This window comes from Pinus tabuliformis, chromosome 8 (genome assembly GCF_031772625.1).
Source record: "Pinus tabuliformis cultivar Carrire ecotype Pingquan chromosome 8, CPIR1, whole genome shotgun sequence".
Taxonomy (NCBI): domain Eukaryota; kingdom Viridiplantae; phylum Streptophyta; class Pinopsida; order Pinales; family Pinaceae; genus Pinus; species Pinus tabuliformis.
This window is the reverse complement of record NC_142294.1, coordinates 1,444,321,318-1,444,465,496: the sequence shown is the minus strand read 5'-3', so window position 1 is coordinate 1,444,465,496 and position 144,179 is coordinate 1,444,321,318. Positions and strand designations below refer to the sequence as shown.

Below are 144,179 nucleotides of genomic sequence, written 5' to 3'. Positions count from 1 at the left end.
GAAATCTACTCCCCATCATCCACAAGCAAATGGTCAAGTTGAATCTACAAATAATGTGATTGAATGAATTCTCACTGAGACTGTGCATTTACATAGAAGAGATTGGGAGAAAAGGCTTCCTGAAGCCTTATGGGCCTATAGAACTACATGGAGGAACACAACGGGACATACACCCTATGAACTTGTTTATGGGAAACAATCCATGTTCCCTATAGAGTTTCAAATCAAAACATTCAAGATGGCAGTCCAATTGGGACTGGATTTATCAAAGGCACATAAACATAGATTGGAGCAACTCAATGAACTTGATGAAATCAAGCAAGATGTTGTCCAAAGAACTAGTATAGTCCAACAACAGAGGGTTAAATGGCATGATAAATATATTAAGGAGAAGAAGCTTCAAACAGGAGATTGGGCACTATTGTTCAATTCAAAGTTCAAAGATTTTCAAGGGAAGTTTCAAACTCATTGGCTTGGACCATATGAGATTGAAGAAGTATTTAATAACGGAGCAGTAAAGATAAGGATGATAGATGGAAGCAAAATACCTCTTCTTGTGAATGGTCATCAGTTGAAGATATGTCAAAAACCAATTTCAAGAGAGGAGTTCATTAAGGTTTTCCATAATAACTCTGAAATGAAGCTAGTGAAGAATAATTCTTCTTCTCCACTAACTTAGTCTTTATTTTTCCTAAAAAATGATAAATAAATAAACTGTATAAGCTTGAAAACCAATAATTGATTGGCATACTTATACAGAAAATACAGGGTGAAAATCAGAGATTTCTGACATCCTATATTTTCCATTTCCTTTCTGTAATAAGTAGCGACAAAAAGCTACATTCATTTACAGTTTAGAGTCTGCAAATTCATCATCCCATTCAATCTCATTCTGTCTTCATTTTTTTTACAGTTCCACTTCATCTCACTATCATATTTCATTTACATTTTATCTTTTTACAATTTTACCCCATTTCACCCTATTTTTCATTTTATCTTACATCTCATTCCATCTCACTGTCATAACTCATTTCCATTTTATTTTTACATTCATATTCCATAAGCCATATTTCACTTTTCCTTCTTTTCACATTCTGTAGTTGATTCCATTCCGTAACTAATCTGATTCTGCAGCTACAACTTACTTATCAGCTCTGGCACAATTGTACAGCTCACAAATAAATCATGAATGCAGGGAAATTGAAGAATCAAGTTTTGGAGATCAACCATGCTCAAAGTACCTATGGATCAACACCAAAAGAATTATCAAGCAAAAGGTTAAGTTCTAAAGGTAAAATGCAAAATTTATTTCAAACAACAAGTTACAAACATAAGTCATGTATAATATGAATGATCATATGTCTCCTTAACAAGTCATCATTTGATTTGACTGCCACTTCATGATACCACATCTTCGCCACATCTTCCACATTTGATACCAAATGGTCTATAATGATTTCATCATACCACACCTTCACTACATTCTCCATACTCTATACTTAAACAGTCTCTAATAACTCCATCTGCTAATGGTCAAAACTACAATGTGACCAACTTATTCACGCCTCTCCAAACCCTCACCATCTACGTATTCCACACAAACCAATAGTTATTTTTCACCATACCCACAGTCATTCCATTTCATAGACCAGGAGAGTAATTCTGAAGGTTAGAAAATTCTACGAAACAGAGACCATGGGACTCATTGTTAGGGCAGAGTCCGTAGCGGAAAAGTATGTGGAAGGGTACCCACAACTCAATGATATGTTGCAGAAAGCTAGATGGCTCAATTTCATTGAAAAATTTGATGGATATCACAAGGATATCACAAAATCTTTTGCTAGATCATTCGATGGTACAGAAGAGTAGAGATTAGAGACATTAAGTTTGCAGTAACAAAATCTTATATAGCAAAGGCTACATAACTACCAAGACTTGGTGAGAGATGGTTCAAAAACAAATAATTTCACAGTGAATCATGGAAGGTAATCCTCAGGAACCCAAGTATGGATGTCACTGTGTTTAGAAAAGGAAATCCTATTTCAGCACTTAAAAATAAATGGAGAAGCATGCTTTTGATATTACAAAAATTTATTACCTGTGAGGGAAGATTCGGATGCATGTATGTTTATCATATACGTTTATTGATGAACTTTCTAGAAAATGTCAACATCAACCTCACTTTCTTCCTCTAAAAAGTCTAAGGAGGATGGCTTCAAATGTATAGAAGAAAATAGAATTCATAGACACAACTATGTACGATCATGCGTTGGTAAAAATACTGGTTGAGTTTCATTTGAAAAGAATTGGAGATACTTGGGAAAACTTCTTGATAAGAAACTATTTCCAAGAGGCACCAAAATCACTTGAAGAGGGTAGTGTCAGAAGGAGTAAGAGGAAAATGACCAGTATGACCATTCAAAGAAAACCTGAGTCCTCCACATAGAAAAATGATGAAGAGCCAGTCTCTGAGACGGAGATCAGGGAGCAGATCAAGCAAAAAGGGAATATAAAAAAGAAAGTTGGTGGAATTACTGGGAACAAACCCGAATCTTCATTACACCAAGATGATGAACAATTAATCTCTGAAAAATTGACAGATATTAGGAAACAAATCAAGAGAAAGGAAAAGATAGGAAAGGAGAAAAAGGGTACAAAGGAGGAGAACATAAGCCCCCTACAACTTCGAAGGAGCTCTAGACTCTAAGGTATGGTAAAGAAGGTATCATCAAAGGGAACAAAGTTCATAAATCTAGAAGAAGAAACCCCGGTACCATCTCCTTATAATGTTCCATTTACATACAGTCCTCAAAACTCTCCTAAACAGTATTTCAAAGGTAGCCCCAGTAGAGGATCTCCAGGCATAGACCCAGTGCAACAACAAATTTATGATTACATAGAGTCACTGGAGAAGAAAAGTGCTGCAACGGATCCAGAATCCTCATCTAATCCAGAACAACTTGTCAATCCACAAGAACCTCTAACTGACTCTCTCAAATAGGAAATCTAAAAGTTAGAGATATTGAATAGGCATATCAAGAAAGAACATGAAACCCTGAAGGAACAAAGCAAGTTGGATAAAGCCATTCATGATAATACAATATTGCACCTAGGGCTATGGTGCAAGAAGAATAGGAAGTTGAAGAGGAAGAATAGAAACTTGAACAGAACAATCATCAACCTAAAATACAGACTTCTCATTAAGAAACCTGGAATGGCAGTCACTTCAAAGAAGATCAAAAGAAGAAAGTTAGATGTACTAGCAAAGGTGTCTGAGCAGATGCAATAGGAAAGAAGAGTTCACATTTTTGGCAAAATTTCATGGGGATATGCAATGGTTTTGCAATGGGGGTATGTTGGACCTCAGAATTACTCTCTCCTTGACAACTTTTCTCACTTCTTTCTCTTGTTTTCCATAAAAGACAGATCCCCATCACTGATAAATGATAGATTTTGTCTCAAGGAGGACATTAAATGATTGACATGTTATACTTTTATGTTTTTGCTATTTGAATAAGTTTTTTCAAATTAGCTATGGAACGCAACTATTCTGTAGCTAACTGTGTGTTCCATAGCTACTTCCATGGTTTAACAGGTTACAGGTGTCAAACAAAGAAACCGACCACATGGGCATCTCAGAATCGTCTCAACATGGATCCTATCCTAGTCACCAAGCCTAGATCGATAAAAAATCTAGCTCAAGACCACAATCAAAGGTGGAGTCAAACATATGAAACCCAGAAGCAATAGGACTCTTTGTCTACCCTTTCATGGTTAATTAATAAATCCAACAATTCTGTTGAAAGATTAACTTGGATCAGCCACCTGTGTCAATGGTTCTGTGCAACCAGCTTGTTCGAATTCAAGTCACTTGTGGTTGATCAAACATTTACGCAGACTGGTTGTAATACATGTAGACCACTTGTAGCTAATTTTCCTCAAAATACAGTTAGGAATATTTTCTTTTAATACCGGTTGAATAGAACTGGAGGGAGTTCAAAGTTTTTGATGTATTAAGTTTAAACTTATCATTGGACTTTTGTTCCTGTTTTATAATACAAAGTCGTGTGTTGACTGATGATCATTTGAAGGAGTATTTTGAATTGAGTTAGCAGCTCAATCTAGTCAGTTGCAGAGGGCCCCTGTGCTGAAGGAGGTTTTCTTTTCATTTGTTTTCTTCTTTTTGTTCAGTTTTAATTTCATCATTTGCTTTTAGCAGTGTTTGTAACTTAGGTTGATTTCTTGTAGTTTGATTTCTTTTAGTTTTAATCAGTAGCATAATGTTAGAATTCAATTGTGCAATCTTGTTTCTCCAATCCATTTCATAAAGGAAATGACTTTGTTTCTAAATAGAGTAAGATTGAAAGTAATGAGGATGCATTGTTGATTAGTTTACTCACTATTTTTGTTATTTATTTCTTAGTTCAGGTTGTCAATGCACTGTATTAATGAATGTTTTTGGTCACCATTTCAAGCTGATATCCATCCTAAACTAAATGGTTAAACATTCACTTTACATAAGGGTTGAAACCAATCAGTTACCTTCTGCATGTTTTTATTTAGTTTTTCTAGATCATGAAGTACAAAAGTTGCTTGAATTCCATCTCAAGGAGGTTATCTTTCAAAATTGAAGGTTAGAGTAACTAGAAATACTTCAGTTAATTTCATTCTCTGTATTTATTTCAACATGACTTACAACTTTACCTTCTAGTTTTAAGAATTATTCATGAATTAGGATTAGATGAGAAGATAGGACAAATGCTCTATTTTTCTTTCTTTTAACTTAGATTTTGACTAAGTTTTAAGCGCTTGATTCACCTTTAGGAAGTTTAGATTCAGTTTCTCGTAGTTCAAATTGTACATCATTAGGAATCAAAGAACAAAAACCCCCAAAACAATATAAAATACAAAACAACGAAGTAAGAAGGGTTGACTAAGCACATATAGTGCACTACACTTCATTAGCTTACGAACCTCGACTGATAATTTATGCAAAGAAATTTAGGACAGTAAATTGACTAAACAAAGAGCATCATATATTGGGTTGTTTCTTTCTTGAAGCTTTATGATATGTGATGTTTGAGTGTCTAAAGGTTCCACACTTGCTGCTTCAGAAACCTGATTCCGATCAATTTTTTCTTGAATCAAAGATTCAGGAAATGAGAAATATGAAGAAAAATATGAATCGCTATCCTCATACTTTTGATGACAAAAAGAATGACAAGACTGCTGCAAATTTTCATCAACTTCGGAGGATGGAACATGACTATCATCATTAAAATCTTGCTCGGTTTCATTTTCATCCAAGAGAGAAGCTACCATTTCTTCTTGGTGATGAAAATGGTTCTCGTACAAAGCTTCCAAGATTTCTTCATCCATGAACTCTTCATCGCCATAAGAATTTTCCAAATTTTGAATGAAATCCTCAAAATGGTCCCAACGATTCTCAACCAATGACAAAGAAGGATGAAATTCCTTGTATTTCTCAAAAAATACTAAATGACAATATTTAAGGGAATACAAGCTACCAGGTGGCAAACCTTCATACCAAAATTTCACTTTTTTCCTCCAAGGTAGCTATTGAACCTCACACTTGCTTCTTTTTGACATCCTTTTTCACCCCATCTATTTCTTTTTTATCTTCATAATAACACAATGGGCATCAAGTTACAGGAATTATGACATGGCAGGTATACAATTGTCTTTTATCTCATAAAATGGTAATGTTCTTTATTATTTAGTTCAATGTTTACTTCAACTACAGAATTACAATGATTCTGCAGGTAATACACTATTCTGCAGCGAAGTCCGTGGTTTAACAGGTTCCAAGGTGCCAGCTGGGAAGCGAAATATATGGGTAGGTGGAAATTGATGCACTCAACGATTTCCTCCTACTCTCATGAGCTAGATCGATGGAAACAGGTCCTAGTAATGCGATCAAAGGTGAAGTCAACCTTCGTAGTCAGCAACAGGCGAGCGAGAATGAGATTTGTGCCTCATGATTTGCTTCAATGATAGAAAATCATGAGCAAATTATATGATGTTATATTTTCAAGTTAAATTTAGTTTCTATTGATAGGGATTAGGCATATAGCTCTGAACAATTAATTGCCATCAGCTCTATAAATATTCCTCTCGACAGAAATGAAAACAGTGGTAACGATGCGACATCAAGACTGAAATTTTGTTATTGAAACTTTGTTTTTAATGAATCATTTCATTTTCTCAATAAGCATTCATGTGTGCTTAAGTGCTTGATCGATAGCGTAGTGATTTCCTGCTTCTCATGGAGGGCCCCCTCGAGACAGTAAGGATTTCCATTTTTGCAGTTCATAGATTTTTTTTTATTCAATTGAGTATTTGCGTTTTCGATTTTTTTTAGATTTGAGACAAGATCATTTTGCTAATCATTTCTACTATTCAGATTTCGAATGTGCATGGATAGAGCATAGCAGCAGTGACATAGTTTTACATTTAATTCAAATAGATACTAGTATTTCATCTTCCTTACAGAAAATAGATTCATCACAGAATTAATTGTTAAATTTAAACATGTGTGGTCTTTAATTTAAGTAGATGTGAGTGTGTTTAAAGAGTTTGTTTCATTTTATTTTCATGCAAGCGTGTTATGCAGATGTGTGAATTTCTTTAAGTATGCTATTAAGAGTAATTTTCATTTCTGCAAATGAGTTTGTATATAATTTTCATTTATGCAAAGTGTGGGATTGATTTATATTTATGCAGAAGTGTGAGATTTTTATTTCAAATCAAAGTGTGGAATTTTATAAGAAAAAGTAGTTTTGTTTGAAAGCAAGAGAGTGTGATCATCATTGTAGAGTTAATCTTATTTTCTAGGAATAACTAATTTACTCATAGAAGACATGTGCATCTCAATAACTCAATTTAATTTAGAATTTGTGTGAGTAATAAAAGACTTCTAGAACATGCAGTGCACATACACTTCATCATTTTACTAGCCCTGGTTGATAATTCATGTAAGTAATTCAAGGTATATTAAGTTACCAAACATTTTGGCGCCATTGTTGGGGAAGTGTATATAGGAGTATTTTTCTTTTTTTAAAAAGAATACAAAACAAAACAAAAACAAACAAAAAACAAAAACAAAACGAAAACAAAAAAAAAAACAAAAATGATATGCATAGAGAAATAGATTATAGAGGTAGATTTGTAGGTAGAGGTAGAATTTTGATTCCAACATCATCACTCACCCCACCATGACCTTGTAGTTCCACACCATCCACCCAAACTCATATTCCATCCATTGTAGGCAAACATAAACTTCCTGAGGTACTCAGATATGAAATCCAACCTAGAGATTCACCAAATTCATAAACTGAAGCCATAATAGAAGAAGAGGATCCTACATCCCCAACAGAAGGAGTAATTTTTCTATCTTCAACTGGAGAGAAACTTCTAGGACAAGAACTAGAAATCCCTAGTGAAGAAGAGGAGGAAGAAACTTATTTTAACCTACCATTGATAGAAGAACCAGAAGAACTAGAAGAGGAACTAGAAAATCCAATTTTTGAACCATATATTAGTTTTGAAGAATATACAATGGTTGGAAAAGGGGAAGGAGAGGTACATAATATCAATGGTGAACAACCTAGGATTGGATGAGGAAGATGAGGAAATAGGGTAGGTGGAAGAGGTGGAGGAAGAGGGAGAGGAGGTGGTAGAGGATATCCAGAACCTTTTGGATTTCTCATCTTTGATGAAGATACCACAGCCACCATGAGAAATATCTCACCCTCCATCCTTCCAAATTTTCAGGGATTAAGGAGTGAAGATCCTAAAACATTTCTCTTTAAATTTGAATTCTTGTCTAGATCTTATGACTACTTGCTTGACACTCAAAAGTTGAATTTGTTTCTAGAAACTCTTAAGGATGCATCATTAAAATGGTTCATGGGCTTAGGAGATTATATAAGAACATGGTAACAAATGAAGGATACTTTTTTAGAGAAATATAAGGATTATTTTATGCCCCAAATATTAAAGATGAAGTCTTTAATATGATGCAAAAAGAAGATGAAAATCTTGAAGATTTCATTGAAAGATTTGCTTATAATGTTAAAAGGGCTAAAATGCATGGTCGATATGAAGAAACTTTGAAATCTCTCTTATTAAAATACATCAGAGATGAGTGGATTGATATTCTGAATTTAATGGGTAAGAGAGATATTTCTCAGTTATCATTTAGATATATTGGTGAGTTATGCATACACATTTCAAGAGGTAAAGCAAGAACTGGGAAATATCCAAGAGATCCTGTCATGTCTAGGATTAATAAATCTGTAGTTGGGACAATAAGTAGGGTTGAATTAGGCAATTTGCTTGACAACTTTAAAACAAATATTTTGGGGAGTCTTAGTGAACAAATAGATACCCTTAAAGTACAAAACAAGCAAAAGGCTGAAAATGTTGCATTATCTATCTTTTGTCCAAAATGTAGAAAAAAACATGCTTTGAGAGAATGCCCTCTTGACTTAAAAAGTGTAGAAACCTGTGTTATATGTTCAAAAATCATGATACAAAGGAATGTCCTTCAATACCTAGTCTTAAAGTTGTCTATCAAGAGGAAGTAATACCAAATCAAGTAGAGCCCCTATGTTTTATTACTAAGAGACCATGGCAAAATTCACAACCAAATAGGACTCAAGGTTTTAACACTCAAACATTTTCACAACCATCACAAAGCAATTGGACTACACCCATGCCTTGGAAATCTTGGCCTCAACCTTGGGCATAGGGATGGAAAATCCTTATGGAAAATACCCTCAATATCCTCAATATCAACAACCTTACCATGTTTTTCCACCACAATATTTTCCTCAGCCTATTCAACCAACTCAACCTCAGAATCCAAATCCACAACTTTCATTATCATTTCCTCAAAGACCAAATCAATTGCCTACCCAACCACTTCCAAACCCGAATAATAATAAAAATCCACGACCTATTTACAATGTGGAAGGACAAAATTTCCAAACTTACATGATAAATCTGTTAGATGTAAGCAATGTCCAACTTAGATCTGGTAGATTATTGGAAAAAAAGTCACCATCAGTTGTTATTCAGGAATCTTAAAAAGAAAATCTCTCCGAGGAAGAGAAATCTCTTAATCAAGAGGAAAAATATCAAAAACAAACCACTCCTGCACATTCAAACACCACCTTTCCCTGAAAGATTGAAAATTGATAAATGGGTAGAAAAACAAATTATGTTTCCTCATTATGATATGATAGATGAACTGAAGAATGTTTGCATAAAAATTCCTTTGTTACAATATATCAAAGAAATACCAATATTTGCAAACACAATCAAGGAGTTAAGTATTAAAGGACCAGGATGAAAGAGGAAAGAAGTTAAAAGAATTTAGTTAGTTGGAAAAATTGCAGATATCATCATGGGAAAAATAATTCAGAAATATCTTGATCCATGAAGTCCCATTGTGAAAACACACATTAATGGTGTTGAATTTCCAAATAAATTGCTTGATTTAGGAGCAACTATAAACATCATAAGTAAACAAACTATGAATCAATTTAAACTTCCTAATATTCAATATACACCTACATTATTGCAATTAGCAGATAGATCTGTTACCAAACTGATGGTGTATTAGAAGACATATTTGTATCCTTAGATTCTTCGGAATATCTTATTGACTTTATGATTCTAACACCCAAGAATAATTTAGGGGGACATCCATTGATTCTAGGAAGACCATGGTTAGCTACAACTTATGCTTTTGTAAGTTGTAGATCTAGTGATATGTTTATTTCTAATGGAAGTTCAACAAATAATTTTACATTATATCCTCCGGCAAAAACAACAATAGAGGTAGAAAGTGAAGAATGGATAGATGATGATATTGGTATGCAACCAATCTTCGTTACTTCACAAATAGATGAATAAGATAATATTTTGAATTTAATGGAAAATAATGAGTGTTCCTATGAATCTAATCAAAGTTTTCAAGAACCATGTAATATTGAATATTTATCATCTCGTCAATTATCTTTACATTCTATGGAAAAAATTGGCAATTCTTTAATAGAAATCTTTCCAGAAAAACTTTTAATATCAATAATAATCTAGAAGAATTTCAAAAGAAAGAATTAATAAAAATATTACAAGAACATTCCTCTGCTTATGCATGGAAATACACTGACATGAAAGGAATTGATCCCAATACTTGCATACATCATATCTACATTGAAGAAAATTTGAAACCAGTGTGACAACCTTAGAGAAGAATGAATTCGAATTTAAGGGAAATTGTTAAAGAGGAACTATAAAAATTGTTAAATGTGAATTTCATTTATCCAATATCAGATAGCCAGTAGGTTTCACCATTGGTAATTGTTCCTAAAAATAACGGAAAATGGAGAGTATGCATTGACTATAGGAAATTGAATAAAGCCACTTTAAAAGATCATTTTCCACTTCCTTTTATAGATCAAGTTTTAGATACATTGGCAGGAAAGAAATATTTACCATTCTTAGATGGTTTTAGTGGATATAATGTAGGTTTTAACCTCGTACAGAAATTACTTGCATACGAATTCTAAAAAACAGAAAATAAGCAAAGGCGAGAGCATAACACATAAAACAAATAAACCCAAAGATTTTCCCCTGGATCCCAAAACCGGGACTACCAGATTAATTTTTCATTATGTTCCTTTCAATGTTACATATATATATATATATATATATATATATATATATATATATATATATATATATATGCCGAAGCATCCAATACCATGGACCAAAAACCATCGCACCCAAAACAATGTACGAAAACCATTTACAAAACCATAGGTAGGTTTGCCATTTAATATAGGGTCCAAAAAAAATTTCCTCGAGGTGTTGCCCCGGACCCCGTAGAGAGGGGCTAACCGCCCCCCTCAAACCCCCTATGAGCCCCCCGCTGTGTAGTTGGCGCAACAAAGGGGGGCTTAAAGCCCCTCGTCTAACCCCCCGGTTAACTAGGGGAGCTACTCATGGAAAAAATATAACACAACCCAGCATTCTCCTACTTGTTGTTTTCTCTCCACAGGAGAGCTTAGTCATTTATCCAGCCCTGCAATGCCCATTGTTTCTCTACACCAAGAGAACTTCTCAGATTTCATAGATTTTGTCAATGCATCTACAATATTCTTCAAAGTGTCCACCTTTACCAGCAACACCTTTTTGTCTTCTATCATATCCCTCACAAAGTGATACTGAACATCAATGTGCTTTGTCTTTGAATGGTATGCAAGGTTCTTTGCCAAGAAAATTGCACTTTGTTATCACAGTCTATTCTTATTGCTCCCTGTACTAACCCCATACTTGAACACAATCTGTGCAACCAAACTTCTTCATTTCTTTCATGAGTGGCCGCCATGTATTCTACCTTTGTAGTTGATAGTACCACTACAAATTGTTTCTTACTCATCCAACTGACTGCACCTCCAAATAGGTTAAACAAATACCCACTCGTAGATATTCTCTGATCCAGATCTCTAGCCCAGTTGACATCAACAAAGCCATGAATATCCAACACTCTGTCCAATCCTGATCTTCCTTGGTAGCACAAACCATAATCACTAGTGCCACGCAAATACCTGAAAACCCGCTTCACTGTTGTCCAATGCTCCTTCCCTGGTTTTGACATAAACCTTCTCAATACTCCCACTGCATGTGCAATTTCTGGTCTAGTACATACCATAAAATACATCAAGCTACCGACTGCACTTGCATATGGAACACGGGACATGTCCTCTTCCTTTTCTTAGGCCTTGGGACATTGTTCACCAGATAACTTCACACCTACAGGAATAGGAACCTTCACCGGTTTACTATCTTGCATATTAAACCTCTGCAGTATTGTCTCGACATACTTCCTCCGGTTTAACTAGAGCTTCCTCTTTGCCTGATCTCTTTTAATTTCCATGCCCAAAATATAGTTTGTTACCAAGATCTTTCATGTCAAATTTGGAGGAAAATTGGGTCTTCAAATCCTGGATAATTTCTTTTTCATTTCCAACCAGAAATATATCATCCACATACAAGACCAAATAAATAACATGGTCACCAATTAATTTAAAATACACACAGTGATCTGCTTTGATTCTAGTGAAGCCAAGTCCCCATATAAATGTATCAAATTCCTGATACCACATCCTTGGTGATTGTTTTAACCCATATAGAGACTTTTTTAACTTGCATACCGGTTCTTTCTTACCCTTCATTGTAAAGCCTTCAGGTTGCTTCATGTAGATCTCCTCTTCCAGATCCCCGTGAAGAAATATTGTCTTCACATCCATCTGTTCTACCTCAAAATCAAAAATAGCAGCAACAAAGTAATCTAATAGAAGCTACCTTGGCAACAGGAGAAAAAATATCACCAAAATCAATTCCCGGCACCTGGGAATAACCTTTTGCTACCAACTGAGCTTTGTATTTCTCCACCTTTCCTTGTGCATTTTTCTTCTTCTTGAACACCCATTTGCTACCAATGGGTTTCCTTCTAGCCAACAACTCCATCAGATCCCAACCCTAATTTTTGTGTAAAGTTGTCATTTCATCAACCATGGCCTCTTTCCATAGTTCTCCATCCTTTGAATCTACTGGTTCCTTCACAGTTCTGGGATCATCATCAGTAATGGATAAAACAAAATTTGAACAGAAAGCAGATGGACTATAACTTTCTAGCTGCCTTCTTTCTCGAACTAATCTTCTCACAACCGGAGTTTGTGGATGTTCATCTTCTGATTCCTCTTCTGCTATAGAGTCTGATTCTTCCTCCTTTAGCTCAAACTCTATCTTCTCGGGTTCCTTTGGTTGGACTTAATGTTTAATAACATCTTTCACCTCTCTGAACACCAATCTCAGCTGTACACAACCTTCCTTGTTATTGGGTTCCAAAGTTTATAGCCCTTTAAACCATCCTTATACCCAATAAAGATGCACTTTTCAGATTTACTATCCAACTTTGTTCTTTTCTCCTTTGGAACATGTACATATGCATCACATCCAAATACCCTCAGATGTGAAAGAGAGGGTTTCTTACCAGTCCATACCTCTTTTGGAGTCTTATCCTTCAACGCTGATGAAGGTGATTTGTTGACCAGGTAACATGCAGTCTCCACCACCTCTGCCCAGAATTCTTGTCCTAACCCGACACCATTGAGCATGCTTCTTTCCCTTTCTATCAACGTCTTGTTCATTCTTTTTGCAACTCCATTTTGCTCAAGTGTGTATGGAGTAGTCTTCTGCCATGTTATACCACACTTCTTACAGAATTTTTCAAATTCCTTCTTGCAAAACTCTCCACCATTATCTGTCCTCAACACCTTTATCTTCTTCTCTGTCTTGTTTTCCACCAGAAACTTAAATTCTTTAAACCTGTCAAAGACTTTAGATTTATTCTTAAGGAAATATATCCATGTATTCCTTGAGAAGTCATCTATAAATGATACATAGTACACAGATTTACCCAGTGATGGAACCTTCACAGGTCCAAACACATCATTGTGCACAAGCTCTAATATCTGCTTCGCCCTCTCACCGCCAGAGGGGAAACTCACCCGATTCTGCTTCCCATATACACATTTTTCATAGAAATCAAATTCCAGAGAGCTATTAGTCATACTTTCAACCATACCGTTACCATGAAGTATTCGAAGGGCCTTCTCTCCAATATGTCCAAGCCTTTAATTCCATAGCATGGTCTTTTCTCCAGAGACCACTAGATTTTCTGATCCACTTTCAAGAACCAAAAAACTATTGCACCCATCAACAATAGTGCTACCTTACAGCTTATACAGAGTTCCAATCCAAATTCCCTGCATCAATTTCAGTGCTCCCTGAACCATCTTGCAGGTATCCTTCTCGAACATTGTTTTTACACCTGCATCATCCATCTTGCTTACAGAAATCAGATTTTTGGCCAATGTAGGAATATGTAGAACACCTAGAAGTGTTCTAATCCTTCAACCTTGAAAATTCAACTTAAATTTTCGCGACCAGCGATTTTAGCCTTCCTGTCATCCCCCAAGAAGACATCACCATCGTCATATTTCTCATACTCGCAGAACCGCTCTCTATGGGGAGTGAAGTGAATGGATGCATCTGAGTCAATCCAGCATGCCTCATGATCTACATGTGTACTTGAAGAAACCAAGTACACATACCCACCTTCATTTGAGGTGGTTTTCGCTTCTGCAGAAGGAGAATCATCGGATCCCTTTCCTTTATTAAGAGCCTTAGATTTAGAGTCCCTTTTGTAGTGCCCTTCCTTTCCACATTTCCAGCACACCTTTACAGGTTTTCCTAGAGATTTAGATCTCCCTCTAGATTTAGATCTCCCAATCAATGACTTATTTTTGTTTCTGTTCTGGGACCTTCCTCATATAGACTAGGCATCACCATTATGCCTCTCCATATTTTTTTGTCTCATCTCCTTCATCAGCAAATATGAAACTATTTCATCAAACTGCAAGGTAGTTACATTGCTACCTATTGCAATAACCGGACTATCCCATGAATCTAGCAGAGAACACAACAAACTGATGCACTTATCTTCATCTGAAATTTTAATATCAACAAATAATAACTGACTTACCACTGTATTAAATGCGCTTAGATGCTCTATCACTGAGTCTCCATCTTTCATCCTCAGGTTATACAACTTTTTCTGTAGGAACAGTTTATTCACCAAAGACTTAGATTGGTACAAAGTACCTAACTTGTCCCACAAAGCCTTCGTCGTAGCTTCCCCTGATACAATCATCAATATTGAATTTGAGACACACAACCATATTATGCTCTTTTCCTTCCGATCCAACTTCTTCCATTCTTCATCAGACACTCATGTTGGTTTACTACCCAGATTTACCATGATCCACTGATCTTTATCCACCAACAAATCCTCCATCTTGAGTTTCCACAACTCAAAACTCTGACCATTAAATTTCTCGATCTCTATCTTTCCACTGCTCACCATCTTCTTTCACCACCAGAATCGATCCCGCAGATCTCCCACTGAATAGGGTCTACCACAGACCTGAGTGAAACCCCTCAGCAAAAAAGGTGTCCCCTTGAAGCCAAAAAAGCTCTGATACCAAATGTAGGTTTTAACCCCGTACAGAAATTACTTGCATATGTATTCTAAAAACAAAAAATAAACAAAGGTGAAATCATAACACATAAAACAAATAAACATAGAGATTTTCCCCTGGATCCCAAAACCGAGACTACCAGATTGATTTTTCATTATGTTCCTTTCAATGTTACAATACATATATATATACATGCCGAAGCATCCATTACCATGGACCGAAAACCATCGCGCCCAAAACCATATGCGAAAACCATGCACAAAACCATAGGTAGGTCCACCCACCTAATATAGGGTCCAAAAATAATTTCCTCGGGGTGCTGTCCTGAATCCTGTAGAGGGGGGCTAACCACCCCACTCAAACCCCCTGTGACCCCCCACCGTGCGCTGCATTGTCGGCGCAACGAAGAGGGGGCTCTGCCCCCCTCTAACCCCCCGGTTAACTAGGGGAGCTAGTCGTGGAAGGAATATAACACAACCCAACATATAACCAAATCCAAGTAGCTCCAAAATATCAAGATAAAACCACTTTTACCATTCCATGGGGAACCTATGCCTACCGAGTACTTCCTTTTGGGTTATGTAATTCACCTGCAACATTCTAAAGGGCAATTTTAGGCATTTTCTCTGATCTAATTCATGATTGTGTGGAAGTCTATATGGATGATTTTACTACCTATGGAAATTCCTTTGAAACAGCTCTTAAAAATTTGGAAAAAATTATCATTATATGTAAAGAAGCAAATCTCTCATTAAGCCATCAAAATAAATTGATTATGTTCACTGAGGCAATTGTTTTAGGACACCATATTTCAGGGAATGGAATTAGAGTGGATACATCTAAAGTGGAAGTTATTTCTAAATTATCAATTCCAACTTGTCAAAGAGATGTTAGAAGTTTTCTTGGCTTTATTGGTTACTATAGAAGATTCATAGAAAACTTAACAAAAATGCCTCTCCACTTTTCAAATTTCTCACAAAAGATTGTGAATTCATCTAGAATTTTGATTGCCAAAAAGCTTTTGAAACATTGAAAGAAAAGATTTTTGAAGCACCCATTCTAAGAGGACCAAATTGGAAACTACCTTTTCACATTTCAACTGATGTCTTTGATACAGCTTTAGGAGTTGTATTAGGACAAAAATATTTAACTCCTTATGCCATTTACTACATCAATAAAAATTTGACTCCTACAGAGTTAAATTACACTATAACAGAAAAGGACTTTTTAGTTGTTATCCATACCATCAATAAATTCAAACATTACATCACTGGTTATGAAACCTTTGTACATACAGATCATTCTGCAATTAGGTATTTAATGAATAAACCAATCACTAATGGTAGAATTACAAGATGGTTATTATTGTTAAAAGAATTCAATATTACTATTTTGGATCGACCTAGAAAACAAAATACAGTCGTTGATTTTCTATCTAGGATTAAAAATGATAATAACGATGTCCCTGTAGAAGATAATTTTCCTGATGAATATTTTTTTGCAGCATCTATTAAATCTCTTGGTTTGCAAATATTACTAACTATTTGGCTACATGGAAGTTACCACCATATTTGTCTCCTCGAGAGAAAATAAAGGTTATTCAAATGAGTGCATCCTATTCATGGATAAATGAAGAGTTATACAAAACAGGACCTGATTTAATTATTCGAGGATGTGTTAGAGAAGATGAAGTACCAGAGATATTAAAGGCTTTTCACGATGTACCGTGTGGAGGAAATTTCGTTGATAAAAGAACTTCCTACAAAGTCCTTCTCTTAGGATATTATTGGTTTTGCCTTTTTAAGGATACCAAAGAATATGTTAAGAGATGTGATAGTTGTCAAAGAATGGGGAAACATGTTCCTTCAGATGACAACCCTAGGTACTCATTGAACCTTTTGAGAAACGGGCTCTGGATTTTGTTGGTCCAATTAGTCCACCATCAAGACAAAAAAGGTACATTCTTGTTTGCACTGATTGTGTTACAAAATGGGTAGAAGCTAAAGCACTTCCTTTTGCTATTGAAAACGTTGTAGTTTCATTTATTTTTGAAGATATTTTTACCTATTTTGGTGTCCCAAGGGAAAACATGACAAATCAAGCTACTCAATTTACATCCAAGTTGGTACAGAAGATAATGGAGGAATACAAAATCAAACATCGAAAGTCTACTCTATATCATGCAAAAGCAAATGGATAGGTGGAATCCACCAATAACGTAATTGAAGCAATTCTTACCAAGACTTTGCATTTGCATAGAAGAGATTGGGAAAAAAAGCTTTCAAAAACTTTATGGGCATATCATACCACATGGAGAAATACAATTGGCCACACTCCTTATGAACTTGTTTATAAGAAGCAAGTCCTATATCCTATTGAGTTCCAAATAAATACTTTCAAGACAACATTTAAATTGGGTATTGATCTATGAGAAGCACAAAAACAAAGGATGGAGCAACTAAAGAACTAGATGAGATGAGACATGATGCTATTCAAAGAACTAACATAGCTCAACAACAAAGATCCAACTGGCATGAGAAGTTCATAAAATAAAGAAAATTTCAGCCTAGATATTGGGTATTACTTTTTGACTCAACGTTTAAATATTTTCAAGGAAAATTTCAAACTCATTGGCTTGGGCCTGATGAGATTGAAACTATCTTTGATAATACTGCAGTCAATATTAGAACCACTGATGAAGAAAAAGTGACCTTCCTTCTAAATGGTCATCAAATGAGAATTTATCATAAACCATTGAGAAGGGAGGAGTTTATTAAATTTCTGCAAGACAATTTTGATTTGATGGTGATTAGGAAGGATTCTCCTTCCTCTCCAACTTGACTCGCAAAATCCTTTTGTTTTCTAAAAATAATAAAAATAATAAAATTGGGGAAAGATGTATAAACATGAAAACCAACATTGTTGGCATGTTTATACATAAAATATAGGATGAAAACCAAGTACTCTTGGCGCCCTAGATTTTCTTTTTAAACCTTGTTCTAATCCCATTTTCTTTGTAACCCTCTTTTTCTTTTCAAAATAAGATGCTACGGAATTGTTGAGAATCTGCAGCTTTAATAAAATTCTGCAGTTGATATTAAAAGGTATCAACTAGGACAATTGAATATCTTGGCATAAGAAAAATATGATCAAGCTTGTAGTTGAAGGAATCCAAGGAAAACCTACAAAAGATCAATCAAAACGTTAGAATCATGAATCTAAAGGTATGTAATTATTAGATTAAATAATAATGGTAAGAAACATTATATTATGAAATAAAATAGACTTTCCTACCACCACTTAAAGTAATCATTACTATTCCAACTTTGAACTTAACCATAAATACTATGTCTTGTCAACGAAGTTGGACATAAGCCCATTCACTGCTCATCATTGTGTAGATACTCCACTCCATAAACCCTATTCCTTGATAATTCTGCCCTCATTCATACTCTATTTTCCTGAAACCCTTTTCACTCCATTCCATTGACAATTTCGCCCTCATCCATGCTCTATTTTCAGAATCCACTTTTGCTCCATAACCTTGTCAAAGGAAGCAGTTGCGGATTAAGACTTCTCCAACATGGGGGTTATTATAAAAACAAAGCCGAATGGGAATAAATCCATGGAGGGTTATCCACAAGTTAGAAAGATGTTACAGCAGGCACAATGGCTGGAATTTATAGATAAACTTAACGGCTATGACAAAGAAGTTACAGAGTCCTTTGCCCGAGCATTTGATGGAGTTGAGGCAGAAATTGGAGATGTGAAGATAATATTGACAAAATGCTTCATAGCAGAAGTAACCAAGCTACCTAGGGTTGGTGAAAGATGGTTCAAGAACAGAGGAATTGAAGGAAGTTAATGGAAAACATTTCTCAAAAATCTAGGTATGGACACTTCAATTTTTAAGAAAGCATCCCAAGTACAACTCTTAAAAACAAATGGAGAAATTTGTAGTTGGTCATTCAAAAAATTTATTACTTATGAAGGTTGATTTGGCAGTATGTTTTTCTATCATGTACGTTTGATGATGCATTTCCTTAAGGGGAATGAAATTAATTTACCTTATTTATTACTCAATAGTCTGTAGAAAATGACCATTAACACTCAAAGAAAAATACAATCTATTGAGAATACCATGTATCATTACGGTCTGATAAAAATGTTGATTGAAGCCCACATCAAAAATATAGGAGATGATTGGGAAAGTTTTTAGTCAGAAACCACTTTAAAGAGGTAGAACATGAAGAACCCAACAGCAAAATAAATAGAAGTAGAAGAAGGTTATCTATAAACCCTAATGATGACCTACCTCCACAACAAGAGCAGTCCTCAGAAGATGAAACTCCCCTTGCAGATGTATTCGAGAATATCAAAAATAAAAATGTTAGAAGAAAGAAATCCAATGATAAGGAAAAAATAACACCCAAAAGAAAAACAGAGGAAACAAAGAAAGTAAAGACAGAATAAAGGAAAATTCAAAAGCAAATTCCTCCTACTAAGAACTCATCCACTGTAAGCAGGAGTGTAAGACTCAATAAAACAATGACGGACCATCTCGACAGTCCACATAATTTTTCAATCTGGAGGAAGAAGAAGGGCCAAGGGCTCCATCACCAACCATTTTGTCACCAATTTTGAGTCTAACAAGAAGAACACCCGAAATTGACCAGGACCAACATGAAATATATGATTATATATAATATTTGAAAAAGAGAGCTATAGAAAAGGCCACTGCATCCTATTCAAATAAGGAAAGAGAAATTCATTCTGAAAGTCCACAAGAACCTTCAATTATAAATACTCTCAAACAGGAGATTTATGAATTGGAGACACTAAACAGGCACTTAATATAGGAGCATGAAACATCGAAAGTGCATAATGAAATACATAGAACCAAGAATGACAACATTCTCTTACATAATAGATTTGAGACTTCTGTGATCTTCATTTTGTGTGGTTCTCTCTTCCGGATTCATTGCATTTTACTTGTTTTATGTATCGAAGTTTCGAACCATTCTCGTACATCTTGGTCTATGGTACGAAAATAATAAGAAACTAAAATAAAATAACAAAACCCTTAAAAGAAAATTCATAAGTCTAAAGTATAAGATGCTAATGAAGAAACCGTGAATGGAAGTCACCAATAAGAATGCAAAGAGGACAAATATAGATGTTTTGACTCAAGTATCTGAAGAAGTTCAATAACAGGAAGGGTTCATCAATTTTGAAATTTTGCATGAGGACATGTAATGACCTCCGTGTGGGGGAATGTTGAACCTCACAATTGCTTATTTTTGACATCCTTTTTCACCCCATCTATTTCTTTTTTATCTTCATAATAACACATTGGGCATCAAGTTACAAGAATTATGACATGGCAGGTATACAATTTTCTTTTATTTCATAAAATGATAATGTTTTTTATTATTTAGTTTAATGTTTACATTAGCCACCGAATTACAATGATTTTGCAGGTAATACATGATTCTCCAGCCAAGTCCGTGGTTTGATAGGTTCCATGGTGCTAGTTGGGAAGCGAAATATATGGGTAGGTGGAAATTGATGCACTCAATGCTTTCATCCTACTCTCATGAGCCAGATCGATGAAAAAAGGTTCTAGTAATGCAGTCAACGGCGAAGTCAACCTTCGTAGTTGGCAACAAGCGAGTGAGAACGAGATTTGTGCCTCATGATTTGCTTCGATGATAGAAAATCATGAGTGAATTATATGATGTTATCTTTTCAAGTTAAATTTAGTTTATGTTGATAGGGATTAGGTGTATAGCTCTGAACAATTAATTTCCATGAGCTCTATAAATATGCCTCTCAGCAGAAATGAAAATAGTGGTAACGATGCAACAGAAAGACTAAAATTTTGTTATTGATACTCTGTTTTTAAAGAATCATTTTATTTTCTCAGTAAGCATTCATGCATGGTTAAGTGCTTGATTGATAGTGTAGTGATTTCCTGCTTCTCGTGGAGGGCCCCCTCGAGACAGTAAGGATTTCCATTTTTGCAGTTAGTAATTAGCTTCATAGATTTCTGTTTATTCAATTGAGTATTTGTATTTTTTATTTCTTTTAGATTTGAGTCAAGATCATTTTGCTAATCATTTCTACTATTTATATTTCAAATGCACATGGATAGAGCATAGAAACAGTGACATAGTTTTACATTTCAGTCAAATAGATAGAATTTCATCTTTCTTATAGATAGTAGATTCATTCACAGAATTAATTGTTAAATTCAAACATGTGTGATCTTTAATTTAAGTATATGTGAGTGTGTTTAAAGTAAGAGTTTGTTTCATTTTATTTTCATGCAAGTATGTTATGCATATGTGTGATTTTATTTAAGTATGAGATTAAGAGTAATTTTCATTTCTGCAAATGAGTGTGTATATAATTTTGATTTATGCAAAGTGTTGGATTGATTTATATTTATGCAGAAGTGTGAGATTTTTATTTCAAAGAAAAGTGTGGAATTTTATAAGCAAAAGTAGTTTTGTTTGAGATTAAGAGGGTGTGATCATCATTGTAGAATTAATCTGATTTTCTAGGAATAACTAATTTACTCATAGAAGACGTGCATCTCAATAACTCAATTTAATTTAGAATTTGTGTGAGTAATAAAAGACTTCTAGCACATACAATGCACATATACTTCATCAGTTTACTAGCCCTAGTTGATAATTCATGTAAGTAATTTAAGGTCAATTAAGTTACCAAACAGTAGCCATGAACATCTTCGTGAGACAATCTTGATGAAAACCAACCTTTATCTTACACGCATGCATGTGAAATGTAACAACCCTAGTTAAAAATCCATGTAAAAATATATAAGACCATGGTCATGGGACGTGTATTCCAAGTTGAATGGTTGGCATAACATCCTAGTGAGTGTTCATTTCGGTTATTATGGCTAAAGGAAATGGAAAAGGCTTTGGAAAGGCAATGAGGCATTAATTAGCATTTTATTTATGAAAATATGGAAATTAGTAGAACAGGAAGGTGAAAGGTCACAAGTTGCATGTGAGGAGGAAAATAAAGGAAAATAATGGAAATTGAAGAAAATAGAGGCCTCATTGATAAAAAGGCTTCTTAAGATCAGTGGGCAAGCTTATTAGTGTAGCTTTTGTCAGATTAGTTTTGGAGCTCTCATTTTATTCTCTCTCTCATACTCTTGGACACTTAGAGTTTTCTTGGAGCACTCTTAGAGAGTTTGGCATACTTGGATGCTTGGAGCGAGAATGCAAAGGAAGAGCAGGAAAGCACAAGAGGACATCGTGATCAGAAGCTACAATTAGATTGTCTTGTAGGTACTAAGTTGGATGTATGCTTTCCTCACTAGTTTTGGCATGCATGGCATATGCATGTGGTATATTGGTCATGATGTGTCGTTGGCATGGAGGATTTACTGGATTGGCAGTGGATTTACATAACCTTTCCATTTCCTAGATAGCCATGGTGTTGTGGGTTTTACTTTTGTTTTCTGGTTGGTTTTCTTGTGCCTTTGGTTGTGGGTTGAGTTATTAGTTCCTGGAAGACTTGGTTGGACAAATGCTCTAGAAGCCCTGTAACAACTTGGGTTGAGTTTCTAGTCCTAGAAGCCTTAGTTGGACAAATGCTTTGGAAGACATGTAACAAATTGGGTAGAGTTACTAGTCCTGGAAGCCTTGGTTGGAAAAATTCTCTAGAATCCCTTTGTGGATTGAGTTACTAGTCCTAGAAGCCTTGGTTGGAAAAACGCTCTTGAAGCCTGACGACAGTTATGGGTTGCATTACTAGTCCTGGAAGCCTTGGTTTGACAAATGATCTTAAAACTCAACGGCAACTGTGGGTTGAGTTACTCGTCCTCGAAGCTGAGTTGGAACAAACACTCTAGAGCCTTGGATAACTTGGGTAGAGACCAAGCTGGTGATGGTTTGATGTATGACCGTAAGGTGGAATCATTGTTTGCTGGGTTGAGGTGGTTTGGCCTATGGAAGCCCTGGTTCGGTTTTGGTGGAATTTTCCATGTTATCCCACATTCATGCTTGGAATATGACATGGGGGTGAATGGCTGAAGAGAGATTTGGCTCAGCCATGTCTATGGTCGGGTGGTTCATGGAAGTCGCAAACCTAATTGGCCTTTACATCATTAATATGAGGTTTTTTCTCCTTGTTAATTCATGAGTATTATATTGGTTTATATGTGGATTATATTGTTGTTGTTTCCTTGGTATTTTTGTTGTTATTATGCTGGTTATGAACATGTATTATGACAGTGGCTATGTTTGGCTCATATCATGTTTTTACTTGTAAATTAATGAACAATGTATCTATGGCCTAGTAGATGAAATGGAAGCTAATGTGTTGAGGCATCAATGCTTCTTAGCGATTCTCAGATAAGCATGCGACCCTTATGCTCAGTTATGTTGTTAAGACCTATAGCTTTCATGTTTGTGACATGTTTGATGAAATGTATGTCATGGCTACTAGGGGCCCAGTCTAGTGTTTTTTAATGCTTTTGCAAGTGTGTCTTTGTTCCACTGTGAAACTTCATTTCTAAAGGTGGCATTGAGTTCTGGGTAGTAACCTGAGCTATGGGCCTGAAAAAGTGGCACAAATACCATATTCGTAGGCACAACACTGGGGAAAAAAGTCCCGAGACGCACACTTTCCCTTGCTGTGGGAGCATCTAGAGCCTCCTAGATGCACCCTAGTTCATATCAAGGGAACGTCCATGGGTTTGATGCATTAAAACTTTAACTGGTCTCAGGGGTTGGTTACCTGAGTGGTTGGGATTGCTGTTGGGAGTTTTGTTGCTGATGTGGAAGGTTTTTGTGATGTGTTATGTCGGTTCCAGTTCCTTAACTGACACATAGGGAATCGAATCATATCATAATAACTTCTTGTCATATTTTTACCTTAGTTGGTTGGTTACTTGGGTATATGTGGGTCATATCCAAGTGGTATTAGAGTAGGTTGTGCTCTCTGGGTCATATATGATACCACATAGTGGTATCAAAGTTGTTCTCTTTGAGGGATGTCTAGTTTTTTTTCTCTTTGGGATATATTTGATACTACATAGTGGTATCAGAGTGAGTTGCGCTCTCTTTGGGTGATATCTAATACCACAAAGTGGTATAAAAGCATGGTTCACCTCTCGGACTGGATGGGCAGTGCGTTGGTCATGCATTCATGTCAGTTGCATTTGTGTTCCTTATGCTTGTAGTCCATGTTATTGCTGAATTTGCATGGTGTTGATCATGGTTGTAGTGATGTCACCATGTGAAGGTTGATAGTGTTGTTGTGGGATGTGTGGTCATGAGTGTATGGTTGTATATGCATTTGTTATGCATGTCGATGTCTATATGTTGTTATGCATGCATTTTCATGGTGAAGGTTGTTGTGCATAAGGTCATTGTACGCAAGTAGGTCATCATGATGCTATTGGTATGTTATGATGCTAATGTCTTGAATGAGGTAAATCAGGAAAGGCATACTATTAGGGCGAGGTTGTAGGACTAGAATTTGGGGTAAGAGTAGATCATCGTACAAGTTTGTATGTTTGGCATGTATGTATGTGATTCATGGTTGTTGTAAGCATTAGGGTTACTTATATGTTTTCATTCTATTATTATTATGGTTACATATATGATAAATGCTAGTTAATCAGTGGAGTCATATACACATGTGTCAGATAGTCATGAATGATAGTAACCTGTGGTTGTATGCATTGTTGTTGTTGTTTTATGTTAGTTAACTTGATGATTATGTTATATGTCATTGATGAATATGTTATATGTTAACTTGTAGTTAGCTCGATGATTATGTTATATGTTGTTGATGAGCATGTTATATGTTAACTTATTATTGTTATATGTTAGTTAACTTGATGATTAGGGTTATAACATTAATATCTTGATGTTATATGTATCATTCTAAATTGGAGTAGCTTATGCAGATGGTTAGGGTTATGATATCCAGGTATGAGTCTACTTATTTGCGACATTGTGTTGTACTAATCTATATTGATCATACATATGTGATTATTATGCATGAACGGAAAATGTTTATGAGTTTATGATGCGAACATGTTAGCTAGTGACTATTATGGATATCATGACCTTATTTATGTTTGAGTTGATATGTCGTGAAGTTATATCATGCTAATCCGGATTGATTGTGCAGACAAGATAGCCTCCCCTGAGATACATCAAGATATGAGTTCGCTTATGTCGTCTATTTGGTGTTTGAGTGTTCGGTGTCTATTATGTCGTCTAATTGATTTATTTAACATGGCATGTTTGCAAGTTGTTTGAATGTTTGATGAATTGCATAATATGAGTATGTGTTCAAATGATCTTGTTTTAAGATGATTTTACTGACACATATGTGTTGAGACAATTCATATGTACTTGAGTGTAAGTAGGTGATAGTTGTAGCATTATGTCGAATAACTATGAGTTGACTATGGATCATGACATGATTGTTAGTCTTGGTAAAGGTTGATTTCGAATTAGTAGATATGTTGCCTTGATCCTTGGAACAAGTGGTCGACATGTGTGAGCAGTTGCAGAGAAACATGCTTGGTGCAACAAGGTAAGGTAATTGGTGTAATGTTATGTTCACTTATGCACTAACAATTATGTGTTTATGGTAGTATGATTTAGGAGGTTGCATGGCAAAAGAAATTTCCATGAAATATTGAAGAAGGCTCGAGTTGAGATCTAAGAAGCATTAGAAACCCGTGGGGATGGATTCATGGTGTCTGTTTCCAATCTTGTGATTTTGGTCTTTTGTGATTTGTTGAGCTTTATTTATGCTTTTTTTAAAGTCTGGTTCAAGGCCTTTCCACTTTATTGCGGTGTCATGTTATTATTGGCTTTCATGGTCTTCTTCTTGTTTGTTTCTTGTGCTTGACTTTTAAGTTTTGAGTCTTGGGAATTAGTTGGGAAAGAAGAAAGTTGATGGAGCTCTGGGAGAGTTGTGGAACCCAATAGGTGATGTAAGGCCTGGATGAAGCTCAATGCATGTATAATGGCAACTGAAGGCAAGCGTATGACATCTAGTTAGATTGGTTGTGTCCATTGAGGTAAATGGACGGTAATAGGATAATCATGAGAAAGGTAACATAAATAGATTTGAGGTTTTAGATGCATTGGATATGTTGGGAACTATTTTTCTCAATATTGTGCATGTTGTGCATGAATAAAGGAAGTTCTCTTAACCTTGGCCTTATGATATCTAGTAATTATGTTTTGATCATGATTTCTTTATGCTAATGTTTATATGCATATATGTATGTATGTACGTTGTTATATGATAGGGTCATCAGGCATCATGATTGTTTTATGTTGATGTTTATATGTATACATGTATGTATGTATATCATTATCTGACAGGGTCACCAGGGATCATTCTTGTGGAGGAATGATTGTTTATGCAAGTGAATGGCATGAAGAGGTTCCTGGTTTATGAGGAATCAAGTGGGAAGAGTAGTCATGACAAATATATGAGGTTAGTATCATGTGGATATGAATTGATATTGTATGCTTGTATTATGCATATGTTTATGTTATGACAAGTAACGGTAAAGGTTACATGAGCGGAATGAAAACAATGTGCTTTGTGGCATGCTAGGATAAGCATGGATGGCGGAGAGACACTGGAAGCAAGGTTGCTTGGTAGAGGAAGTATGGTTTTGGATGTGCAGTGCTATTGTTATGTATATGTTGTCCATGTTGTATATTCATTGGTTGTACCTATGGTGATGTGTAATGTTGTATATGTAGTATTTTATACATATGATGTTGTAGGCTTATTGTATATACGGTCTTTTTGTGTATATTACATATGCAGTGTTGGATATAGATGGTGATATGTACATGTTGGATATGTGGCGTTGTGTACATATTGTACTGTGCGCATGTTGGATATGCGATGTTGTGTGCATATTGTGTTGTGCGCATGTTGGATATGTAGTGTTGTACATATGATGCTTTGTACATGTTGTATATGCAATACTATGTACATATGGTGTTTTGTGCATGTTGTACATATGGTATTATCTACATATGGTGTTGTGTGCATGACTATACATGTGGTGTTGTGTGCACGTGGTGTTGTGTACATGTTGTACATGTGGTGTTGTGTGCACGTGGTGTTGTGTGCATGTCATGCATGTGGCGTTGTGTACATGTCATGTCGTGTGCATGTCGTGAATGTGGTGTTGTGTACATGTGGTATTGTGTACACATTTTGCAGGTGGTGTAATGTACATGTGGCGATGTGTACACTTTGTGCAAGTGGTACCGTGTACATGTGATGTTGTATACACGTTGTGCAGGTGGTGTTGTGTACAGGTGGCACTGTGTACATGTGGTACTAGTGTACATGTGGTATTGTATGCATGTCGTGAATGTTGTGTTGTAGGAATGCGATACTATGCATGTGCATTGTGCAATCATGGTATCATGACATGTGTATTCATTGTGTTGTACTCTATGTTTGTATATGTATTTTGTTGTACATCAAGTGTAGGTTTATGTATTGGGTTGTGGTGTACACTGGATGTAGAAGTATGTATTGTGTTGTGTTGTACACTGGGTGTAGGTGTATGTGTTGTATGTGCATGTATTGCATGGTGTTGTATGTCGTGTGTGGTTATATGTGTGTGATTTACACTATGTGTATGTGTACATGGTTGAAGAGAAGGAACTAGGTGTTTTTCAGGTGTGGAAACTGATCTAGTGTACGTACGAAATAAGGACAAAGGTAGAAGCAAAGGATTAATTAAAGGACAAGTATCAGTATTTTATTTCAGTTTTATTATGCATGTGATTTATTATTCTGGTCTATCATGATTACATGTGATCTATGATTATGTTTTATGATGGTTACAAGTGATTTATGATTTTGATTTATGATGGTTTTGTTTTGAGCTAACCTAACGTGATATGTTTATACATGATTATTTGGTCAAAGATGCTAGTTTGACTTGTTGTGAGAGGAAGTGAATAGAATTGCAAGTGTACCTTGTTGACGGGGCACCAGTGAGGTATCATTTGAGGTTATTTCAATTTATTTTGAATCTAATGGAAATTATGTGCTTGGTATAGTGTTGTGTTGTACAACAACCCCCCATTTGGTAAAATACTTTAGATAACAAATGGGGACCCTTTAGAAAATAATTTGATTTAAAATCTAAATAAAAATCCAAGAACCCCACTACATAGTGAAATCACATTTCGCATTTCACAAATTCTTGTGTGCAACACTTAACGTTATCATTTGAAACATCACCGATTTGCGATATGTGCAGAATCTTGGAATATTCCTTTCCGGTCAAATCATGTCAGACTTTTCGCATCACAAAAAGGCAATAAAACATGTTAAACCTTCCTTTACGTATTGCAATATGACGATGGACCCGACAAATGAATTAACTGTAATATCAAAACATGTTCGCATCCATCGGATCGCAATCTCGCAAATCGCAAAATCACAAAACTAGAAAATAAACATATTATGTGACATTGCGAATAGCTGATTTGCAAGAGAATCGGGACCCATTGACACATCATTAAATTATATTTCTTGTATTAAGGATGGTATGTTAACAAGTTTTAATGATCTTCTCCGAAAAGATCGTTGCCAATAGACTACATTAATGTGAGTTAATCTGAATCTTATGCAGATATCATTTTAAGTTATGGATATTTATGATCTTGCGTGATCCGGGTGTATCTCCAGATACCAGTGGCATGGTAAAAATCTCAAAATTAAAAGTGGCGAAATGTTGATGAACTTGACACCAGATCTAAGTGCTCGTCGCCCTGATTCCAACAGTGTGAATGACACTCCAATCTGAGTTTGTATGAGGAAGATAGAAGCAATCAAAGTTCAGGGTTGACTTACCCATGTGGCAGGCTTGAGAGTGAAACTTGGCAGAAACCTGGCACCAGAATCTGGCCAGTTTTCCGGGAAAATTTGTAGGATGATTAATTCATCCAATAACCCCTAAGGTTCGAGAAATTTACCAATGTGGGTTAATGTTACACAAAATTTTGTCACTGTCCCTATACTCCTCATTCCTTGATCCTGGAGGACCTCTACAGTGACCCTCATGGGTTTTCCTATCATGAAGAACATGTCCTTACATTACTCTTCATCTGAAAAACATTTCCCTCTTACATCATTTCCCAAGAATATTCCTTCCAACTTAGTTTTAAAGGCCGACGCTATCCCTCAGTTTCTTCCCCGCACCAACCCTCTTTTGGAAAGTTTTTAAAAATGGAATCGAAGCTTCCAGGTCTAGAATCTTGATGAACGAAAGTCTAGTAAATGGTTAGTCAAGATAGAGCCGAGAGAGACTGTTTGGGCTCCTTTCCCCTATTAAAATGGAACAAACCAAATGATCCCAAAAATCTTTTCCTTGTGATGCATTAGAAAATTACATATTAAGCTTGCATTTAACCATGAAATTATAAGTGCATAAAATAAGAGGAAGAGAAGAATAGCAAGTCACATATAGAAGACACAGGATTGACATCAGAGTTCGTCCAGGAGGGACTACGTCTTCGGGCCCTGCTTGAATTAGTGGGGAGATCATGTTTTCATTAGATGGAAAAAGAATGAAAGTACATAAAAAGTCAAATGACGACCTTATACCTCCAAAATTGAAGAAGCCCAAAAATTGCAGATCTCTGGTGGAGAAATGGACAACACCGTTGAGATCGTGGCGTCGAGAAATGCTGAAACCATATAAAATTTGTCAAAAATTGACAAAATGAAAATCTGGCCCCCCTTGAGAAATTACTCAAATCATGGTTCTGGCCCCCTCTCTGTACTGCTCAGGGTTCCACCTGCATAGAAATCCATGCCCGCTCCTAGCCTCCTCTCGGCGCACTATGCAAAAGGGCTGATATACCTCTTGGTGGGCGGATTACCCAATCATGGCCGTTGGGCGCAATGGCTAAATTAAAAATTTCGTTGAGGAGGGGTCAGTTGATCAAACCCCGCCCCTCCCACTTTTAATACATTGTTGGTTTATTGTTTTAAACTGTGGGGTGGCAGGCCCACTATTTTAGTGGCCCACGCCCCTTTTCCCACCGACATTCATTGTATATATGGGAGGTGGAGACGGCAGTGGGGTTGACAACCTGCGCCCCCACCATTAATGTAAGGTTTGTTGAGTGGGCTCTGGGGGTGGTAGCATCATGGCCGCCCACCCCTAATTAAATGTCTTTTTGGTTATGGTGGTTTAGGGAGGGTTGGCGAGGGTCATGGCCCGTTGGCCCATAATTAATTTTTTTATTTTATATGTTGGATATTGGGGGGTGGCGGGGTTGGTGGCCAACCACCACAAAATATATTTTTTTTGTTTTATAATAAATCCATGGTCATTTTTGAAATATCAAAATTTTGACCAAAGGAGTCAATTTAGATAGGCCACAAATTCGCCCGGAATCTGGCCCAAGTTGGCCGGAATGCGGTGGCCAGATATTGTCCAAATTTCTGCCTCCTTAAGCCTACCGAGTCACACAAGTCAACCCTGAACTTTGACTGCTCCTAACTTTCGCATACAGACTTGGTTTGACGAACCATTCACACCACCGTGATCACGACAACGAGATATTCAACATGAACCTAGTTTGAGCACAATCCAAACACTTTGATTTTTGACCCTTCCTGAGTCCTCTTGGACTTCTGCATGTGTCTAGAGCCACTTGGATCAATCCTCCCCACTGAGGAGATTTTGGACCCCAAAAGAATTTACACTTAGTACACTGTTTGTGTCCTTTTCAATCCACACTTTCAATCACCTGCACACAAAATTGGTACATTCTTTGTAATCATGCACACCACACATGACTTAACAGACCTTCCTTACCAAGAGTTTATAGCACACACTCCTTGGCCAAGGATTACATATAAAGTAATAAATACCTCAACTTCTAATAAAGAAAGGCCAAAATATCATCGTTGTGTTTTGAAGTGATAGGAAACACACCATCACTTTTACATTTACTTGCAACATATGATTTACAATGGTGGCCATAACAAACTACTACCTTAGAAAAACCAACTTAATAAAGCAGACCACCGTGAATGGGGTGGATTCATTTGTTGAACATGTTCACCTTTCGGCTCCTCTAGCGATGTTTCCAGAGCATGGAGCATCGGACACGCGGTTTGTTGGTGTCCCTCTTTGTTGCAATGACTACAACAATTCTTTTTCTTCCAAACTTTCGGGGCTACCTTGGGGCGATTTCTCCTAGTGTTCCTCCGATAAGTTTTCATGGAGCCCTCATTATCGCTGGACTGTGAGGAAGTAGTTTCATTTCCTGTCATTGGCTGGTTACTTGTTGTATTGGAGCTTTCTCCCATTCCTTTTCTGGCGTATCCGAGTTCTGCACAACGCGGCAATTCCTGGACTTTGATGGGGCTTACGATGCCTTGGCCTTTGATGCTAAGGCCCTTTCCATGATACCCCATCTTCTTCAATAGTTTGGATCCAATCCCTGTAGTATTTTTCAAAAGCAGCGAATTCATCATCATAACAATCACATGAAATCAAAGAATCGCTTTTTTCCTCCAGATAGCTATGCTGCCGCTTTTCCAAGGCCTTATCCTTGGCTTGCAACTGGCGTAGTAATATTTGTTTTCTTCCCTTGCCTCCTGTAGAAGCTTCCTTAGCTCAGCATTCTCTGCTTGGATGCGGTGGTTGATCTCCTCAAGTTCTTGGAGTCCTACTGCAGAGAGTGCCCTTTTCGTTATGTCTATTGAAATCCTTGATTCATTGCCGAAATCAGACCCCAAATCTATGGGTCCTCCTGTCGCGATCCCAAGGGCCGCAAAATTTGTTTCATCGCCAGAATCAGACCCCAAGTCAATGGGCCTACCTCGTGAAAATCTCACAGCTGTGACCTTCTCATCTTCCTCTGACTCAGAATCTTGGTTTTTCTGCATGGTGGTGGCAGCCTTCTGCTTCCCCTTTCTGTCATTCCTTTCAGGTCTCAGCTCAGGGTGCAGCTTCCAAAAATTTTCTTCATCATGCCCCTCCTTTTCACAATTTGTACAAGAGAGATTTTCTCCCCTCCTCTTGGCTGCTACAGTTCTCTTTGGGTGGTCATCTCGTCGATGTGTTCCCCTGTTTTCCAAATGAATGGCCTTTACACTGGCCAAGTCAACGGTAGTAGGTTCAAAAAATAATAATGAATGTCTAATGTAACTATGTAATGATCCAATATACTTAGTTACTACTTCAGGTGATTCAAGTGCAATGCCCAAATTAAGTGCTTGTTTTCTAAACTCCTCGGTAAAGCTCTGAACATCCTGACTTCTACCTTGCCTTAAGTATTGCCAATCCATTAAGGCTTTTTGCTTATAACCCAAGGGATAAAATTGTTCTTTTAATGCAGAAATGAAACTAGGCCATGAGGAAAGAAGATTACCCACACTCTTACTTCTTCACAATTTTCTCTCCCGCCAGATGAGAGCGGTGCCACTCAGGCAAAGAGAGGCCAACAGAATCTTTGCCTCGTCCTCTTCGATCTATTGAACCCTGTAGTAGATCTCAATCTGCCTAATACAGTTATTACGCTTTTCTGCATTACTTTCACCGTTATACATGGGAAGATCAAATTTGACATCTAATTTAAAGAAAGGTTTCTTAGATGCAACCCTTGAATTTCTATGATGATGGTGATGAGAGTAAGAAGAAATTTCACTAATGGAAGGAGGAGGAGGGGGTTCTTCTCTACCATTTCCATGCACTGAACCTTGTTCTTCTGGTTTTCCCCTTCTGCTTTCTCTAGCCTTGAAAGCAACTGACTGAAATTTTTTGCCATTGTATAGAAGGTTTTGTGGAAATTGAGCTCCTCTTCATAACAAGCCTCTTCATCTACCATGCTCCTCCTTCGATTTGCATGCCCCGCTTCGAGATCAAAATACTTTAGTTTCCCTTCGCCTCTTCGAAGCCTATTTCTTGTTAGCATACAAACATGCAATTCACATCTACAAGGACCAGCTCTCATATCACTTGATCCCAAAAATATTTTCCTTGTGATGCATTAAAGAATTACATATTAAGCTTGCATTTAACCATGAAATTACAAGTGCATAAAAGAAGAGGAAGAGAAGAATAACAAGTCACACATAGAAGACATAGGATTGATATCGGAGTTCATCTAGGAGGGACTACGTCTCCAAACCCTGCTCGAATTAGTGGGGAGGCCCTGTTTTCATTAGATGGAAAAATAATGAAAGTACATCAAAAGTCAAATGATGACCTTATACCTCCAAAATTGAAGAAGTCCAGAAATTGCAGATCTCTGTGGAGAAACGGGCAACACCATTGAGTTCGTGGCGTCGAGAAATTCTGAAACCATATAAAATTTGTCGAAAACTGACAACATGAAAATCTGGCCCCCCTTGAGAAATTGCTCAGATCATGGTTCCGGCCCCTTCTCTGCACTACTTAGGGTTCCACCTGCATAGAAATCCATGCCCGCTCCTGGTCCCCTCCAGGCGCACTCTGCAAAAGGGATGATATACCTCTTGGTGGGTGGATTACCCAATTAGGGCCGTTGGGCGGAATGGCTAAATTAAAAATTTTGTTGAGGAGGGGTCGGGTGATCAAACCCCGCCCCTCCCATTTTTAATACATTGTTGGTTTATTGTTTTAAACTGTGGGGTGGCGGGTCCACTATTTTGGTGGCTCGTTACCCTTTTCCCACCGGCATTCATTGTATATATGGGAGGTGGAGAGGGCGGTGAGGTTGACAGCCTATGCCCCCACCATTAATGTAAGGTTTGTTGAGGGGGCTCTGGGGGTGGCGAGGTCATGGTCGCCCACCCCTAATTAATTTTTTTTTGGTTACGGTGGTTGAGGGAGGGCCGGCAGGGGTCATGGCTCATCGTCCCATAATTAATTTTTTTCTTTTATACGTTGGATATTGGGGGGTGGTGGGGTTGGTGGCCCGCCACCCCAAAAATATATTTTTTTGTTTTATAATAAATCCATGGTCATTTTTGAAAAATTGGAATTTTGACCGAAGGAGTCAATTTAAATAGGCCACAAATTTGCCCATAATCTAGCCCAGGTTGGCCAGAATCCGGTGGCCAGATTTTTTCCAAATTGCTGCCTCCTTAACCCTGCCCAGTCACCCAAGTCAACCCTAAACTTTGACTGCTCCTAACTTTTTCATACGGACTCGATTTGACGAACGTTTGCACCACCGCGATCACGACGACGAGATCTTGAACATGAACCTGGTTCGAGCACAATCCAAACAGTTTGATTTTTGACCCTTCCTGAGTCCTCTTGGACTTCTGCATGTGTCTGGAACCACTTGGATCAATCCTCCCCACTGAGTATCTTTTGGACCCCAAAAGCATTTACACTTAGTACATTGTTTGTGTCCTTTTCAATCCGCACTTTCAATCACCTGCACATGAAACTGGTACATTCTTTGCAATCATGCACACCACAGATGACTTAACAACCCTTCCTTGCCAAGATTTTATACCACACACTCCTTGGCCAAGGATTACATAAAAAGTAATCAATACCTCAACTACTAATAAAGAAAGGCCAAAATATCATCGTTGCATTTTGAAGTGATAGGAAACACACCATCTCTTTCACATTTACTTGCAACATATGATTTACAATGGTGGCCATAACAAGTTACTACCTTAGAAAAACCAACTTAATAAAGCAAACCACCGTGAATGGGGTGGATTCATTTGTTGAACATGTTCACCTTTCGGCTCCTCTAGCAATGTTTGCATGGAGCATCAAACACGCGGTTTGTTGTTGTCCCTCTTTGTTGCAATGACTACAACGATTCTTTTTCTTCCAAACTTTTGAGGCTGCCTTGGGGTGCTTTCTCCTGGTGTTCCTCCAATAAGTGTTCATGGAGCCCTCACTATCGCTGGACTGTGAGGAAGGAGTTTCATCGTCTGTCGTTGGCTAGTTACTTGTTGTATTGGAACTTTCTCCCATTTTTTTTCTAGTGTATCCGAGTCCTACACGACGTGGCGATTCCTAGACTTTGATGGGGTTTACGATACCTTGGCCTTTGATGCCGAGGCCCTTTCCATGATACGCCATCTTCTTCAATAATTTGGATCCAATCCCTGTAGTATGTTTTTCAAAAGCGGCGAATTCATCATCATGAAAATCATATGAAATCGGAGAATTGCTTTCTTCCTCCAGATAGCTATGCTACCACTTTTCCAAGGTCTTATCTTTGGCTTGCAATTACCGTAGTAATCTTTTTTTTTCTTCCCTTACCTCCTGTAGAAGCTTCCTTAGCTCAACATTCTCTGCTTGGATGCAGTGGTTGATCTCCTCAAGTTCTTGGAGTCCTGCTGCGAAGAGTGCCCTTTTCGTTATGTCTGTTGAATTCCTTGAATCATTGTCGGAATCAGACCCCAAATCTATGGGTCCGCCTATCGCGATCCTAAGCGTTGCAAACTTCGTTTCATCGTCGGAATCGGATCCCAAGTCAATTGGCCTACCTCGTGAAAATCCCATAATTGTGACTTTCTCATCTTCCTCTGACTCGGAATCTTCATTTTTCTGCATGGTGGTGGCGGCCTTCTACTTCCTCTTTTTGTCATTCCTTTCAGGTCTCAGCTCAGGGTGTAGCTTCCAGCAATTTTCTTCATCATGCCCCTCTTTCTCACAATGTGTACAAGAAGGATTTGCTCCCCTCCTCTTGGCTGCTGCAGTTCTCTTTGGGTGGTCATCTCATCCATGTGTTCCCATGTTTTCCAGATGAATGCCCTTTACACTGGTTGAGTCAATGATAGTAGGTTCAAACAATAATAATGAATGTATAATGTAACTATGTAATGATCCAATATACTTAGTTCCTACTTCAGGTGAGTCAAGTTTAATGCCCAAATTAAGTGCTTGTTTTCTAAAATCCTCGGTAAAGCTTTGAACATCCTGACTTTTGCCTTGCCTTAAGTATTGCCAATCCTTTAAGGCTTTTTGCTTATAACCCAAGGGATAAAATTGTTCTTTTAATGCAGAAATGAAACTAGGCCATGAGGAAAGAATATTACCCACACTCTTACTGCTTTGCAATTTTCTCTCCCACCAGACGAGAGCAGTGCCACTCAGCCAAATAGAGGCCAACTGAATCTTTGCCTCGTCCTCTTCGATCTGTGAATCCTACAGTAGATCTCAATCTACCTAATCCAGTTATTAAGCTTTTATGCATTACTTTCACTGTTATACATGGGAAGATCAAATTTGACATCTAATTTAAAGAAAGGTTTCACTTGCAGTAGAAATTCATGCCCGCTCCTAGCATCCTCCTGGCACATTGTGCAAAAGGGATGATATACCTCTTGGTGGGCGGATTACCCAATGAGGTCCGTTGGGCGCAATGGCTAAATTAAAAAAAAAATTGAGGAGGTGTCAAGTGATAAAACCCCGTCCCTCCCATTTTTAATACATTATTGGTTTATTCTTTTTTACTGTGGGGTGGTGGGTCCATTATTTTAGTGGCCCATGCCCCTTTTTCCACTGGCATTCATTGTATATATGGGAGGTGGAGAGGGCAGCGGGGTTGATAGCCCGCGCCCCCACCATTAATGTAAGGTTTTTTGAGTGGGCTTCGAGGGTGGCGGGGTCATGGTCGCCCACCCCTAATTAAATCTTTTTTTGGTTACAGTAGTTGAGGGAGGGCCGGTGGGGGTCATGGCCCGTCAATCCATAATTAATTTTTTTGTTTTATATGTTGGCCCCAAAATATATAATTTTTTTGTTTTATAATAAATCCATGGTCATTTTTGAAAAATCAGAATTTTGACCGAAGGAGTCAATTTAAATAGGCCACAAATTCACTCAGAATCTGGCTCAGGTTGGTTGGAATCCGGTGGCCGGATTTTGTCCAAATTGTTGCCTCCTTAAGCCTGCCTAGTCACCCAAGTCAACATTGTATTTTGACTGCTCCTAACTTTCGCATATGGACTCGGTTTGACAAACCATTCAAACCACCATGATCACGATGACGAGATATTCAACATGAACCTGGTTCGAGCACAATCCAAACACTTTGATTTTTTACCCTTCCTAAGTCCTCTTGGACTTCTGCATGTGTCTGGAGCCACTTAGATCACCAAAAGGGATAAGGCCTCTCCCATCATAAGAGGATCCATGTCCCCTCTCTCAAGTTATATAAACTCCTCCTTTTTCAACCTCAACTAGCTAATGAAATGGCTAGAATAATCTGCAAAATCTTGATAGTCTTAGCCTTCTAGTTTGTGCTTATTAAGGTAGAATAAGTTTGTATTTTGTTTGGTTTGGAGCAAAGAGGAAGAAGCCTTGAACTTCCATTGTTTGAGGTGAATCATGAGATGCTAATAGTGGTGCTGGAACCCGGACACGTCGAAGGAAACCTACAACACTAAGGTGAAGGTTGTACTTTCCTTTTTGTCATAATAATACAACTGATATTTTGTTTCCTATATCAATTGCATATGTTATTTGGTAGCTTAAGACTCAGCCTCTTAAATAGGTTGAATCTATTGTATTATATCATGTGTGCTTTGGCTTCTTGTCTATTTGTTTCAGGTGCTTGATTGACATTAAGGAGTTGATCACTGGAGCAAAGACGTAAGGACTTCATCAAACAAGCATTAGCAATACAAGAGGTAGGATATTATCCATTCTCAATCTAAGGGAACTTATGTCAGGTTGTCTTGTTTGTGGCTAGACCCCTCCCCTGGGCTAGAGGGATTGTCTCTGTCTGCGGAGAGAATCTTCCTACTCCACAAATTGGCGACCATACTGGGGAACCATCCCTCTCTTTGGATTATTTTTCCTTTCATGATTTGTTATGACTTTTCTCATACCACTCTTTCTCTTTTGCAATATGTACTTTACGTTGTCTACTGCTTTGATTCTTGAATTTAGAGTGACAGGTCTAGTTTTGGTTTTTGGAAATTTTCTTTTTTTCTTTGAATCCCTTGATCAACACTATTAATTTACTAGCAGTAGCGTCGACCAGCGCGAGTTCCTCTTGAACAGTCACGCCACAACCCCTTATGGAAATTGTTGCTAGTTAGACAATCGCGTCAATCCCTGTAGGTTAAAATCAGGGTTTACTTAAGTCATTGCTAGTGTGTCTTGTCCTCATAGATTTTGTTTCTTGGCTTGTTTTCCTTTATTCTCCATAGCTAGAATGATTTGTTAGCTTGATTTGTTCGCTTGATTGGTTTGATATTGCATTTATTGATTTTTTGAGTTTTTGGGTGGTTTGTGTTCCTAGGGCATCTAGGTCATTGTCCATTCATTTGCTTATCTGCTCATCAAGTCAAGTTGGTGATTTGTTGCTTCATGCATTTCATGTTTTAGTCCATGCATCTATATCGCTCTATTTTCAATTGAATGAGTGTAAAATTTTCTGTTTACGGTGCTAGACCCGCCAACATGTCAAGGGGATCTCCCCGATAAGAAGTCCCAATTTGACCTCAGACCGTTTGGTGTAGGAGTCCCAGCAACGGGTCATATAGAAATTCCTTGACTGCGATTTCGCACAGAGGCAAGTAAGACACCTCTATTATTAGCAAGGGTGTGACCACTGTGGTGAGTCAAGGAAGGTGCATGAGAGGTTCTAACACATGTGGGTTGAGATGAGTGCGCCCCTTATCAACCTGTAGCAGTACTTAGATGGAAAGGGAACACATGAGTGAAGATGCATCACAAGCTGGAAAGAAAGTCAACTAGAAATCCAAAGTGATGGTTAAACCAATCAACACATTTGAGAAAGATTCATACATGCTCATACAGAACAATCCATACATGCGTGCGTAAGAAAGAAAATACATATGCCATTTAGAGTAAATAGGACAGCTGCATACAATACAACATATGCATGAAACGTGTTGGCTCTTATTATATAAATAAGTGTAAGTTCCAATCATACAATACATCCATGTACAACTGCTAGCCCCAATAGTGGAACGTTACAGCCACATCTGCCTACTCCTCCAAAGATATGTACTAGCTCCGTGCAGTGGAGAAGCCAAGGCGCATTACAATATTGTCCAAGCTCTCTCCAAGATAGTCTCATCGGAAGCTTCACTAACCAAAATCCCATACAATGATTTATGAGGTTCTATTTATAACAAATGGTGGGGTGACCCTTGAAATTCCCCTTTGTGATAATTCATCTACCCTCATGACTCTTCATCTACTTTATGACTATTACATCCAACTATCGACACTTGACTTACACTTGACATGACATTACATTACAATGCACATGTACTCATGTGAGACAACATGGCTTGAGCAAGCCATGTAAGACATCAATGACACTCGGTCCATTGTGATGAGACCAACTCTTTGACATGCTTGTGATGGAAAAGGTAGTGAGTTGATGCCAATCTTGGTCGTCCATGATGGTGTGCATGCACCCCATGGTGACATCTTGTTGAAGCGAACTCTTGCCTCCATTGCAACCATGGTTTGGCTCCTTCATCCAACTCGTCTGCTAACATGCGCATGGTATTCTTGGGTACGGCTGAACCAGAAGCACACTAATGCGTAATGTCCATGATGATCTTCAATTGTGTGTTGGTGGTCATGTGAATCAACTTGTTGAAGTACACGTTCAGCACCACTTGGACTTGCTTATTTCCTTCGCCTTGGTGAGTGTGCTGAATGGGGTGGATCGCATGCATGCACACAATGAAATGAATCCATTGCATGCGATCAACAAGACTTCTCACCATGTCTTCTCCATGCCAGCTGTTGGGATAGATCTATAACTTGTACGGGGGCAGTTTCATCTGTGAGTGCATGTTGCGGCCACCGTTGTTCCTGTTCCTACTGCAACTCATTCATCTGTCTGTGCAGCTTCATGTTCTTCCTTGAGTTGTTGGTTCAGCACATGCAACTCCTTCTTTATTTCATTCTCTGTCTTCGCATGATCTTCATGTCCCACCGTCACCTCATAGCATAAGTCTCCAAAGTTGCTTTCATCATCTGTGGATCTGCTTGAGCATGCAACTTTGTTCTGCCTCTGTGTTGTCAACAACCTTCCTCTTGCATTCGTTACATTTGGTATGCTTCCTTTAGCTGTTGTCCATGATGTTCCTTGCTGTGATGTTGCTGTTGTCATATCTTGATGTCCTCGTCTACGAACAACTTGATATCTGCGTGAGTAAGCAAGCTCATAGACATTTGATCGACTACATCTCTAGGTGTGCTCTGAACGGTGTCTTCAACTCTACTCTCTTTGAAACCATTGTACTTGCACTGCTGAGAGTCAAATGAACACCTGCTATACCTAGAGACATGGCAACACTCATGGCAAGCAATCTGTTAGTCGAAAACCAAAATGAACTTGAGAACTGACTTGCAACATACCTGTGTGACTGATCATGAAGGTTGCGCAATTTTGGACGGGAGGTCGAGAGGCTGACTACCAAGACTGCGCAAGGCACAGTCTGGGCTGTTGGGAGACTAACTGCTGGAACTGTTCAATGCACAGTCCAATCTAGCTGCTGACTACTAGAATTGCGCAATGCGCAATCTCAGCTAGCAATGTCTATAGACTCAGTGACTGCATTGCACAATTTTCTGGGCAAACAGTCACTGTCCCTCAAAAATGCGCAAAATAGTCCTAGTGGATAGTCACTGAGCAAAAATGCGCATTTTTGTAGAGGAATATAAAGTCTTCCTTCCCCGGATTATGCAATGCTATCTCAGTGAAGGCAGAGTTCGGGCCAAGGTTGCACATACTCGCCAACAAGAAACTGAACGCAAATGTGAGTGTGAATGCATGGTGATAATAAGTGTAAGCATAATTGAACGATCATGCATGCAAACGGTGAATGACACATTAAAAAATGGAACAACATGCATGTGGGTGAGGCGAGTCAATGAATCGTCAACCGTTCGTGAAAAACAGTTTTATGCATGCGACAGCAGTGAGATGTCAACGAAAACTGAAATAATGCTAGGACAATCTAGTATACATGTAAATGACAGCAAACGTTCAAAGAAATCAGGAAAACAATACTCATACAAGTGAAAACACAAAAAGCGACAGAAATGAAACACAAGACATGGAAAGCGGGCTTACCCCAAAACAGTTGAGTTGAATGTGCCGACAGCTCCTAGATGTGATGCGGGATGATAGAGCTACAAGGTTTATGTGAGGAATGAGCTCTGCAGTGTCTGGTTGATGAGTTTTGATAACATTGAGGTTGTGACACGCATGCCACAAATCTAGGGAAAGCGACACTTGGTGGGAGGTTTTTGAAATGATCCTTGCATCTAACCTCCAATTGCCAAAAATAGATCCCTGAGTCAAGGGATGCCTTTGCATGTTGCCTTGGGAGAAGTAACCCATGCATGCAAGTTTATTTTTCTCGGTCCCAGAGGGAACCAGTCAACTCAGCTGCACATGCAAGAGTCTTTTCGATTGTTGGGAGAAAATATGCATTTCTGGCTTGGAGTTGCGCTGGCTGCCCAGCAGGTTTGTGCAATTTCTAGGTAGAGCAGCTGACTGCTTCCCGGATCTGTGCAAATTCTGGGCTGAGCAGCCTTGCTAGGGAAAATTGCACAATTTTCACTGTGAGTGTTGACTGCCAGAATTGCACAATTATGGAGCCCAACAGGTTTCCAGTCGGGATTGTACAATTTCTAGAGGGAAGGTTGGTTTCCCTCTAGAATTTCGTAATTTCTTGGGGGAGCTACTCAGCCTACAACTGGACCAAGTCCGGGTGATCAGCTTGTGAGGGGAATGTATCGAGCTGTGATCGATAGGTTGCCTTTTTGCAAGAAAAACACTGAAGCTTGTGAACTTGACGAAGCAAGACAAGCTGCTATGAAAAGTTGGTAGGGAGGCTCCAAAACGAAGCTAAGGAAAAATTTTGGAGGGTGGTTGTAGTCGATACAACAGTTTCATTTGCTCTTCTCTTGTTGAACATCTCTTTCTAAGCATAGATTACATTGCTCGGTTTGTTTTTATTGAATCTTTGAATTTTGTGTTTGAAAAGAGATCCTTTTATTGTGCTTTGCATATGATTTATGTTTGGTTGTTTGAAAATTTTCATTCAAATGTGTATGCGAAAGATTCATTTTAGCGTTCCATTGAAGAAAATACATCATTCTAGTTTGTTTAATCGATATGTTGCATTAAGTAGCATCATTGAAAGCTAGAATTACATCATCATGAGCATTTGAAATAAAATGAATTTCTTTTACTATTAAAAGGACTAGTTGAAGTGCATCTGATAGGAAGAGTAGGGAGTGGAAAGAATTTTCATTGTTTTGTTTTGAAAAGAGAAGTAGTTAAGAGTAATATTACTTTCAGTTGCTTGTTTTTTGCATTGATTGTTTTCTCCTCTCTCAATTAGTGTAAGCATTCATCAAATTGAAAGGGTTTTGTCTCATATAGCTACACATAAGAGTTTTTCAGGTAGCATCGTTAGGGCCTAAAAACTGAGACTTAATTTCAAGATAAACCTTTAAAATATATTCAATTAACCTAAGGCGCATTTGAAACTAAACGCTCACATTTAGAGGTCTAGGCTAGAGACATGTTCCAGCGTCTTTATTCTCTTCAGCATTAGACAACTCTAGTACGGACTTGTGCTCCCCGTATTGTCGCGTATATAAAGGGAGACCCCACTGGGTTTGCAATCCTTTATCTACAGGAAGCCAAGTCTGCCAACTTGTAAACGTGATAGACCGAACACAACATTTGGATAGATTGCATGCTCGTACTTTTCGGTTCACCGAGAGGTATTCTACAGTTCACGGTTACCTGGTAATCCCTTTTTCCTAAATTATCCTGAGCAGACATTTTGGTCTTTTTGACTCTTTAAATTTAAAAGATCATCGAGCACTTGTCCTTTCGAGCTCATTCAAACTGAAAGTAACTAGAGTCATCTTTGCCTTGCTCTCGACTCTTGAAACATGAAAAGGCATCAGTTTGTTTCAATGTCTTGAAATTTTTTTTGCCCGCAATCACATCACATTCCTGATAGTTTTATTTTGGACCACATCATGAGTATATCCCTAATATATTTTAAATAAGCCTTGAAATTGATATCTCTCCTCTTTTGTTTGAGATAATGTCATTGTGGTTGACCCACTAGGTTTGCCTCATTCCTCTTCCTCTCCTCCATCTGGAAGGTCATCCGAAGGAACTTTCCCTAAACTTCCGCAGTCGCTTGAGGATCAAGGTGTTGAGCTTGGGATTGTTCTGGGTATTCAACCTTTGTCTTGCCGTCTGCCTCCATCAAATACTGGGTCACCTTATGAATATGGCCTGGAATCCCCTAATAATCCTATCCAGACTCCTGAGATTTCGCAAACTATTAAAAGCCCGCAAAGACTAGTTTCTTATCCATCGAACTCTTTTGTGATATCTCCGCATCATCCTTACAGTTTGTATGATCAACCTGGTGTTCCTTTGGAGTTATCTCCTCGTTCATCTTCGGCTTGTCACCGGTTGTTTTCTATGGAGTCAAAAGATGAAATCCCAGTCTCGTCTCCGAGTCATTTAGAAGTTTCTGCTATTCACACTCCTCACATGGGTGATGAGCAGGGATACGAGTTCCCTCTTGAAGGTTTCCCTTTTACAAGAAGATTCCCATCCCTCTCTTATCCTAAGTTTGATGAGCCCATATTGCCACTTGGTTATACCTCTCTAGCTCAGTTGGTTTCGGTCACTCCTAGTGTGTTGTAATTATATCAGAACCCCATATGGTCTTCCCGTGCTATGCCTACCTCAGGTCCGTTTTTTCAGAACATGACCTCTCAATCGATTGTACAAACTACAGTCAGTTCAGTTTTGGTTCAACCTACCACTTTGTATCAACCTGTCTCATTGTTTCGGCTGAATCTTCTGGTTCAACCGACAATCTCAGGTCAGGTCTTGGTAAGTTCTTCTACCCCTCCAGTGAGTGGACAGACTGTGACACCGCTCGGGAGACAATATCAGAATACTCCTCTTATGTTAGGCCAAACCAATGTGAGTGGATCACAAACTCACATGGTTGGAAGGAATCAACCTTTTTACGACATTATTCCTAACCCTGTTGATTCATCTAGGTCAGGTAACGTCCAATACCAGCAGCCATACATGGCTCAGGTTCCATTCCAATTGGCTTATGTTCCATATGATTCGCAAGCCTTGGTTACCTCGCCTTACATTCCTTAAGCTGGATCTTATGTTCAGCCTGGCAAATCCACTGTGCCTAGTGGAAATGGCCAGATTCAATTCGGAAACTATCCAGGGAACTGTCCATCTACCCTTGCATCAATAAGGGAAACCTTCACAGCGTCAAGGGAAAGCATTGCAGCAGCAAGGACAACTACTACAACCACAAGGGCAACCTTTGCAACCGCATACACAGTTTGTTCAACAGTCCTCCCAACCTTCGTCCTCACAAGGTTAGTCTTTGCAGCAACAAAGCCAACCTTTGCAGCATCCGCAAAGCCAACCTTTGCAGGATCCATAAGGTCATCCTTTGCAACAGCAAATCTGGCCTTTGCAACAGTAGGTTGTGTATGCATATCAGCAAGGTCAGCACGTTCAAGGCCATGGTCAACCTTTACAAGGTCAAGGTGAATTCCTACAGCAGTAGGTTCAAAATCCTTATGTCCAAGGCCAATAGATTCAACAACCTTTTAACCCATATGCCTATCAACGACCTATGGTAGGACATTATCAAATCTACCCAGGACCAAATCCTCCCTACGGGCAAGGTAACCTTCAGTGGGGGATAAATCATATTCCATATGGAAAAAATCCTCTTTTGCGGGGGAAAAATACTTACCAACAAGGATGGGTTCCATAGTTTGGGTCTACTCAAAGGCCCCACATGTATTTTAACACAAAATTTTCATTCTTGGCCACGTTGGAACTACCGGATGTTTCAAGGCTCATCGATGATCCTATCCTTCATTCGCCTCATTGGCCTCCAGTCCCAACGAAGCATCCAAGCGATTGCCCCAAATTTGAGGGAAAAGTGAAGGAGGATCCACAACCCCACGTGATGACATATCACCTCTGGTGCTCCTCCAATTCGTACGTTGATGATTCTATCCATCTCCAACTTTTTCAAAGAACTCTCACAGGGGCTACAACAGAATGGTGCATCGAATTTCCTCGAGGTACCTACAGTGACTTCAACTCTCTTACTATGGCTTTCCTCACTCATTTACAACTGCCAGTTTGTTATGAAATTGACACTTATCTTCTTACATCACTTAAGCAAGACACCGCGACCAAAATCTTCGATCACATCCATGAATGGAGACGTCGGCGTCACCTGATCAAGTTTGAAATTGTTGATTAGTTGCTAACAGAATGGTTCACAAAATCATTCGTCGGCCAATTTCTAGGGCCATAGCTATGGGTGGGTGTGTTACTGAGGAGAAAGCCAGCACTCGTGCCCAGTATTTAGACCTAGTCTACTCGCAATCTGGCACATTATATGAAATGTTTTCGGATGCTCTAAGACCATCATCTGATCTGACAACATCGAAGTTCTGGCTACACCACTTGTTGATGGAGTGATTGGTTCCGTGTCTCAGACTCCCACAAAATCTTCTTCAAAGCAGAAATCAGTCTCGAACACTAGTTCCAATGATCCTCTAGAAATTTATCTGGTCTTGGTAAAACCTCTGAGGTTCATGCTGTCTAGTCTACAGTAGCAAACAAAATCTCTAAAGGTAAAGAGAAGGGCAAATGTAAAGCCAAATTCGATGCCCCAAAATAGGGCCCTCCTAAATCTTCTGCTAGTGATGCTTCCTAAAGAAAACTGAAGTATCCTTGCCTCATCTGTGAGGAGGATCATTACACTAAAGATTTTCCTTGATGATTGAAAGTTAGTCGCTTGCTAAAAGGGACCTCGATTGTCTTAAAAGAACCCTTTGCATCCCAACAAACCTAAATGGTAGACCAACCTTAGTCTTCCGCTTTCGCAGTTTCCCAAGTGTTTATGATGTATACACCTATAAATGTGGCTACAAGATCTAAATATTATCAAGCCCAGACGGCAGGGAAAGAGAATGAAAGTACCCCTTCCTCCTCTATCCCGTCTACCTCTGGTCCTCTCCATATAGAGCGACCCAGTTCTGATTCTGTTGTCCGACCACCCTCTCGAGGTGTGTTGTGAAAATCCTTGTATAATCCGAATGCTCAAGCCGCTCAGCACTACATATTGTTGAGGATTTGTCTCAAGTGCCATCAGCCATGTCTGCCCTTGAGGTCCTTCAAAGTTGTCCCTCTCAGCGGAAAGCATTACTATCAGCCATTGGAGGTTTTGATCCATCTGATTCCAATCTCATTTTCTTTGATTTAAAAAACCATGTTCCACGCTTACCCCGTTAGATTTCCTTTCTCATTCAGGTGATCATTAATGAAAAGACGATTCACAGGACCATCATTGATGAAGGTGCTTCCACTTGCATCATGTCTATGTCTTGTTGGAAGGAAATCAGTTCTCCTACCTTGAACAAATCACCTAGCACGTTGGAAGCCTTTGATGGATGTGATTCTCGACCATTTGGTGTCCTTCCTAATCTTTCCATTACCTTGGAAGGTAAGACAGTTAATGTTGAAGTAGAAATTGTAGATGCAAATATTAATTATAATATTCTACTCGGGCAGAGTTGGAACCATGCTATGCATTGTGTAGCTTCCTCTCTTTTCCACGTGCTTCGTTTTCCTCATCAAGGGAAAATTGTCATGGTCGACCAATTTTCTTTCTTTGCCTCTTCCTCCTTGGATGGCAATGTTCCCTATGTGAAGCATATCGGTGCTCCATATGAGAATGTGGCTGTTGGACTTTTCAAAGAGCCCTCCTTAATGGGTATTTTTCCTCTCCCACCTTTGAATGTTTCCTCAATCAACATGATCTCGATTAAGTCTGATCCTTAGGTCATCCCCCCTCCTGATCAAGTTGATTCATGGAGTGATGTCATGTTGTTAAGCCCCGCCGAGATTAATTATGTGGAGATTGTTTCAGCTTTGGCCTCGGTATCTATTGATCACACTGCTTTGGGTACGTCTCTTGACGCGTATTCTCAATCTCCTTGGCTTGGTTCTTCAGATTCTTCTGATCCCTTAATCGAGATGTTTCCTACTGACGAAAGTATCATGGAAATTATGTCTCTTGAGGAGGCATATTGGAATGATACTTATCATTGTTCCTCATTCTTACTTGGCCCAGAAGTCATGTCTACCTATCTTGAGAAGTTCTCTTCTCGTTTCCTGACCCAACCACTTCATACGCCTATCATGACCCATGAAGTCTGGTCGGAAGGGAACATGGGTAATATTACCCAAATGATGCCTATTGACATTTCTATTAAACCTAATATCGTTGAACACATTCATATTGGGGTAACTTGTTCTCTTGATGAGATCGATATTTATACTCGCCTTTTTCAAAAGTTTAAAGATGTTTTTGCATGGTCGTATGAAGAAATGCCCAACATTGACCCAAGTATAGTAGTGCACAAAATTCCGACTTATCCTAATGCAAAGCCCATTTGTCAACGACTTCGTCCTATGCACCGTAGAAAAGTTGTTGCCATTAAGGGAGAGGTTGAAAAAAATCTTAAAGCGGTTTTTGTTTATCCTATTCCTATGACAAATTGGGTGTCCAACATCGTACTCGTGATGAAGAAACAAGGCACCATACGTGTCTGTGTTGATTATCGTGACATTAATCGTGCCTATCTAAAAGATAATTATCCCACTCCTTTTATAGACCAGATTATAGATGAATGTGTTGGAAGTGAGATTTTCTCCTACATTTCCCCGATTGATCAACACATGACCACCTTTATCTATCCATGGAGGACTTTTGCATATAAAAAGCTCCCTTTTGGCCTTAATAATGTTGGGGCTACTTTCCAACAAGTGATGTCTTATGCTTTTCATGATATTAAAAACATCATTCATCCTTATCTGGATGATCTTCCTATTCATTCACATAAGCATCGTGACCATCCCGATCATCTTCGATAAATCTTTCTTCGTTGTAGACACTATAACATTCAGCCTAACCCACATAAGTGTGTCTTTTGCGTTGAGTCCAAACAACTTCTCGGTTTTATTGTTTCGAAGGATGGCATTCATCTTGATCCTCTCAAAGTCGAGGCTATTGTTAATCTACCCCCTCCCTCTTTGTTGCATCAATTACAGATTCTTCAAGGGAAAGAAAATTTCCTTTGTCATTTTGTGCCTAACTATGCTGAGCTAGCTTCAGGGTTCACTCGATTACTTAAGCAAGGAACTCAATTTCGTTGGGATGAGATTTCCCAAAAGCCTTTTGATGACTTGAAATTTTTCCTCATTAATCCTCCTTTATTGCACCCTCCGAACTATCATCGTGATTATTTCCTCTATCTAGTTGCAGCTTCTAGCACTATTGCTATGGTACTGGTGCAAGATGACGATGAAGGTCAGAGTATGTCATTTATTACCTTAGCCGCAATATCCTCGATACTAAGACCCATTACGCTCATGTCAAGAAATTGGCATTGGCTACTATTTAGGTTGTTCAATGCTTTCGGCCCGCACTACAATCGTGATTTCTGATTGCAACCCCATGACTTATATTCTAACTCATTAGTTGCTTGGGGGAAAATATTCCAAGTGGATTGTCATCCTCTAGGAATTCGATTTGGTTTTCACTACTACCAAATCGAAGAAATCAATTGTATTCGTTGAGTTGATTTTCTCTTTTCCCTCTGCTTCTCTACCTACCAGTGCTAATGAGCAGTTACCCGATGAGACTCTCTTTCTGATTAGCACTCTCAATCCTTGGTATGGTGATATCATCGTGTATCTCCAAACTTATACCTTCAAGTCTGTGTTGTCTAAGGATGATCGCCAACGCATTTGGCATCAATCCCAACCTTATCGCATCATTGGGGATACTTTATACCGCGTTGGTGTTGACTCGATTCTTTGTCGATGTTTAACTCTCGATGAAGTTGAAAGAGTCTTAAATGACTACCGTTCTGATGCATGTGGTGGTCATTTTTATTACTACGCCATTGCGCAAAAGATCCTCCGCACTGGCTATTTATGGCCCTCCATATTTAAATATTACATTCTTGTTGTCCACAAATGCCACAAGTGCCATATTTATCATTGGAAAATGTGTGCCCCACCCGCTCTCCTTCACCCCATTATTATCGTTGGTCCCTTTGTCAAATGGGGCATTGATTTTATGACATGTAACCCTCGTTCGGCTAGGGAGCATGGTTATATTATCATTGTCGTGGATTACTTCATCAAACAGGCTGAAGCAATGCCTACATTTTAAGCTGACAGTAAAACGACTGCGCATTTTCTCTTCAATCATGTTATTTCTAGGTTTGGAGTGCCTCAAGCCATTGTCACTGACCATGGCTCCCATTTTCACGATTATATGATGGCTGAGATGACTTCTAAATTGGGCTTACATCACGACAACTCAACTCTATATTACCCTCAGGCCAACGACCAAGTTGAAGCGGTAAACAAAGTTTTAGTTACTATGCTTCAACATACCATTGGGATGCACAAATCCAATTGGCATCTCATGCTTTTTTTAGCTCTATGGGCCTACCAAACCTCGACTAAAGACACAACTGGATTCACACCTTTTCAGCTCGTCTATGGTCTGGAAGCCACCCTACCGATTGAATTTGAAATTCCCTCACTCAAATTGGTTGTTGAGTTACTCCCTGATACCTCACCTTAATAAGAGCATCTCCTATATTTGGAATGACTGGATGAAACCCATCGTCTTGTTGCTTTAGTTATTGAAGCACAGAAAAAGCGAGTTAAATCCCAATTTGATTAGTTGGCCTCTCCCCATGCTTTTTCTGAGGGTGATTTGGTCTTGATATATGACCAAGCTAATGATAAGCTGGGGGCAGCGAAATTCGAACCCATGTGGCATGGGCCCTATATTGTCAAGTGTGTACTACAAAAAGGAGCCTATGAGCTAATTGATTATGAAGGTAATGCTTTGAGCAAGCCCTGTAATGGGTTGTACCTCAAAAAAGTATTATGCGTGAGTCATATCGCATGGTTACTTATGTACATAAGTGTGTTATTCATTTTTGTGTAGTTTGGTTTGGTGTGCTTTTTCAAGCAGCTTTCCTGCTTATTATGTCTTCACCTGCTTTGTAGATGCCTGTGACTCCTTATGTCAGCTTCACTGATGGTACTTGTCGTAGTACCCAGAATTTATCATCCGCGGCATGGGCTATTTATGACCCTCATGGTGAGTTGATTGATCTTCAAGGCATTTTTTTGGGTCAAAAAACTAATAACATTGTTGAATATAGCGCAGTTCTTGAACTCTTGTCAGAAGCTATTGCTCTTGACATTCGAGAAATGGTTGTAAACCTTGATTCACAACTTGTTGTTCTTCAGCTTAATGGGCAATATTCTGTCAAAAACCCTCAGTTATTGAGAATGTATTTGTGTATTCATCTTTTGGAAAGAAATTTTGATTACACATATCATCACATTCCTAGGCATATGAATACATTAACAGATGCATTGCCTAATTACGTTTTAGACAGACATTTACGCAATATGTGAAAAACATTGTATCATAGTAAACAGGAAATATAGCATATATATGTCGATAATGTTTGAGTGTAATACATCAAAATCCAAAAAATAATATATGTGTTCCAAATACATTCATGGCTCGCAGGCCTCAAAACTGTAAATGCTAACTATGGACTACTCTGCATGATGCTCGTGATAACATGTTACTACTCGCACCATGCGATTCAGTAATCGACGAATCCGATCCGACACTCCCACTGTATGTTGTTGATAACAACGAGGAATGTCATCGATCCGTGCATACTTTGGAATCCCTCTCATCAGGTTATCCAAATTTCGAGCAATCTCCTCTTCGTTGTTAATTCCTTCCTCGTAAGGAGAGACCTCGAATTTTCGAGCCACGTGCCTCGCTATTGGGGACATCCCTACTAGTCTCTCTAGTCCAACATATGCAATTAAAAAGTCAAGGTGTCATGAATAAATGTATGAAAAAACAATAAAAAAACCAATAAACAAAATGTTTTTCTCACCTCCATCATCGAAGTCCTCTCCCTCTAAGAGTGGCATGTCAGGATCACCGCGAAAATCAGTCTCACTGTACAGCCAATCCTCCACACTGATCAGTTGTTGTCTAAGCCACGCAAAGAAGGCGGGCCTGTAAGACATTTGTTGGCCCCCTCCAGATCTAGGCATCAACTCACTCCATCGAACCATCCTTGGATCTCATGGTATTGGGGGGTTCACCTCTGCCATCTGATAATGGAACAGTGGGATTCATTCCAAGAAGAAGGTCACTAGGATAGAGCCATATCCAAATTGCCTCAAATTCCCTGCTTTGCATTTGGATAGCTATCGCTTCATGTTTACTTTCATTGCTTCCACCTAATTGAAAATAGTGGGCGCCATGCAGTCCACAACATATTTGAAGTGAGATTGTTAGACTCATGTAGTGCTTGAGCCCCAGCTACTCGACTGATGGTCAAAAGTATTACCTTCAATAGAAGATTGTTTATGGTCATGATATAGAACTTCCCACTTATAGATTTAAGATCTCCTAGGCAATGTTGGGAAAGCAGCATGTTTACGCTCGCCCCAATAGGCCTACCTCCATACAATTGGACTGGTTCCCCTCTACGAGACAGTCCAGTAATGAAATAAATGTCTGAAGTCTCCAACTCCAACTCTTGGTCATGGATCACAAATACCTCCCATCCCATATCCCATAGACTGATCAGGTATTGCAGTAGTTCTGGTTGAGCCCGTAGGATTGGTGTTAGAAAGAACTAGAGGATCCCACAATTCTTCAATGTGTCAAGACAGTTTGGATCCTCCAAGGCCATTTGGTCTATTCTTTCATCTTCACGTTCTTTCCACTCAATCACCATTTTCTCACCTTGATTTTCCTGCAAACACCCCACATTTAACTTAGTATCAATCCTTGAAAGGGAAAATTTTGATTTGAAGCAATGAATTTGGGCAAAAAACGTAAACTTTCGGTTCTCTACGCCTGCTGGAGATCCAGTGTTAAAATCCAACGATCAGTGCAGTCTCGTGCTTGGATCCTGCGCCGACCGTTTGCGATTTATTTTGCAAAAGATCCCTCAAATCCCCTACAAAGACAGTTAAATTCTTAAAAAACATGTATCAATGTGAAGAGTAGGGCCACAACTCTTACCTGCAATGAACGGTTCGACGATTGGCTTCCTAGATCCGCAGCAATCCGCTCCTAAAGATTTAGGGCAAAAGTGGGTAAAAACTGCTCAAATGAGGTAAATGGTAAAAATGTTTTACTTTTTCCCCTTTTTATAAGCTTTTGACTATGTTTTATGGTTTTAAAATTATTTTTTCCCGAGAAACGGATAATGTGTTTGCTTCTTGTACAGCGACAGATGATGCTTTGTAAGTAATGATGCAAAACTGGAATCGTATTTAAGCTCTTTTCCCGACTCGTAAAAAAAATAGAAATGAAAAGATTGTCGATTAATTTTCCCTTTTTGACTCGTTAAAGTAAATAAAAACGGGGAGTCTGCTTTAAGCTCTTTTCTAACTCTCAAAACACGAAATGATTGTTGATATCTTGTCGTTTTGACCTCGTAAACGGTTCTGAAACGTTGTTTACCTAGTATATGTTTACCCCTTTTTCGGGCTGGGATAAACTATTTACGAAAAAGGTACTCCTTGGTTGACATGGCCAAGAGGTTATCTCAAGTATTTTTTTCTACCTTTTCAGGCTCGAGAGACAACTTTACGAAAAGGGACCTTTTGGATTTTTCTTTTTCGTGTCTTTTTCAAAATCTCTAAACATGAAAAAGATATTGAGTTTTTCCTTTGTCGAACTCATTAAAATTTAATGACATCGGATTCGTCACCATGACGGACATGAGCTTCTCCTTCCTAGGGCTCGTTAATCTTACTAGGTCAGATCCATCCGAAGGATGGACTTATATTACAAGCATATGCTATCCCCTTCAAGCTTGTGATAAAAAATAATTGGGGTACCTGCCAGAAATGGTGGGGGAAAATGGAAAATTTTTACCAGTTGTGTCGGCAACTTGTCACTCTTGAACATGACACTCTTTTGCTTCGTGTCAGGTTGGGATATCCTCACTTCATCATTGACCTTCCTAGGTTTGGGTCATCCACTTTTTTCCTTTCCATTTGATCTTTGCCACATCATCATGACCTCCGATCCTATGGATCCAAAGAGCTTCCAAACTCCAAAGTCGTGTCACCGATATGTTCAAGAGTTAATCCTTCTACAGTTTACACTCATTCCTGATTCTCTATATCATCCATAATCATTGCATTCCCTTATCTCGCATTGATGATGTGGGATACATCATGGCCCTCCTTCGACAAGGTCACTTCCTATTGACTTCAGCTCATTATCCGGGAAGTTGACTAAGAGACTCCTTTCCAGTACCTTAGAGCTTGCATTCCCTAATGGTAAGTTCTTCGCACTCGACAACAAGTTCTCATCATTGGTTTTTGATTGAGTGACTTCATGAGCATTCTACTTCAGTTCCTTATTCACACTTCGTGAATTGTGCTGCTAGTACCTTGAGAGCCATTGTCATTATTGGTGGTTGCTCTCACGCTTGTTAATGGTTGACATCATTGACCAGTAATCAAGTGACTTTCTAGCATGTTTGACTTCGACACATCTATTCACATGATAGAATTTGTACTTTGATCGGGTCGTGTTGGAGCGCAAGACCCTAGGCTCAGATTACAAAATTCCAGGTTGCAGGGCGATGTGACATGATCATGCTTACATACATGTCTCTTTCAGATGGATGGCTACGATAATACCATGAGTCTATTATATGTGATCCTTCTCATTATTGGATGGCTCTGACCATACATTGGGTTAGATATGATCCTTATTACTGGATGGCTGCGCCCATACCTTAGATCCATTTACATGATCTTTTTATGGATGGTTTTGTCCATACCACGATTCATGTATCTTTTATCAGATATTTTAGTGATGTATATGTATCTATGCTTTCTTTCAAGTTTTCCACCAATAATTTCTGATGTCATGCATCTACTCGTAAATCATTTCACCCCTGACTCTTGTTCGGCTTCATGCTTTAGGGGGCATCTATTACATAGCATTTTGTCATTGTCCATGTACTCCTCGTTCATCGATCCTAGAGGACCTCTATAGTGGCCCTCATGGGTTTTCCTATCATGAAGAACATGTCCTTACATCACTCTTCATGTGTAGAACATTTCCCTCTTACATCATTTCCAAAGAATATTCCTTACAACTTAGTTTTAAAGGTCTGCGCTATCCCTTAGTTTCTTCCCCACGCCGACTTGCAGAGTCTAACACTGAGCCTAGAACCAATCAGCATTGGAAATCCATCCATGACCCGTGCCAACCCTCTTTTGGAAAGTTTTTAAAAATGGATTTGAAGCTTCCAGGTCTAGAAGCTTCGTGAACGGAAGTCTGGTAAATGGTTAGTCGAGATAGAGCCGAGAGAGGCTATTTGGGTTCCTTTCCCCTATTAAAATGGAACAAACCAAAAGGGATAAGGCCTCTCCCATCATAAGAGGATCCATGTCCCCTCTCTCAAGCTATATAAACTCCTCCTTTTCCAACCTCAGCTAGCTAATGAAAGGGTTGGAATAATCTGCAAAATATTGATAGCCAAATCTTGATAGTCTTAGCCTTGTAGTTTGGGCTTGTGAAGGGAGAATAAGTTTGTAGTTTGTTTGGTTAGGAGCAAAGAGGAAGAATCCTTGAACTTCCATTGTTTGAGGTGAATCATGAGATGCTAATAGTGGTGCTGGAACCCAGACACGTTGAACGAAACCTGCAATGCTAAGGCGAAGGTTGTAATTTACTTTTTTTCATAATAATACAATTGATATTTTGTTTCCTATATCAATTGCATATGCTATTTGGTAGCTTAAGACTCCTTAGCCTCTTAAGTAGGTTGAATCTATTGTATGCTATCATATGTGCTTTGGTTTCTTGTCTATTTGTTTCAGGTGCTTGATTGAAATTAAGGAGTTGATCGCTAGAGAAAAGACGAAAGGACTTCATCAAACAAGCATTAGCGATACAAGAGGTAGGATCTTATCCATTCTTAATCTAAGGGAACTTATGTCAGATTGTCTTGTTTGTGGCTAGACCCTCTCCCCTGGGCTAGAGGGATTGTCTCTGTCCACAGAGAGAATCTTCCTACTCCACAGTTAATAAATTTAAAAAAAGGGCGACAGGCCATGACCTGTGCTGCCCCTGGTGGAGCCCACAATAGTTTAATAATAAAAAAAGGGGTGGGCAGCCATGACCTCTCCACCCCTCCACTCCATTTATACAACATAACAATGGTGGAGAATAGGGGGACGGGCCACTGGTTCAGTGACCCCGCCACCTAGTACAACAATACAACCACTTTGTGTTAAAATAGGGAGGGGTAGGATTTGATCCCCCAATCCCTCCTCAACCACTATGCCATTTTTTCCAATGCGCCAACGGACTCCGTTTGGAGGTACGCCAGCCAAAAGAAATATAAACCTTTCTGAATATTGCAACCAGGGGGGAGTGGGCAGGAATTTCGATTTATATTATTTTATTGCAGGAAGGTGGAACCCTGAGCGGCCTATGGCAGGGGGCGGAACCTTGCCCAAGCACATTTTTTAGAGGATCAATTTGGTAGAGTGTCAGAATTGGGCAAGTTTTATATCGATTTTGCACCTCTCGGTGACAGGAACTCAACAATGATGTTAGTTTCTGAAACGGAGCTCTCCATTTTTTGGCCATTTTCCAAATTGGAGGGATAGGACTCCTTATGTAAATGTTGATTGTACTTTTTCTCTTTTATGCCACTTAATGAATGAAGGCCTCCCCATTGATCGAGCAGGGCCCGAAGACATAGTCCAAATTGGAAGAACTCCCTTATCAAGTCTCTTGTTTTCATTTCATGCCTTTATGTGTTTCCTCTCTTCTTTTATGTGCACATTAAGTTTCTATGGTAAAGCTACAATTTTTCCATGTAATTCTTTAATACATCTGTAAGAAAAATATCTTGGAATCACCGCGTCTCCAGAAATTCAATGTCTTCTCACCATTATGGGTGCATTTAATTATTTTAGTTTCATTAATTTGAATAAGGTTTTCATATCTGCATGTTGTTATAATTCTATTTCTCGTCTTCTGCACTATCACTCTCGTCTTCTTTGTGGTGACAGGACTATAACAGAGACTCATTTACTCAGCTTGATGGTCAATATCAATAAGGGAAAGGTTACACAATCCACGGCCGAAGATGTACTTGAATCATCACCTTTATTTTCTGATACAATTTGTCTACCAGAGTGTGGTGTTGGCTCCTGGGAAAATGTTTATGATATATTCGAGAAGGAAATACAGAAGGAAGCGATGATAGATGATATTCAATCCTCAAACACTTCTTATCTTGAGGTCACATGCTCTGTTTTGCATAAGGTAGAAGCCAGGCCAAAATTATTACCCTACACTTATATGGTGAAATGGGTTATTGAAAATGTGAACATTGAAGATAGAGAATTCGTGATCTCAATGCAAGTGGTCATCGACTCTTTTAAACCAGAGGATATCAGAAGAATGTACCATTTACCTCAGCCACACAAGGTTTATGATAAAGCATTTGTTGAGAAATTTGCTTATGAAAATGAAGAACCCTCCAAAGTTATAAAGCAATGGAGGTCAAATCCTAGCAAGCACAAGATGGATAGAACTGGTATGTATTCGGTAGCCTCTCTTGTCGCTCCTTATTTATACATTGTCGTAATGTTATGTAGATTATTTGGATATGTAGACGCTACCAAATTTTTAGTTGAATGGGTGCCTCTCATTGATGCCACTTCTAATTCTATAATAATGGATTGGGCCACAATTTTGTCAAATAACTTAGCCCACCATATCATAGAATATAGGAAGAACTGTTTTGTTACTACAAGAACCATTCCTCCATTTTATATGTGTGCCTACATCATGGATGTTGTATGTTTCATTTTTACTTTTCCAATTATGGGATGGAAGTGGACTCCTCAAGATTCCACGCCAATTCATGTATATCATAAAGCCCTTTGGAAATCTTGTTTCAATGAAAATTTCTATCAAATTTTTCAGGGGGTTATGCTCCCTATTCATCAGGTTGTCTTTGATAAGAAAGCCCCAAGGTTATTAGAAGAAGCCAAGGATGATATTCAACCTATGGCGAGATGGTTTGGAGAAGAATTATTTACATATATCAGAGTTTTTGGAAGCATCGCTCCACCACATGTACTTTCGTGGTATGTCCTTGATAAATTATTAGCCAGATAAATTGCATACCAGACAGTTAACAAGGGCGTAACCAGGTCTCTCAAAGAGTCTAAAAAATCTCTCTGGCCCACTTTTCCACTTCAGTGTGGTGTTTATTGTTTAAATGACTTCAGACATGCACAGGTTGAAGTCAAACACATTCACAGTTTGAATCTTGTTGAGTTTCGAGAAAGGAAATATGACCCTATTAAGGTCGTGTATGATTTTACCACGGTCATTAAAGTTAAAGCGTTTATTCATGAGGACGATCGTTTTGACAATATTTTTGAAACAGTGGAATAATTTTCACAGGTACAGAGTTTAGTCGCCCTCAGACTAAATCCAACTGAATTAGCAGAATTTAAGGAATACAAATATCAAAGGTTAATGCATGTGCCTTTGAATCTACTTAAAATAATCCCACAGGAATCTCAGGAAGAAAGGATTTCTACTAATGTCTCAGAGAAGGATGAAAATAAAGCATCCAAAGATGTTGAATCACAAAAATAGCCTGCTATAGAGAAATACATAAAAGAACCTTCCAACAAGAAGAGTACTGAGAAGGGACTTGATGAGGACCAAATGCAGAAAGAATGGGGACAATTTGAATAGATCATCAATGAACCACAAGGGGGTATGAGTCAAACACAAACTTTTCCTGAAACACCAAAACCTCCAAAGAAATCATAGGACTTTTGAAAGAGGAGGAAATTCCTCCTTTAGATATTTTCCATAGCCCCAAACATCGGGTAGTGGTGAAGAGACAAAGGAAAAAGAGAAAAATTGACTATGCTGCTATTATCTTTCCAGGCAATGAGCCAATGGACATTGTTTGGAAAGATACACCTATAGATCCATCTGAAAATTTGACCAAATTATCTCAGTTTGCAAGAGCTTATGCTTCTGCAACAATTGACAAAGCTGAAGAAGTGAGAAATTTGATCAAAGAAAAGGAGGAAAGAATAAAGCAACTAGAAGATCAACTCACAAAAGAAAAGGTGAATACACAAGAACAGATTAAATCACAGCTTGAACAAATGCAACAGAGTTTTGAAAGCCTAAGACTTCAAAGCCAAGAAGAATTAAATGCCAAAGACACTAAAATCGCACAGTTGCGATTTACTGCAAATTAAATAAAGGATTACCCAAAAGTTGATGAATTCATCAAAGAAGCTTTAGAAATCAATGTGTTGCTATCAAAGCAACAATCAATCTTTTGTAAGCAATTAGTAGAAGTTAGTCCATTGTGCCAAGAATTTGATGCATTAGTAAGTCAATTCACAAATGCTAAAATCAACTTTGAGGAAATAGATGAGAAGATTTCAAACTTGATCACATCGGAGGACAATTCAAAGGGAAAAACAGTAAAGATGCCAAAGATCAAAGAATCTCACAAGGACATTCTCTTCACTGATTGGGAAATCTAGATAAAATAGGCTGAAAGGGAAATTTCTAGTGCAAGCGAAATATCAAACAATATGATAGAAAATGTTAATGATAATCTTTGGTATGCAGGATTTATTCAAAAATGTTTTCCAGGTAATCTACCTGAGATCAAGGATTTGCAATCAAGTTGGCATGAAATTATTTCAGCAAAAGAACAACGGATTATACAACTGTTGCATTTAAATTGGGAAGCTTATTGGTCATACCTGGTAAAACCGCATAATTAATTGATGGCCCTACGATACCTAACCAATTCTATCATTCATATGACGCCATCGTTATCCGATACATTTTATGCGGGGCAAGTGAAGATAAGCATTGGGAAGCCTCCAGGAGTTCAAGCAATGATACAAATCTATGAGAAGTGGAAACAAATCAGGAGCCAACACCAATCAAGATCGGACTTTTGAATTTAAAATCAATTTTAGTTTAATATTTTTGGCACTGATTCTAAGGAGAGTCGTTTCACTCCTCAGGATTTAGTGCTTAGCTATTTTTGTAATATTTTTTTATATTTAAACCCCTTTCATGTATTCAGAAAGGGGTCTGAAAATTTTATTCGAGACTCCTTAGAAACATACACTTTTGTACTTTTAAGGGCTTTCTTTAATTTTGAAGATCTAGCCTATAAAGTTTATTTGAGAAAGTTTGCTCATAATTGCACTTCTGTTTTTCTATGATCGATCTTGGAGAAAACGCATGGATTGCATCTTTATTGTCTATGGATCAATCATCTCGCATAAGGTACTTTTATCATTATGTAGTGATTATTTTATGAACTGTTAATTTGTTTCTTCTATATGTACATTGTTTGTCAATTATGTTTTAATACAACCTGTTATTTATTCACTTTTGAAATATAGTTGAGATGTTATTCTCTTTATTTTTGATAAGCAAAATTCCATTAGATATTTGATGTGATGTGTTTTAGAGTCAATCATTTCAATTAAATATTTAATCGAAATAGTTGTTTTTACAAATGTTTTATACTTCTTGTATGAATAATCTTCATTATCATTCAAGGTAGTCATTTATCTAGATTGCACAAATATTGATTAAGCCCGGTAAATAGATATATATATATATATATATATATATATATATATATATATATATATATATATATATATATATATATATATATATATATAGTTTGATTTTTCTGTTGAAACCACCCTTGTCTACCAAATCAACTTTGATAATCAAACAAATACCTCATCCTACCATCTTTCAGATTGGGAAGTTGATCCTATAATTCCAATCAGAGCCACCAACCCAAACGGATGAGGGACGGTATTCAATTCCTCGACCAGGTGGTTATCCCCCATGTTGTCGCAGTGAATTTTGAGGCTTCAACATTTTGGTGCTAGAAGGAGGGCCACGGTTATGAATGGCAAGTAAATCTAAATCTGAAAGCCATTCTAAGAGTAAAAATCGTGTACCATCGCTTCCAACTTCCCAGTCACATTCCAAATCCCCAAATCCCAAACATGAAGTTGTGAAAAAATCTCTAAAATCCACTAGTGTTTCTCCAAAGAAATCAGATTAACCTTCCTTTGCAAAAATTCCTAAAGTACAATCTTTAATTCAGAAATTAGAAGGGATTTCTCTGTCTCAAGAAGAATCTGAATTATCTGAAGCCAACATTTCTTCATCTTTTCCTTCCTCTTGAAGATTAACCAAATCGTAGAGTGAAAAAATTGGAATACCTCCATTTGAATTTCCTCTACCTCCTCCTCGAAGGAAAACCAAGAAATCTGAGTCTGAAACTCATAGTGAGATTCTTTCACCATCACCACAAACTCCTTCATTTATTCAATCATCTTCATCGCAAATTCACTCTATCCAATCATCCACTTCATCATCTCAAATAGTCATTTATACCGGTACAGGAGCAGAATCTTCCGCCACCTAATCACCTTCTACTACTGGTGCATCTTCTTCCACACAGATACCCATAATTGCTCAAAGACCATGGACAAATCCAAGAGCCGTTAAAATGGCAGGACCATTACATCCATTACCTGCTCATATGGAAAAATGGTTTCCAAAATTTAATCCCAATGATGGTCTTCCTGCTGAAGAGCATATAAGCAACTTCATGCTATCTATAAATCTAAATGTAATTGTTGAAGAAGATGTTGTTGTACGATTATTTCCTTATAATTTTAAAGGATCAATAAGATTCTTGTACTTTTCATTACCATCTGGTTCCATTGATAATTGGAACATGTTCCAAGAACAATTCCTAACCAACTTTGGAGATGACCGCTCAACAGCTACTCTTCTTAATGATCTCTCCAACTTAAAAGTTGAATCTAGAGAACCAATTAAGGATTTCAATTCACGTTTTAACAAATTTTTAAATAAAATCCCAGTAGCATCTAGGCCAAGTTCTGAGGTACAAAATGAATGGTACATTTATTCTCTCCCTTCAAATACAATTATTTTTGTTGATAGAGCTGCTAAGCCAACCATGGTTGAAAACATGAAAGAAGCTATAGCTGTAGAGAAACGAACTTTAGCCTTAGATAAGAAAAATGGATTAAAAGAAAGAAAATCCAAAAAGGTCACCTTCAAAGACAAATCTAAGAAGAAAGCAACCAAAGACCCTTTCGATCTTGAAGGTATGCAAAAAGTGCTTAAAACCATGTCCAATGAAATGGTTGAGATAAAGAAACAAGTAGCTGAAACTTCTTCTAGAAAACCTTTTATAACTTTTAAAAGAAATCCAATCTCTGATCCTAAACCTCCAAATACCATATCAAATGCTGAATTTGATTTGGAAGAAGAATAAGTATCAACAATTGATGAACGAACTATTGATGAAGAGCTAGTTGAAGTACATGGAATGTGGGATTTCATTCTTCCTTTGTCAGACAATGAAGAAGAAGAATCTTTACCTGTTGCCACGAGAAGAAAAGGTGCTACTAATTCACTGCAGTCAAGTAAAAAATAAAAAACATCAACTCCTACTATCAAAGAAAAAGCAATTGGAAAAAAATATTCTCCCATGTCTACTCAAACATCCCCACCTCAATCTAATCCAGCCAAAACCTTGTTAATCTTTGATGATATGGAATACAACATAGTTGAAGACATGGAAGACAAGAGCTAATATTATGCTATATGAGATTAGCAAGCTAAAACATCAGCAGAAGATATTGTTAATGGAATTAAATGCAGCTCCCACGTCTCCTCTTCCTGCTACTGTAATTTCTCAAGCTGCTCAAGGAATGGGTAAGCCTCCTAGTACTTCATCGAATAAATTCAAATCAACTGATGTTGTTTTAATTAGTGGTAGATCTTCACATACTCCTCCTTTTCTTTTGACTTTTGAAATATTTAATAAGAATCTACACAATTGTTTAGTTGATTCAGGGGCTTCATCCAACATTATGCCAAAAGCAGTCTGCACGAAATTAAATGTTTTACCCCAGAAATCTCCTGTTCACATTGTACAATTAGATCGAACACAAGTCGAAGTCATACGAGAAATTAATTCGGCTACCATTATACTCTCTTCAAATCTGAGAGTATGTCAAGTAATTGACATATTATTCATTGATATTCTTTAATTTTACATCTTGATCCTCAACAGATATTGGTCTGAAAATCTTCATGGCTATTTCACAACAGACTGGTCTCATATGTGGCTTCCTTACAACGACAAGCCAAATCAAATAAAGGTCGACCGTGAGAAGCATTTAAAGTAAACTACGACTGAACTGAAAGGAGAAAATGAGCCTATTGCATACAACAATAATATCATTAGAAAGTGTTTTGTTGAATCATTTTTGGGAAATTTTAATGCACAAACTTCACCTTTTCTAGAGAATTTTTTTACCTCACAAATTGAAAATTATTCGCAGACAGATTCTTCCAAATGTATCAATTTTGTAGATAAACCAGTAGTTAATTATTTATTTTGGAAATTATTTTTTTATGGATCTAAATCTAATGATGGAGCAGGGCAGGTTGCATATTAGTTAGCCCTGAAGGAGAGAAAACTATGTTGGCATGCAGACTTGAATTTGAATGCACAAATAACACTGTTGAGTACGAGGCATTAATTCAAGGATTGTACAAATCCATAGGAATTGATATAAAACACCTCCAATTCTTCGAAGACTCTAAAATCATGATCAAACAGGTAAGGAACACTATTCACTGCCTTTCTGGACATTTAAAGCATTATCAATCTTTAGTCCAAGACCTTACCTCACATTTTTTGGCATTTAATATCTCTCTGATACCAATACTTCAGAATGAAAGTGCTGATCTCTTGGCTAACATTACTTTCAAACTCATACCATCAAAATATTATAGTCCTGACCGATTTTCTATAGAGTTAATTTTTAGACCTTCTATTCTCGATAATATCACCAATTGGAGAGTTTTTAATGACAATTCGGATATCATAAACTTCTTAACATCTGAAGGTTCATATGACGACCAAATAATAGATGAAGACCAACATGATAGTCAGCTTAAACAAAAGACAAATGAAAATCCCATTCCCAAATCTGTAGTTAAGCTGGAAGCTATATGATCTTAAAGACAGATTCAAGAAACTGACTAATTCAAAACTTCAAAGTTCAACATTGAGGTTTGAATTAGTAAATCTTGGAACTGATATAAACCGCTGAATATTAATCTAGGTCTTGGTCTTGCACCTGATGAAAGGTTATCCTTCATTCATTTGTTGAAAAGATATAAAAATGTTTTTGCTTGGAATTATGATGATCTTAAAACGTATGATACTTCTATCATATAACACACTATTCCTATGATATCCGATGAAAATCCTATACAACAGAAGATGAGAAAGATCCATCCAAATTTAGAGAATCAAATCAAATATGAATTAAACAAACTTCTTAAAGCCAAAATCAATTTTCTTGTTAGACATTCAAGGTGGGTTTCTAACCTAGTACCAGTCAGAAAAAAAGAATGGTGATATTCAAATTCGCATAGACTTTCGCAATCTCAACAAGGCTTTTCAGAAGGACAACTTTCCCCTGCCTCCTATGGAACAAGTACTACAGTCAGTTGCAGGTACAGAATTAATATCTTTTTCTGGATGGATTTACAGGTTACAATCAAATTCTCGTACATCCAGATGATCGACTAAAAACCACATTAAGAACCAAATGGGGAACATACACCTATCAAAAGATGTCATTTGGATTAATCAATGTTGGTGCAACTTTCCAGAGAGCCATGGATATAGCTTTCAAAGGTTTGGTAAATAAAATTGTGGTCATTTATTTAGATGATATAACGGTATATTCAAAGAAATGCAACAATCATTTAAAAGACTTAAAACAGATCTTTGAACGTTGTAAAAAGTACAAAATTTCTCTAAACCCAAAGAAGTATTACATTTCTTTAAGCGAAGGTCAACTTCTTAGATTTATTGCATCCAAAGATGGTATTCACATAGATCCTAATAGGATAAAAGAAATTTCTGAAATCTCTTTGCCTCACAAGAAAAAATCCATGCAATCCTTCCTAGGTTAGATAAATTTTGTTAAAAGATTTGTCCCTGACTTTTCACAAATTGTTTTACCCTTGCAATCCATGATCAAGAAAAAATCGATTTTTAAATGGGAACATAGTAAGCAAGAAGCTTTCGATCTTATCAAATAGGAAATTATAAATGCTCCCTCTTTAGCAACCCCGAACTTTTCTAATCATTTTGGTTTATATAATTTTTCCTCTGAAACATCATATGCAACCATTTTGACACAAATCAATGATGAGAAAATTGAAGCACCAATCTCTTTCTTTAGCTCCAATTTGCAAGGCGTTGAATTGAATTACTCAGACGTTGAAAAATAGGCTTTTGCTGTTTTCAAATCTATAAAGCATTTGAGACCTTTTCTTCTTAAAACACACACTAAAGTAATAGTCCCATTCTCATTTTTGAGAAAATTATTAGTGCAAAAGGAATTAGGAGAGAAAAGGGAAAATTGGGTGACAACATTGCAAGAATATGACATTGAAATTAAACCAGCTAAAATCGTCAAAGGACAAGGTTTTTGCAGGATGTTAGCAGGAGCTTCCAACATATCAGCAGATGAAGATTCAGGTAATATTGTGCAAATATCTGAGGTAAATCTAAACGAGTCTGAATCCCATTATGCTAATTTGATTTTTTATTTGAGAAATGGTTTTTCTCCTCCTGAACTCAGTTATAAAAGGAAAATAGTTTTAAGGCTAAAATCTAATCAATATCAAATCATTAACAATGTGTTATTTCGAAAAAAATTATGATTCCATTTTGCTAAGATGCCTCAAAAAATCTGAAGCCGAAAAAGTTTGTAGGAACCCCATGATGGCCCAACTCGTGGACATTTTGGAGGAGATACAACAACGCACAAAATTGTTCATGCCGGTTATTATTGGCCAACACTGTTCAAAGACACTCATGAATATGTGTGAAAATGCAATGTATGCCAAGCAGTTTCTAGAAGACAAAAGAAACCAGCATTTCCCTTACAACCAGTCAACATTGAAAAACCTTTTGAACAATGGGGGTTGGATGTCATAGGTGAGATCATTCTTAACTCTTCAAAACATCACAAATATATTCTTACTACAACAAATTATTTTTCCAAGTGGGTGGAATCAATTCCACTAAGAGTAATCAATTCTGATGCAATTATTTAATTCATTAATCAATTTATCATAACCAGATTTTGCTTACCCAATGCACTCATGTTCGGCAATGCATATTATTTTTCTAGAAATAGTATGACTGAATTCGCACTAAAATGAGGTTTTAAATTAAATTATTTTTCCAATTACTGTCCTCAAGGGAACAAGTTAGTAGAATCAACTAACAAAAATCTCATTAGAATCATTAAATGGACTGTGGACCAAAGCCAAAATAATTGGCACAAATCTTTGACATTTGCTCTATCGGAAGACAGAATCACTGAGAAGGCCTCAATAGCCACTTCTCCATTTAATTTGGTTTATGGGAAAGAAGATTTCATTCCATCAAATATAGCAAGGGGGAGGGTTCTGTAACAACCCTGGTTAAAAATCCATGTAAAAATATATAAGACCATGGTCACAGGACACGTATTCCAAGTTGAATGGTGGGAAATACATCCTAGTGGGTGTTCATTTCAATTATTATGGCTAATGGAAATTGAAAAAGGAAATGGAAAAGTCTTTGGAAAGGAAAAGAGGCATTCTTTGGCATTTTATTTATGATAATATGGAAATTAGGAGAAAAGGAAGGTGAAAGGTCACAGGTTGCATGTGAGGAGGAAAATGAAGGAAAATAATGGAAATTGAAGAAAATAGAGGCCTCATTGATAAAAAGGCTTCTGAGGATCGGAGTGCAGGCTTTTTCAATGCAGCTTTTGTTAGTTCAGTTTTGGATCTCTCATTCGATTCTCTCTCTCATACTCTTGGAAACTTAGATTTTTCTTGGAACACTAGTAAAGAGTGTGGGATAATTGGATGCTTGGAGCAAGAAGGAAAATGAAGAGCAGGAGAGTGCAAGAGGACATCGGGATCAACAAATACATTGGGTTTTTCTTGCAGGTACTGAGTTGCATGTATGTTTTCCTCACTAGTTTTGGCATGCATGGCATATGCATGTGGTTTATTGGTCGTGATTTGTCATTGGCGTGGAGGATTGCCTGGATTGACAATGGATTTTCCTAGCCTTGCCATTTCCTGGATAGCCATGGTGTTGTGGGTTTTACTTTTGTTTTCTGGTTGGTTTTCTTGTGCCTTTAGCTGTGGGCTAAGTTAATAGTTCTTGTAGGCCTTGGTTGGACAAATGCTCTAGAAGCACTCTAACAACTTGGGTTAAGTTACTAGTCCTGGAAGCCTTTGTTGAACAAACACTCTGGAAGCCCTATAACAGCTTAAGTTGTGTTACAAGTCCTCGAAGCCTTGGTTCGAAAAACACTCTAGAAACCCTTGGTGGGTTGAGTTACTAGTCCTGGAAGCCTTGGTTAGACAAACTCTCTGGAAGTCCGACGAAAGCTATGCGTTGAGTTGCTAGTCTTGGAAGTCAAGTTGGAACAAATTCTCTAAAACCCTAAATAACATGGGTTGAGACCGAGCTAGTGATGGTTTGTGATTTCCGACTATGAGGTGGAATCACTATTTGATGGTTGAGGTGGCTTGGCCTCTAGAAGTCCTCGTTTGATTTTGATGGATTGTTCCATGAGATCCTGCATTCATGCTTGGAATATGGCATGGGGGTGACTCGATGAAGAGAGATTTGGCTCAACCATGTCTATGGTTGGGTGGTTTGTGGAAGTCCCAAACTTGATTGGCCTTTTCATCATTAACATGAGGTTATTTCTCCTTGTTAATTCATGATTATTATACTAGTTTATATATGGATTATATGGTTGTTGTTTCCTTGGTATTTATGTTGTTATTATGTTGGTTATGAACATGTATTATGACAATGGCTATGTTTGTCTAATATCATGTTTTTACTTGTAAATGAATGAACAATGTATCTATGGCCTAATAGATGAAATGCTAGCTAATGTGTTGAGCCATCAATGCTTCTTAGTGATTCTCATATAAGTATGAGACCCTTATGCTCAATTTTGTTGTTAAGACTTATAGCTTTCATGTTTGTGGCATGTTTGACGAAATGCATGTCATGGCTAGTGGGGGTCTAGCCTAGTCCTTGTTGATGTTTTTGCAAATGTATCTTTGTTCCACTGTGAAATTTCATTTCTAAACGTGTCATTGAGTTTTGTGCAATGACCCGGCTCTGGGCCTAAAAAAGTGGCACAAATCATGGAGTCACATGCATAGCACTGGGGGGAAAAGTCCCCGGAAGCTCGTTTTCCCTTGTTGTGGGAGCGTCTGGAGCCTCCCAGATGCACCCTGGTCCATATCAAGGGAGCGTCCAAGGGTTTGATGCATTAAAACTTCAGTTGGTATGAGGGGTTGGTTACCTGTTTGGTTGGGATGGATCCTGGGAGTTCTGTTATTGATGTGGAAGGTTTGTGTGATGTGTTTTGTTGGTTCCACTTCCTTAACTGACACATAGGGATTTGGATCATATCATAGTAACTTCTCATCATATGTTTACCCTGGTTGGCCGATTACTTGGGTGGATGTGGGAGGAGGGTGTTACATGAAACTTCACCAAATGAAGAGAAACATCATCTCCTACCTAATCTCTGAATTTGGAAAATAAGTTTTCCAATCTCCATGAGGCGTGTGATTCAGAAAACAAGGAATGTGATCTCGTTTTAAAGAAGCATACCTTATAGTGTAGAACTCATCTTGAGCCAGTAGAGTCACTAGTAAAACCCTGATTTTTGGATCCTGCTGCTAGTGGAGTCTTTGGATCAGGTTGAAACTTGTTTGGAGTCATCAAGTGAATGGTACAACCTTCATGTGTCTGACTATTGTCCACCATCAACAATCAAATTTGAAACTTTGATGATCTTTCCCAGGGAAGATGGAACCTTTCGTTCCCCGACAATGGCGCCACTATGTTAGCTCTCTGTAATTTCCCTAGGTTGTGGAGAGAAACTCAGAGGTAATCACAAAGCACTTGTAAGCTATAATTTCGCCCTTCTAGCTTTAGAGAGGGATCTCATCGCCTAGAATGCTTGATTACTCAGATGTTAGGCTAGGTATGGTTCTCATTAGGGTATAAATTTTCAAATATTTGCTGGTAGGAAAGGAGATAGATCCATTCGGCATGGAGTCATGTCTACCTGATTATGTTTCCAGTGATGAAATGAAGAGAAAGAGGAGCTTCTATAGGGGAAAGGTAGGTAGTATCTTTGGAGTTTTTCAGTTTAAATTCGTTGTAGGAGGGTGAGTGGAAGACAAATGGAAAATGAAAAATAGAGCATCAAACACCAAGATGAATTCTAACTATCATTTTAGTAGAAAACATAGATGTCTAGCAAACTGAAACAAAGCACTATTTGGAGTGAATTCTGAGTCAATATATTTGTTTAAATAAACAAGAGGATACAATTCAAAGAATTATTGTTATAGAAGATAACTTAAAAATAAAGATACCACATATCCAAAGAAATCTAACATGAGAATCTTTCTAAATTCCAACTCTTCCTTCATTCACTGTCAAATAGATAAAACTGAGTGTAGTACACAATGTCCCTTCTCCTAAACTTGACCAACCCTTTCATAATTACAATTGCATCATAAATAGGATAATACAAGTTTGTTCCCACCTCTAGGAACTAAATTCGTTATTAGGATTTAGGTTTCTAACTTATGCAATGAAAATAGAACTGATTTCTGAAAATTAGGGATTGATGAAGGCAACCAGTTTCCCCCCTTCCCTTGCTGGGGGGTAGGGAATAAAGAAAGATAGAAATAAACATGTACCTGCATTGACACAATTAGCAACTTTTGAAAAATTAATAATCATGTTGCGTGCAAATAATAATAACCCATTCTTGCCTTTCCCTTTCCCCGGAAACTCGGGCAACCCGCATGTGATTAAAAAACCATCTCTTCTAGCTCTCATGGCTTGCTAAAGGATCCCTTCAAATCTCAGTTAGAGCTCTCCCATCCAAACTATCTCATTAGAAGTAGATTCTCATTCTTTTTGTGGTCTCTTCATAACCCATTATACTCATTAAATGAACCTGGAATCAAGAGCTATTAATGAGGATAGATTAGGGTCGCATCTAACTACATGTAGTTATAGTTTTCCAGTCTCGTCAACTTAAGTAGTTGGCTCTGCTTAGAGCTTGAATGTCATAATTTAGACCCTTTGACTAAATCTTTTCCAATCATATTACATTAATTTTTTTGTCCAAATCAAGCCTATGAGTCTGCGGAAGCTTCATAATATTTACAATGATCATAAAAAAAATTACAAGAGATTTTTACTTGAATGACTCGGTCCAAATGAGGACTATGTGAAAGCACAACACCAACGCTGTCCAAGCTCTGAGTTCATTAAAAAAGCAGCAGAGAAGCCCTATGACTGATATTTTTTTAATATCTCATAAACAGTAAGCCTGATTGAGCTAATTTTTTGACAGAAAGTCAATATCATTGTAACCATCTCATAAACAGTAAGCCTAATTGAGCTAATTTTTTGACAGAAGTTTAATATCATTATAACCCTTCTCCATAGAATATTTCAGCCAAATCTGACTCACGATCTCGAGAAAATCCAAAAATGGTTGTAGATGATGATGACTCGTTTCTCGAAAATTGTGAAGCATTTTGACTTGAAATTAAGTGATCTTATTCATCTCACCCCCATCATTGCATCTCATGTAAACTTTAAATGGAAAATAGGAACATGGTTTAAGAGATATGGTGAAAGAAAGATGATTGTGTGAAAGTGCAATGCACCAAGATTATACTATCTCCAGCCATCATCTGATATGTTGAGGGCACTTACTTGGAATGGAATGGTCCATACAATGTTTCAAACCCATGAGAAAATTTCTAGGCCGAACACAAAGCTTCAAACCCCAAACTCTCTTCTTGTAGTAGAAGCGCAATGCATTAATGGTTGATGTAGCTCCGATCACTCCCTGAGTTTCTTGATGAATGATACACATGTGAAATGGTATGTACATCATCAAATCCCCCTCTATAAATCTTCTTTCATCATACCAAGCTCCCAACTCTCAAAATTTCACCCTACAACAAAAGCGCAGTGCAAGTGAAAAAGTGTAGAGCCATATGCTCTTCATGGTCTTGAGCAACAGTAGGGTCTATGAAAAAGATGAACATGTTGTTGATGATGCTGACACAATGTTGATCCTTCTGTAGAATTATTTCAAGCCCCCTTCCACCAAAATCGAAAAACTTTCATCTTAACATCAAAAACCCTAACCCTAATGCTTGGCCAAATACAGAAAATGTTATTTAAGCTGCTCTTTAAACAAAGTTTCATGATTTCTTGAGTCTGATTGAATGCACTATCAAGAAAGATTCAAACAACACATAACCCCCTTATACAACCCCTTTCAACCAAAAATGATCTCTCAATCCCAAAACCGTAGCTGAAATGTTGCTTAGTCACAGTGGCATAGAGTTTTCATTTGACCTCCAAATGGGATGATTCAAATTGTGTCATAAACTAGAGTTTCATATATATCTCCCTTAGAAACATATTTTGAAAATAATATGATTTGATATGTGAAATATTACAATGAACATTCAAGACCTAAAATTGTCACCATACAGATTTTTCGAAAAGGAGTTAGTATTTTGAGCATAACTTTTTCATATGATGTCAGATTGAGGTGATTCAAATTGATTTGGAAAATAGATTCCAAGGGATATCTTCCTATGCATATCATGTAAAAATCTTTCCATTAGACCCCTCGAATCAAGGCTTATACTAACTCTGTCCTCAAAATTTATCTTGTGATCTAGTGTTTATTTTGATCATATCTTTTTTATTTGTGATCCAAATTGAAAAATTCAAAATGGATTAAAAACTAGATTTCAAGAGATACTCTTTTTTTTAAACACGTTTTGAAAATTATCATATGTGGTTACTTGAAATAGCATTGTTCTTACTTCATTTTTCCATAAAATCCTTCCAAATGAGTATTGAACAATGATTTGAAGAATTATTCATGAGAGTTTGAACCAAAATTATTATGCAAGTCTTATTGTGAACTCATCCTACCTATTTATTTATTTATTCTATTCTATCCTACTCTATTGTATAAAAATAAATCATTATCTTAAGTATAAGGGAATTTCCAATGCATCCATTTGTGTAATAGGATCATACGTAGACTCATATCCAAGTTTGAAAAATATACCTTAATGAATGCTTGGACACGAAAAATTAGTTGATCATAAAGATTTGATGCTAAGGAATATTGAAAAATGGAGTGGTTTTTTGGCCTAATGACTAGTTGAAGCCAAATTTTGAATTGATCTTTGTTTGTTTGGTTCTCCTTGATTGTCATATCACAAAGTTCTTCTTGTGGAATGTGTTCAAAATCATGAATGCACAAGGGATCTTGTGATACATATGCTAGATATTCTTGAATTTATAGCTCTATTATTTGAACTTCATCGCATGTGATCCATAACTCATTGTTCTCCTTACAAACATAACTAGAAAAAGCTTCTATGTTCTCTTCTTATGGATCCTCTTTATGGTTGCTTTGTTCCTCTTCTATCTTTTGAAATGAAGATTCATCCCTAGTGACCATCCTAAATTGTGGACAAGGATTTAAGAAAATCCTTGTGGTGGCATACCCTCCTTCTCTAAATGACTTCTTTAACATCATGTTTTGTAGATATTTGTTTTGCAAATGGATTTTGTAGTTAATGATTTTTTTCATTGGTTAGGGGTTTTGTTTTGGGAATCTACCTTTCTAATTTCTATGTCTAAGCATGAATAACCATAATGAAATTGTTTTTTTTTTTTTTAATATGTTTTCTAAACAGTGTTCCTAACCAGATCTATTTAAATGTGCTTCCCCAACAATCACACCAAAAATGTCAGTCTAATTTATGGATTTCAATTAGAGCAGCTATTTTATTTATCAATCCAAGTTGGTAGACTTAGAATAAAACCAAAGTTTATGGAATATTAGATTAAACTAGTGTAGGAAGTTGTTGTTTAGATGAAAATAATGGAAATGCATATTACAAATATAAAATCTAATTGTAAAGAAAACATAAAAACTTGATCTACAAGCATGAATAAGAAAATAATGATTTTAACTGAATCAGAATAAACAAAGAATAAGCTCTAATCCTAGAGATCCTCGTTGTCTTTCCTTTGATTTCTTTTTCAACTAAAACTAAACACACCATAAAACATAACACTTGATTAAGAAAGAAAGAAAAGTTGAATGCATAGAAAGATATTTCAGTCCAATTCTTAGTTCATAAGGAAGAGGCTCCAACTTAGAGACCTGGGTTGTCCTTCCTTACTCAAACTGGTCACTGAAAAGAGATCAATTCCAAAATCTAAATGGGCATGAAAATATTCACAAGATATCATATAGAAAACTAAAATGCTAGCTATTCACAATTATGCACATTAATTCACAAAATAGTGTACTTAGCTTAGCATGGGGGCCCTCCACCTTTGCTTGGTACACCTCTAAAACAATCAGCTACAGCAATTCACCATTCATATCCCACAACAATGGAGCATAAGGAAAATAGAGCAAGTTTTCAAATGTATTCTAAAAGAGAGTAGTCACAATGACAATAATATATGTTCATAGTTGTTTAGTTGTTGTGCTTAAATAGGCTAAAAGTATAACTAAATCATCTATAATGGTTGTAACCACCAATGATAGTCCTATTCCACCTACTAGGGTGGAATCCATCCCTTTTTTGCACAAAATATGGGAAGTTTCCACAAAATCACAAAAATGCCCCTAAATCAGGGGATTTCTTAAGTGACTAGTCAAGTTTGACCAGCTTTGACCGAGCTTGTTCTAACTCATTTGGAGTATGCCAATAGGAGTCTGTTCCTCCTTGGTTCCTATACTTCTCGAATCTATCTTCAGTTTGTGTCGAGGTGTCTTGTACATACGACTTCAATGGAGCCATTACAGGAAACTCTGTTTCTGCCAAAAATAATTTTTAATACCCAATTTTTACTAAAGATTCTAAAAATTAAAAGACAATTATGTTACCTTAATGTGAAAAAAGAGGCAAAAATATGACAAATATGATCATGATATGGAGGTAAGGGATGATAGAATGGTGGAATGTGTATGGTGATAAAGGTCAAAATTAGGGGCCAACACATAGTTTTAGGTGCCTTGTGATCTCTAGCCATGTGGTGCCAACATGTTTCTCGCTAATGGACCAACCTCCTTGGCAATACGTCACCTAGACTAGGCCTCACAAATCAACATTTGTTTTAAAATGTCTTAAACTAGTTATATAGGAGAATCTCAAACTCAATCTAAAACCCAAGTATATCTTTGTCATCCACATTAACAATCACAATCATGTGCCTTCATATGATAATTATAGAATTAACCCTCATCATAATGTAGGTCCCATCATCATCAATATGCAACACATGTAAATTACCACATAAATGTACACAAGTTATTGGGAGTGGCATGCGACCTAGCTCCAACATAATATATAAAACTACAAATTTCCAAAGATTCCAATAGCACAGAACAAGCCTCTAATGGAGTCACCCAATTGACTCTAAAACACCAAAATTCACCTTGGGTTGTTGAGATTCATATCACACACATAACATAGATCAGGTGCACATGCATCTCTCGGCTAATCCAAGACTAACCTTTGGTCCGCCTTCCAACTGTCTCGGTTGGAAGAGCGATCACACTCCCAAGAGATCCTTGATCCTCGACCTACGGATCTCTTTGTCTTGGTTTCAGTATGAAATCCATTCTTCAACATGCGGATTCGGTTCTATGGTTATGCTCCATCTTGCAATGTGTTGTTGATCATGTTTCGTGTTTCTTCTCCATCTACCTCATTTCACTCGAATATATATGGGTCATGAGAGGGAATACCAAGGGTGTAACCCTTAATGCTACACCACATGTCCCAACTCTTCACCTAAGCTAACTCGTTGTTGTGTTATTCAACAATCCCCCCATTTGTTAATTTAATAGCTAATATTCTATTAATAAATGGGGTCCCTTAAAAAATGCTTCCAAAAAATAAATTTAGCATTTTAACATTTTCTTGTTATTTTGGGAATAAAGCAATATATCAAGATGAAACCCTTTGAAAAGCCAGTAATTGCTCGCCTTTTCGCATATTGCATGATCAATCGTGTCAAAAGCCCTATTAACGACCAAAACTCGCAAAAAGCGATCAAAAGGGACTACCATGCTTAACCTCAAAACTATTAGCCTTTTTCATTTGAACTAAGTCCTAAAATGTTTCTTATTAAAATAAGGCTCGCATCGCATATCGCCACTTACAAAGGGTGCACCCTCACAAATTATCTTTAACCATGTGATATGCGATATTGCGATGACACGTTCACCCTTATCGCATCGCATTGGAAACCCTTAAGAAAGATCTGGAACCTTACCAACCATATGATATTGAGAAATGCGATGGAAACCCGAACCCGATCGCCAATTATGTTATAAAAAACACTCAAGTCTGTTGCGCAACAAAAAGGGCTTTACAAAGAAAATCCTATCAAATAAGCTATGATTTGAAAACTAATAAAGAACGCCCCGTATTTCGCATTTCGCAGAAACCAAAGGAATGTGAAAGAAAGCGCACACACGAAATGCATTAATGCGATCTGCGATATTGCATCACAAATTGAAAAATTTGCATTTTCACAGTTAAAAATATCACCACCCTAATAAGCTTCTTTCCCTATTTACGATGAAAAACATTAATGAGCAATAAATCTAGGGATAAGGAACCATTAGTGGGCATTTAGTAAGGGTTAATGGCATTTACGTTTGAAAAGATGTTCGACGTGATACGATATCTTCTCACATGTGTTTAATAAAAACTCCTTTCTTGTCACCTTTAAAAAGTCATCTGTATCATTCATTCTTCTGTTCATTTTTACTTATGTCTATCTGATAACTTATGCTTTGCTCCATTTTTAGGAACAATCCATAGCAAGAGTCGTTGGGAGCAATGGCAAAGAGAGGAAAGGTAGACACATCTGAAAAGTCAGAAATGATCCCTCTGTTCTCTAACACTACATGCAGCGAAGATAGAGGAACCTCAACATGGGAGGCCATGTATGATTTATTAGAAGAGGAGAAACCAAGACCTTTAGTAACAAAGGCCACAACCGATGGTCATGTTTCCTCCAACGCCTCCTTCTTCGAGACAGCATGCTCATTTCTGCACCGCATAGACGCAAGGCCGAAGATAATTCCATATACAGATATGGTTAAGTGGATAATTGATCAGGTGGACGTCTCAGACAGAGAATTCAAGAATATCAGGCAGGAGGTTATGGGATATTTTTCACCAGACAACCTACAGCTTATGTACAATCTACCAGAGCCACAAAATCTCTACAATAAACAGTTCCTCGAGAAATTTTCTAAGGAGAATGAAGACCCAGCAGACGTCATGTAGACCTGGACTGAAAACGAAGGCAAGATCAAAAAGGATAAGATGGTATGTATTCTACAGCATCTATCTCTCCCCCTCATAGTTTTGCAGCAGCCATGCTATGTAGAATGTTCGGCAAGCCTGATAGTACCAAATTTTCCCCAGAATGGCTGCCATTAATAGATGCAGCCGTAAATGCAACAATAATGAATTGGGCCCAAATTTTGTTTGATAATTTGGTGAAAGCCATAATGGAGTATAAGAGAAATAGGAGTATCTCTTCAAGGGTTTACCCTCCATTTTTCATGAGTGCCTATGTAATGGACGCTATATGTTTTGGCTCCAAATTTCCTATCATGGGATAGAAGTGGACCACACAAGACCCGCTTCCTATCCATATATATCATAAGAGTATGTGGGAGTCTCAGTTTCGCCCCCATTTTTACAAAATGTGTCAAGGAGTTATGTTGCCTATTCATAAACAAGTCTACAACAAAATGCCCCTAGATTTTCTAGAGAAGCTGAAGTAGATATCCTACCTGTAGCCAGATGATTTGAGGAGGAGACATTTACATATATCAGAGTGTTTGGGAGCATTTCTTCACCGCATGTCCTCCCATACTATGTCCCCAACAAGTTAATGGCTAGGGAGATAGCCTACCAAACAGCAGGGGAAGGTGGGCTGAGCAAAGGATTGAAGGAACAGAAAAAGGCCATTTGGCCTACATTTTCGTTGCAATGTGATGTGTTTGCATTGCATGATTTTGGACATGCATGCAAGGAAGCAGAGATTATGAAATCTTTGAAATTGACTACATTCCCAGGAAGACAGTATGACATAAATGGCACCGCCAAAGACTTACTACTATGGTAAAAGTGAAACCATTCACCCACGAGGAAGATTCCTTCGATGACCTCTTCCTACAAAAAGAGATGTTTTCACAAGTGACGCATATGGAATCACTACTTTTTTCCCCAGATGATATTGAAGCCTTCCGTGAATATAGGGAGAGGAGATTATTAAAGGTCCCATTGGACTTGCTACAGATTGAACTAATAAGGGAGCCAACTCCCAGTGTAAGCTTAGAGAAAAGTTCCAGAGAAAATTCTGAAGCAAAATCCCAGGAGAAGTCTACTCGTGAGTGAGAGAACTCACGGATATAGTCTCAAAATGGGGGCAATAAAAACAGAGAGTCTGAAAGGGACACAGCCGGAACCATAGAGAAAGTAGCCGAGCAAACCTCAGCAAAGAAACAGGCTAAAATTCACTCTACTTCCACTCAGTCGGCGAAACCCCCAGTTGTTGATTTAGAAAAAGAATGGGAGCATTTTAATAAGAAGCTCCATACAAAGGAACAAACATCTGAGATACAGACTCCATAGCACAAATCAACTCAAGAAATTACAGTGGAGAAAATTGTAGGCACTTAGGATGTGGAGCTCATTCCTGCCACCCCCACTTCTGAAATTATTTTGAGAATTGAGGAAATTCCTCCATTAGATGTGTTTTATAGCCCTACCCATAAATTTTTCATCAAAAGGTAGAGGAAGAAAAGAAAGTTAGATGTTGCAGCTATTACCACTCCCGACAATGAACCAATGGACATTGTCTGGAAAGATTCGCCCATGGACCCATCTGAGAACCTTACGAGACTATTGCAATTTGTAGGAGCCTATGCTACGAAAACTATTGATAAAGTGACAGAGGTCCAAATGCTGCTGAGAGAAAAGGAACAAAATATCTTGTTGTTGGAACAACAATTAGAGCAAGAAAAATCTAACCAACAAGCAGAGTTACAAATAGCCAAGCTTCAGCAGGAGTTTGAACAGATGCAAATACAACATCAAGCCAGCCTAGCAGAAAAAGATGCATGGATTCAAGCTATGACAGAGAAGTATAAAGACAGTCTGCAAATCGATCAGTTCGTAAAAGAAGCACTTAACCTTAATTCCCAACTAATGCAACAAAAGGAATTTCTATGCCATAAAATCTTGTAAATAAGTCCTTATTGTGAGATAAGTGATAAGCTAACAAGCCAAGTCGTCGACATGAGACTTGAGTATGATGAAGTCCATCAAAGGATTTCTGACTTTATCACCTGGCAAGAATCAGAAGATGGGAGGAAGGTTGATTTTCCAAAACTGGAGGAATCACATAAAGAAATTATATTTGCAGACTAGGATTCTCAGCTCAAGCAAGCAGAAAGGGCAATGGCAGTCACAGCAGCAGCAACAAATAGCATCATTGAAGCCATTAATGAAAATCTACATGGCGCCAACCTGGTTGCAGAATCTATACCAGGATTTCTTCCAAATGCCAATCAACTAGAGCAACAATGGAGACAGGCAACAAAGGAAAGGGAGGAGGTGATCAGACAAACGAGCAAGCTGAACTGGGAAGCATACTGGCAATTCTTAGTCAAACCATACAGCCAGTGGATGACCTTGCGATGCCTAACTACCTCCACACAAAAAATGGTGCCAGCATTGACGGACGCTATATTTACTAGACAGTTGAAATCTGCGATCGGCCAACCGACACAGCTCAAACCAATGACAGATATCTACGATCTTAAGGATCAAATGCAAAGGAGTTAGTCACTTTATTTTATTTTTATTTTAGTTTTATTTAGCATAATCTAAGGAAGGTCATTTAAACCTCCTCAGCTATTTTTGTAATAATCTATTTTAGGACCTATATTTTTAGTATTTAAACCCCTCTCATGCATTTAGAGAGGGGTCCATAAATTTTATCAGAAACATTCTTCAAAACATGCACTTTTGTACCTTTGAGGAGGTTCTAGTGGAATGAATGGAACAAGATTTATTTTCTTTTGAATATCTGGCATGCTCTACTGAAATTTCACTTTTTCACTCTTAGATGATGTTGGATTGACGAGAATTACATCGATATTGCTAAAACACATGAGCAGAACTTATCATATAGGTAATTTTATCTTGTGATTCCATTTTATTTATGTATCAGGCAATAACTTTTCTTCAATTGTTTTATGTATGAAAGTTTGATTTTTGGTTCGCATTATTGCACTTTTGTATGGTGTTGGCTTTAATTTTATGTTGAATATATGAACGATTCTATATGTGATATATCTTTCACAATCGTTTTGGCTAACTATTTATCCAAAACAATTATTGTTAAACGATTTCACTTCTTATTGCAGTTGAATGATCTTTATTACCAATTGTTATAAGACATTATTGTAGATCGCATACTTTACTTTATTCCTGCGCATAGTTATAGCTTAATAGTGTTCAAATTAGGATATATGCATGTGTTTAAATAGACTAGATTATATTACACTTAGCTTAATCATTCCCCCGTTATATCATATATCACCCCATCAACACTATCAAAATATCTTTTGGGAAACTAATCCCATTATCCCCAGTCGGAGCCACTACACCAAACAAAAAAGGAGTTGCCAACCAAGGTCTAGACTGGGTGGTTTTCTCCCATGTTGTAGCAACGATTTTCGAGGCTTCAACACTTTGGTGCTAGAAGGAGGGCCTAACTATGAGTGGCAAGTAAATTCAAACCAGCAAGCCACTCTAAGAGTAAAACTCTCTCACCCTCACCTCCAACTTCTCGATCGCATTCCGAATCACCGAATCCTAAGCGAGAAGTTGTAAAGACACCTTTAGAATCCACTATTGAAATTCCAAAAAAGCTAGACCATTCTTCTTCTATAGAAATCCCTAAAGTACAATCTTTGATTCATAAGTTACAGGGGATTTCAATATCTTAAGAAGAATCTAAGTTATCCCAAGATAGTGTTACTTCTAAGTTTCCCTCATCTCAAAGGTTGACTAGAGCACATAGTGAAATATTGGGATCCCCCCATTCGAATTCCCTCTACCAAGCCGTAAGAGAGCTAAGAAGACACCATCTGAGTCCCATAGTGAGGTTCTCTCATCATCACATCAATCATCCTCATTCATTCCATCTGTCTCATCACAAGATCAATCACTCGCCTCACAACTCCAGATCGTGATTTACACAAGTACTGGAGCACAAACCTCCTCTACCAAATCACCTTCAACCACTGGAACATCTTCCTCTACGCAAACACCAACGATGGCTCAAAACCATTTGAGGCCATGGAAAAATCTAGGAGTTGTACGGATGACAGGACCTTTATATCAATTTCTAGCCCATCCCGAAAAGTGGCTACCAAAGTTCAATCTTGATAATGGCCTACCAGCTGAGGAACACATAAACAATTTTATGTTGTGCATTATAAATGAAGTAGTGGAATAAGATGTAGTTGTAAGATTATTTCCTTATACCTTACAAGGATCAGTAGGATCATGGTACTTTTCATTATCCCCAGGTTCTATTAATAGTTGGGATGCCTTTCAAGAGCAGTTCCTAACCAAATTTGGAGATGATAGTTCCACAACTACCCTTCTTAATGATCTATCCGATTTGAAAGTCAAACCTAAAGAACCAATCAAAGACTTCAATTCTCGTTTCAAAAAGTTATTGAATAAAATACCAATGGCATTCAAGCCCAGTGATGAAATCCAAAATGAATGTTACATTTTTGCTCTCCCTTCAAACACATCTATTTTTGTCGATAGAGATGCCAAACCAAATTTGGTAGAAAAAATGAAAGAAGCAATAGCTATAGAAAAATGAATTCTAGCCTTAGATAAGAAAAATGCTTTAGAAGAACGAAAATCCAAGAAAGTGACTTTTAGGGATGAATCCAAGAAAAAGCCACCTAAAGATCCTTTTGATCTTGAAGGTTTACAAAAAGTCCTCAAAACCATGTCTAATGAAATGGTTTATATCAAGAAACAAGTAGCAGAGACTTCCTTAAAGAAATCTTTTAGACCATATAAAAGGAATCCCTCCACTGATCCTAAGCCTCCAAGCACTATATCAAATGTCAAATCAGATATGGAGGAAGACGAAGTCTCAACAACTGAAGAACAAACAGATGATGAAGAAGTGTTCTAATTACAAGGAATGTGGGATTTTATCCTTCCCAATGAAGGATACACAAGAAGCACCCTGAGTAGAAGCCCTGTTGATTTACCACAAACAAATCCAAAGCGAGAGGTATCAACTCCAGCTCCCAAGGACAAAACAGCAGGTAAGAAATCTCCATCTAAATCTACCCAAACCGCTCCTCTTTAATCAAATTCTTCACCTCCAGTTAAAACCCTAATAATATCTGATGAAATGGAATATAACATTGTGGATGATATGAAAAAGACTAGGGAAAACATTACTTTTCATGAGCTTAGCAAGTTGAAACATCAACAAAAGTTGTTGCTTAAAGAACTCAAAGCAGTCCCTACTTCGCCTCTTCTTGCTATTGTAGTCTTGCAAGCTGCCCAAGAAATGGGAAGGCCCCCTAACACTTCACTAGACAGAATCGATCCTACCGATATTGCTCTAATTGGAGGAAGATCTAAATCCCATACTCCTCCATTTCTGTTGACTTTTGAAATTTTCAACAAAAATCTACACAATTGTTTAGTTGACTCTGGAGCTTCATCTAATATTTTACCAAGAACAGTTTGTGCGAAATTGAATGTTCAGCCTCAAAAATTTGTTGTGTGCATTGTGCAGTTAGACCGATCCCAAGTCAAAGTTATAGGGGAAATTAATCAAGTTACCATTAGACTTTCATCAAACCCTAAAGTTTGTTAAGTCATTGACATTCTTGTAGTTGATATTCCCGAGTTCTACAGCTTAATCCTTAGTAGAGACTGGTCAGAAAATCTCCAAGGTTATTTTTCAACTGACTGGTCTCACATGTGGCTTCCTTATAATGGCAAGCCAAATCAAATAAGGGTTGATCACGAAAAACATCAAAAGTATATTGTTACAAAACTAGAAGGAGAGAACGAACCAGTTGCGTATAGCAACAACATCATCAAAAACTACTCAGTCGAATCATTTCTAGGAAATTTCAATGCAAATACTTCACCTTTCTTGGAAAATTTTGTTATATCACAAGTTGAAAACTTTTCTTAAACAGATACTTCTAAGTGTATAAATTTTGTAGATAAACCTGTAGTTAGCTCTTTATTTTGGAAACTATTTTTTGACGGATCTAAATCCAACGATGGAGCAGGAGCAGGATGCATATTAGTCAGCCAAGAAGGGGAAAAAACTATGTTAGCATGCAAACTTGAATTTGATTTCACAAACAACACTATTGAATATGAAGCACTAGTTCAAAGCCTGTGTAAAGCCATTGGCCTTAATATCAAACACCTTCAAGTGTTTGGAGAATCGGAAATTGTGATCAAACAGGTAAGAAATACTATACACTATTTGTCAGGACATTTGAAACATTATTAATCATTAGTCCAAGACCTTACTTTTCACTTTACAGCATTTAATATTTCCCCTATCCCAAGACTCCAAAATGCAAGCGTCGATCTTTTGGCTAATGTGGCCTCCAAGCCCATTCCACCAGGAGATTACAGTCCCGACCGCTTTTATATTGAATTGATTTTAAGGCATTCTATTCCTGACAATGTCACCAATTGGTGAGTCTTTAATAACGATCCGGATATCATAATATTTTTGACATCATAAGGTTCTAATAATGACCAGATAATTGATGAAGATCAACATGACAGCCAGCTTAAGAAAGAAGCAACCACAAATGATATACCTAAGTTTGTTATTAAGATGGAATATTTATATGACCTTAAGGACAGATTCAATAGACCCACCAACTCAAAACTTCAGAGTTCAACTTTGAGGTTTGAATTAGTTAATCTTGGAACTGACCTTAAACCCCAAAATATCAATCTAGGCCTTGATCTTACATCAGATGAAAAATCATCCTTCGTACATTTGTTAAAGAAATATAAGAATGTCTTTGCTTGGAACTATGAAGATATTAAAACATATGATACTTATATAATTCAACATACCATCCCCATGGCATCTAATGAAAAACCTGTGCAATAGAAATTGAGAAAGATTCATCCCAATTTAGAAAATCAGATTAAATCTGAATTGAATAAATTGTTGAAATCCAAGATTATTTTCCCTGTCATACATTCTAGGTGTGTTAGGCCCCTATACTACTAGTGTAACCCCTTATTGTTATTAGTATAACCCACTTATTATATTGATGTACCCATGTAGTGCCCATATTGTTACTATTGTGCCCCATAGAAGCCCACTATTGTTATTATTGTGCCCTTACATTATTATTGTTATGTCGGCTCTGATTATGTTATGACCCCTTAGACTCCTATATATAGAAAGGAGGTCTTTTCATTTGTATCATCCAAGAATTGTTCATTTATGTAATGTAAAGGAGGTTGCCCCCTCGAAGAGGCTGAATTCTAAGGCGTTGATATATCTTTTCTATCTTTTCTTGAGCTGGTTTCATAACATTTGGTATTAGAGCTTTGGATTCTAGGGTTTCGCTACTCCAAACAGGTCATCGTGGCATTTTCGCTATAACTTTTTTCTGTGACATTTCAGAAGTCGCAAAAAAAACCATTTGAGAAGAAATCACGCTGAACCTTGGGTCCGAATTTCATAGCTTTTTGCGCGATATTTGCAGAGATATGATTTGAGGAAGTTGGTCTTTTTGCAGACTCCTGAATTACATTCCAAACAGGTGACCTGGGGAAAATCGTCATAACTTTCTCTCTGGGGATCGGATTGAAATTTTGTAAGAAGGTACAGAAAGAGGATGGACTATAGCTTCTTGTATGCATTTTTCAGATCCAAAGGTTGAAACAGTGACTCGTGGCACGTCATACAAGTTCGCTCTACTGAACTAGTCTATAATCAGGTCATCTTGGGAGATTGTGCATAACTCTTTCTTGGAGAATCCAATTTGGATCAGACTAGTGGCATTGGAAAGAGGACGCAGAGGGCTACTACAGGTCACAATTTCAGAACTTAAAGATCCGAAAGTACAAAGTTACAGTCGTTTCAAGTTCGAGCTCCTAAAATCAAGAAAAAGCAAGATGAGGAAGTTTGATGGCAAGGATCCGGTAAATTGGATACTTCAGATGGAGCAATATTTTGATCTACATGGTGTACAACTGTTACAAATGTATGTATTGCATCTTCATATTTAGAACCAGATCAATTTTTATGGTACAAAGGGCTTTGTTCTCGTAAACAACTTGTTATGTGGTCAATTTTCACGGAGGAAATGATAGCACATTATGAGGATACAAAGAGCAACACCTTCTTTAGAGCAACACCACAACAATTGGAAAGAGTAAAAGGGCTTTGTGACATAGTGGAAAGCAAAATTATGGAAACCAGGAAGCGTACCCCTCACAACTATAAAGATGGAAGTGTTGTTTCTCCTAGCCTTCCACAACCTACAAGGGTTACACCACAACAATTGGAAGAAAAAAGAGAAAAAGGGATTTGTTACAATTGTGATAGCAAATGCACTAAAGGTCATAAGTGTGCTGAGAGGAAATTATTTTACATAGAATATGAAGAGGAGGAAGAAAAGGATCAATAAACAACAAAAGAAGAATATATATGCCAGGACCCCACCCCAGAGAAAGAAGAAATGAATCAAACCATATCTTGTAAAGCATTGGCAAGAATTACCACTCCTCAAACTCTCAAAATAGAAGGACGTATCAAGAAGAAAAAGGTGAAAGAAGTGAAAGATCACATCGAGAAAGAAGAAATGAATCCAACCATATCTTGTAATTCATTGTTCAAAATTACCACTCCTCAAACTATCAAGATAGAAGGACATATAAAGAAGAAAAATGTTCAAGAAGTGAAAGATCACATCGAGCATCAAGAAATGAATCTGACCATATCTTGTAAAGGATTGGAAGAAATTACCACTCCTCAAACTCTAGAGATAGAAGGACATATCAAGAAGAAAAAGGTTCAAGCAGTGAAAGATCACATCAAGCATCAACAACAAGTTTTCCAACTTTTAAAGGATAACGCCACTTCGGTGCAAAATCAAATGAAACAACAGGTAGATCAACATCGTAGTGAAAAATGTTTTGATGTAGGTGATTGGGTATTTTTACTGCTACATCCCAAGAAAGCTATTTATGAGAAGGAAATGTTGGCAATACTACATGCACTTAAAAAATGGTGACCTTACCAAATGGGAAGACTCTTCAAGGATGAGGATGTGGAAGCATTGTTTTGTGCTATTTATATTATCCAACCAGATTGGATAAACGAAGCAAGGCATGAATGGAAGAAGGACGAAGAAGTATGGCCACTTATTCAAAAGTTGCAAAAGATCCCAATTCAAACAATATTGCCAGAAATTAAAGAGGAAGGAAAAATCATATTGGAACCTGGAGCAGTCATAGAAACAAGAACCCGACAGCTACGAAATCGATCAATTTCAGAGTATCTCATCAAGTGGAAGAACTTACCCGCTGAATATTCCACATGGGAGGACAAGAATTTTATACAAAAGCATCAAGAACTACTCAAGCGTTGAGGACAACGCTTTTTGAAGGAGAGGGGCATGTTAGGCCCCTATACTACTAGTGTAACCCCTTATTGTTATTAGTATAACCCACTTATTATATTGATGTACCCATGTAGTGCCCATATTGTTACTATTGTGCCCCATAGAAGCCCACTATTGTTATTATTGTGCCCTTACATTATTATTGTTATGTCGGCTCTGATTATGTTATGACCCCTTAGACTCCTATATATAGAAAGGAGGTATTTTCATTTGTATCATCCAAGAATTGTTCATTTATGTAATGTAAAGGAGGTTTCCCCCTCAAAGAGGCTGAATTCTAAGGCGTTGATCTATCTTTTCTATCTTGTCTTGAGCTGGTTTCATAACAAGGTGGGTCTCCAACCTTGTCACAGTCAGGAAAAAGAATGGTGATATTCGAATATGTATAGATTTCCGCAATCTCAACAAAGCTTGTCAAAAGGACAACTTTTTGTTGCCTCCTATGGAATAGATATTGCAATCAGTTGCAGGCTTAGAACTAATGTCTTTCTTGGATGGATTTTCAAGTTATAATCAGATTCTAGTACATCCAGATGACCAGATAAAGACTACATTTAGAACCAAATGGGGCACCTACGCCTATCAAAAGATGCCATTTGGATTAATCAATGTTGGTGCAACGTTTCAAAGAGCCATGGACATAGCTTTCAAAGGTTTGGTAAACAAATCAGTGGTAATCTATTTAGATGATATAACTGTATACACTAAAAAGCACAATAATTATCTGAAATATTTAAAATAACTATTTGAGCGTTGTCAAAGGTATGGAATTTATCTTAATCCCAAGAAATCTTTCTTTGCTTTAAGTGAAGGAAAATTCCTTGGATTCACTGTATCCAAAGAAAGGATTCACATTGACCCTGATAGAGTAAGAGAAATTTTTGAAATTCCTTTACCTCATAACAAAAGGTCTATGTAATCTTTCTTAGGTCCAATAAATTTTGTCAAAAGATTTGTCCCTGACTTTTCACAAATTGTTTTACCTCTTCAAACCATGATTAAGAAAAATTCCCTTTTTAGATGGGGACATACAGAGAATGAAGCCTTTGATTGGATTAAACAAGCAATCATAAATGCTCCCTCTTTAGCAACTCCAAATTTTTCTAATCATTTCATTTTATATACTTTTGCTTCTGAGAAATCATATGCAGCTATATTAACATAGGTCAATGATGATAAAACCGAATCACAAATTTCTTTCTTTAGCTCCAATTTACAGGGGGGTGAATTGAACAGTTATTCAGATGTGTTGAAAAACAATTTTTTGTCATTTTCAAATCAATAAATCATTTCATACCCTTTCTCCTCAAAACCCACACCAAGGTAGTAGTACCATTCTCAACGGTGAGAAATCTATTAATACAAAGGGATGTAGGTGATAAGAGGGCAAATTGGGTAACGGAACTGCAAGAATATGATATTAAAATCAGACCAGATAAAATTGTAAAAGGTCAAGGTTTTTGCAGAATGTTAGCAGGAGCATTCAACTTATCAGCGCTACAAGATCCAGGTGATGATATACAAGTATACAAGGTAAGCCTTAATGACACTGAATCCATATATGTTGATATCATATTTTATTTAAGACATGGGTATGCCCCTACACAACTAAGTTACCAAAGAAAAGGGGCTTTGAGGTTAAAATCTAGACCATACCAAATCATCAAAAATGTGTTATTTAGAATAAATTATGGTTCTGTTTTGCTTAGATGTCTTGAAAAATCTGAGGCAAAAAAGGTTTTGCAAGAACTCCATGATGGACCAGCTGGTGGACATTTTGGAGGGGACACAACTGCACATAAAATCCTACATGCTAGCTATTATTGACCAACCTTATTCAAGGACACACACAATTATGTAAGGAAATGTAAAGTTTGTCAAACAGTTGCTTGCAGACAGAGGAAACCCGCATTACTGTTGCAGCCAATCAAAATTGAACAACCATTTGAACAATGGGGACTGGACATAATAGGTGAGAGTGTTCCTCACTCCTATAAGCAACATAGATACATCCTTACAACAACTAATTACTTCACAAAATGTGTGGAAGCAATTCCGCTTAAGGTAGCCAATTCTGAAAACATCATTGAATTCATCGATCAATTTATTATTACCAGATTTGGTCTTCCATCTTCCCTTATGTTTGATAATGCATCTTATTTTTTAGGCAATGTTATGATAGAATTACTCTTAAAATAGGCTTTAAACTTAAATACGTTGCTAAATATTATCCTCGAGGAAATGGCTTAGCCGAATCTATAAACAAAAATTTCATAAGGATTATTAAACGAACCATTGATCAAAGTCAGAAAAACTGGCATAAGTCTTTAATATTTGCTCTATGGGCAGATCGAATAACACAGAAGGCCTCCATAGGCACTTCTCCTTTTAATTTGGTCTATGGGAAAGAAGTTTTCCTCCCAACAAATGTAGTTATTCCCTCTTTAGCCCTACTTCAATTTATTGAAGAAACTCCTTCCTCTTTTATGCAAGCAAGACAACTACAAATCCTTCAGCTCGAAGAAGAAAGGGAAAAGGCCAAAATTACACACGCACATCATCAACAGTTAGTCAAAGCTTCCTTTGATGCAAATTCTGTAAGTTCAAAATCCTTTCAGCTCAGAGACCTGGTATTGAAATGGGATAAAGCACACAAGGAAAAAGGTAAGCATACCAAGTTCCAACGAATGTGGCTTGGCTCATTTTAGATTGTGGAACAAATAGGCCCATCAACCTTTTTATTGCAAGATTTATCAGGCAAGAGAGAATCTCTACCTGTTAATGGGCAGATCCTAAAGAAATATTTTTCATAGAAGATGACCTCTTCTATTCCTTGTATATTATTGCCTTTACTTTTTAGGAGAAATAAAAGTTGAGTAGCATTTACTTTTGTCTTTACAAATAATAGTCTCTTTTATATTTTGACTTTTCGCTTGTATAAGTAGAGATGGTTAAGAAGATGACTTTCACATTTGAAACATAGGTTAAGTTCTTTTACTCTGAAATTTCTTGTTCTCTGCCGAAATTATTTGTCCTTTGCTAAACCTCAACTTTATAAAGAAACCTTTGCTCTACCATCCGGAAAAGCATCTTTAACTCTACAATTGTCATCTAGAAACTCTTAAGGAGTCAATGATTCTCCCCATCTAGTAAGCTTTCATTCTTTAGAGTGTAATTCTAAAATATGCTTAAACTTAAAGGATAAGAGGTCTCATCAAGAGCTAGCTTACCATGATCATAGGGAAATAACTAGCTGACATTACCAATACTGCATATCAAAACAGGGTAATGGCTTGAGATTGTATCAATCAAAAGACAAGGGGTCTCATCAAGAGCCAGCTTGTTAAGCTAAGTTACAACCAGTGAATGGCATTGTCAATTCTAGTCACCAAACCAAGACAATGGCCTTTAAGGAGTAAAATGAAAATTTTAAAGAAAATAGAATTGTTTAGAAAAGAATGAAAAGAATAACAAGTATATAGATCTGAACTTATCTTTAAGGATTGCATTCTTTTCTAGATGGGATATTGAATCATTGTTTATTAAAATGTAACCCTGTCGAGACTATGGACACCTGCTGGCAGCAGAGGTTGTACCAATGACAACTGAGTACACCTAAAAGATGATTTGTGAGAGTCCCCTTGTTCTTATTTTTAAAACCAAGTAATGACTGATGTAGACAAAGAAACTTTCATATTGAAAAGGATGATCAAAAGGATGATAGTTAGGTAGATATTGTTTTTATTATTCAAAGTAATGTTACTTATATTATATTTCATGTATTTTTATTTTCTAAACTACCTTTATTTTGGAAGTTTTTAGAAATTTCAAAAAACTATCAGAGATAATTGTTTCTTCCAATGAATCGCCAATTGTTGTGCTATTCAACAACCCCCCCATTTGTTAATTTAATAGCTAATATTCTATTAATAAATGGGGTCCCTTAAAAAATCCTTCCCAAAAATAAATTCAGCATTTTAGCATTTTCTTGTTATTTTTGGAATAAAGCAAGATATCAAGATGCAACCCTTTGAAAAGCCAGCAAATGCTCGCCTTTTCGCATATCACATGATCAAGCGTGTCAAAAGCCCCATTAACGACCAAAACTCGCAAAAAGCGATCAAAATGGATTACCGCGCTTAACCTCGAAACTATTAGGCTTTTTCAACTGAACTAAGTCCTAAAACATTTCTTATTAAAATGAGGCCCACATCACGTATCGCCACTTACAAAGGGTGCACCCTCGCAAAGTATCTTTAACCATGCGATATGCGACATTGCGATGACACATTCACCCTTATTGCATCGCATTGGAAACCCTTAAGAAAGATCTAAAACCTTACCAAACATGCAATATTTCGATATGCAATGGAAACTCGAACCCAGTCGCCAACTATGTTATAAAAAAAACTCAAGTCCGTTGCGCAACGAAAAGGGCTTTACAAAGAAAATCCTATCAAATAAGCTATGCTTTTAAAACTAATAAAGAACGCCCCACATTTCGCATTTCGCAAAAACCAAAGGAATGTGAAAGAAGCACACACACGAAATGTGATAATGTGATCTGCGATATTGCATCGCAAATCACAAAATCAGAATTTTTGCAGTTAAAAATCTTGCCACCCTAATAAGTTTCTTTCCCTACTTACGATGAAAAACATTAATGAGCAATAATTCTAGGGATAAGGAACCATTAGTGGGCATTTAGTACGGGTTAATGGCATTTACATTTGAAAATTTGTTCGACGTGATACGATATCTTCTCACTTGCGTTTAATAAAAACTCCTTTCTTGTCACCTTTTCAAAGTCATCTGTATCATTCATTCTTATGTTCATTTTTAGTTGTGTCTATATGATAGCTTTTTCTTTGCTCCATTTTCAGGAACAATCCACAGCAAGAGTCATTGGGAGCAATGGAAAAAAGAGGAAAGGCAGACACGTCTGAAAAATAAGAAATGGTCCCTCTATTCTCTGACACTACATGCAACAAAGACGGAGGAACCTCAACATGGGAGGCCATGTATGATTTATTAGAAGAGGAGAAACCAAGGCCTATGGTAACAAAGGCTAGAGCGGATGGTCATGTTTCCTCTAACGCCTCCTTCTTCGACACAACATGCTCATTTTTGCATCGCATTGCCGCAAGACAAAGATAATTCCATATACATATATGGTTAAGTTGATAATTGATCAGGTGGATGTCTCGAATAGAGAATTCAAGAATAGCAGGTAGGAGGTTATGGGATCTTTTTCACCAGACAACCTGCGGCTTATGTACAATCTATCAAAGCCAAAAAATCTCTACAATAAATAGTTCCTCGAGAAATTTTCTAAGGAGAATGAAGACCTAGCAGACATCACACAGACCTGGACAAAAAACGAAGGCAAGATCAAAAGGGATAAGACGGGTATGTATTCTACAACATCTATCTCTCCCCCTCATAGTTTTGCAGCAACCATGCTATGTAGAATGTTCCACAAGCCCGATAGTACCAAATTTTCCCCATAATGGCTGCCATTAATAGATGCAGTCGTAGATGCAACAATAATGAATTGGGCCAAAATTTTGTCTGATAATTTGGCGAAAGCCATAATGGAGTATAGAAGAAAGAGGAGTATCTCTTCAAGGGTTTACCCTCCATTTTTCATGAGTGCCTATGTAATGGACGCTATCTATTTTGGCTTCAAATTTCTTATCATGGGATGGAAGTGGACTATGCAAGACCCACTTCCTATCCATATATATCATAAGAGTATGTGGGAGTCTCAGTTTCACCCCCATTTTTACAAGATTTTTCAAGGAGTTATGTTGCCTATTCATAAACAAGTCTACAACAGAAATGCCCCTAGGTTTTCTAGAGAAGTTGAAGTAGATATCCTACCTGTAGCCAGATGATTTGGGGAGGAGACATTTACATATATCAAAGTATTTGGGAGCATTACTTCATCGTATGTCCTCCCATACTATGTCCCCAACAAGTCAATGGCCAAGGATATAGCCTACCAAACAGCAAGGGAACAGGTAGATTATGAAATCTTTGAAATTGACTACATTCCCAAGAAGACAGTACAACCCAAATGACACCGCCAAAGGCATCACTACTATCGTAAAAGTGAAACCATTCACCCACGAGGAAGATGCCTTCGATGACCTCTTCCTACAAAAAGAGACGTTTCAAAAGTGACACATATGGCATCACTACTTTTTGCCCCAATGATCTTGAATCCTTCCATGAATATAGGGAGAGGAGAATATTAAAGGTCCCATTGGACCTGCTAGAGATTGAACCAATAAGGGAACCAACTCTCAGTGTAAGCTTAGAGGAAAGTTCCAAAGAAAATTCTGAAGCAGAGTCCCAGGAGAAGTCTACTCGTGAGTCATAGCACTCACGTCTACATTCTGAAAATGTGGGCAATATAAGCAGAGTCCGAAAGGGACACAACCAAAACCACAGAGAATGCAGCCAAGCAAACTTCAGCAAAGAAACATGCTGAAATTCACTCTACTTCCACTCAGTTGGCGAAACCCCAAGTCGTTGATATAGAAAAGGAATGGGAGCATTTTAATAAGAAGCTCCATATAGAGGAACAAACATCTGAGGTACAAACTCCACAACACAAATTAACTCAATAAATTACAGTGGAGAAAACTGTAGGCACTCATGATTTGGAGCTCATAACTGCCACCCCCACTTCTGAAATTATTTTGAGAATTGAGGAAATTCCTCCATTAGATGTGTTTTATAGCCCTACCAATAAAGTTGTCATCAAAAGGTAGAGGAAGAAAAGAAAGTTAGATGTTGCAGCTATTACCACTCCTGACAATGAACCAATGAACATTGTCTAGAAATATTCGCCCATGGACCCATCTGAGAACCTTACGAGATTGTCGCAATTTGCAGGAGCCTATGCTATGAAAACTATTGATAAAGCGACAGAGGTCCAAATTTTGTTGAGAGAAAAGGAACATATGATCCTGCTGTTGGAACAAAAATTAGAGCAAGAAAATTCTAACCAACAAGCAGAGCTACAAATAGCCAAGCTTCAACAGAGTTTGAACAGTTGAAAATACAACATCAAGCCAGCCTAGCAAAAAAAGATGCGCGGATTCAAGCTATGATAGAGAAGTATAAAGACAATCCAAAAATTGATAAGTTCATAAAAGAAGCACTCAACCTTAACTCCCAACTAGTGCAACAAAGGGAAGTTTTGTGCCAAAATATCTTGCAAATAAGTCCTTATTGTGAGATCAGTGATAAGCTAATAAGCCAAGTCATCGACATGAGACTTGATTATGACGAAGTCCATCAAAGGATTTCTGACTTTATCACCTGGCAAGAATAAGAAGATGGGAGGAAGGATGATTTGCCAAAAATGGAGGAATCACATAAATAAATTCTATTTACGGACTAGGATACTCGGCTTGAGAAAGCAGAAAGGGTAATGGCAGTCGCGACAGGAGAAAAAAACAGTGTCATTGAAGCCATTAACGAAAATATACATGGCGTCAACCTGGTTGCATAATCTATACCAGGATTTCTTCCAAATGCCAATCAACTAGATCAAAAATGGAGACAGGCAGCAAAGTAAAGGGAGCAGGTGATCAAGCAAATGAGCAAGGTGAACTGGGAAGCATACAAAAAAATATTAGTCCAACCATACATCCAATGGATAACCTTGCGATGCTTAACTACCTCCACACAAAAAACGGTGCGAGCACTGACGGACGCTATATTTGCTGGACAGTTGAAATTTGCGATCGGCCAACCGACACAGCTCAAACCAATGGCAGATATCTGTGATCTTAAGGATCAAATGCAAAGGAGTTAGTCACTTTTTTTTGTTTATCATAATATGAGGAAGGTCGTTGAAACCTCCTCAACTATTTTTGTAATAATCTATTTTAGGACCTATAGTTTTAGTATTTAAACCCCTCTCATGCATTTAGAGAGGGGTTCAGAAATTTTATCAGAAACATTCTTCAAAAGATGCACTTCTAGACCTTTGAGGAGGTTATGATGGAATGAATGGAACAAGATTTATTTTCTTTTGAATATCTGTCATGCTCTACTGAAATTTCACTTTTTCACTTTTAGATGATCTTGGATTGATGGGAATTACACCGATATTGCTGAAACACATGAGCAGAACTTATCATATATGGTACTTTTATCTTGTGATTATTTTTTTTTTATGTATCAAGCAATAAATTTTCTTCAATTGTTTTATGTATGAAAGTTTGAATTTTGGTTAGCATTATTTCACTTTTGTATGGTGTTGGCTTTAATTTTATGTTGAATATATGAACGATTCTATATGCAATATATATTTCACAATCGTTTTGGCTAACTATTTATCCAAAACGATTATTGTTAAATTATTTCACTTCTTATTGCAGTTGAATTATCTTTATTACCAATTACTGTAGGACATTATTGTAGATCGCATACTTTACTTTATTCCTAGGCATAATTATAGTTTAATAGTGTTCAAAGTAGGATATATGCATGTGTTTAAATAGTTTAGATTAGACTACACTTAGCTTAATCGTTCCCCCGTTACATCATATATCACCCCATCAACACTATCAAAATATATTTTGGGAAACTAGTCCCATTATCCCCAGTCGAAGCCACTACACCAAAGGGAAAAGGAGTTGCCAACCAAGGTCCGGATTGAGTGGTTGATGAGCCCCAAAAATGAATAATTATATGGGCTCATTCAACGTCCTAATTCGACTTAATCCACCATTCTCATTAGTTTATTGCATGTTTTTTATTACATTTATGCTAATAGAGTGAATTGGGTTAGTCATTATGCCAACAAGTCTAATGGGTGCTTTGTGCAGATTTTTAATCAATTTTGAGACAAAATCAAAGGTTTTAATGAGCACTTGGCAACCAAATTCATGGAAGAACAAGGGAGAGGATTTGTAGGAAGGTGTCCCCTTAATTTATGGGCCCTCACCTCGAATTCTCCACCATCAGCTCGGAGTTCAAGGGCCACCAAATCAATTATCACAAGGGCAGTCGAGCAAGTGCTAGTAAAAGTGTTGTTAACTACAAGTTTTGGAAACCAAGTTCCTAAAGTTTAGGAGGGATGTTGGGGTCCTCAATTTGTATAAATAAGAGGGCTTAGGGCCTCATTTCAGTTTATCACTTTGTAGGCAGAAGTTAGCTAGTCTGTAGTTCGATTTTAGTCAGTAGATTAGCTTTGCATTTCAACACATTTTCAAGCTTTCCCTTGTGGATAGTTTTTGATATAACTATTATTTCTTGCTCAATAAAGATGAATCCAGCTTTGCACCAGCTCTAAATCTCTCTTAGGAGGTTGTAGCTCTTGGGGTTGGGCCCATCTCAAGTGCCCAGTACCTCCTTTGTTTACTTTTATGTGTTTTTGCTGCATTCTTAGAATAAAATCTGCTATTTAGATTTAAATCTTGTTTTGTTATTTAGGTTACTTTTGATGATAAAAAAAAAAAGGATTTTCATGTTCAGATTTAGTTGATAGGTTAGTAACAGGGAAGATCTTCAGAAACAGGCCATTAAGGACCTCTGATCTCACCTTTCCCTCAGTGGGATCATGATCTGGGACAAAGGAGACCTTGTTGCCACCAAAAACATTATCTTTGCTTTGCCATGCAACCATTAGTGTTGGATTTTTATTTTCAAAAGTTGGTTACATGTTCAAATTCTTGATTGCTTATTTTGCATAGCATTTCACATTATTTTGTTGTAAATAAACTGTTGTTCATTTTCCTTGTTGTTATTTAGGTCATAGCTAGATTTTGGGTTTGCATAGTCTTTGTTTGGTCAGTTTTAGAAAATTGTGTGCAGATCACCTGTATTACCTCTCTATCTACCTTTCCTCCATCAGATAATCTACTCCAACCCTTAATCCATGATTCCTACCCTTCATTTGCCATACTTTTCCCACCTTGCCCTAATTTCTACATTCTTGTGCATCATCACTTCCTCCATTCTTGAACCAAATCCAATCGCTCCTTAGCCTCATGCGCCAGGTCCTAGACCCCTTAACACCCTGATCTCACCTCCATACCCACTCCTTCATCCTTCTTCCTCCATCCATCCTCCAAAATCCCATTTCTAAACATCCTGTAGAAAATTACATAACATCATGTAGAAATTCCAGAACATCCTGTAGAACCCCAACAGACTTCCTATAGAAGCTCACGAATGAGGTTTCTTGATAGCCAAACTATGTGAAACTCTTTGGAAGGATGTTAGGGACCCCTTAGGCTCTCTTTGAACCTTCCCGACCTCCTCCAAGCATTTCCTCTCGCCAATCCACCTCTGCACAGCCAAAAACAATTAAAGCACATGCATGATAATTATGCCAACTTACTCAGAAATACAAAAAAATGTTTCTTCTCAGATTTCACTTCAGAAGTAGCTTAGTCACATGCATTTTACCTTTCTAAGAGTCAATGGCATTCCTTTCTGTAGCTTTCATCATTTTTCTTGCACCAGTACAATTAGTCGGTAAAACTAGGGTTTGCTAGGGTTTGCATTTCCTTTCCGCTTTCAGTTTCTTTCTGCAAGTAGATTAGCCTCCTTTGAGTTAGCTTTCATCCATCAGTTAAAAAGCTTCTTCTAAGAGCTCATAGAAGTTGTCTTAAGCTCCTAGCGGACTTGTGACAGCTGATCAAGTGACAGCCGCGACAAGAGCTAGTACTTGTGCATACAGCACCGTCGCTTCCAAGTTTGTTACGAACTACCGGGTTGATAAAATTAAAGAAGGGAGTTCCAAGAGTTGCAGCATTATTGCTGCAATATTGGGGCTCACCACTCTTTTTGGTGTTGTTTCAGAGGAAGCATCAGAGTATTGGTTATTGCTGCTATTCTTCTATTTTCTACTACAACCTTCTGCTAAGTAGTTTATTTCATTTCCATTATGCAATTTCGTTTCTGTAAAAGTAGATTAGCATTTCCTGCTTTCATAGATTAGCATTTCAATTCCGCAATTTCATTTCTGCAAGCGTAGATTAGAATTTCAATTCTACAAGCGTAGACTAGCATTTCATTCCTGCATTTTCATTTGAGCAAAATAGATTAGTCCTTTCCTGCTTTCATTTCAATTCTGCATTTTCATTTCAGCAAGATAGTTAGTTGCAGTTCAATCTATTTCATTTTTGCAGGTACAAGCAGAAAAAAGCAAAAATCAACCAAAAAGATTTCCTTTCATGCCTTGTAGGAGTAAAGATAATTCAGAAAAATGATTGCACAACACCCCCACTACTTCACACAACCAACCTTCTCTTTTCTTCGATGGCTGTGATTAAAGAACCTTTAGGTGGACAGCAAGACATAGTTGAAGAACCTCAAGGGAAGAAGAAGAAGAAAGCATTCCTCTGGAGCAAATGGCTACAAGAAGAAATGTTGGGAGCAGTACCTTATCCAAAAACGAATTTGAAAATCAGATGGAAGATTTCAAGAGTGATATGAAGCAGTTTCTTGCCATGCAACTGGATACCTTGCAGATCCAAAGGAAGCAAGAAGAATTCAAGAGGGCTTTGGTCATATTTTGTCCTAGGTGCACTAGAAAGCATCCTAGGAACGAATGTCCAATGCACTCCCTAGAAGTGTGTTTCGTCTCTGAAGAATACCATCCTACGAATCAGTGCCCTCCCTTGCCTGGACTTAAAACTGGATATCAGAGAGTCAAAGGAGCCACTGAATCACTATATTATATGAACCAAAGGAGGCCACATGGACCCATACCCTACCAGGAGGGAATGCAAGGGACATCCTAGACCTATTACGACCCCTATCAAGCCAATTCCATGCCTTCTTGGGGTCCCCCTGCTCATCCTTCCTGGTCCACACCCCCTCCTTGGTCGTATTCTCCTCAATACCATACTTCTCCAGTTGCTCATTCGTTTCACTCTTATGGTCAGCCATAGCCTCAGTGGAATGCACCTCACCAGGGGTGGAGGCCCAAGTACAATTGTCATCCTGCTCATTTGCCTCCACCACCTACCCAACCACAACCCCATCCACATCCATCTCAAATATACACCCCCCCTCAACTACCCATACCACCATTTCCAAACCCACACATTGGAATAGCTCAACCCAGTTGAAAAGCTGAGGCACAACATGTCCAAATGACTCCTCTTGAGCTCGATGATCTTCACCATAGCTCAGGAAGAGTGTTGCAAAACAGAGATTATATTGACAACATTGAAGGACAAAAGGCAAAATAATATTCAAAAGAATCAAAGAACCATGGGCTGCACTTGATGAAGAGAAGGCATCAAAATCAGAGATCGAGAGAGTTCCCTCATGGTTACCATCAATAATTCCATGTATTCAAGAGAAAGATCAACAAAAAGAAGAAGATGAGAAAGTCATGGTAGAAGGTGACATGAAACATGATCCAGATCAGCAAAAGGACCAAGGATATCAGAGCTATATTGAGATATGGTTTCAGACAGTCACTAAGTTGCAGCGGTACTCTCTTCCTCAGCTATGTTTGATCCCTTCAAATTCAGATCATTTGGTCTCTGAAATATGGATAGCTGTCAAAGCATGCATTTCAAGCCTCCACATCATCTTGTCTCTAATCTCGATGTGCACATGGCTCCATTGGAAGTATTCATATACTTGAAAAGAATTTTGTTTTTCAAGTAGGGTAGGGTAGAAAAAAGAGAAAAAAGAGAAAAAATAAAAAAAAAAAAGAAAAAAATGGAAAAATGGAAATAAGAGGAAAAATCTAAGGTGAAAACCTCCTCGGAGGCGCCTTAGATTGGCTCATTGATTGAAAACCTCCATGAGGCAATCAATGGGTTGAAAAAAAAAGAAGAAAAAAGAGAAAAAAAAAAAAAAGAGAATAAGATCCCTAGGTGGAAACCTCCCTTGGAGGCCCCCAAGGTAGGCAATTAGGGTGAAAACCTCCATGAGGCGCCCTAGTTGTTTTCAAAAAAAAAGAAAAAAGAAAGCAGGACTAATCTCTGTGAAAAATTGCAGGTTGCAGTGAATACTTTGCAGGAAAAGAGGGGCATGCAAAACGAGGACAGGAGTACATACCAAGCTCCAGGACATCCCTTCAGACACTCCCTCCATGGCCACTCACCTCTCCTAGGATTTGGTCACATTCAGGTCAGGATTTGGCTTTCTACAGGAAGTTCTAGGCTTTTCTACAGGAAGTTCTAGGCATTTCTACAGGAAGTTTTGAAACATCCTGAAGAACCTTCGGACGAACCAAATTCAATTTTAAAAGGGAATCTGATGGTTGGAATCTATTGGTTAGGCTTGCAAGCACCCTTGTTTCCATCCCTCACCTTTCTCCATCATTTTTTCCACCTCATTGTGCTTCTACAGGAAGTTCCTGTAGAAATTAAAGGAAGCTAGAAATAGATTTCAAAAAGGTAGTTTGGCGAACATGCTAGCTTCCTCAAAGGTTCAGAAGTCCTCCTGCTATCTTCAAACTCCTCCTCCATCATCTCCGTGCTTGCATCACAACCCAAGCTCATTTTTTCTACCATGCAAGAACTTGCAGAATGCTTTGAAGAAAAAAATACATAGAACAGAATTTTTTTTTTCCCTAGCTTGAAAACCATGCATCCATTTGCAAAACAATTTTACAGGAGTTGTACAGGGATGATGACAACATGCCCGAGCAGTTTCAGCCAATTCCGGTGCACGATTTCCAAGGAACTAGCCTCCATCACCTTCAACCATTTTTGCATTTTCTCCATATCCATGCATCTGTTTCAAAACCTGTTTCATGGGGAGATGCACATTGGTGATAGTAGCCTACCCAAGAAGTTTCAACCGATTCCGATGCACGGTTTCCGAGAAATTGATCTCTGTAATCTTCAGCCATTTTCCATTTTTCTCGATATTTGTGCATCCATTGATCTCAATTTTGCTATGGGAGGTGCATAATGATGATAGGAACATGCTCAGTAAGTTTCAGATCGATCTGATCTATCGTTCGGGAGCAATGACGAAAACAAGTTTCGGTCCTGTGAAAATTCGACATCAGCAGCTTGAGGGTGCAGATCTGAACGTGAAGCCAGCTCCTACAGCATGGATCCAGCCAGAGGATACCTGCACAAGAAAAGAATAGCCATGAATCAGCAACCAAGCCACCATGCAACCACAGAAACTAGTGCATGCAGCAAATGAAAGGCCATAGCACCTCACAACAACCATTCGACTTCTAAGTACATGACTAAAACTCATTCCTCTGATTGCATGAATGTAATTTGGAAACTACGTGAAAAATGAGATGGTTGGGATTAAAAAAATCGGTGGCCAACTAACTGGCCACCCTCATCCAGTTCAACAGCGCTCGGTGGGTGAATGAGACACGTGCACTCAGCCATCTCAGGAGGAAATCGGAAAACAGGTAATGGTGATTGTTTGACCTTCAACGTAATTGATGGAGTGATCGCAGGTAGGAAACAGGATGTTCGGTGACAGCACCGTCGTCTGCATGGGCCAGCTCACATGTTGGCCACTTCACTCCCTCACTGCAAATCACACAACAATTAAAGAATGCTCGACTGACTCTCACCACCCATTGATTGATTTGCACTTGCAGCGTTCTTAGCCGAAGTACATGTCCTCTGCTCCCACAATATGTTAACCCGTCATCCTCCATGAGCTTTTCAGCTTAGTTCGAGATTCTGCTGCATTTCGGGCTCGCTCAGAGGCGCAGGGGCATTCTACAGGAAGTACGGCATATCCTTCTGAAGCAAAGAATCCTGGACTTTTCTTCATCGAGTTTGGAGTTCTGAGAGAGGTAGGCTTTAAAAAACACTCTTCCATGCATGATACGTTCAAAAGGCGGTGAATTAAACTGTTTTGAATAAGAAAGTATAAAACAAGTCTGCCTGTGATTCAAAAAATAGCAGCTGCCTGTGTGTGGCACGGAATTTCTCAGTCGAGTTTGTGTAAAAATTCTCCTCCACAGTTCTTGTTAACAAATTCCTTCTGTAGAAACGATAAACCACTATAAGGGCTAACCTGTGCATAAAGAATGTGACTTTTATGTGGTTGGGGATGAAAATTAAGCTGTGCACTCTCTCTGTGAGAGCCTAATTCCCTTTTGACAGTCAAGTTTTGGGCAGGAACAGCATTATAACCAGGGAATTGTTGTTCCTTGATATCAAACAGCCGAGGAATTCTTCCTTGAGTCCAGGGGGAAACTATAAACAACATTTCCATTTCCGACCAAGGCATAAGAAAAAGGGAGCACTCTCACCATGCCAGGGGGATTCATAATTCAGCATTATCCATGGTTATCATTTTAGGTTGCTGTGTGAACTTACACTTCATCCAGCAGTGAAGACAGGGAACACATTGAAGTGGAAGAGAAAGATAAGGGTAAGGAAACCTAGGACAGACCAACACAGAAAGAGCAAGAAGAGAAACAAGAGGAAGGCCAAGCTGCTGAGCCCAAAATTGTGGGTGGAATAAAGGCACAAACGCCAAGGGAGAAACGGTTGCAAATCAGGGCAGAGAGGACTGAAAAATTCCAAGCAAGTGAGGGCACACCCAAGGCAACCACAACAAAATTAAAAGAGAAGGCACCCCCAGCCAAGCAAGCCAAAACATTGAAAATCACTTCTACAGGAAGCCAGAAAACCGTTTCTACAGGAAGCCAGAAAACAGTCAACACAGGACTTTCTATAGGAAGTCTGGAAACAGGGAAACAGAAGGAAAAATTGCCTGAGATTTTAGCCAGGGAGGCAGCAGCTGTGCTGGCCACCCTAAGCACATATCCCAAGCAGAAGGGGAATCGAAAGAGGGAGCCTTCCCTATATATTAAAGCAAGAAGGAGCATGAGGATAAAAATTGGCAGACCCCAACCACAGTCAAAAGAGCCAATTACAATGGTAGACACCCCATCTACACAAAAGGAAAAGTCTCCCTCAAAGGCATCCATCACCTATGAACGGGGAAGCCCGAAGACATCCACCTGGAGAGAAATAATGAAAATGTTGGACACAAGGCCTCTCTACATGATGTTGAGACAGTTCTACATGAAGGTGAGAATTCTCTAAGAAAAGGAGCACAGGCAGTGGGAAGAAGCAGGGAGAAAAGCATGGTTTCATGACCGAGAAGAGGACATCACTTCAGAAGCTTGGCATGACAGGGAGGCCACCAAGGCCATCAAAGATGAGGAAATAGATTGGTTGATCAGAGGATGAGCAACACTTTCAGTAGGGGGGTGATGATGAGCCCCAAAAATGGATAATTATATGGGCTCATTCAACCTCCTAATTCGACTTAATCCACCATTCTCATTAGTTTATTGCATGTTTTTTATTATATTTATGCTAATAGAGTGAATTGGGTTAGTCATTATGCCAACAAGTCTAATGGGTGCTTTGTGCAGATTTTTAGTCAATTTTGAGATAAAATCAAAGGTTTTAATGAGCACTTGGCAACCAAATTCGTGGAAGAACAAGGGAGAGGATTTGTAGGAAGGTGTCCCCTTCATTTATGGGCCCTTACCTCGAATTCTCCACCATCAGCTCAGAGTTCAAGGGCCACCAAATCAATTATCACAAGGGCAGCCGAGCAAGTGCTAGTAAAAGTGTTGTTAACTACAAGTTTTGGCAGCCAAGTTCCTAAAGTTTAGGAGGGTTGTTGGGGTCCTCAATTTGTATAAATAAGAGAGCTTAGGGCCTCATTTCAATTAGTCACTTTGTAGGCAGAAGTTAGCTAGTTTGTAGTTCGATTAGTCAATAGATTAGCTTTGCATTTCAACACATTTTCAAGCTTTCCCTTGTGGACAGTTTTTGATGTAACTATTATTTCTTGCTCAATAAAGATGAATCCAGCTTTGCACCAGCTCTAAATCTCTCTTAGGAGGCTGTAGCTCTTGGGGTTGGGCCCATCTCAAGTGCCCAGTACCTCCTTTGTTTACTTTTATGTGTTTTTGCTGCATTCTTAGAATAAAATCTGCTATTTAGATTTAAATCTTGTTTTGTTATTTAGGTTGCTTTTGATGATAAAAAAAAGGATTTTCATGTTCAGATTTAGTTGATAGGTTCGTAACAGGGAAGATCTTCAGAAACAGGCCATCAAGGACCTCTGATCTCACCTCTCCCTCAGTGGGATCATGAGCTGGGACAAAGGAGACCTTGCTGCCACCAAAAACACTATCTTTGCTTTGCCATGCAACCATTAATGTTGGATTTTTATTTTCAGAAGTTGGTTACATGTTCAGATTCTTGATTGCTTAGTTTGCATAGCATTTCACATTATTTCGTTGCAAATAAATTGTTGTTCATTTTCCTTGCTGTTATTTAGGTCAAGATAGCTAGATTTTGGGTTTGCATAGTCTTTGTTTGGTCAGTTTTAGAAAATTGTGTGCAGATCACCTATATTACCTCTCTATCTACCTTCCCTCCATCAGATAATCTACTCCAACCCTTAATCCATGATTCCTACCCTTCATTTTCCATACTTTTCCCACCTTGCCCTAATTTCTACATTCTTGTGCATCATCGCTTCCTCCATCCTTGAACCGAATCCAATCGCTCCTTAGCCTCATGCGCCAGGTCCTAGACCCCTTAACACCCTTATCTCACCTCCATACCCACTCCTTCATCCTTCTTCCTCCATCCATCCTCCAAAATCCCATTTCTGAACATCCTGTAGAAAATTACAGAACATCCTGTAGAAATTCCAGAACATCCTGTAGAACCCCTGCAGACTTCCTGTAGAAGCTCACGAATGAGGTTTCTTGATAGCCAAACTCTATGAAACTCTTTGGAAGAATGTTAGGGACCCCTTAGGCCCTCTCTGAACCTTCTCGACCTCCTCCAAGCATTTCCTCTCGCCAATCCACCTCTGCACAGTAAAAAACAGTTAAAGCACATGCATGATAATTATGCCAACTTACTCAAAAATACAAAAAGATGTTTCTTCTCAGATTTCACTTCAGAAGTCGCTTAGTCACATGCATTTTACCTTTCTAAGAGTCAATGGCATTCCTTTCTGTAGCTTGCATCATTTTTCTTTCACCAGTAGGGTTAGTCGGTAAAACTAGGGTTTGCTAGGGTTTGCATTTCCTTTCCGCTTTCAGTTTCTTTCTGCAAGTAGATTAGCCTCCTTTGAGTTAGCTTTCATCCATCAGTTAAAAAGCTTCTTCTAAGAGCTCATAGAAGTTGGCTTAAGCTCCTAGCGGACTTGTGCCAGCTGATCAAGTGACAGCCGCGGCAAGAGCTAGTACTTGTGCATACAACACCGTCGCTTCCAAGTTTGTTACAAACTACCGGGTTGATAAAATTAAAGAAGGGAGTTCTAGGAGTTGCAGCATTTTTGCTGCAATACTGGGGCTCACCAGTGGTTTTCCCCCATGTTGTAGCAACAATTTTCGAGGCTTCAACACTCATCTATGACACAACTTGTCTCATATTTTGTTCCAAGCTAACCCATCTTATGATACAAATCACCTCATATTTCAGTCTAAGCTTACTTGTCTCACGTCATGACTTGTCTCACTTGTTCTTGTCTTGCAGCATGGCACATTCCAATGTTGGATATTTCCACCAGTTGGGTATGTGTGTCCTTACCATGCCATTGTTCTTGCCCAACTAAGCTAAATGTACTCACACTCCAAGGACACCCCATCTCTTATTGGGTGTGTGCATGCCTTGTCGCGCTTCCACACACCAATTCATCTCAACATGTCGTCTAGGTTTTGTTTGCATGCTCACCACCACACTTGATTGTCTCGTGTGCCCAAGGCACTAATCTTGCACAAAAACCCTAAATTTCCTACAAATGTTGCAAGTAATGTTGCATTTCTTGCAATGGTGATGTCATTGCGCTCAAACCATCTTAGTTATGTGCGCACCCATTTTGAGGCCCTGACAATCTTAAACCCAAACCTATTAAGCACCTAGAGGGATTAAATTTCTTAATGTGTACTTTTTATTTTATCATTTAATTCCATGTTATGTATTAAGAAATTTACACATTAAAAAATTTGATCCCTTTTAATTCTTGATAGATTTGGATTTAAAATGGATTATTGTCACTACACCAACATAGATTCATATTAACTCCAATTCTACCAAGCACCTAGAGGGATCAAATTTCTTAATATGAAAACCTCTTTTTGAGTACAAAACTTGAGCAAAGATTTGCACCTTGAAAGATTTGATCCCTCTTGACACTTGATAAATTTGGAGTTAAGATGGATCTATCTTGGTTCTTTATAACACTATTTATATTATATAGATTTTACCTCTACCTATAAACACATTCTTATTTCTGATTCTATTAAAACTCCCATAATACATTAAACTACATAGATATGTGCATGGCCTTTTTCTTTGACGTATTTTATAATTTTTATAATTTATTTTTTTTATTATATATATATATATATATATATATATATATATATAAACTCCATTTTCCTTTGACATATTTTATGATTTTATGGGACATCTAAGCAAGTGGCAATTTTGCTCGAACGACAATTTTCTTGCCAGAATCCAACGATTTTTTTTCAAAAAATATGAAATTGGGAGTGTTTGAATCATTTTTTTCATGGTGAAAATGGATTCAACACTGTCAAGAACTTGTGGAGCACCCAATATTCTGAAACTTGATAGCTATAACTTGGATTTCAAAAAAAAAAAAATCGTTGGATTTCATCAAAATCGTTCTGGAAAAGCCATTCTTTTCCAGGGAAAATCATTGCATGTTTAGATTACACTAATTTTATGTTTTAATTTTTAATTTTTAATTTGCAATGTTTTAATGTGATAATATAGCATAGAAAAAATTTGTTGTAGGTACTAATGTAACTATATGCTTATTAATTAAATTTAAACATGAAGTTTTGAAAGATTGTGATTTTCAATATAAATCATCATTATTTATATTTCTCTCATCATGATATGTATATTATGAATTATTTCAAAGAAATCATTTGTAATTTTATTAATAAAATTGTTACATGTAATTTTGTCACATATTCTCAAATGGCTTAGAAATCGGATCAATCAACATGCTTGACACCTTGCAATCATCCCTTTACAAAGCTTTAAGTGTTATCTCTCTAATGAGTCCAATTTTTCTGGGTTAATCAGCTTAAAAACTTAGGTTTTGGACCCATTTCACTTTCTCTTCTAGCAACCTGCATTGTTGCATGTTGCATAATTGAGCAACTGCACTAACCAGCACATGTTGCCTTCACTGCAAGTACGATGGCTCTAGAATGTTGGGAACAATAAAAAATAATTTTGAATCTTCTCCTCCCAAAAGCCTTCAAGGTGGCTTTAACTATTTACTATTGATTGAGATCTAGAATTCCTACTCTAGAGGTCTTATCTCTTATCCCTAGATATTATCTTCCCTCATATGTGGATCTAAGTCCTAGATTGGTAAAACCCAAACTACCCCTTTTACCCTATAAATTCACTGCCCCCCATAGAGTCTAGGTTGGCTTTTAGAAACTCTTAGCTATGCCCTGATGCTACTGTTTTTTTACCTAAGGATCCATTACCATCCTTGAGTTGTGATTGGAGGCTTGCTTTGTTGATAAGGAAGGACCAGTTAGGTGGCAGACATCTACATGGTCATGATCTGTGAAAGGGTTGTAATATTCTCCTACATTTCATTAATACAAAAAGCTTTGTTTTCATATACTTATGTCTATTTGATGCATATGTATTTCAACGCCTTCTTGACTCATTGATTAGAGATATTAGTAGACGTTATGTGTATCTTGTAGTTCTTGTGCTTGTTATAATTATTTTGCGGGTTCCATTTATAGCGTTTGGAGCTAGAGCTAAACTTCACAAGCAGTGAGAAGAGGAGAACTCCTGTTGGAATCAAGGTAAGTCCTTCCTCCATATTCTAACTTCTCTAAGGAAAACACAAGTGTTTTGTTTCTGTAGTTTCTAGATCAAGCCACTAGATCTAGGGAGTTCATTTTTGTCCACATAAGATAATTTTTTGTCAAACAACTTGGTGACTCCACTGGGGAACGAAATGCTCCTATAGTGGTTTCCTTTGCCTAGTCATTTTAGACATGTCAATCCAACTCAATTTGACTTGTTTAGAAATTAGTTACTCTTAGAAAAACATAATTCTAAGCTTGGTAGGGTTTTTATTTCGCCTTTTTAACAAAATTAGCCCCAACACATTTTTTGGTTTGAGAAGAAGTAACCTAGTACACTTGTCTCTCTCTGTCTATGTGATGCATCGCACCAGTTCCTTCACCTAAACTATGATGGTTCCTTGTAGAATCCAAAAATTGCATTTTTATGCCTTGCTCTAAGTTTCGTTCTGATCCAGTGGATTTCCTTGAGTCTCTAAACTAGTCATTGTCTCTTTAAAGCTATCCGTGTCTTTACAATTGGGTTTGATTTCCTTTTGATGAGAGTTTTTTTTTTTTTGGTTTTTCTTTCTTCTTGTCAATTAAGGTTTGTGAACACTTGGCTTGATTGTTGATTGAATAAAAAGAATTTTCATATTACAGTTGTAGTCTATGTGAGTTCTTTTGGTCAATGATCTAGCTTCATTTTCATTTTCATTGCATTTGAAAATTGAAAAGGAAAAGAAAAGAAAAAATCTCCATTTCTTGCATTGCATATAAGATTTTTGAATTACATTGGAATAGTACATTGAAAGATCTAATTAGGAATCTCTTGTTTGTTGCATCTTTGATTGTTGCATCATTGTTTGTTTCTTCCTTCCCATAGATAGATCTTCATTGAAGCGAAAGAGCTCTTTTCATCATGTTAGTTGCATCATATGAAGTTCAGGTGAATTCATACCATGAGCCTTGAAATTGAAACTTAATTGAAGATCAACTTTAAAATTTATTCAATTAACCTAAGGAGAATTTGGAACATTAACGACACACATAGTGGTCTCAACTAGAGATGTGTTCTAAGGTCATTAAACATAGGAGTTTTCGTTACTTGTCGACGCTACATTCTCAGGGGGTAGTTGGTATTCCACGTATGTAAGTACATCAGATCATTCTAATGTACCCGTGGGTTTATCGAATCATGCTTCACATATAAAAAGTGTATCAGAATACTTCCTATCGTACATGATACATTAGACAACACTAATACAGACTACACTTCCACATACCTCTGTGTATATTTTGGAAGTCCCCATTAGGTTGCTATCTTGCTAGAGGTAACCGAGTCGGCCACCTCGTTTACTATGATACACCAAACACAACATTCAGGGAGACTGCTTGCATGTACTGAAAATGGTATATTGCAGTTCACAGTGACTTGGTAAACCCTTTTGCCTAGTTACATATTTTGTTTTATTTGTGTTTTTAATTTCTAAAATTAATTAATCCATCATGGAAGAACACCCTGAACACCCTCGTCGTTCACATAGAATGCAAATATTACCTCATTTACCTCCTGAGTCAACACTTGGTTTTCGTAAGAATAAGAAAATGCAAACTAACAAACTTCGTGCTTAGGAAGCTACTCCTTCTAGAGACACATCTGAAGTTAATTAACCAGAATCGTCACTTCCCACAAGTGTCGAACCCGAGTCCACAAGGTCTTGGATAGATGGTGATCAAGTGCTCCATTAAGGCACTCCTTGATGTGAAGTCATTGGTTCAATTCCTCGCCCTGATCGGGGTTATATCTTGGACATGATGAAGATGTAGTCCTACCAAGCTTACAAAAAAAAAAGTATCGAAGTTGAAATTATATCCTTACCAACTGGTGAGTCTGAATCAATTGAAACTGAAGCCCTTGAAACATTAGAACTTGAATTCATTGAACTTGAATTTGTATATTCAGACACTTTACAACTTGAGGAACCGCAAATAACTGAACCAATTACTTCATGAGCTTCTTCTTCTCTTCATTTGCATTCATCTCAAACACACCCTGTACATTTTGGTCTTGAAATGGAATAATTCCTGTATGATTCTCTTTTGAGCATAGAGGAAATTACCGAAGAGGATTTTCCTAGCCCTCAATCTCTTGTTAACATACCATTACAATTGGATTTTCCTCCTATATATCAAGTCTTTACCTCTAATACTCAATCACAAGTTCCTTTATATTGCACTCCTCATTTCAATTCACCTTTGAACTTCCCTTGGAAAACTCCTTAGAGAATTTTAACCATGATTGAGTCAACAACAGTCTCTCAACCCTTGTATGCTATCATGAGTGAATCGACCAAAGTTGCAACAACTTATATGTTTGTAACTTCACTAGAAACTCATTTGTATGGTGTTCCATCAGTGCCACCTGACTACCAGTCATTATCTGGAACCTTTTCTGGTGCGTCGACTAGTTCATGGACTTCTCCTTTATCATCTTCATCTAGAATACTATCTGGTCCCTCTTTGATGAACACCTTACAACCTACCCAACCTATTGTGCCCCAATCTCCTTCGGAGTAGCAGTATGATGCATTTAGTGGATTGGGACATCTACAACATGCTTATTCGTCTTATCCTAGATACCCTCCCACTAGGGGGAAAATGCTTCCATTCACCCCTTGTCCTCTAGCAGGGAGGAATCCTGACACTAGAATATTCCCATCAATTGCTCAAATGCTACAAGTTGGTGCTCCACCCTATGCGAGTCCCCTTCCCGTGGGTCCTTCATTTCCAGGAATGGATGCTAATCCTTGTAATCCTACCTTTCGAGTTCAACCTGGTTTGGTTTTAACTCAAATGCTACCTCTCAACTTGTCCCGACTATGCCCCAAGTTCCTACTTACCAATCTGCTCAATCCATACCCCAAACTTCACAAGTTACACCTCAATTGAGTCATCTTATTCATATTGTATCCCAAATACAAACTACTTTGACGGTATTTGGGATTTCTCAAATCCCATCTACCCAGCCTCTTCAAGATGTGTTACAAATTCCACCTCTTGGTCAATCCATACCTCATATGCAAGTAAAAAAACTTGTGCAAAGCATGTCACAGGTATTGTTGAATTTCAACGACCTTGGGTCTATAATAGAGTCTTAAAATATCTGACGCTACCAAACCAAGAATCTCAACAGAACTAATTTACACAGTGGAATATAAACAACAATAAATCACACATGCACAAAATATAGACAAATTTTTACATTTTTCAACCCAACTTCGTTATATTAAACAACATATAATACAACAGTCTAGGGCTCCCATACCAAGGATAATGGCCCTCATACATACAATAGTACAACATACAAATTGAGGCTTGGTGTCAGTACATCGATGACCAATCTGTCCTCAAAAAGATAATCTGACCATCTGGCTAATGTACCGCACTCTCTCAGCTCCTCTCAGTCGTATCATGTACCTTCCCAGTCCTTCGGCTCTCGATCTGCAGCTCCTGCCTCTATTAATGCTCCAATTCCTTCTAGCCACTGAACCTCGCCCACCAATCTACTCACTAGTTGTGCCTTAGTCCATCAAGGGCACAACACATCGAGACTCCTGTTGAGTTGTGCATAGCTCCACTTGTGAACAACTCTCAATCTGCCCATTGTTGCTCCTTAGCTACTCAAGGACTTCATCCCATTATGGTCTTCCTGCGTTGCTCTAATGAAGACCAACATAGGGCACGAAGGGCTGCCACCTATCACTGAAATATGTCCATCTCCCACAATGAACATGGGCTAGGAGGATTTCCCGTCATCTGCTATATAATTCCTTCTCCACACACAAGTCTATGGATCCGCAAACTGCTCCTGGTTGATCAGACCCTTGAGCTCAAGAACTGCCACTCTAGCAACCACTTTTTTCCATCAAAGTGTTTCACACCAGGCTCCATCTTGGGAACTATCATGCTTCCCTACAGTAGACCATAAATTCCCAATCACGTCCACACTTGGTTCACTCTCACCCTGCCCTCCAACAAGCCACAAGTGACCAATCCTCACTGTAGAATCTGTGCCTAGTTAGGGCATCCAAACATCTAGGAAAACCCTCCACATGGCTTCTAACATAACTCACCAATATTCCTCTCCTACGACACCTATCCACTACAAGATCTGCTCCTAGTTGGGGTTTCTTAACCCAAGACAACCCCAATAATTGGCTCCCACAGGCTGCAAGTCAAATCAATCCAAAACTAGTCAAAGCAATGACCCAACACAAGACAAACATGATGCTCCAAGTATGTTATCATTGTTTTCCCTAGTTAGGGAACTTGCATGCTGCAACAACCCTCAATCCACAACTTAAACAACCATTTATTCACTACAGCCTCATCAAGGAAGGGTCCTCCTAATGTGTGTTGTTGTTCTGTGCACTTCTCATCCCCAAAACATCCCACGTTACCCTTGTTTTGAAGTGGTTAGACATGCGGCCTACCACTGTCCATGCTAGCACCTACATCCCACCTCAAAATAGAGTTCCCTTACCTCTTTGCTACCCCAAACAGACCTTGCATTCACCCTTCTTCAACTCGGCCTTCAAGCCCAACTCCTCGACCCTCTAACATCACCTCGGTTTCCTCAATTTAGCCCTAAAACATGCCTTAACTCCCTCACTACCCTAGCCTTCTTGTTGCGACTTCCACAAAGTTACCTCTCTCCCTTAGTCGATTTCCTTGGGCTCCTTTGATGAGCTCTTGTGATGCACCAATGGATGTATGAAATGACTCTTCATCACCTTCTTTTTATACACATAATAAGGGCTCCTTTCAAAGTCCTCCATCGGCTTGTCCAATTGTCAAGAGGCTTACTAAACTTGAGTCGACCTTACTCATTTTGTGCAAACCCACTCCATAACTTCAAAAAATTCATATCTCCATTTATACAACTCTGAATCAGATGATATTCATTGTGTTGGATTCATCTTGATGAGAGATATCATCCTCATCCATCACACGTTGAAAAGTTCTCAAGGTTTTGTCCCAAATCACAATGGGTGCAAAACCCCAAGCTTGGGTTTCAAGCCCACAAGGCCACTTGTGGAGCTCTGTTCACCAAAAGCTCGGTCCACAAGGCTTGGAGTACCTCCCAAGCTACATAAATCAACTCTCCCTCTTAGCGAGGGAGGTACTTCCAAGACTAGGAAGTAACCATCATCATCAGCGATGACACTAGCCCATATGGCATCCATCACTGCAACATACCTTGTAGAATGAACCCGAAAATATCGGTTGTGCCTCTAACTCATCACATTTGAACCTAAAGATCACAAACCTACATAGGGCTTCTCCCTCTAAGGCTAGACTCCCTCTGTGCCTACATGATCTCCACTAGATCAATCCTGCAAGCACTCATCCTCCTGGATCAAACACCACTCGTGAAAATCCTTCCAACCTCATATACGCAACATCACCATCCGATGAGGACTCTAGCTTGCCAATCTATAGTCCATCACATGAATCCATCTCAATTAACCTGATCTCATCCAAGCCAAATAAACCCTCAAGCTATCCCAACCATCCATAAAAAATCAATGGAAGTCCATGATCAACAATCTACCCTACAACAAACTGTTGTTCACCAGGCTAACGATCAATGTGCCAAAACTCCCAACGAATCTCATTGCCATGCCAGTCAAGACCACATCTCCATGTCTTCAGCTAAACCCTCTGCTCCACGATCTAGACTCCCACAACTCCCTCTAATTTTCTTCGTTGTGCACACTCTGATTCACTGTCCCTCAAAGTTGCTCAGATTTGCTCTGGTACCATGTTTAATTTCTATGACCTTGGTTCTAGAATAGAGTCTTAAAATCTCTAACACTACCAACTATTTTTCACGACGGAATATAAACAAAAGTAAATCACACATGCACAGAATATAGACAATTTTTACATTTTTTCAACCCATCTTCATTATATTAAATAACATATAATACAACAGTCTGGGGCTCTCGTACTAGGGATAATGGCCCTCATACATCCACTATTACAAGATACAAATTGAGGCTTGGTGTTAGTACATCGATGACCAATCTTCCCTCAACAAGATACTCTGACCATCTGGCTAATGTAGTGTGCTCCCTTAGCTCCTCTCGGTTGTACCCTATACTTGCCTGATCTTTCGGCTCCCAAAGCTCCTACCTCTATCAATGCTCCAAGTTTGTCTGGCCATTGAACCTCCATTATCAATCTGATCACTAGTTGTTCCTTACTCCATCAAGGGCACAACACATCAAGACTCATGTCGAATTGTTCACAACTCCACTTGTGAACAACTCTCAATTTGCCCATTGTTTCTCCTCAGCTACTTAGGGACTTCATCCCACTATGGTCTTCCTGCGCTGCTCCAATCAAGACAAGCATAGGGCATGGAGGGCTTCCACATATCAATGTAATATGTCCATCTCCCACAATGAACATGGGCTAGGAGGACTTCCCATCATATGTTGTATAAGTCGTTCTCCACACACAAGTCTAGGGGTTCGCAAACTTCTCCATTTTGATTATACTCTTGAGCTCAAGAACTACCACTCTAGCAACCACTTTTTTCCATCAAAGTGTCGCACACTGGGCTCCAACTTGGGCATTATCACGTTATCCTCCAGCAAACCATAAATGGTCAATCACGTCCACAATTGGTCCACTCTCACGCTTCCCTCCAACAAACCACAAGTGACCAATCCTCGTTGTAGCATCTGCTCCTAGTTAGGGAATCCAAACATTTAGGAAACCCATCCACATGGCTGCTAATATAATTCACCAATAATCCTCTCCTAGGACACCTATCCACTGCGTGATCTGCTCCTAGTTGGGGTTTCTTAACACCCAAGAAAACCCAACAATTGGCTCCCACAAGCTGCAAGTCAAATCAATCCACAACTGGTCAAAGTAATGACCCAACATAAGACAAAAATATTTCTCCAATTCTGTTATCAATGTTGTCTCTGGTTAGGGCACTTCACGCTGTAATAACTCTCAATCCACCACTCTAACAACCCTTGATTCACTCGGCCTCATCAAGGGTCCTCCCAACATGTGCTACTTTTATGGGCACTTTTCATCCCCGAAACATCCCACACTGCCCTTGTTTTGAAGTGGTTAGGCCCCCGACCTACCACAATCCCTACTGGCACCTACAACCCACCTCAAAACAAAGTTCCCTTACCTCTTTATTGCCCCAAATAGACCTATGTTCACCCTTCAACCTTTAAGCCTAGCTCATTAGCCCTCTAACAGTAACTCGGTTTCCTCAATTTAGCCCTGAAACGGACCTTAACTCCCTCGTTGTGGCTTCCACAAAGTTATGTCTCTCCCTTAGCCGAGTTCCTTGGGTGCCTTTGATGAGATCTTGCGATGCACCAATGGATGTATGAAATGACTCCCCATCACCTTCTTTTAATACACTTAAGAAGGGCTCCTTCCAACGTCCTCCATGGGCTTGTCCAACTATGAAGCGACTTACTAAAATTCAACTGACCATAACTCATTTAGTGCAAACCCACTCCATAACTTCAAAAATTCAAATCTCCATTTATACAACTCGGAATTGGATGATCTTCATTGCGTCGAATTTGTCTCAATGAGAGCTATCATCCTCATCCATCACATGTCAAAATGTGTTCATGGTTTTGTCCCAAATCATGACGAGTGAAAAAACCCAAGCTTGGGTTTCAAGCCCACGAGGCCACTTGTGGAGCTCCTTCTACCAAACCCTTGATCCACAAGGCTTGAAGTACCTCCCAAGCTACAAAAATCAACAGGTGCCAACCAATGAACCCCATAATGGAATGATGCAAAATCCACCAAGGCAACCATTCCAAGGCATTCCACAAATTATTATTGGATAACCAACCATCCCATGAATGCCTTATTAAGGCCAACATATCCAAACTCATTCATTCCAACCTTACTAAGGTCTTCATGGAACTGAACAACCTGGTTATGGTTATCTTGGTTATCAAAATCCCCCTTATCCTAGAATGCAATACTAGTTGCTCAACCTTTTCCATCATATCTAGGATATCATCCACCACCAGTTAACCTTTATCCAGAATTTCAACCTCCACAAACATACTTTAATAGAAAATTCCCATTCATTGCGACACTTGAGTTACCATATTTATCTTGGCTAATGAATTATCCAGTTTGTTATTCTCCTTGGTGGCTGGTTATTCCTACAAAATTCCGTGTGACATTATGAAATTTAAAGAAAATCTCGGAGAAGATCTATCCAATCATGTTATGACCTATCATTTATGGTGTTCATCCAACTCCTTAAATTATGATTCTATTCATTTACGACTTTCTAGAGAACTCTTACTGTACGACAACTAAGTAGTATGTTGAATTACCACGATCTTTGTTCAACAACTTTAATGCCTTGGCAACCATGTTTTTAACCCATTTCCAATTACCTATTCATTACGAAACTAGAACTGAGCTTTTGAATTCCTTAAAATAGTCTAACTCCACTCATATATCTAATCATATACATGAGTGGAGGCGTCGACATCAATTGGTAAAAACTTATATTCCTTATCAATTGTTTGCAGAGTGGTTCATCAAATCCTTCTTATCTACTATAACTGAGGACGTTGCTAAAGGCGATGTTTTTATTAAAGAGAAATTCATTGCTCGTGCTCAATATCTAGATTTGATCCATACCTAATTTGGCACACTCTATGACAAAATACCCAACGCTCCCTGGCCTCAACATACTATTCAACTTTCTCCCTCTAAGGAATCACATGTTGTTGATGGCATGGTTGGATTTGTCAGTCAATAGTCAGTGAGAAAATCTTCCACTCAAACTAATTCTAAATATGCTTCCAATGTGATCAATCAAAGCCCTCCTGATCCTGCTCATGTGGGTACTTCTAAGATAAAAGTTGTCCAATCCAATAAAATAAAATATCAACAATATGGAAGTAAGAAAAAGAGTAAAACAAAGAATAAACAAGAGAACCCTCGATAGGAAAAGTAGAAGAATCATTCTCTTGACGAAAAGAGAAAGCCTTGCCTTATTTGTAATGACAAACATCTCGTGAAAGACTGTCCACATCGTGCAAAGATCAATAGATTTTTGAAAAATGCATTTGTTTCACTTGTTGTTTTGACAGATCCTTTCCAAAATCAGGAGACAAATGTGGTTGCACAAAATCCATCCTCCTCTTCCTAGGTAATGATGTTAACAACTACCAGAAATAAGGATGATGTCTTGGTGGAAACAAGGAATAAGGACTATGGAAACTTGAATCCTTCGACTGGAAAGGCTAATGACCAACCTTCCAAATATACTCAACCTACTTCTGGTCCTCTCTAGATAGAGAAAACAATTACTGAATTTACTATCAAACCTCTTAAAAGAATGATTCATAAGTTAACATTTAATCCTCGTGCAAGAGCTACACAGAATTACAACATAGTTGAGTATTTAACCCAGACTCCTTCCATTATCTCAGCTCTCAAGGTGTTGCAGATTTGTCCTACCAAAAAGATTTTTTTTACTAGAAAAAATTGGAGTAGTAGACCCTTCAGATTTGAATCTTGTTGTATTTAATCATAAGAACCATACTTGTAAACTTCCGCCCCAATTGACATTCATGATTCAAGTTATTGTTTGAAGTAAAACTATCACTGCATGATCATAGATGAAGGTGTTTCAACTTGCATCATGTCACTTTCATATTGGAAAGCTATTAGTTCTCGACAAATTAATCAATCATCAACAACCCTTAAGGTTTTTGATGGAATATGATTTAAACCTTGCAGGACCTTGAATTCATTGCAAGTAGAATTAGTTAGCAAAACAGTTTCAGTGGAGGTCGAATTCATTGATGAACCTTTAGATTATAACCTCTTATAGGGCTGAACATGGATTTATTCAATGACAGCCATGGTCTCAACCTATTTTAGGATGATTGTTTTCCCTCACTAAGGGTCCATTATAGCCATATATAAGCTTGCATTTTTTTCCACTAATTCTGAAATTACAAAGAGTATTCCACTTGTGGGTGAATCCCCACACCCTTATCAACATGTTGGGATAGGATTGCTTAAAGATTCATCCTTAATGGGAACTTTTACGCTCCCTCCTCCTGAAATTCCCAATATGGTTGCCCCAATCAACATGATTTTGTCTCATACTATTCCATCTGATCTCTAGATAGTACATGATAGTTCTATCATTGATTCACTTAATGATTGTATGTTGCTTAGTCTCGTCGAGCTATAATATGAAGCTATTTACTTGGCCTATTCAAAAAATTATGATACAGATACCTTAGTAAATTGGGTTGATCATTCCCAAGATTCAACATTGAATTTTGACCCTTTCAACGACATATTTTCCATCGACGAAAGCATCATGGAGATCATGATGTTAGACGAAACACCATGGGATGATAGTCATCATTGATCTTGTTTGCTTGAAATTCTTGAGAACAATCTTGAAGACTTTTATTCACCCAATGTTACTGAGACACTTCGAGGTTCTATCTCTATTCATGAGGTGAATTCTGAGAAGAATTTAGCAAATATTTAGGAGACCATACCCCTCGATATTTCTATCAAACTTGGAGTTATTAAAAATTTCCATATCATCGCATCTTGTTCTTGTTGGGCCTCCAAAATGCCTTCAAAATGACATCCACTTTCACCTTTATCGCCACCATTTCACTCACATGTCGCAACTCCATAACCATATAACCTTTCATTAGCCACCATTTTCATAAATATATGGGTTAGGATCCTTATTTACCAAAGTTATTTATTTTATGTATTTAAAGTGAATTTATGATTAAAAACTAGGAAATTAACATGGTTCATGTATCTATATATGTGGCTTGAGTTTCATGAAATGTGTAGGTCATTTGGAAGCTTCCAAGGCACCCTTATGTGGACTCTAATGCTTAAATTCGAATTCCCTTCAACGGAGATTTGGATAAAGGTCAAAGAAGGATATGTGTCCTATTTGGATTGTAACTCTATGAGGTGTCTCATCATTTCTTATTTGTATTAGAACTCTATGAGACACTTAGGGGATATGTGTCTCATTATGAGCTATTTGGTTGTAACTATATGAGATTTTAGTGGATCTTCATTAAATAGGGTAGCTTCTTATGTTTTTATATAAATAGGAGAGCCTTCTCCTTTGAAAGGCATGTGTAAAGTGGGAGAAATGCTCATGTTTTTACTAGAGAATTTGGAGCTTATACTTGGATATTTGAAGATTTAGTTTTGCTTGCATATGGAGCTTCTTCACTTGCCATCCTCATACACCATTGGAATGGCCATCTAATGATTGTGAGATTTAATTGTTTTTATATATTAAAGTTCATTTGCTTTCTTAGTATTAGTTTTAGAATGATTGTGTAATATTTGCTTTTCTAAAAACATTTCAATAGGAAAGATTTATGTATTTTCCAATTGGATTAAGTTTGAGGCAAGAGCTCATATTTATTTAGTTTCTTTTCATGTTTTTTTATTTACTTTCTTAGATCAAACTATCAATTCATTGTATAATTGAATAAAATATCAGGCCAAGAAGGTGACTTCAAATTGGGTGATTGAATGTTCAACCTATGCAATCATTGAGCTTTACTTTTTCATGCTTTTATATTTGCTTTTAAGATCCTCATTCAATTGCATTAATTGATATTCCTAAAGATCATTTTAATAAATAGATTTTAATCATATTTCAGGATTGAATGGTTGAATATTTAATACATGCAATTACTGAGTTATTTTCTTCACACTTTACTTGCTTTTCTAGGACATTAGAATTTAAAGTATAAATAGTTGCTTACACATCATCTCAAGAAGGTAACACTTCATAATTGAATGCTAGAGTAACTAAGTATACATTAGTTGTTTTCGATTTCACAGGTTAGTTGAATTTCATTTTCATTATTTGATTTCATAGATTAGATGAATTAGTTTTCGTTAATTTGTAGTTAGATTGATCTAAATTGAAAGACAATTTCTAGCACATATAGTGCAAGCATGCTTCGCAAGTTTACGAACCCCCATGTTGACAAATTAAATGACAGGCAATCACTTTGCCCCAACAGTTCTCCCACAGGGTTTAAGATTTATAAGGGCCCTTTTCAAGAATTTTGTGGCATCTTTGCTTGGAAATATGAAGAGAATCCAAGTATAGATCCAAACATTATGGTGCACGAGATTAAAACCTATCTAGATGCAAAACCTGTTTGACAACGTTTACATCTGTTCACCCGAAGAAAGTTGTTGCCATAAAAGCATAAGTTGAAAAAGCTTTTGTGTGCTGGTTTTATTTACCTCATTCTTTTAATTAATTAGGTCTCGGAGCAAATTTCCTTTTATTGTGTCAAGCTCATTAAAAAATGAAACAAGTTCCCGGAGTAGAGTTCCTTGTCTTGTGTCAAGCTCGTTAAATAATGAAACAAGGTCCCTTGAGCATAGTTCTTTTACTGTGTCAAGCTTGTTAAAAAATGAAATAGATCCCCCTCCAATTTGAGTCTTTGACTAGATCCCGTAAATGTGGAGTCAAGTTTTTCACTTGATCTGGTAAATGAACCTTCATTCCATCCACCTATTAGTAACCAATTGTCTAATTAGGTGAATGAAATGAAGCTTGAGGGGCATGAAATTGTGTTATTATGTTGGGGGCATGAAAACCAATCTCAAGTGTAGTTTTCCCATGTTTCAAGCTTGTGTAAAAATGAAACCAATCACTCTCAATCATAACTTTTTCCCATGCTTCAATCTTGTGTAAAAATGAAACCATTCCCATTTTATCCTGTGTGATTGCTATTTTTATTATCCTATTATTGCTAGATGAGCCTTGGTTTTATCTTTCCATTGTCACCATTTGCATGGTTGATCATACGCTTTCACTTTGTTTTTTACCCTTTCTTTAGGAACTACTACGGTGAGTGGTCTTGTTAGCATGCCTCTTGGTCTCTCTGTGCTTTGAGCAATTCCATCACGATTGAAACTATTTGCTACCCTTTAGCCTTGTTCCTCCAAGAAGAGCCCTCTTTGATCTCTTTTCAGACTCCCAAAACATGAAAAGACTATCAAGCACTTGTCTTTTCAAGCTTTTTAAAGTAAATGAAAAGACATCTGCCCAGTGGAAGTTTAACTCTTTTCCGGATTGGGATGGACCATTTATGTAAAAGGAATATTTTAGTCGGAAATGACTAAAAGGTTCTCCTGAGTATTGTTTTATGCCTTTTCGGGCCCAAGAGACAAATTTACGAAAAGGAACATCTTGGATTTTTCTTTTTCAAAATCTATAAACATGAAAAAGAAATCGAGTTACACCTTCATTGGACTCATAAAATTGTTTAACAACGTTGGATTTGTCAAACATGACGAGACCGAACCACTCCCTCTCAGGGTTCGTTAAAATTAATCAGAAGGATTCATCCAAAGGATGGACTTATAAATCAAGTATATGTTACCCTCCTCAAGCTTGTCAAAAATAAAGAGTTATTGGCCAGAAATGGTTGTGAAAATTGGGAAAATTGGGTACCAAACCTTCTAATGGTAGCGAGACTCTCTTTAACATGACACTCTTTCACTTCATATTTGTGACTGCTTTGGATTGGGAAATATGCTTTCCTCTTTGGTTAATCACACCTTATTAAAAGCCTCCATAATTGGTTTTGAGACAATGTTGCCAACTCCATTAAGTGTCGTCGATATGTTCAAGACAAGTCCCCTAATTGACATTTTCTACAATACTGTAAGCCTTATTTCATGTATGTTGCTCCTAAACCAGCTTTTGATCATCATCGTTCTGTCTCAAAACTCGATACTTGTTTTGTGTCGTTGATGGGGCATACATCAAGGCCTTCCTACGATGGGTCACTTCTCATCGACATCAACACGTTATCCAGGAAGTCGACTTAGAAACTCCCTTCAGTGTCTTAGAACTCACATACCTCAATTGCAAGTTTCCTCGATTTTAGTAACATGTTTTCATCATTGAACTTCAACTAAGATATTTTGTGTTGTGTTCGACTTTTGCTCATTCATTCAAATCGCATAGATTGTATTGAAGTACCTTGAGGGCCATTATCATTATCGATGGTTACTCTGATATTTATTAACAGTTTACATCATTGGCCAGTAATCAGATGGTGTCTACCATGTCCGACTCCAACTCATTTATTCACATGTTTAGACTCATACTATTGAGTGACAAGGTAGAACACCCCAGATCTAGTTCCATCCATCTGGGATGCGATATTAGGATTCATACAAGATCATAAAGTGTGATGGTTGTGATCATTCAAGAAGTCATCCACGCATGGATCCACCATTCATCATCAATAAACGAGACTTTTTTATCATTGTATATGTAATATTGGCTTATAGGCTAAGTATGGATATGCCTACCTCAACAATGATATCATTATGATTATGTATTGTAACAAATGATGATCTCAACCAGCGTTTTCTTGATTTGGACTTGTCACAAAGTAAAGCACTTCAGTCAGCCACTACTTCTAACTTTGTACTTTAGGGGGCCATTTGTTACAGGTCATTTTGTCACATCTACTCAAATGGCCTGGAAACCAAACAATCAACATCCTTGACACCTTGCAATCGTCCCTTTGCAAAGCCTTAAGCGTTATCTCTCAAAAGATTCTAAGTTTTCAAGATTAATCATATTAAAAACCTAGTTTTTGGACCCATCACACTTTCTCTTCTAGCAACTGGCATTGTTTCATGTTGCATAACAGAACAACTGCACTGACTAGTACATGTTTCCTTCACCACAAGTGCGATGGTTCTATAATTTCAGGAAAATTAAAAAATAAATTTGAATCTTCTCTTTCCAAAAGCTTCTAATGTGGTTTTAACTATTTACTATTGATTGATATCTCCAATTCCTACTCTACAAGTCTTATCTCTTATCCCTAGAGCTTATCCTTCCTCATATGTGGATCTAAGTCCTAGATTGGTAAAACCCAAACTACCCTTTTCACCCTATAAATTCATTACCTCCCATAGAGTATGTGTTCGCTTTTGGAGTCTCTTAGTTATGCCCTAATGTTGCTACTTTTTTACCTAAGGATTCATTACCATCCTTGAGTTGTGATTGGAGGCTTGCTTTGTGGCTAAGAAAGGACATGTTAGGTAGGAGACATCTACATGGCCAATATCTTTGAAAGGGTTGTAATCTTCTCCTACATTTCATTAATACAAAAAGATTTGTTTTCCTATACTTATGTCTATTTGATGCATATGTATTTCAATGCCTTCTTGACTCATTGATTAGAAATATTAGTCTATTTTATGTGTATCTTGTAGCTCTCATGCTTGTTATAATTGTTTTGCAGGTTCCATTTATAATGTTCGGAGTTGGAGCTAAAGTTCACAAGTAAGGAGAAGAGGAGAACTTGTTTTGGACTCAAGGTAAGTACTTCCTCCATATTCTAATTTCTCTAAGGAAAACACAAATGTTTTGTTTCTATTTTTTCTAGACCAAACCACTAGATCTAGGGAGTGCACTTATGTCAGCAGAAGAGAATTTTAGTCAAATGAAAAGAAACTTTCAATATAACGAATTGAATTGAGTTTAATTATTAATTTTATTATTTTTTACTTTTTTATTGCTTTTTAAATTGACCTACATTATTATTATTATTATTATTATGTTTTTATTTAATGCTTCACTACAACATATTGTTTAATGATTCACTACAATGTCTCCCTTATACTGGAACATCTCATTTAAAGCTTCACTACAACATCTCCCCCACATTAGATTGTAAAGCACCTCTCAGTGCAATAATGCATATATGTTGTTATTATTTTTAATGCATATATGTAGTTTTTTTTTAAAGTTGATTCTTGAATTATACTTTCAAATATTTACATAATATCTAAGAGACTCTTTGTCTCTTTCTTTTTGCTTGGGAAACCATACCAGAGATTAAAGAGTGTGGAGTTCAAATAACAAATATAACACTCTTTTCTGGTCTATCATGCTTTACTTGAGTCCATGATGATGGGTGGTGAGACCACTCAAAACATTAGACATCAGTAAAATTTCACACAACATTCATCTAGAAAGTTATATCAACAAAAAAATAAAATGAAAATACCAAGATATTCCTAGAGATTCAAACGTAAGATTGATGCCCCACAATTGGGGAAACCAATGAAATTCAATAAAAAAGTGGCATTAAGATTATGTAAAGTTTGATATAATTATCTAAAGAAGCTAGGAATATTAATAGATTTGGGGTGGAGATACCTCAAGAGAACAAGCATAAGAATCCAAAAATTAAACAATATAATATGAGGAGAACCTCATCCTGAGGAGGAAAAGGAAGTGTCTAGATTGATAGGATGCTCATTGACTTTGCATGAGGTGGAATTGTGGAACTAGGTGGTGATGCCATCTCCAATTTGGCAAACTAAAATTCGACGTCTAGCATGAGGTTCTTTAGCTCATCCAATCTATTCATGATATTGACTTGATTTTGACCTTGATCTACTAAGACCTTACCAAGTGGCAACTTAACATGCCAATAGAACTCTGTTGCCTGAAGGTAGTGATTTTCCACCCATGATAATATGTTTGGTACCCATGAAGGTACTCCCACTATAACATCTGAGTCTATGACCTTCTGTCCCTTTTGGCGAATTTCCTCCTCAACCAGCCAAATTTCTTCTTGAATGTCGGGAAGAGTGTGTTCCTAGAACCTCACCCTAGAGCTACCCATTGTTCCATGCCCCCCCCCTAAGATCACGTGCAAACTAAAGCGTCATAACGACAGGAAGCATTAAGACATATTTGATTCTCAGTTGGTGCAAAGTTGAAAGCTATGGGAGACACTAATAAAAGAACGTGGGAAGATAATCTTTTTAGGAGGGAATCACATTCGTAGAAGACAAGATGAGCCCTTCCCCTTTTGTAAAAGCCATCATAGACAGAGGGAGAGGTCATACCCCCCACACCTAAGACATTGAGCTTTGGTCAAAGGAAATGGCCGACATTGAGAGAAACATGAGGGCATGATGGAGGAGCAGAAGTAGAGATAAAAGGTTTGCAAGGAGGAAGAACATCGTGAAGGGTTTCGACATCATCAACGACACCCCGTGGTTAAGAATTTCCTAGTGCTCTTTGCCACCTTCTTTGGTAGGTTAGGCAAAATAAATTTTGGCTTGCATGGTGGCATGCATAGAGGTGGGGTAGTGGAAGGCCTCATCCTATCAACCCAACCCTTAATATGACTATGTTAACACCCCCATCAGGGTGCATATATGTAGTTATTTATTTTTAATATAATTGTTTATTCTTTATTTTTTAATGTTATATTACTAAACAACATCTACCCCATACTAGGTTGTAGTGCACCAAGTCTGGTGTAAATATTATTTTTAAATTTAATAATTAACATTCTCTATAACTATCAGTATAATATGACATTTTCTATCTATTTTTCATGAATTTTTCTTTCCATACAAAAACAATGTATTTTCTTAAGAAGAAATGTTTGAATTTGGCTAACTTAAGAAATATGAAAGATAAGTAACACTTGTTTATGCATTTAAATTGAAGTCAAATGATACAACTATTAAAGAAAATGTTGATTTTGAGGCTGAGATTACTATTGAAAAAGAAGTTATTGCAAAAAATAAAGGAAAAGGGGTAGCTCCTAAAATATAATTTAAATATAAATGAATGTTAATACACAGAAGACATATCTTTAAATAAATATGAATGGTGAAGAACCCATCAAGTGTTCATGGTGTACCAAATTCAAAGGAGAAGCACATTGTTATCTAATTTAGTGGATTAAATGGTAATGTTATATTTGAGGCTCATAAATGTTTAATTCAATATTTGGAGATTTAACCAAGGAAATTGTATTTACTTGTAACAAAACATGTTGAATTTATGTTGGATGTTGAGAAATCCAAAATAATAGCGTGATGAAAACTATGAATTTTTTGGTTATAAGAGATTTACCTCTATAGTTGTATAAAGACTTATATGGCATGCATAAGCACAAGGGAATACCTAATATGCCTTTAACCAATGAATATTTTTCATATCCTAATATTACATTTGGAAAATAGTCGGTATTATCAACCAACATGATTTATTGGAAAAAATTAAATGTAGAGCAAATTTTCTCTAGTCCCTTTTATATGTTTTGGTGAATGAAAACACTTATAAAACAATGGAGAAACACTTTAGTGTATATATTACATATCTAATTGATGGAGGAAGAGGGTAATGTAACAAAATGTATTCCTCTTCTAAAAACCAAGGATAATAGTGCACAATCAATGTATGAATCCTTATCAGGATTATTATTTGAAACGGATTTATCAAAATATTAAATGGTGAAATTTGGGTAATATGGAACATCATCCATGAGAGGTATTCGTGAAGGTTTGGATGCTCATTTTCTTTGTGAAATGCCCCATTTCTTATGCATCCACTCTTAGCATATTGCGAGGCACTAGTTATAACAAATGCTTCAAATTATTTTCGTGAGTTTAATTACTGTTATAGCTCCAAATCTCACTCTTATGGTTTGTGATGCTGCACTTATGGCCTAGGGCAACCCCTCCTTCCAGACCTGGTCCAAAAATTTAAAAAACAGTGTTTTATTCCGCGTATACGCAGGTTTCCTTAGTTACAGTCGCGTGTACACGCATTCTGCAAATAATTGCAGGCGCGTATATCACATAATTTTCAAGATTTATAATTTTTCTTTTGGCTGAATGTCTGTCTGGTGGTTTGGGTCAGTTTAAAGCAGTCAATTCCCAGTGACAGTTCTCTGTTTAACAGGGGGCATCTTGTTTCGAACTCTCTCTAGGAGTGCTAGTCTTGTTTTTCGTTGATTGCAAGCGTCATTGATTTTTGACACACAAGGTTTCTGTTTAAGAATCTTGATTGCTCTGTTTCGGCAGAGTGGGAAGATTGTCTTAAAATCTTTGTGTCCATTTTGTTTTCATGACATTTGTGTTTGCTTAACGAAATCATTTTTATGACCATTTGCTCCTTCGTTTCGGGAAAGTTGTTTGTTACCATTTCCTTGAAACTTGTCTTTTGATTTCTTGGACTTTCATTGCTGCTTTTGATTGTCAAAAGCGACTTCGAACACATTTTATTTTTGTTGAGTTCTCATCATTTCATTGGTGTCAATTCACAAAAGTGTTTGGTTGCTTGTTTATCAATCATTGGTGTCAGTATTTTTGAGAGTTTTTTCCTTTGAAAAAGACTTTTTGGTTTGATTGAAAGAAAATCTTTTGAAAGTTTTTGAGTTTCGCTTTCTTAAACTTGCTTCTCATCTGATTTCCTTTTTTGCGAAGTGAAAGTGCTTTGTTTTTTATCTTAAAACTTGTTTTTATTGTTTGGACGAAATGATTAGTAACAAATCATCTTCTATCTAAGCTTTTCAGTGGCAAGACAAAATTTAATATTTATCAAAATATTAAATGGTGAAATTTGGGTAATATGGAACATCATCCATGAGAGGTATTCGTGAAGGTTTGGATGCTCATTTTCTTTGTGAAATGCCCCATTTCTTATGCATCCACTCTTAGCATATTGCGAGGCACTAGTTATAACAAATGCTTCAAATTATTTTCGTGAGTTTAATTACATTGAAAAGTTGGCCAATAAAGTATATTCTTGGTTGGGAAAATATACAAAGAGGCATGGGGAACTTAAAAGCTTAATGGAATTATTTCATATTTGTAAGTTATAGGTACTTCAAATTCAAGTTCATTAAATCTGATGGCTTTTTAGAAGACATGTAATGAACATGCTTCTCATAATTTTGTGACCATTATTACAAGAATAAAAGCATGATAATCAAAAGATGTATGATATGGAAACACCATTTTCAGTTCGATCAAATAAGCTAAGTCAATAATTTCATGAGGAGCATCTTGATATAACATCTATTCATATACAATTAGATGTGCTTATTGAACTTCTTCACATGATATTTTTGAGATAAATATTTGGAGTAGGTTCTTAACATGTTTCGTATTTCCCAAAGAAATCAAAACATGAAAAATTGAAACTTATTAATAATGCAGGTGCTTCACATTTGCATATGCTAGTACTCGAACCTTTACCTAATTCACTTGGGTTAGGTATTATGGAAGATTATGCTCACTTGGGTAAAGCATTTGTCAAAAGGTTGATTGATTGTCTCAATGATAGGTTTACAAATTTGCCAATATTTAATGCAACAAAATTATTCAATTCTCGACTTACTTTGAAGAAGAGAATGGAATCGACTTTGAAACAAATTGATGGTTGAGAAGCCTATGTGGAAATTTGATATTGGACACTCACCAATAATTCATATAGAAAATCTGAAGGTAAAATGGAAAGTTTCACTATTACTCTACATTAGACGTATTAAAGAAAAGCATGGTTGGAGCATGGGAACAATGTGAAGAATAATTTGAGTAATGTGAGTCTTACCCACATTTAATCAAATCATGGCAGATTGTTCTTACTGTTCTCGGTAGCACTGCCAGCCGGGAAAGAGAATTCTCTAAGCTAGATTGTATAAAAAATGATAATAGATCTAGACTTTGTCTAAAATTGTTAGACACTTTGATGATTTATCTTTATAAGCACCTTCAAAATTGCATTAGATTGGAACATCTTTTATGAAATTTGGACAGGTATGAAGATACACCAACCTTCTACTTGGGGAAAGAAGTTGAGATATCATAATACTTTATTTAATTTTGTAATATTCAATATTTTAAACAACATGTAAATGAGTATTTATGTCAATATATAAAATTATTGTTTGTATATCTATTTAATTAACAAAACTAAAGTTGTTTATAATTAGTTCATTTTAATTCAATGAATCAATTATGCATTTAAATTGTTCATGCCATTTTTTTTACGATTAATGAATTATAAATAATCATTTTTATTTTATATTTTTTTTCGAAATATCTGAGCAGATCCACCCGAAGGGATCACATTCTGCTACCTTATTAACAGAGCCCAACCCTAGGAGCATTGAGGAGAAATGACATTAGTGAGGCGCTTTAGCGATAAGAACTCGACCAATTGAGTTAACCCTCGAGGCTATATATAATAATCTTATATATGAAATTTTAATTTATTTTCTATTTTTATTAAAAAAAATACCCATTAAACATAAAAAGATTAAATGAATTTAATCCTTCAGCTTGAAATATAAATTTATCTTTCAAATTTCATCGATCATTTTATAGGAATTTTTTTTTTTAAATGTAAGTACATTATGTTATAATTAGTATAACTTTTGAGTGGTTCTAATAATTAAGAGAATGTGTTTTTTTGTATGAGTTCACACGTTCAAATTCAAGGGAATAGAGTGTGTATAATTTCATAAATATTAATATTTAAGTCATCTTGTGGAAATGAATTATTTATCCCATAAACAAAAAAAAATCATATACCAATTTAGTGTCTAATTTCATTAATTTAAAATTAAATTATTACTAATGCAACCATATAAAATAAATGACTGGTAAAAACCCAAAGGCATCAATCCATAATAAATTTCAAAACACTTATTTCATGACACGTCCTGCTAAAAAATCTCTGCATAAAATTAACTAAATTATAACTATTTTATTATTATTAATATTATTATTATTTCAAAGAAACAAGTATGAGAGTTTCATTAGAAATAAAAGTTGGGATCCGACCTAGAACCGTTACATTTTTTCAAAATTACCAATAATCCTTGCAGGTTTGAGATTGAACACAAAGGATTAATCCAACCCCTTAAGTGATTGACCCATGAAACACAAATTTCAGTCCCATTCTACCTAATTTTTTTCCAAAAGACTCCTAAGATCCAAACACATGTACATTCCATTTTTCATTGCTTTTGATTTAATTTTGACTAACTTTTGGTTTTCCTTGGCGAAATAGTTTTTCCTTGCTTCCCCTCTTGAACCCAATCCACATTTTATGTTATATCCGATGACCCTTCAATGAGTGAGTGTTATTATCTTTTGTTTCTTCCTTATTTGCCTCATCTTCCCAAGGAGTTGTTTTTCCTGTTATGTTCCTTGAGGATTTAGAAGGGGCTCTAGATTTCACTAGGGTATGCTACGCTCTTGTTGTTACCGGAGGATCCTCGTACACATCTTCCTCACTGTTTTTTTTTTTTTCGATGAATCTTCTTTGTCAATAACTTCTTCTTGTTTTTCCTTTGCTTCTTTCTTACCCTAAGTCTCTTCTTATTTATATACCATATAATGTTCGATCTGAGCTCCTTCCCACCATTTGGGCCTCTAGTTATTTTTCTAGACTCTATTGTTCTGCAATGCTTTTGACAATTTTTTATTACATGCCCTGTTTCACAACGTGCTCAACATCAAAATTAAACATTTTCATTTCATAATCCAACTTTTGAACCCACACATAATTTGGAGTTGTGAGATTAATCTTACTAGGAAAACCCGTGTTGAGACCCATCTCAACATATACTCGAGCTTATGTGGTATAATAAAAAAAATTAGATTCTGGGCTCCGACAATAAAACTTCCCTAATGCATTACTAATGGAAGATAATGTTGGGAGGTTCCAAAGGTGCAGGGGAAGGTTCAGGAGCCTTACCCAAACATGATCCATGGAGATTGATGTCGTAACTGAATCAAAGGTGGGAGACCAAGGTTGCATGAAAAGGCCAACACTGCTCCAAAACTAGGGCCTGGATTCACAAATATTCTGCTTATCCTCAACATTATAAAAAACCACAACAACAAAAACCTTGAGGCAAAGGGTAAATATTCAGATCATCAGTCAAGAGGGCTTTCCATGTATAAAAAATCCACTTGTGGAAATTAGTCAATTGTGGCCAAAACCCATTAAATTTGTAAATCAAACCCTGATCTAAAAAAAAAAAAAACAACATTGAAGTCATCCTCTTTCTGAGGAACATTAAGGGTCGGAACTTCTTGGACAATCGAAAGAACAGGAATTGGATTTTAGCATGGCAATGTACGAAACTAAGGCATGAGTTGACATTCCTTCAAGAAATGTCTTCTCTAAATAACTAGAATTCACCATTGATTGGAGAGATGCATAAACCCTCCATTAAAAATCCAATGTGTTTTTAACTATTTAACTTTAGTACTTTATTATTATTATTATTAAGGATAAAAAATTTATAAATTTATCTTAAATGCAACAACCCCTGGTTAAAAGTTCACGTAATAAAAGTTAATAAAGGAAAAATAAGACCATGGTTAAGGGACACTTATTCCAAGCTTAATGTTGGGCAAAGATATCTTAGTGGGTATCATTGGATGTGTTTATGGCTAAGGGAAATTGGCAAAGGCAACTTAGACAAATGCATTAAAAAGGAAAAATGCATTTTTGACACATTTGTTTATGAAAATAAAGGAAAATAGGAGAATACGGATGTGAAAGGACACAGGTTGCATGTGAGGAGGAAATTGAAGGAAATTAATGGAAAATGAAGAAAATAGAGGCTTAATTGATAAAAAGGCTTATGAGGATCAATTTGTAACATTTTGTCAGTTTGGTTTCAGAGCTCTCTCATTATTCTCTCTCTCTCTCTCACTTTTGGAAACAAAGTTTTCTTGGAGCACTCTAGCCTTGGAGAAAGGAAGGAAAAGCAAGCAAAATGAAAGGAAGGAAAGCAAGGATCAAGCAAGGAAGAGCAGGATCAAGCAGCTTCAACAGGAATACTTGCAGGTAACATATTGCATGTGTGATTTCCTAGTTGGTTTTGACATGCATGGCTTTGCATGTTGGTGTATGGTTCTCCCGGTGTTGGTGGCATGGTTTTGCCGAGTTATGACAATGGTTTTCAGCCTAGCCTTGCCTTTTTCCAGATATCCATGGTGTGATGGGATTGTTTTCTCAGTTTTGAGCTTTGGAATTGCTGGATGGTTTTAGAATCCAGGACGGAGGTGGTCTCAGGAAAAAATCCTAAAGGCCTAGGAATCTCTCAACCGCTTTTAGCGGGATACACGGTAAAGCCTGAGGGTGGAGTCTAAATTTAGGGCCTAGTGATCTGGTGTGGATTGCAGTAAATCCTGAGAGACAAGGAGACAGAAAATTCCTCAAGGATAGTGATGGAGTCTGTAGGCACTCCTATCTCGATTTGGTTTTGTGATCTCGGTGCCAGTTTTGGTGAGATCACGATTTGGTGAGGGTGGAGGTAGTTTAACTTCTCTATTCCCTTGGTTTTTTTTGGATTGGTTTATCCATGAGATCCCACATTCATGCTTGGAATATGGCATGGGGGTGACTGGCTGAGGAAAGATTTGGTTCAGCCATGTCTACAGTCGGTGATACATGGAAGTCCCGAACCTAGTCAGATTTGCCTATGTTTAATAAAAGCTAATTTCTCTTGATTTTGTACTTGTTAATATGTGGCTTTAATGGTTGTTATTTCATTGTTATTTTCATGGTTTAATGTTGGTTATAAGTATGGTTATATGATTGGTTATTGTCATGGTTATTTCATGTATTTACTTGTAACTGAAAGGATAATGGATGCAAGACCTAATTGATGTCAAAACAGTTAAGGGAAGAGGGTGGTGATCCTTCTTGTCAAGTCTCATATGAGTTATCAGTCATTTATGCTCTGTCTTGTATTAATTTCCTATGGATCACATTGATTCCAAGTGTTTGACAAAATGTCAGTCTCGGTTGGGGATTGTCAAGCCTAGTCCCGGAGTTAGTTTTTGATTTGTAAGTCTTGTTATTATGTAAATCGTGGATTTTAAAATTTTCATTGAGTTCTGGGAAGTGGATTGGGCTCTGGGCCAGAAAAAGTGGCTCAAATCCCGGGGACGTTGGCACATCACTGAGCAGAGAAGTCCCTAGACATTGGCATACCATGTTATGGGAGCGTCCAAATCCTTCTGGATGCATCCATGCCCATATCATGGGAGCATGTAGGGGTTAATTAGTCTAAAAACTCAGTGGGACCCACGGGCTAGTTACCTAAGAGGTTGGGATGGTTCCTGGGAGTCTCGCTATTGGTGTGAAAGGTTTGTATGTTGTGTTTCCGTCGGTTCCACTTCCTTAAGGTGACTTAGGAGGTCGAATCATATCATTGTAACTTCTCATCACATGTTTACCCTGATTGGACGATTACTTGGGTAGATGAGGGAGGAGGGCGTTACATTAAATTATTATTATTATTATTGAGGATACAAAGAAATTATATCTTTATTTTAAATTTGTATTATTTACGCCGATAGGTGTTTCTATTATGAGGTTATTCTTACGGACACTGTAGAGATTTGTCATCCTCCACTATAGAGATTCCCTTTAGGTGTCTTGTACATGTATGTCTATCCTTTCTCCAGGTGTTGTTTTCCCCATCTACCCCCTTGTGGTTATCAAGGAGGGTTTCCCCCCCTCTGATTATTAGGGAAGGTTTCAAGACCATTCATGTAACGAAGAAGTTCCATTGTTGGTCTCATGAAATATTTGACATTCTCATGGATGATAATATATTGAAGCGTTTCACTCATAGTAATGTTAGGATTAGCTGAGAGGTTGGTGGTTCTTTCTCTCTCTTTAATGGTGCCATCACGTCTGTCATTCATAATCTGCAGCATGAAAAGCTTATCATCCAAAAGTAGAGATGTCATTCATAACCTGTAGCAAGACAAGTTTCTCATCCATAAGTGGAGATTTAATGTAATGGACTAGAAGGCATTAACTACAATTATTCTTCTTTTGAATATGAAGATGAATAGCTTAAAGACACTAAGATGAAACTAAAGTCAGAAAACCATTGTCGTTCTTTCTTCTCCTCTTCCAGATTCTGGTGAGATCTAGATTTATCTTAGTGAAAAGCTCCATTTTAGCAACTTTGATTCGACTATAAACATATGAAAATCCCACCAATCCATTCGCTAGAGCCTCGATAGGGTTATTATCATTGTTAGCAGTTGGTCTCTAATTATTAGTGCCCGAATGATCAAAGTCAATCTCTTTGGATGAATTTCGCTGCTTACAATTCTATGACTCCAGTAAATTCCAATCCGTTCTCATAACCTAAATCATTCAACATAACATCACAAAAAGCCCATCTGCGCTCTCCATCCAACCCTTGCTCTTGTATTCTGAAGCAATAAGCTCCATATGGTTATTATTATGTTCATTACTACTACCATGGATGTCATTCATGTTAATTAATAAAACCATGGTGATTAATGCGGTCCGTTTCAAAGGAACCCTCGAAATCTGACGGCTCCACCAGATCTAACAAGTGGTTGTCTGAGATAATGTTATGAAACCAACTCACAAAAAGATAGATCAACGACTTTAAAATCAGCCTCTTCGAGGGCGCAACCTCCTTTACATTACACAAATGAACAATTCTTGGATGATACAAATGACAAGACCCCCTTTCTATATATAGGATCTAAGCAGTCCCAATACAATCAGAGCCTACATAACAATATTGTAGGGCCACAAAAATAACAATAGTGGGCTTCTAGGGGGTACAATAATAACAACATGGGGACTATATGGGCACAATAATACAATAAGGGGGCTGCACTAATAAAAATAAGGGTTTACACTAGTAGTATAGGGACCTAACATGCCCCTCTCCTTCAAAAAGTGTTGTCCTCAACGCTTGAGTAGTTTTGGGTGTTTTTGTATAAGATTCTCATCCTCCCATGTGGAATGTTCAATGGTAAGTTCTTCCACTTGATGAGATACTCTGAAATTTATCGATTTCGTAGCTGTCGATTTCTTGTTTCTGTGACTACTTCGGGTTCCAATATGATTTTTCCTTCTTCATCAAGTTCTGAAAATATTGTTTGAACTGGGATCTTCTACAACTTTTGAAAGAGTGCCCACACTTCTTCATCATTGTTCCATTCATCCTTTGCTTCATTTATTATTCTAGTTGGATAATAAAAATGGCACAAAACAATGCTTCCACATCCTCATCCTTTCTTGAGAATGCATCTGCAACAACATTTTTCTTCCCTTTTTTGTAGATGATTTCAAAGTCATAACCCAACATATTTGTGACCCACTTTTTTTGTTCTTCTGAAGATAATCTTTGTTCTAAAAACTATTTAATACTATCATGATCTGTTTTTACCTTGAAGTGTCTTCCCATTAGGTAAGGTCTGATGTTTGGAGGAACACTTCCTGGAATCAGATGAATAGAATGATCATGATCACGAATAGGTGGGAGGCCTTTGGGGGTCTCAAATACCTTGGAATGATTGTCCAAAATTTTTTGGAGATCTAGAGAAATAGATGATTTCGATGTGAGAACCTCTAGCGAACATAATTGTGCAATTATGCCTCGTTGTTCTTTCTTTAGAAGCTTTGTCACTCCGTTACAGCTGATTATCTTCCGCGGTTTCCGTGTGATACCCCTTAATTCAACTTCCTTTCCTTTTGAAAAAATATTTCATGAAAATTTCTTGAAAATTAAAAGCTATTATACCCAAGGATTGTAGCCATTGGACTCTTAGTACAACATGAGAACCACCCATTGGAATGGAAATCATTGGGTTATTCAATATATATCCTCCCATGGATAGCTTGATATTATGGTACTTTCCATAGCAATTTATGGTTCCTCCACTTGCAACCGTCACTTGACACTCTAGTGTTGGTTATAGGAAGAAATTCAATTCCTTGGCTATCTCACAATGAATAAAATTATGGGTACTGCATGAATCAATCAACACTATTATCTTTTTCTTCTTGATATTTACTTCTATCTTCATAGTTTGAGGAGTGGTAATTCCGACCAATGCATTGCAAGATATGATCAGATTCATTTCTTCTTTATCTAGGGTTTGTTCCCAGTGTATATCCTCTTCTTTTGATGTTTCTTGTTCCTTTTCTTCCTCCTCTTCACAATCTATGTAAAATAATTTATTCTCAGCACACTTATGACCTTTAGTGTATTTTCTATCACAACTGTAAGAAAGCCCTTTTTCTCTTTTTTCTTCCAATTGTTGAGGTGTCAACCTTGTAGGCTGTGGAAGGCTAGGGGAAAAAACACTTCCATATTTATAGTTGTGAGTGATAGGCTTCCTTGTTTCCATAATTTTGCTTTCCATTTTTCTTGCCAACTTGAATGCCTTCTCCAATGAATTAGGTTCCCAAAGACGAACCTCCTATTGAATGTTATCCTTTAAAGTCCCTATGAAGACATCAATCCCCTGCTTCTCTGGAATATCATTTACCCTTATATTCAATTTTTGTAAGTCCTTAATGTGCTCTGACATTGAACCCTTTTGTTTGAGATTTATCAATTGGCTAAAGAAAGTGTTGCTTTTTGTATCCTCATAATGTGCTATCATTTCTTTTGTAAAAATTACCCAAGTGGCAATTTGTTTACGAGAGCAAAGCCATTGATACCAATCAAATTGATTTGGTTACAAATATAAAGTTGCAATACGTACCTTTTGTGTGTTTTGCACATTATGGAGATCGAAATATTGCTCCATCTGTAGTATCCATGTTACGAGATCCTTTCCATCAAACTTCCTCATATTGATCTTTGGAACATGGTGGGTCACTATTAGAGTCTATGAAATCATGATTACCATTTATTTTGTTCTCATCATGAGTTTCCTTATTACCTTTTCGTCATTAGGAAGCCTTTCTTGTAGCAACTTTGTCAAACCTTCCACGTCTTTCTTCAAATCTTCATTGTTGTCATTCTTTGAGTCATGATTAACACTTATTTTTCTCTCATTCTAAGTTTTCTCTACTACCTTTTTTCCATTAGGAAGCCTTTCTTGTACCAACTTTGTCAAACCTTCCTTCCAACCTTCCATGTCCTTCTTCCAATATTCAATGTTGTCTTTCATACCATCCATCTTAGCTTCCACGCATTTCTTTAAACTATCCATCTTATCTTCCACGCCTTTCTTTAAAGCATCCATCTTATCTTCCATGCCTTTCTTTAAACCATCCATATTAGCTTTTGTTACTTTTTGTGAGAGTGAAATTTGTTGCACTTGGACTCGTAATTTTTATATATCATGTTGCATTTATTCCTCCTCTTCATGAATCATGCTAGATCTTTCAGGTTGCTTACTAGTTGTTTCCATTTTATTTCTTTGGGGCATCAATTAATGATAATTATGCCTCTCTATTCCCTTTGAATTCCTTCAAACTAATTTTTCAAACCAAACTTATGCAAAAATTTAAAAAAACTACACACCCTTTTTCACTTTATAGGAGCTCGATATTGAATCTGATGTATCTCTGAAATTTCGGATCCCCAAGGTATGAAATTGCGAACTATGGTAGATCTCTAAGTCCTCTTTCCAACACCACCATTCTGATCAAAATTGGATTCTCCAAGAAAACGTTATGCCCAATCTCCCAAGATGACCCGATTATATAATTTTTTAGTAGAGTGAACTTGTATGAAGTGCCACATGTCACTGTTTCAACCTTCGGACCTGAAAACAATGATCAGAAAGATACAGTCCGTCCTCTTTCTGTAACTTCTTACGAAATTTCAATGTGATACTCAAAGAGAAATTTATGACGATTTTCCCAAGATCACCTGTTTGGGATGTAATTCGGGAGCCTGCAAATATCTTAAATGTCTTGAACCATATTTATGAAAATATAGCGAAACAATATTTAAAATTTAGGCCCGAGCATAATTAATATATCATCTCAAATGGGTTTTAATTTCAGTGTCTGAACCTTCGTAGAAAAAAAACTTATAGCGAAAATGCCACGATGACCTTCTTGAGATGGAATTCTGGAGCTTGCAAAAACCTTAACTTCCTCAGATCATATCTCCGAAATTATAGTGAGACAATATCTAAAATTTGGACCTAAGGATCTTCGAGATTTCTGCTCAAATGTTTTTTTTTTAAGCTTCTAAACCATCATATAATTTTTTTATAGCGAAAATTCCACGATGACCTATTTTGGAGCAACGAAACCCTAGAATCCAAAGCTCTGATACCAAATGTTATGAAACTAGCTCATAAAAAGATAGAAAAGATAGATCAAGGACTTAAAAGTCATCCTCTTCTCTTCGAGGGGGAAACATCCTTTACATTATACAAATGAACAATTCTTGGATGATACAAATGACAAGACCTCCTTTCTATATATAGGAGTCTAAGCGGTCCCAATACAATCAGAACCTACATAACAATATTGTAGGGCCACAACAATAACAATAGTGGGCTTCTATGGGGTAAAATAACAACATGGGGACTATATGGACATAATAATACAATAGGAGGGCTGCACTAATAGCAATAAGGGTTTACACTAGTAGTATAGGGACCTAACAGATAACAATGTCATTGTTGTCTCTTTTTAGAGAGTGCATGGTCTCGTCCAGTTTCTCCTAGGATGACCAATCGATGTGACTCGAACCCCGTATCATGGATCAATAAAAATATACTCTATCCTGACCGGGAAGCCATATTTGTCTCAGACCTCCACTCAAACCATGACTGAGAAAATAAGGTAGTTCCATGACAAGGGAATAACTGAGGTAGTGTCGTGACAGGGGAAGAGGATAGGTGTGAGTGTTCAGTGGAGATGCCAGGTGGGCCTCATGCAAGGGGGGCCCTTGCATGAGGTCTATATGCATGTTATTTTATTATTATTATTTTATTTTAATTGATTTTATATGCTTGGAAAAAATTCAACCCTAACTCCAAGACATAAAATTCTAGACCTAGGTGATGGAGATCGATGGAGGCAACAATAGTCGTAATAGTCCAAACCCAAGCGATGGATATCGATAAAAGGAGGTCAAGTCTCAAATTTGGGACACCACAGGCCAGGGGAGGTTTCAGGCGGTCACATCGGCTTACGACAGGGGAGACGTGGGAGCCCTTGTTGTGTATGGTATGAATCATAGGATTACTTTTGATAATGTTTCTCACTAGCTCAAAGATATCAAGAGTAAGTTTGATAAATCTCTTATTTAGTTCTCATTATGGTATATAGTTAGTCAATAATTTCTTATGCCTCACAATTGTGAGAGGGAGATTCCAAGTTGTTGTGTGTGTCTAAACATCCCTCTAGTCATCATTCTCATGGTTTATATTCATAGAATGCCCTGCTTGATTTCATCTTCAATGTTGCTGCAAAGATGTCTCTTTAAATTATTTATATGGAGACCTTCCCTTTTCAATATCAAAGTTGAAGCAACTAGAACAACTGTAATTATGCTAACATTTTGAAGTTGCTAGATTGTCTATCTTCTTCTAAAGAGGTAAGTTTTCTCTCTTTTTTTTTAATGTAGTTGTCTATTTGTGGTTTTTAATATAATCAACAATTGTAAAGACGTCGTAAAATTGACTACAGGTTTATAACACCCCACCCCCCATTTAACCACTTTAACATACTTACCAGAGTAAACATGAGTTGATATTTACTATGCATGACTCGAATTCCAAGATGCAAATATGAAAATGGGGCCTAACTTGCCTTGCACATGTTATTCGTTTCTACAAACATTTTGTGACCATGATACCTGTAAGTCATGGATGCATAGTTTGTTCACTATTTTCATTAGTTTCTTTAGAGAATCATCAAGAAGGCTTGCTTCTCTCTATTACTAGATGCAACAACACACATTATCTCATGCATTCATAGAAAGTAATTAAGAGCCCATCAAACCATGAAATGGATCCATAACAGGAGCATATCATAAATTAAGAAATATACCATTCATGTAACCAACATTTAACTAGAATATAACCACGAAAAACCAATCATAAAATCCACATAATCACAAGTAAAAATGCTCATAGATAAAAATAGGAAAATAACTCTTATTAACTTGTGCAAAAACCAACCAAGTCAGGACTTCCATGTACCGCATGACCATAGATTGGGTTGAACCAAATATTTCTTCCAACCAATCACCCCTGTGCCATATTCCAAGCATGAATGTGGGATCTCATGGGATAAACCAAAACATAATCAACCAAGGACTCTAGAGGTTAAACCACCTCCACCCTCAAGTTATCGTGATCTCACCTAAACTGGTCCCGAGATCAGAAAAATAAACCAAGCTTGGATGCCTCAGAATTTATTCACCACACCTTGAGGAATTCTCCTATCTCCACCTACTTATTGAGGGATTCTTGGAGAAAAATATCTCCACGCACTTGTTGAGGTATTCATGGAGAAAACCGTCTCCACCCCCAACCATTGGGAACTTTCCAAAACCTTTCGGTAATCGAAAGTTCAACCAAGAATGAATCCCATCACACCACGGTTATCCAAGAAATGACAAGGCAAGTCTGAAACCATTGTCAAACCATGCAAAACCCATGCCAATGACAACAAAATGAAGCAAATAACAAAATGCATGTACCATGTATTCATATCCCAACAAGGAAATCACACATGCAACTTGTTACCTACAAGATCTTCCCATTGAAGTTGTTCATCCCAACTTCTCCTCGCTTTCCTTTGCTTGTCCTTTTCCTTTCTTTCCTTTCCTTGATTGCTATCTCCTCTTGGCCCTCTCTCTCTCTCTCAAGCTGATCCAAAACCAAAACTGACAAAAATCTAAGCCAAAAGTTGCAAATTGTTTCCTTTAATTTCCTTAGCATACAAATTTGTGTCTCTTCACCTTCATTTTCTCCTATTTTTCTTTATTTTCATAATTAAATGCCAATTATTGCCTCTTTTCCTTTGTCAATGCCTTTTTCAATTTCCATAGCCATTATTAAACCAAAAGTGATGCCCACTAAAGTGTTTCCCAACATTTATCTTGTAATACATGTCCCATAACCTTGGTCTTATTTTTCCTTTATTATCCTTTATTACATGAAATAATAACCTAGGGTTGTTACAAGGTTGCTCAAAGGATTCGTGTGATTAAATTGATTGCAGGTTGCTCAAAGGATTGGTGTTGATGTCTGAAAGTAATGAGACTGACATGGATATGCATTACAACTCCAATGCAAAGTAAGTTTTAGACATATAAATACATTTGATTTTTCCTGCACTCGTGCCCCATTGCTAGGGATATATGTTTTTGCACTGTATAGCTATTGGGTTAGATTCCAAGCTGTTGTGTGTGTCTAAACATCCCTCTAGTCATCATTCTCATGGTTTGTATTTCATAGAATGTCTTGACTTGATTTCATCTTCAATGTTGTTGCAAATATGTCTCTTTAAATAATTTATATGGAGACATTCCCTTTTCAATATCGAAGTTGAAAAAACTAGAACAATTGTAAGTGTGCTAACATTTTGCAGTTGCTAGATTGGCTATGTTCTTCTAAAGAGGTAAGTCTACTCTCATTTTTTTATGTAGTTTCCTATTTGCAGCTTTTATTATAATCACAAAATTGACTGCAGGTTGCTCAAAGATTGGTGTGATGAAATTGACTACAGGTTTCTCAAAGGATTGGTGTGGATGTCTGAAAGTAATGAGACAGACATGGCTATGCATTAAAACTCTAATGCAAAGTAAGTTTTAGAAATATAAATACCTTTGATTTTTTCTACACTCATGCCCCATTGCTAGGGATATCTATTTATGCACTGTATAACTATTGGGTCAAATTCCCAAGCTTCCTAAAACAAAAATTGTACATAAACCTGCATCCGAGTGAATGAAAAAGCCAATCCCCAACAACATGTTGGTTAGCTTCTCTTGCGACCATTTGTACCTAAAGTATGTTGTCTACCCATTTTAGAAACGATGTTGTGTAGGTGATGGGTAGAAGGATCAAGATTTTTCCTTTCTACAATAGAATTATCTAAGGACAAAGATAAGTAAAGAATTTTTGAAACATATACCTTAACATCTATGCTCAGAGGTGTCAGCAGTTAGAACTATATTTGCTTAGAAAGACTACTAAGTTTTGTTGAGTATAGGTTGTTTTGACCTTTGATATATTGTTTCCATTGTTAGGTGATTGTATTATATCATATTTATAAACTCTCAAATTCTTTTTACATAGGAATGGCCATTTTTGGCTGGAGAAATAGATCTAATGTCAAAGCCTTTATACAACAAGTATGAAATTTTGTTGAAACTTTAATATTTCATGTATTCTTTCTTTGTATTACTGAAAGCAACAATTGTTTTAGTCCAACAAAATAAGCAAGTTTTGTGTATATGTAGTTCTTTTCTTAAGGAAATTTAGTTGGTTTCAATGAAAATAGTGCATGCTTCTTTATCGTCCCCTTGTTGTCCAATTGCATTGTTCGCACTTGTAAAAGACTAAAAAATGCTATTTCTGAATAGTTTGAAGCTGATCATCAACAAGATTGGGACAACAACATGCTAACCAATTGAGGCAAGATTTCAAAGCAAAATAAAGGTTGTTATTAAGCGAGAGAGGGTGTTGGCCTATTCATTTTCTCATCATGTTTGTGCTTAATTGTTGCTTGAAACTGCTAATATGCCAAATTCATCAATCTATTTCACACATTTTGGTAACCTTTCATGTTTACAGCTATGGAAGAATCCTCCAAAATCAATCCAGACCATGTTGATGGAGATTGATCCCGAGAATCCTCACTGGGGATGGAGCTAGTTAGATCGCTGGATGGAAACTAGGCCATGGGACAACCACATGATGACCACGAAGGAAAATTATAATAGGAAACTTCAAACTATAAGAGAGATTGGACAAAAAAAATCACATATAGAGTTAAATCAGTGTAGTGTGGAATTGACCAATATTGATACCATAAAATTTGATCCATTTACTCCCCTTTCAAAATCCTCCATACTGAATAAGATGTTATTCATGAGGACAAAACAAAGAGTTATGACAATGTTTTGGGGTCAGGAAGATGAAGATACAACTCTTGTAATGGTGTAGTAGGTACATCTTCTATGAGAGATGATGAAAGCCTTATGAGCTCTCCTAGAATTCCCAACTACATGGCATCTACAGAGTCTTCCAAAGCAAAGGTTAGATCACTGAGTACTCCAAAACAGAAGCCTAGAATTCCCAACACAAAGCTTATTTCATATAGAAGGAAAAGGCTATCTTTTCCTTTGTTAGAGGCCATTTCAAGCCCATACAAGTCCACTAAAGGCTCCATGTTTCCTCATACAAGTCCCAATTTGAAAGGGCTTTCAGGACCATCGAAATCAAAGAAGTTTATCAATTCTTTGAAAGATCTTAGTATTGAATCAGACAATTCCTCTCTGACTTGGGGTCACAGAAAACCTTTTAGATAAGTATTTGTCTAGGTACACGCCTCAGCTACTATAATATGGATTGACATTGCCAGCATGTAGAGGAGACATATTTTTCTTAGAATTACAAAAGTTTGCTTAGGTGGAATGAGCTTGGAAGTTGGGGGTACTAGCCTCTTATGGATTCCAGTGATACCTATTTCTATTTGATATTTCAGCTAAAGTAATTTTCTTGCAATAAGATATTTATAAACACCTTGGAAAATCTCATTTCGTTGACACTGCATGTTGGGGCATTGTTAAGATTTGGGAGGGTTAGAAAGCCATAGAAGGTTATCCTACTCGTTTCCAAGTATGTTATAATAGATTTAGCAAGGGTTTAGAGTGAATTCACAAAGAAATAAAATTAATGTTGCTAGTAATTTGTACTTAGAAGAGTGCATTAAGGATTGTTACAAATTCAGGATAAGCAATTAATTTAAAGGGATTCAGTCATTGAATGAGGTCAAATGCCTAAATTGTGAAGACATTTCTTCCTGTCATTGGCTGAAAATTGTCAAGTGCTATGACTTTGTGTTGGGCTTTAACCAACGATCAATCACATTGTGCACCTTTTCAAACTTCCTTTATTTTCAGAATGAAAATACACTTGTACCATTATTATGAAATGCAAACATTTTATAGTAGGTTATAATTTTTTCTTTCCTTTGACTAGATCTTTCATATTAGCTTCGAAGTGATGTTAATACATTTTACTATAATCGTAGACATTTCAATATGTAATTCATTTGTTATTCGTGGCATTTGAGCTAAGGCAGGAATGAGATTTTGGCTTGTTGCATTAGCATTGATTTCCCTATATGGACTTTTGACTTCTTTGCAAATTTTAAATAGAGAACTACAAGAACTGTACATGCATTGTCATATTATATATTACAAAATATGAAATGCAAAAGGGAATTGGTTTTTACTCTTGGTCTTGAGCAATGGTTTTCAGGGAGTGTGGAACTGATGATTTATGTTTTGATATTGCGTAGAAATGTTTTCTTGATGGGAAATATGTTGGCACTCATAGCAAATTTCCTACTAAATCGTATCAAATTTCATACTTTATAGCCTTAAGTTTGTAGGGGATAATAACACATTTGGTCGGGTGACAAATTGAACAAAATTAGTTACTGTTTTAATGCAATGCCATATATTTTTCTCTTCTTCCAATGCAAAGTCCATCATGTAACTATGTAATGTTGTGCCTATTTTCTAAACATTTCTTCCAGGAAGATAGATTGAACAATGTGTTGGAATTTCTTATAAACAATTTGGTAATTCATATCATAAAAATTCTAGACAGGTAAATATAATATATTAATTAACTGATGAAAAATACAACATTTTATGAAATGTTACAGTGTCATATGCTTTCTGCATAACATAAACTTAGAAATGAGAAAACATCTACGCATGTTTTACATAATGCTAACCTATGCCTAGAAATTTAATGTGTCCCTAAGTTTTATTCCAAGATTCTCATATGTTGTGCCTTAGCAATCCTGCATCCCCACTGCATTCCTTCATTACTATAGCTTGCTACATTCTTATAAGCAGAGGAAAAATAGTTTTCAAGAATTAGTTACAAAAATTCCTCTTGTTTGCAACTATACAAAATGTTACAGGAAACTGCATGTCTATGTGACCTAAACACAAAAGACAAGACATGAAAGATAGATATTATATATGGACAACATACATAACACAGATAATTAGGTTTTTTTCTTTGACACTCCTAGTTAGTGTAATATTTGTTATATTATTGTACTTGCTACACTTCAAATAATGTCTTGCAAAACATAGTTTTATGTTTTATAATTACTTTGTTAAGTGTATCCACCATCATTGTTTTTATAAGAGTACAATTGGACACTTTCTTGTGTTCTAACATTTTTTAAGATGAAATGGTATTGAATTTTGGTGTTTAGTTCTTGTATTACTTGTATTCAATAATGTTCAATAACTCCTGTATGATTACTTCATCTGTAGACAATAGGCCCTTCGAGAGGGAGATGGTGCTCCACTCAAACCATGATTTGTGATCAATGTCCCACATATCTCTCCACACAAAAAAAATGTCATTTTCCCTTGGAGCTTCCTTGCCTAATATGCTCACAATGCCCTCAATGCTTTCTTGTGTTTCTACAGCTTGCAATACACTGACCTAGGACTTTCCAAGTACAAATTAGAAAAAGGAGGAAAAGGGTCAAATAATTTCCTCTATTTTTGGGGAAAAAAGAGGACTGAAATATATTTTAAGTCACTGAAGACATGGGATTTGAAAAGATGGTATCAAAAATATTTTAGATTGGCTTTATCTGAATTTTCAAAAAGGTTTTTGATATGTTCCATGAATTTGAAATAGGGTCTTGAAAGGTCTTCTAAAGCTTTGTAGTTTAATATTTGTAAGTTGTTTCACACATCCCTCTATTTTACCAATTCCTTTCCATTCAGCCCGCTCCTCACTTCCTGATTCCTCATGCCTTCCATGTCCACATCTTTGTTTTCTGAAGCGATACCTTTGTGTCACTCTACATTCATTTACACTTCTATCAGTGTGTCTTTTCACCTCTTGGTGCAAATGCTAGTATTATTATTAATGATAAAAAAGAAATTATATATATATATATATATA

General features: G+C 37.3%; 1 pseudogene; it reads left to right on the top strand.

Moving 5' to 3' along the window:
- The first annotated feature begins 78,194 nt into the window (after window positions 1-78,194).
- LOC149241136 (protein IQ-DOMAIN 13-like) lies at window positions 78,195-141,538 on the top strand (annotated as a pseudogene).
- The last annotated feature ends 2,641 nt before the right edge of the window (window positions 141,539-144,179 follow it).